A 139,528-nucleotide genomic window follows, 5' to 3' on the forward strand; every position below is an offset into this window, starting at 1 on the left:
ACTTACTTATTTGAGAATATGTTGTCCAAAAATTGTTTTTGTACTTTAATTGAAATAATTCTAATCCAAATTTCAACAGTATATTTTTGAAATGAACTTAGGTGTGGCATGTTTTATTTACCTCCTCAAAGCCCTGTAGCTTTTTACGCTGTAATGTCTGTATAATCAAGAACAGAGGAAAAATACAAAATACCAGACAGAGAAACTCTTCATGAGTCATTGGTGCTGCGTTATTCTTTGTGATATTTTTCATAGATTTACTTAACAATTGTAATAAATGTAACGGAAAGTAATTAAAAAGATCAGCCAATCAGGCTCTTGTGGTGGTTTGATGTCTGCCTCCTCAGTACCATCTCACTCTGAAGTGGCCAATTTCCGTGCAGAGATAATAAAATCCCACTTCCTCTTTCTTTACATTTAAGTTGAGTCATTAAAAATAAACTCTGATGTTTGAAGGGTGACTCACAAAGTCTCACCGTTCAAAAGGAAAACCCTTTGAAACTGTGCAATTATTTGTGGCTGTCTGTTGCCATGCCAATAAACAACATCCTTTGAGTGAGTTACAAAGACTAGAATGGGGGGAGGTCATTGTGTGGAGGCAGGAAGGTGTAACATGTTGTAAATAAGAAAAAGAAGATTTCCTATCCACTGTTTATAGATCATGTGGGAGGTATGAGCCTTCACAGGAGATGTGCTTAGTTTCCAGGGTGTCACGCTTTGACTCGTTGCTGTGCTGCTAACGCTGCCCGTCTTGGAGACTGCCATATGGAGCTGCTGCTCATGTCGAGGCTTGTCCAGAAACTCTCATCTGACTGTACCACTGACTGGGGCAAGGGAGTTGATTAGAGGGTGGTCACCACAACCCTACTTAAAGCTGGAGCAGGCTTAGTAAAACAGCATCAGCTGTGGAAAAAGACAGACAGGATTAATAATACAAATCACAGCAAATCACAAAAACCAAAACCTTAGAAGATGGAAAAGCACCAAGATCCCAAAGAGCAACTAGAGAAGTTATGCAAAATCAAAGTCTCAATGGGCATCAGTAAACGAGACTCACAATGTGCGTGAACTTCTTTTGAGGTATCCATCGATCCACCGTCCGGACTTGATGCTGGTGCCTATCTCCAGCGGTTACTGGGAAATTACCTGTCACTGTGGACAGGTCAGGCAACACAGAGACAGACGGGACAAACAACCACGCACACATGCATACACCCAAACCTAATGAGAGTTTAGAAACACCAATTAACTAAACAGTCATCTGTTTGGACTTTAAAACAAAGAAGCTTACAAAGCATCCATTGGGCTTTCTTAAATTGTTTTATCTAAGAGTATTTAAACCTCTCGACTCAAAGAAAGTAGTAAAAAAAAAAATACCCTAAAGAAATGTCTCTCTCATTATTCTTGGTTTTTAGAAAATATAAATAATTTTGGAAATCCTATTTGACTTTAAACAGGAAAGGTTGAGTCTAATTTAATGTCAGTAAAAGATAGACTGTGTCTTTTTATATAGTGTGTGTATTTATGTGTGCTAGCTGTATATACTGTAAATCATAATTTTACTAGCCTGCCATGAAAAAATAATAAATTGCATTGCGCTACACAATGAAGGACTTGGTTCAGACTTTCTATAGAAGTCTTTGTCACTTGGGCCGTGTCCTTGGCAGTGAGATCCTGACCCCAGTTGGAGTAGGATTATATGAGTATGTGTGTGTATGTAACACTACCACTGTGTGCACACTGTATGTCGTCTGTCCACTCAAGCTCTTCCACCCATCGGCCCGGATTCCAGCGGACCTCCCTGCTTGGGAGTTGAAGGGGTGTTGAGGTTGGAGAGCAGGCTTTGAAAGAGGCTCCAGTGACTCATTACCCAGCAATCCACCCAGTCGTCATGTCCTCTACACCCTCCAAACATCTACTTCCTTGCTCCATCTCAGTCCCCTTGCTTCTTGTCCTTTGGCTCGGGTAGCTGGCACAGATGCGTATGTTCACTGTTGGTGGACTGAAGAAAAGAGACTCTGTCTCAGGAAGCTCCATGTATGTGTGCACACTCACGTGTGCTGTCATGAACTAGGCATGCCAACGTCACGTAAAATACATTTCAGCTGACTCTGCTCAGTTTCGTTCCCTTGTTTCCTTTGGGGGATTTCAGGAAAGCTGCACCAACATCTCACGCGAGATAAATCCCAATCCTGAACTTCCTGCAAAGAGCAAAGTAGACAAGCTGCAATGCCACCGAGACAGATTGTACGCTGGGCTCTCGTTTGATGTCGTTTCAAATTAGTCTGAAGATGGACGAAAAGCCTGCAGCCTTTTTCTGATGTATTAAATGTGAAACGTAAAACAGAGAATAGAAGGAAGCATGGCATTGAACCAGACCAGAGAAGGGCACGATATTACGTTGTTGTTGTTGTAATTCAGACCTCAACTAAATTGGGTTTTTTTTGTTTTAAAACTTGACATTTTTACTAATTTTAAAAACAAAAAATCTTTATGTTAACACATCTCACATTCGGTAACTTACACTACTTTGTCAGACTAAAACTGAAATTGAAAATAGCAAGTTAGCAACCTAGTGGCTTTAATCAGGGATTAAACACCATTTTGATAAACCCACCGTTCTGCATTAAAATGTTTTCTTCATTGGTCTCATGTAAAACTTTAATCTTAAATGTAGCTGTAAGAGGAAACTCACCAGAAACAAAGGCTTGAAAACATCAGTCCATAATTAATTTCTGTGGTATGCTTCACTTACTGAACTGAGTTACTTAAATATATTAACATTCTAATTTATTGAATAGGATTACATCTTTCTGGATTATTTCTAAACATTCGGATATCTAGCTGATACATGTTTGCTTTTCTGAAGAGCGTTTTAAGTGAGGTTTCTAACTTGATTTATTTTTAACCTCCCGTGAAGCTGCCGCCTTTGTGGCGGAAGGTTGTTTCGGTGCTCGTTATCTGTGAACACAGAGGAGCTTTGTGAGTGGCACTGCTTCTTGGGAAAGACCCTTGAGACATGATGAACAACACTTCCTCGTTTTTCATCCTTAAGTTGTCCTGTTTCCTCTTGCTGCAGGGGAGCTTATTTGAAACAGAAACTAATAGCTGGTGTTGCCATAAATTCTTAAAATATTACTCAGCTATATATAGTGTATGTTTTTAATGTTTTTTTTATTTTTTATAATGGACCAATTTGAGTTTTTAGAAGAAATTCCAAAAATAGTCTGGTGTTTACCAGCCTGGTAAAACCAGAATCTTGTTCTGTGCCTTTTGCTTTGTACAGAAGGTCTGGGCTCTGGGCTACTGAAAAATGATTGCTTCCTGGAGGCTTGGACTCTGTTGAAGTTTGAAACTTTACCCAATCGCTAACATTTGTCTTTGATGTGATGTATGCACCAGTTTGACGCCATGTAGCTTACAGGAAGTTGCCTGTGCTGTAAACATCCCTCACTGACTGAGAAGAGAGAAGTGTGGAGCCGAACGATTCGGCTGCTGATGTTAATTCAGTACTTGGAAGCGTGACCAACATGAGCAGAAAACTAATGTCATCATTTACAACTTCTTCTCCTTTATGTCGATTGGCCCTGGTCTATCAGAGTAATCCAAGTAAATGGGAGAAAACCCAGACTGAGCTGTGAAGCAAGATTTGAATCAGACCGAGTCTCATAGGGCCAGGTTGGGACTTTGCCTGAATGAATCCTTGGCAAGGTGATGAGGAACCAGGAGAGCTCTTGGGGAAAACATTTTAAAGACATAAAATTATACTCAGGGCCAAAAATGAACCACTGATTTGAATGAAAAAACATAAAAATATAAAACTGGGAGTTTTTATATTTGATCAGTTTCCTGTCGTTCAAACCTTCCGCTCTCTCCATTCTTTAAAGATCAACCTACGCAGAGTGAAGGTATCCAACCTCACACACCCAACAGGCAGTGATTAAATACTCTGTGATCTCTATTACTAAGTCAGCCCTGTGAGCTCTTCTGTGACTGATGGAGACATTTGTTGTTTCAATAATGTGCTGTGAAAGTGATCATAGAGTCGGTTACCACGCGGTGAGACAGAACAGCGGATGTGGGAATGCCGGAATGCGTTGTGTGAAAAGCTGCTCTCTTATGGAGGGACTGTCCCACTTCCTACACACCGTCTTGTGTTCCCATTAAACCGAGAATTACTTTCACAGACATTTTATAACTGATATGGTTTAAAACATAACTTTACCCAAAGGTTTAACCTGAGAACTGAGACATTTTGGACAGATTATGACATGTGATAGAACGTTCCTGATGTTTTCATTAATTTGCAGTGTACTTAATAATTTATATTATAACTTTTCTCAAGGTCTGAGCATGTAGAAGGAAGGATCACTGGCAATTCCTCTTCCTCCCAGGGCATCCGGAGGCTAAGGTCTTTTCTTATGTTGTATTCTGTACATATTCTGCATTCTGTGCACTGTACCCATATCAACCCACAACTTTCCTCTAGGATTTGTGGCTTTGAGCTCGGTATGGCCAGGAAAAGAAGGTGGATTTTCATTCTGTTGAGCCATTTTTGTGTTGTTAGGCCATACTTGTTGAATCTTTGTACTGTATGAAGAACTAATAACGACCCATTTTCAGTTTTCTATCATAGACTATCAGATTTATTTTCAGCTGTCTTTTAAAAGAAGAGCAAGCCCACAGCATCACAGGTCATCCACTGCTCTAAGTATGAGAATGAATTCCAACATATGCATTTTTTGTTTTATTTTTTTATTGGATTTAAAAAAAGACAAGAAATTCTTGCCATCCTCCTCACTAACAGTGATTGTGAGAGAAATAAGCCTTGTTTTTTATTTTCATGTCTTTTGGATTTGAGAAGCTGGGCCTGTTCTAAGACAGCAGACCTCAGTGCAACCATGAGGAAATGGGAAGTCATGTATTTATAATTAAAAGTACCTGGACATAATGATCAATTGTTTACCTTAAATAATAAACCCAAATTAAATGTTGAACTTTTTGAAATTTTTCAGGGAGACACGTTGCTGCTATTGGAATGATTTAAAAAAAAAATGTATTTAATTTTTTATGAAAGGCATCACAAGGTCCTTTGTACACATTTTCAGCAGCACATCTTTGAAAGTATTTTATAGGCTACAAGCAACATTACTGAACAGATTCACACTTGTTCTTTGTAAATAAAAAAAATGTTTGAACAACTAATCTATTATCTGTTACCTTAATTTAAAAAATGTTAATCTAATTTCCATTTGGGATTGAGGCATTTTGTAATTGAATTGAATCGATAATCTCTTGGCCTTTTTCATTAAAAGCAGCATGTGGACTCTCTCAAACTAGCTGTCAGTGTTAACTTTTGGAAGGATATTTTTCTTTAGCAAAGACCAGTTGTATGACTGGAAACCATTTGGTTGATTGCTGATGAAGGGACTAGGATCCCTGATGATAATCTGATAATTCCTGTGATGCTGCTTTCCCAGCTGTTGCACTGGAGAATTCCTCAACCCATTTTTCTCCTCTCAGCAAACTCATCCAATTCTTCTGGTTAATAATTTCACTCTCTGTGCTGCAATGTTTCCGTCCCTTAATGAGGCCATTTATCTTTTCTTTTCCATCCTCCCAACCTCATGCAATATCTGCTCTGGACTCATTTCCTCTCACTCTGATAACGGCTCTGCACCCAGGGTCATCATTACAGGTTATTACAGCCATTTGTTTCACCTGCAGGGCCTTGTCAGGCCAAGTTGATCAGGTTACTGCCTCATTAGCTGGATTGGAAATTTGATTCTCCGTACAAGAACTCGCAATCTGCTGGTTCTAAGTTTCACCAGCATTTTGGGGTTTATATAACAGTAATCATGGCCCCGCAGTGATTTGAATCGAACTTATCTACAGGCTTACATCAGACCAGACGGGGAGATTTAATGCTTTTGTAGACGGTTTGTGGTCATTTCTTCTCACACCCACTCAGACAGGTGCTTGTAACTCAACCTCCCCTCTGGAGCCGAGACTCTGATCTCTCAGAGCAGATCCAGACCTGAACTCCAGCTGCTGCAGTCTGCCTCTGTGAGCCACAATACTCTGTGAACATGCTGAAGGATGACTTCATCTAAATGCAACCACAGACTCAAGTTTGGCTGAAGATTTCTGCATCTGTATGTGAAGGGTTTTCACAAATTGTTGGAGCATATTTTTAATTCTGAAGAAACACAATTGTAATTTTGGTAAAAGCTGAACTTTTAATGCGAATTTCACTGTTTTTATTTTGGTTATTTTTCTTTCTCATTGAAAGTACTCTTTGCTGCTTCCCTGCATTATTTGCTCTATCAAGGGAAACACAGAAGTCCTGAGCCAGAAGTACTTTAATACAGAAGAGAAACAATAGTTCCCAGAGTTGAAGGCAGCATGGGTTCAGTTAACATAGGCCATAATTAGAAGTTAAAATTAAAGCTGCGGAGCAGCGTCGTGCGGCCCTCGCAGCAAGCGCCGCTCCGGCTCACTGGCCACCGCGGAGTTCCAGCCGCCGCGAAAGCTCTCGCACCGGCGCCCGCTCGCCGCAGCAGGAGCTGTCACGAACCTTCCCGCCTGATCGCCCAGGGCGACACACATGAAAGCGTTCGGCAGCTCCCGACAACTCACAAAAAATCTGGCGCAGATCGGTCCATTTACGGCGGAGATATAGCTGATGGATTAACCTAGGGGGCGCAGTGGAGTCAAATTACATTTCAAAACTTTTGAGCTCTTTAAAGGTTACCACAGGTCTTACATTTCAAGTTTGGTTCCAATCGGCTCATCCATGTGTGATTTAAAGACAATCGTATGAATATGGCGAGGGTCTGATATTCGCCATTTGGCCACGCCAACACTGTTCAACCAGCATTGACAGATGTCATCACCTTATCATTTTAAGTGAGTTTGCACTGGATTAAATCCATATGCTCGGGTCTGATATTGTATTTTATCAGACCCGGCGTAGAGGTCACTTGCATGCCGCCACGCCCACCTGCTCCATCAAAGCCGGTCGGGCTGGAATCCAAAATACACCAGAAAGTCTTCTGTGTCTGGAAAAACTTTCAAGTTGATTAGGTCAAAGGTGTAAGATAGCGACCGTTCCCAGTAAAACATGACACTTCCTGTTCTCAGGGGGCGTGGCCTGAGTGATGTCATCATTTGACCACAGGGTCTTTTGGGTCAACCCATGATGATCAATCACTGAAAGTTTGGTTCCTCTGAGAGTTTTACTGTAGGAGTTATAAGAGTTTTATGTTTCATGGCGAATAGTCAAAGTTTGACACATAGCCACGCCCACATACTTTGAAGTACGACAATTCCTTTGATAACTTTTCACCTTTCATGCCTCAAGTGTGTGCTGAGCGATTTTGAAGTCTGTATCTGAAAAACTGTAGGAGGAGTTCGATCAAATACGAAGGCTGTAAACATCAAAATGGGGTCAATTTTGGAACTTCATTCCAAAATGGCCGACTTCCTGTTGGGTTGAGACCATGGATCCAAGAGACTTTTTTGTACATCAGGACAATATACAGATGTGTAAGTTTTGCAATTATAGGTTAAAGCATGGCTTGGGCCGGTCATTTAAAATTTTCTAGGGGCGCTATAGAGAAATTAGGCCACGCCCACCAAATTTTATTATGGATTCCTGTCTTGGGGTGGATAAAGATCCATCCTAGTGAGTTTGGAGAAGTTTGGCCCAAAACTGTGGAATTCAGAGCCAAGCGTATGACAGCGGCGTTAGAGGTCACTTGCACGCCGCCACGCCCACCTGCTCCATCAAAGCCGGTCGGGCTGGAATCTTATAGAGCCACATGTTTCCTGTCTGTTAACACAGTTTCATGTTGATTAGTTCAAAGGTGTAATATAGGGACCGTTCCCAGTAAAACATGACACTTCCTGTTCTGAGGGGGCGTGGCCTTAGTGATGTCATCATTTGACCACAGGGTATTTTAGGTCAACCCATGATGCTCAATCACTGAAAGTTTTGTTCCTCTGAGAGTTTTAGTGTAGGAGTTATAACTGTTTAGAGTTTCGTGGCGAGTTGGTGAACTTTGACCCCCGCTAGCCCCCCTTCAGCATACTCAAAAAGTCACCGTTTTGATAACTTTTAATCGGCCATGCCTTATGATCAGACTGACCGAAGTTTGAAGCCGATCAATCGAAATCCCTAGGAGGAGTTCGATCAAATACGAAGGGTGTAAACGGCAAAAATCGGGTCAAAATGTGACCTTCGATCCAAAATGGCCGACTTCCTGTGATACTTGGACTATGACAATAATTGTAAATTCTGAGCGTCTTGGGGAGCTCTACAACTGTACCAAATTTCAAGTCTCTACGACAAAGTAAGTGAATAGAAAAGGGTCTTTTGAAAATTTCTAGGTGGCGCTGTTGAGCCATTTTTGTTGCGATTTTTGCGACCTTAAAATACGTAAATTTTAAACAGTCTCTATGTCCGCCAAAATTTGGTGAGTTTTTGAATATGTTAAAGCCTCCAAAAAGGCAATTCATTTGGGTGGAAGAATAATAAAGAATAATAAAAAAAGCTGCAAGCAGCCTCGTGCCCTCGCAGCAAGCGCTGTTCGCTCACCGCCACCGCTGGAGTTCCAGCCCGAAGCTCGCGCCGTTCAGAGCCGGGCGCCGCCAACGGAGCCGTCGAACCTTCCCGCCTAATCGCCAGACACACACGAATGCGTTTCGCAGCGCTCCGACGACTCACAAAAATCTGGCAGATCGGTCCATTTACGGAGATATAGATGATGGATTAATCTAGGGGGCGTAGTGGAGTCAAATTACATTTCAAAACATTTGAGCTCTTTAAAGGTTACCACAGGTCTTACATTTCAAGTTTGGTGCCAATCGGATCATCCATGTGTGATTTAAAGACAATCGTATGAATATGGCGAGGGTCTGACATTTGATTTTGGCCACGCCCACACTGTTCAGCCAGCATTGACAGATGTCATCTAAAAGTTGCAACATTTTAACTGGAGTTTGACATGCTGTAAGAAGATGGTTGATAAATAATTTTAATATTAAATAATATGATTTCTACAATAGCTTCCAAAGTCCCATTAACCAAAATCATGAAATTGTTCTTTTAAAGTTGATGAAGCTTCATCTTTATTACATTTGACCCCAAACAATTTTGATTTAAAAAAATATACTCTTTATTCATAAATGTATTATCACATTATGATCACATTTGAGCTGAATGTTCAATCATAAAAAGTGACAATCAATTTCACAAGTTCACTTCTTACCTGAAAGTTAAATACACAAATATTTACTTTATGTGACAGTTTAACCTTAGTGATGTCATCATTTGACCACTGCATTAATCACTAAATTTGGTTCCTCTGAGTCTGTATCAAAAAATCACATTGAGTTTGATAATGGATTTTATAATGTAACATCAACAATATCCACTGTAATTGAACTGAAGAGGAATTGTCAAAAAATAAACTGTAATTTAGTTTCACTTTTTAAAACCAAGATATTTAAAGCTAAATTATTCTGAGTGGGGTTAAACATGTTCCTGATATTTGTGAGTTTCTCAATATTAAAATTATACTGAAGTCTGCATTATAATTTTAAACCACGGACAATCTCATTCTGGCTGTCATTTTTTTGACCAGATTTTATTGTCAATAAATAAAATTCATTTCAAATTTTGATAATATGTAATGGTTTCCATGGAAATTTAATCAAAGGATATTTTAAAATCTAAAAATTTGAGTTAAATTATGTACTTCAAAACAAAATAATGTTTTCCATTAAATACAAGAAATGTTTAAAAGCAAGAATTTCTCAAAACATATAATTAATGCAAATAACAGGGCATCTGTAATAATGACATGTCTATGTTGTCAAGCTTAGCTACGTTAGCTTGACTGTCAACCGTTATATCATTTCTTAGAGGATGTATATGTTATAAAATAAAATGCACACTTCTGAGCTTGATCAATGTTATCAGGCTATTTTTATAACGAGCCAGATTTACAATGTCCAAATAAAGCATAAAAAATAACTGAGAAATAAGATTTAAGCTTTGTGTCTACACAAGATGTTTTGAAACAATGTTTACAATTTTCTAATTATAAAGATGATTCAAAAATAAAAATATCAGAAATTCTTCTTTTTTTACTTCAGAAATTAATAAGCTGTACATTCAGCTAACATGCTCTTTTAAATCATGCGCTTTGTGCATCATAGCTTATTCGTTAGCTGACTGTCAACCGTCATATTCAGTTCTCTAGTGCTTAGTGATATCAAATAGGGGAGATGGAAATGTATACTTACATAATAAAAACATGCAGACGTGATTGATCGTCAATGTTATCCGTGAGGCTATTTTATCCCAACGAGCCAGCAGAAGTATCAACAACGTTTGGAACTACAAAATACACAGATGCATCTTTGGGAATTGCAGTGGTAAAATGTACATAGTCATGTATTGATAGTGACACCAATTTTATCGCCATTACAGCACCTCTCATACTGTGTAATTCTCCATTCATGTGTGTAACAGTGACAAAGAGCTTATCAAATAATATTTTTTTTTCAAAACTAAAATTACAGAAAAGTGAATTTAGAATATGGCTCCAAGAGATTTTTTTGTTCGTCCTGAAAAGATACACATATGTACCAAGTTTGGTAATTCTAGGTTAAGCATGCTTGGGGCTGATCATTTAAAATTTTCTAGCGCATAAATACATTAGGCCACGCCCACCAAATTTTATTATGGATTTCTTTTCTGGGGTGGATAAAGATCCATCCTAGTGAGTTTGGAAAGCTGCCCAAAACTGTGGAATTCAGAGCCAAACGAATGACAGCCGTTAGAGGTCACTTACGCCACGCCCACCTGCTCCATCAAAGCCTCGGGCTGGAATCCTACACCAGAATGTTTCTGTCTGGAAAACTTTCATTGATTATTAGGTCAAATGTAAGATAGCGTGTCCCAGTAAAAACATGACACTTCCTGTTCTCAGGGGCGTGGCCTTAGTGATGTCATCATTTGACCACAGGGTCTTTAGGTCAACCCAGTAATCAATCACTGAAAGTTTGTTCCTCTGATAGTTTTAATGTAGGAGTTATAACTGTTTTAGTTTATGGCAATAGTCAAAGTTTACACATAGACGCCCAATACTTAATCAAATTCCTTTGATAACTTTTCACCTGATGCCTCATGTGAGTTTTAAAGTCTGTATCTGAAAAACTGAGGAAGTTCATCAAATACATTGTAAACATCTCAATTTTAACTTTATTAAAAATCCGACTTCCTTTTGAGACATGTAAGAGACTTGTAGAAAGATACAAAATGTGTGAAGTTTAAATTTAGGTTAAATGTTCTTGTTGATCATTTAAAATTTTCTGCGATAAAAATTAATCCAGTATAAAGATTTCTAGCAAAAGAAAAAATCTAAAGCCAAAAAAAAAAAAAACTCATGACCCCATGATATGCATGACAATAATTGTAAATTCGTCTTGATCTACAACTGTACCAAATTTCAAGTCTCTGACAAAGTAAGTGAATAGAAAATCTTTTGAAAATTTTAGGGCGCTGTTGAGCCATTTTTTGATTTTTGACCAAAATGTAAATTTTAAACAGTCTCAAATGTCCAAATTTTGAGTTTTGAATATGATAAAGAAAAAGGCAATTCATTTGGGTGGAAGAATAATAGAATAATAAACAGTTTAAAAATTAGCTGAGTGCTCATTGACACTCAAAACAGCTGGCTCATTGAGTTCAAGCTCGAAAGCTCTGCACGTTCGAGAAGGAGCTGTCAATTCTGAACCAAGGACTTCAAATCAACTTTAACTCACAAAAAATCTGGCAGATCTCCATTTAGAGATATAGCTGATGGATTAACCTAGAGCAGGAGTCAAATTACATTCAAAACTTTTTTTTTAAAGGTTACCACAGGTCTTAATTTCAAGTTTGGTTCCAATCGCTCATCCATGTGTGATTTAGACAATCGTATTTTCTGATATTGCATTTCCACGAAAATGTTCAACCAGCATTGACAGATGTCATCATTATCATTTTAAGTGAGTTGCATTAAATCCATATGCTTCTGATATTAGTATTTTATCAGAATAACAATAGAGGTCACTGCATGCCGCCATTCACCTGCTCCATCAAAGCTCGGGCTGAATCTAAAATACACCAGAGTCTTCTGTGCTGGAAAAACGTTGATTAGGTCAAAGGTGTAAGATAGGATGCTCCCAGTAAAACATGACACTTCCTGTTCTCGGGGCGTGGCCTGAGTGATGTCATCATTTGACCACAGGGCTTTTTTCAACCCATGATGATCAATCACTGAAAGTTTGGTTCCTCTGAGAGTTTTACACTGTAGGAGTTATAAGAGTTTTATGTTTCATGGTAATAGTCAAAGTTTGACATATAGCCACGCCCACATACTTTGAAAGTACACACCTTTTGATAACTTTTTCACATGCCTCAAGTGTGTACATTTTGAAGTCTTATCATGTAGGAGGAGTTCGATCAAATACAAAGGCTGTAAACATCAAAATGGGGTCAATTTTGGAACTTTATTCCAAAATCTACTTCCTGTTGTTAGACCATGGCTAAGAGACTTTTTTGTCATCAGAAAATATACAGATGTGTAAAGTTTGTAATTATAGGTTAAAGCATGGCTTGGCTGATCATTTAAAATTTTCTAGCGCATAAATACATTAGGCCACGCCCACCAAATTTTATTATGGATTTCTTGGGGTGGAAAGATCCATCCTAGTGAGTTTGGAGAAGTTTGCCCAAAACTGTGGAATTCAGAGCCAAACGAATGACAGCGGCGTTAGAGGTCACTTACGCCACGCCCACCTGCTCCATCAAAGCCGGTCGGGCTGGAATCCAAAATACACAGCATGTCTTCTGTCTGGAAAAACTTTCAAGTTGATTAGGTCAAAGGTGTAAGATAGACCGCTCCCAGTAAAACATGACACTTCCTGTTCTCAGGGGCGTGGCCTGAGTGATGTCATCATTTGACCACAGGGTTTTTAGGTCAACCCATGATGATCAATCACTGAAAGTTTGGTTCCTCTGAGAGTTTTACTGTAGGAGTTATAAGAGTTTTATGTTTCATGGCAATAGTCAAAGTTTGACACATAGCCACGCCCACATACTTTGAAGTACAATTCCTTTGATAACTTTTCACCTTTGATGCCTCAAGTGTGAGCGATTTTGAAGTCTGTATCTGAAAAACTGTAGGAGGAGTTCGATCAAATACAAGGCTGTAAACATCAAAATGGGGTCAATTTTGGAACTTTATTCCAAAATGGCCGACTTCCTGTTGGGTTGAGACCATGGCTCCAAGAGACTTTTTGTACGTCCTGACAAGATACAAATGTGTGAAGTTTCATAATTCTAGGTTAAAGCATGGCTTGGGGCTGATCATTTAAAATTTTCTAGGGGGCGCTATAGAGAAATTAGGCCACGCCCACCAAATTTTATTATGGATTCCTGTCTTGGGGTGGATAAAGATCCATCCAAATGAGTTTGGAGAAGTTTGGCCCAAAACTGTGGAATTCAGAGCCAAACGCATGACAGCGGCGTTAGAGGTCACGCACGCCACGCCCACCTGCTCCATCAAAGCCGGTCGGGCTGGAATCCATACAGCCACATGTTTCCTGTCTGTTAACACAGTTTCATGTTGATTAGGTCAAAGGTGTAATATAGGGACCGTTCCCAGTAAAACATGACACTTCCTGTTCTCAGGGGGCGTGGCCTTAGTGATGTCATCATTTGACCACAGGGTATTTTAGGTCAACCCATGATGCTCAATCACTGAAAGTTTGGTTCCTCTGAGAGTTTTAGTGTAGGAGTTATAACTGTTTTGAATTTCGCGAGTTGGTGAACTTTGACCCCTGCTAGCCCCCTTCAGCATACTCAAAAGTCACCATTTTGATAACTTTTAATCGCCATGCCTTCTGATCAGACTCACCAAGTTTGAAGCCGATCAATCAAATCCCTAGGAGGAGTTCGATCAACCAATGTAAACGGCCAAAATGGGGTCAAAATGTGACCTTCATCCAAAATGGCCGACTTCCTGTGATACTTGGACTATGACAATAATTGTAAATTCTGAGCATCTTGGGGAGCTCTACAACTGTACCAAATTTCAAGTCTCTACGATAAAGTAATAGCATGGGTTTGGGTCCTTTGAAAATTTCTAGTGGCGCTTGAGCCATTTTTTTTAGATTTTTGGGTCGACCTTAAAATACGTAAATTTTAAACAGTCTCTATGCGTCCGCCAAATTTGGTGAGTTTTTGAATATGATAAAGCCTCCAAAAAGGCAATTCATTTGGAGGAAGAATAATAATAATAATAATTAAAGCTGCAAGCAGCCTCGTGCGGCCCTCGCAGCAAGCGCTGCTCCGGCTCGCCGGCCACCGCGGAGTTACAGCAGCCGCGGAAGCTCTCGCACCGTTTCCAGAGCCGGCGCCCGCTCGCCATAGCGGAGCCGTCATGAACCTTTCCCGCCCGATCGCCGCCACACGACACACGCGAATCGTTCGCAGCGCTTCCCGACGACTCACAAAAAATCTGGCGCAGATCGGTCCATTTACGGCGGAGATATAGCGGATGGATTGACCTAGGGGGCGCAGTGGAGTCAAATTACATTTCAAAACATTTGAGCTCTTTAAAGGTTACCACAGGTCTTACATTTCAAGTTTGGTTCCAATCGGATCATCCATGTGTGATTTAAAGACAATCGTATGAATATGGCGAGGGTCTGACATTCGCCATCTGGCCACGCCCACACTGTTCAGCCAGCATTGACAGATGTCATCACCTTATCATTTTAAGTGGGTTTGCACTGGATTAAATCCATATAAAAAACAGAGAAAAGTTAGACATACTGCAGGAAAAATGGTGACTTTCTGTGGGTAGTGGGTGGGGCTAATGAACTAATCATTCTATCCAGGCAGCAGCAGCGCACATCTAAAGTCACCAGGTTACTCAGAACCCATCCAAACACAGAACAGATGCTTAGAACAGATAATGTGCCAAACTTTCTCCAGCTGAACAGAAACAAAACTGAAGTTATTATCTTTGGACCTAAAGAGGAACAATCTAGAGTCAGTGCAAAGCTTCAGTTATTACAACTAAAATCAGCAATCAGGCCCAATCCTGGGAGTAGTGATGGACACTGACCTGAACCTTCATAGCCACATAAAGACAGTCACAAAGATGGCCTACTATAACCTGAAGAACATTTCCAGGATTAAAGGACTAATGTCTCAGCCAGATCTAGAGAAACTCATCCATGCGTTTATCTTCAGCCACATTGATTATTACAACTGCGTCTTCACAGGTCTGTCCAACCAATCAAACAGCTGCAGCTGATCCATAATGCTGCTGCTCGTGTTCTCACTAAAACCAGGAAGATAGAGCACATAACACCAGTTTTAAAGTCCCTCCACTGGCTCCCTGTAGCTCAAACAATAGACTTTAAAATACTGTTGTTAGTTTATAAATCACTGAATGGTTTAGCACCACAATACATTAAAGATTTGCTGCTGTTGTATCAACCTTCCAGACCTCTCAGGTCTTCTGGTTCTGGTCTGCTCTGCATCCCCAGAACCAAATGAGGAGAAGCAGCATTTAGCATCTATGCACCACAAATCTGGAACAAACTTCAAGAAAATTGTAAAAGAGCTGAAACACTGACTTCCTTTAAATCTAAATTAAAACCCACTTGTTTAGAGTTGTATTTGAAATGTAATAAATTGCAAATGTATTGACAAAACCTGACTTGATGTTTTGTTTTGATTGTTGATTCTATGTTGCATTGTGTTTTTGTCTTTGATTTGGTGTAAAGCACTTTTAAATGCCTTGCTGCTGAAATGTGCTTTCTTTAACTAGGAAGAAAGTAAACAGATCTCAAAGCAAAAATTAATTTAAAGCTCACATAAATGCTGAAGAGCCATGGCATTAAAATTAAAATTAATTTAAACTCTAATTTAAACTCTAAGAATGAGTTTAAAGTTCATTCAAATCATTGATTTTATTTGATTTGATCAAAATCAAAACAAATTTTGTTTTGATTTCAAACAAAATCCGATTTGAAAAATAAATAAAAAATTCACTGTGAAAATGTCAAATATTTACAAAAATATTTTTTATAATTTAGAATTACAATATATACTGTAAATTTCTTAAACTGATGTAAAAATATTGCAAACAACAGTTTTACAACATTATTAGCATGAAAATTAAGGCAATTCTTCATTCGTTTCTATGCAATTTTTGAAAAAAACATCATAAGTCAAAACAAGGGAGCTGCGTTAGCTTGACTGTCAACCGTCATATTCAACCCTTCGAGGGTGGGGGGATGGAGGCGTGCGTGCGTGTGTGCTAAAGATCGAGCCAGAACCGCACACAGTAAAAATCTCTGCTGGGATCCAAACCGCTCTTAGAACTACCGGAGGTTCAAATTCTGCTTATTCATTTTAGCTTACAGAAAAGCACCAAATAAACAAAACCGAACTGAGAAATAAGATTTAAGCTTTGGCGTGCGCTACGTACAAGATGTTTTCGCTGGGATGCAAACCGCTCTTAGAAGTACCGGAGGTTCAAATAAAAAAAGCGAACTGAGAAATAAGATTTAAGCTTTGGCGTGCGCTACGTACAACATGTTTTGACAGAGAATCTTTTTTTTTTCTCCACAATTTTGTTAATTATAAAGATGATTCAATAAAAATATCAGAAATTCTTCTTTTCTTACTTCAGGGAAAATTAATAAGCAGAGTGCAGCTGCAGGCGCTGCTCTCTCCGATAAAATCCTGCATGCTTCTGTGCACGTAGATAGCTTAGCTGCGTTAGCTTGACTGTGAACCGTCATATTCATATTCTGTTCTCTAGTGCTAATAAGTGATATAAACGCAAATATAGGAGATGGAAATGTATACTTACATAATAAAAACGCACATGCAGACGGGATTAAGGAAGGATTGATCGTTAATGTTATCCGTGGAGGCTATTTTATCCCAACGAGCCAGCAGAAGTATCGAAAACAACGTAACTGTGGAACTACAAAATACACAGATGCATCTTTGGGAATTGCAGTGGTAAAATGTACACATAGTCATGTATGGCGTGATAGTGACACCAAGTGGTTAATATCGCCATTACAGCACCTCTCTCATACTGTGTAATTTCGCCTTTATTCATGTGTGGAGTAACAGTGACACCAAGAGGACTTAATGGGAATAACATATGTTTTTTCTAAAAAATCAAAAATTACAGAAAATCCGTTGAATTTAGAATATGGCTCCAAGAGACTTTTTTGTTCGTCCTGAAAAGATACACATATGTACCAAGTTTCATCATTGTAGATTAAAGCATGGCTTGGGGCTGATCATTTAAAATTTTCTAGCCAGCGCCATAAATACATTAGGCCACGCCCACCAAATTTTATTATGGATTTCTTTCAGGGGGTGGATAAGGATCCATCCTAGTGAGTTTGGAACAGCTCGGCCCAAAACTGTGGAAATCAGAGCCAAACGAATGACAGCGGCGTTAGAGGTCACTTCGGCACGCCGCCACGCCCACCTGCTCCATCCAAGCCGGTCGGGCTGGAATCCAAAATACACCAGAATGTCTTCTGTGTCTGGACAAACTTTCAAGTTGATTAGGTCAAAGGTGTAAGATAGCGACCGTTCCCAGTAAAACATGACACTTCCTGTTCTCAGGGGGCGTGGCCTGAGTGATGTCATCATTTGACCACAGGGTCTTTTATGTCAAACTATGATGATCAATCACTGAAAGTTTGGTTCCTCTGAGAGTTTTAGTGTAGGAGTTATAAGAGTTTTATGTTTCACGGCGAATAGTCAAAGTTTGACACATAGCCACGCCCACATACTTTGAAGTACGAGAATTCCTTTGATAACTTTTGACCTTTGATGCCTCAAGTGTGTGCTGAGCGATTTTGAAGTCTGTATCTGAAAAACTGTAGGAGGAGTTCGATCAAATACGAAGGCTGTAAACATCAAAAATGAGGTCAATTTTGGAACTTCATTTCAAAATGGCCGACTTCCTGTTGGGTTGAGACCATGGATCCAAGAGACTTTTTTGTACATCAGGACAATATACAGATGTGTAAGAAGTTTCGTAATTGTAGGTTAAACCATGGCTAGGGGCTGGTCATTTAAAATTTTCTAGGGGGCGCTATAGAGAAATTAGGCCACGCCCACCAAATTTTATTATGGATTCCTGTCTTGGGGTGGATAAAGATCCATCCTAGTGAGTTTGGAGAAGTTTGGCCCAAAACTGTGGAATTCAGAGCCAAACGTATGACAGCGGCGTTAGAGGTCACTTCGGCACGCCGCCACGCCCACCTGCTCCATCAAATCCGGTCGGGGCTGGAATCTTCAATACAGCCACATGTTTCCTGTCTGTTAACACAGTTTCATGTTGATTAGTTCAAAGGTGTAATATAGGGACTGTTCCCAGTAAAATATGACACTTCCTGTTCTCAGGGGGCGTGGCCTTAGTGATGTCATCATTTGACCCCAGGGTATTTTAGGTCAACCCATGATGCTCAATCACTGAAAGTTTGGTTCCTCTGAGAGTTTTAGTGTAGGAGTTATAACTGTTTAGAGTTTCGTGGCGAGTCGGTGAACTTTGACCCCTGCTAGCCCCCCTTCAGCATACTCAAAAAGTCACCGTTTTGATAAACTTTTAATCGGCCATGCCTTCTGATCAGACTGACCGAGTTTGAAGCCGATCAATCGAAATCCTAGGAGGAGTTCGATCAAATCGAAGGTGTAAACGGCAAAAATCGGGTCAAAATGTGACCTTCGATCCAAAATGGCCGACTTCCTGTGATACTTGGACTATGACAATAATTGTAAATTCTGAGCGTCTTGGGGAGCTCTACAACTGTACCAAATTTCAAGTCTCTACGACAAAGTAAGTGAATAGAAAAGGGTCTTTTGAAAATTTCTAGGTGGCGCTTGTTGAGCCATTTAAAATTCAAAATTTTCACCAGTCTCTATGCTCCGCCAAGTTTGGTGAGTTTTTGAATATGATAAATCCCCAAAAAGGCCTCTTTGGGGGCAGAATAATAAGAAGAAGAATAATAAACAGTAAAAAACAATAGGCCTTCTAGCGCTTGCTCGGGCCTAATAATAATAATAATAATAAACAGTACAGATACAATAGGCCTTCGAAGCGCTTGCTGCTCGGGTTAATTAAAGCTGCAAGCAGCCTCGGCGGCCCTCGCAGCGCTGCTCGCCACCGCGGAGTTACAGCAGCGAAGCTCGACCGCTTCAGAGCCGGGCGCCGCCGCAGCGGAGCCGTCATGAACCTTTCCCGATCGCCCCACACGACACACGCGAATGCGTTTCGCAGCGCTTCCCGACGACTCACAAAAATCTGGCGCAGATCGGTCCATTTACGGCGGAGATATAGCGGATTGATTGACCTAGGGGCGCAGTGGAGTCAAATTACATTTCAAAACATTTGAGCTCTTTAAAGGTTACCACAGGTCTTACATTTCAAGTTTGGTTCCAATCGGATCATCCATGTGTGATTTAAAGACAATCGTATGAATATGGCGAGGGTCTGACATTCGCCATCTGGCCACGCCCACACTGTTCAGCCAGCATTGACAGATGTCATCACCTTATCATTTTAAGTGGGTTTGCACTGGATTAAATCCATATAAAAACAGAGAAAAGTTAGACATACTGCAGGAAAAAATGGTGACTTTCTGTGGGTAGTGGGTGGGGCTAATGAACTAATCATTCTATCCAGGTGCAGCAGCGGCACATCTAAAGTCACCAGGTTACTCAGAACCCATCCAAACACAGAACAGATGCTTAGAACAGATAATGTGCCAAACTTTCTCCAGCTGAACAGAAACAAAACTGAAGTTATTATCTTTGGACCTAAAGAGGAACAATCTAGAGTCAGTGCAAAGCTTCAGTTATTACAACTAAAAATCAGCAATAAGGCAATCCTGGGAGTAGTGATGGACACTGACCTGAACCTTCACAGCCACATAAAGACAGTCACAAAGATGGCCTACTATAACCTGAAGAACATTTCCAGGATTAAAGGACTAATGTCTCAGCCAGATCTAGAGAAACTCATCCATGCGTATCTTCAGCCACATTGATTATTACAAACCGCGCCTTTCACAGGTCTGTCCAACTAATCAAACAGCTGCAGCTGATCCATAATGCTGCTGCTCGTGTTCTCACTAAAACCAGGAAGATAGAGCACATAACACCAGTTTTAAAGTCCTCCACTGGCTCCTGTAGCTCAAACAATAGACTTTAAAATACTGTTGTTAGTTTATAAATCACTGAATGGTTTAGCACCACAATACATTAAAGATTTGCTGCTGTTGTATCAACCTTCCAGACCTCTCAGGTCTTCTGGTTCTGGTCTGCTCTACATCCCCAGAACCAAATGAGGAGAAGCAGCATTTAGCATCTATGCACCACAAATCTGGAACAAACTTCAAGAAAATTGTAAAAGAGCTGAAACACTGACTTCCTTTAAATCTAAATTAAAACCCACTTGTTTAGAGTTGTATTTGAAATGTAATAAATTGCAAATGTATTGACAAAACCTGACTTGATGTTTTGTTTTGATTGTTGATTCTATGTTGCATTGTGTTTTTGTCTTTGATTTGGTGTAAAGCACTTTTAAATGCCTTGCTAAAATGTGCTTTCTTTAACTAGGAAGAAAGTAAACAGATCTCAAAGCAAAAATTAATCCCTTAAAGCTCACATAAATGCTGAAGAGCCATGGCATTAAAATTAAAATTAATTTAAACTCTAATTTAAACTCTAAGAATGAGTTTAAAGTTCATTCAAATCATTGATTTTTATTTGATTTGATCAAAATCAAAACAAATTTTGTTTTGATTTCAAACAAAATCCGATTTGAAAAATAAATAAAAATTCACTGTGAAAATGTCAAATATTTACAAAAATATTTTTTATAATTTAGAATTACAATATATACTGTAAATTTCTTAAACTGATGTAAAAATATTGCAAACAACAGTTTTACAACATTATTAGCATGAAAATTAAGGCAATTCTTCATTCGCTTTCTATGCAATTTTTGAAAAAACATCATAAGTCAAAACAAGGGACGTTAGCTTGACTGTCAACCGTCATATTCAACCCTTCGAGGGTGGGGGACTAAAGATCGAGCCAGAACCGCACACAGTAAAATCTCTGCTGGATCCAAACAGGTTCAAATTCTGCTTATTCATTTACAGAAAAGCACCAAATAAAACAAAAAACCGAACTGAAATAAGATTTAAGCTTTGGCGTCGCTACGTACAAGATGTTTTTTCGCTGGGATGCAAACCGCTCTTAGAAGTACGGAGGTTCAAATAAAAAAGCGAACTGAAATAAGATTTAAGCTTTGGCGTCTTCATTACAAGATGTTTTGACAGAGAATCTTTTTTTTCTCACAATATTACCGGGTTCGGTAGTTGCGCTTTGTGCGCTACGTACAAGATGTTTTGACAGAGAATCTTTTTTTCTCCACAATTTTGTTAATTATAAAGATGATTCAATAATAAAAATATCAGAAATTCTTCTTTTCTTACTTCAGGAAAATTAATAAGCAGAGTGCAGCTGCAGGCTGCTCTCTCCGATAAAATCCTGCATGCTTCTGTGCACGTAGATAGCTTAGCTGCGTTAGCTTGACTGTGAACCGTCATATTCATATTCTGTTCTCTAGTGCTAATAAGTGATATAAGCAAATATAGGAGATGGAAATGTATACTTACATAATAAAACGCACATGCAGGCGGGATTAAGGAAGGATTGATCGTTAATGTTATCCGTGGAGGCTATTTTTATCCCAACGAGCCAGCAGAAGTATCGAAAACAACGTAACTGTGGAACTACAAAATACACAGATGCATCTTTGGGAATTGCAGTGGTAAAAACACATAGTCATGTATGGCGTGATAGTGACACCAAGTGGTTAATATCGCCATTACAGCACCTCTCTCATACTGTGTAATTCTCGCCTTATTCATGTGTGGAGTAACAGTGACACCAAGAGGACTTAATGGGAATAACATATTTTTTTCTAAAAATCTAAAATTACAGAAAATCCGTTGAATTTAGAATATGGCTCCAAGAGACTTTTTGTTCGTCCTGAAAAGATACACATATGTACCAAGTTTGGTAATTCTAGGTTAAAGCATGGCTGATCATTTAAAATTTTCTAGCCAGCGCCATAAATACATTAGGCCCACCAAATTTTATTATGGATTTCTTTCAGGGGTGGATAAGGATCCATCCTAGTGAGTTTGGAGAAGTTTGGCCCAAAACTGTGGAATTCAGAGCCAAGCGAATGACAGCGGCGTTAGAGGTCACTGCCACGCCGCCACCTGCTCCATCAAAGCCGGTCGGGCTGGAATCCAAAATACACCAGCATGTCTTCTGTTTCTGGAAAAACTTTCAAGTTGATTAGGTCAAAGGTGTAAGATAGACCGTTCCCAGTAAAACATGACACTTCCTGTTCTCAGGGGGCGTGGCTTGAGTGATGTCATCATTTGACCACAGGGTCTTTTAGGTCAACCCATGATGATCAATCACTGAAAGTTTGGTTCCTCTGAGAGTTTTAATGTAGGAGTTATAACTGTTTTTGAGTTTCATGGCGCGAATAGTCAAAGTTTGACACATAGCCACGCCCACATACTTTGAAGTACGAGAATTCCTTTGATAACTTTTGACCTTTGATGCCTCAAGTGTGTGCTGAGCGATTTTGAAGTCTCTATCTGAAAAACTGTAGGAGGAGTTCCATCAAATACGAAGGCTGTAAACATCAAAAATGGGGTCAATTTTGGAACTTCATTCCAAAATGGCCGACTTCCTGTTGGGTTGAGACCATGGCTCCAAGAGACTTTTTTGTACATCAGGACAATATACAGATGTATAAGAAGTTTCGTAATTATAGGTTATAGCATGGCTCAGGGCTGATCATTTTAAATATTCTAGGGGGCGCCATAAAGAACTTAGGCCACGCCCACCAAATTTTATTATGGATTCCTGTGTTGGGGTGGATAAAGATCCATCCTAGTGAGTTTGGAGAAGTTTGGCCCAAAACTGTGGAATTCAGAGCCAAACGCATTAGAGGTCACTTCGCCACGCCCGCCCACCTGCGCCCCGGTCGGTCGGGGCTGGAATCCACAATACAGCCACATGTTTTCTGTCTGTTAACACAGTTTCAAGTTGATTAGTTCAAAGGTGTCAGATAGCTACCGCTCAGACTAAAACATGACACTTCCTGTTCTCAGGGGGCGTGGCCTTTGTAATGTCATAATTTCACCACAGGGTCTTTTAGGTCAACCCACGATGATCAATCACTGAAAGTTTGGTTCCTCTGAGAGTTTTAGTGAAGGAGTTATAACTGTTTTGAGTTTCGTGGCGAGTTGGTGAACTTTGACCCTGCTATCCCCCTTCAGCATGCTCAAAACTCACCATTTTGATAACTTTGAATCGCCCATGCCTTCTGATCAGACTCACCAAGTTTGAAGCCGATCAATCAAAATCCCTAGGAGGAGTTCGATCAAATACCAATGCTGTAAACGGCCAAAATGGGGTCAAAACGTGACCTTCAATCAGAAATGGCCGACTTCCTGTGATACTTGCAGTATGACATTAATTATAAATTCTGAGCATCTTGGGAGCTCTACAACTGTACCAAATTTCAAGTCTCTACGAGTAAGTGAATAGCAAAGGGTCTTTTGAAAATTGCTAGTTAGCGCTGTTGAGCCATTTTTTTTTAGATTTTGCGTGACCTTAAAATACGTAAATTTTAAACAGTCTCTATGCGTCGTCCGCCAAATTTGGTGAGTTTTTGAATATGATAAAGCCTCCAAAAGGCAATTCATTTGGAGGAAGAATAATAATTAAAGCTGCAAGGCCCTCGCAGCAAGCGCTGCTCGCTCACCCGGCCACCGCAGTTACAGAAGCTCTACACCGTTCCAGAGCCGGGCGCCGCCAGCAGAGCCGTCATGAACCTTTCCGCCCGATCGCCCGCCACACGACACGCTTGAATCGTTCCGGCGCTTCCACGACTCACAAAAATCTGGCGAGATCGGTCCATTTACGCGGAGATATAGCGGATGGATTGACCTAGGGGCGCAGTGGAGTCAAATTACATTTCAAAACATTTGAGCTCTTTAAAGGTTACCACAGGTCTTACATTTCAAGTTTGGTTCCAATCGGATCATCCATGTGTGATTTAAAGACAATCGTATGAATATGGCGAGGGTCTGACATTCGCCATCTGGCCACGCCCACACTGTTCAGCCAGCATTGACAGATGTCATCACCTTATCATTTTAAGTGGGTTTGCACTGGATTAAATCCATATAAAAAACAGAGAAAAGTTAGACATACTGTAGGAAAAAATGGTGACTTTCTGTGGGTGGGTGGGGCTAATGAACTAATCATTCTATCCAGGGCAGTGCAGCAGCGGCACATCTAAAGTCACCAGGTTACTCAGAACCCATCCAAACACAGAACAGATGCTTAGAACAGATAATGTGCCAAACTTTCTCCAGCTGAACAGAAACAAAACTGAAGTTATTATCTTTGGACCTAAAGAGGAACAATCTAGAGTCAGTGCAAAGCTTCAGTTATTACAACTAAAAATCAGCAATCAGGCCCGAATCCTGGGAGTAGTGATGGACACTGACCTGAACCTTCACAGCCACATAAAGACAGTCACAAAGATGGCCTACTATAACCTGAAGAACATTTCCAGGATTAAAGGACTAATGTCTCAGCCAGATCTAGAGAAACTCATCCATGCAGTTATCTTCAGCCACATTGATTATTACAACTGCGTCTTCACAGGTCTGTCCAACCAATCAAACAGCTGCAGCTGATCCATAATGCTGCTGCTCGTGTTCTCACTAAAACCAGGAAGATAGAGCACATAACACCAGTTTTAAAGTCCCTCCAATGGCTCCCTGTAGCTCAAACAATAGACTTTAAAATACTGTTGTTAGTTTATAAATCACTGAATGGTTTAGCACCACAATACATTAAAGATTTGCTGCTGTTGTATCAACCTTCCAGACCTCTCAGGTCTTCTGGTTCTGGTCTGCTCTGCATCCCCAGAACCAAATGAGGAGAAGCAGCATTTAGCATCTATGCACCACAAATCTGGAACAAACTTCAAGAAAATTGTAAAAGAGCTGAAACACTGACTTCCTTTAAATCTAAATTAAAAACCCACTTGTTTAGAGTTGTATTTGAAATGTAATAAATTGCAAATGTATTGACAAAACCTGACTTGATGTTTTGTTTTGATTGTTGATTCTATGTTGCATTGTGTTTTGTCTTTGATTTGGTGTAAAGCACTTTTAAATGCCTTGCTGCTGAAATGTGCTTTCTTTAACTAGGAAGAAAGTAAACAGATCTCAAAGCAAAAATTAATCCCTTAAAGCTCACAAAAATGCTGAAGAGCCATGGCATTAAAATTAAAATTAATTTAAACTCTAATTTAAACTCTAAGAATGAGTTTAAAGTTCATTCAAATCATTGATTTTTATTTGATTTGATCAAAATCAAAACAAATTTTGTTTTGATTTCAAACAAAATCCGATTTGAAAAAATAAATAAAAAATTCACTGTGAAAATGTCAAATATTTACAAAAATATTTTTTATAATTTAGAATTACAATATATACTGTAAATTTCTTAAACTGATGTAAAAATATTGCAAACAACAGTTTTACAACATTATTAGCATGAAAATTAAGGCAATTCTTCATTCGTTTCTATGCAATTTTTGAAAAAAACATCATAAGTCAAAACAAGGGAGCTGCGTTAGCTTGACTGTCAACCGTCATATTCAACCCTTCGAGGGTGGGGGGATGGAGGCGCATGCAATGCGTGCGTGTGTGCTAAAGATCGAGCCAGAACCGCACACAGTAAAAATCTCTGCTGGGATCCAAACCGCTCTTAGAACTACCGGAGGTTCAAATTCTGCTTATTCATTTTTAGCTTACAGAAAAAGCACCAAATAAAACAAAACCGAACTGAGAAATAAGATTTAAGCTTTGGCGTGCGCATGCTTACAAGATGTTTTCGCTGGGATGCAAACCGCTCTTAGAAGTACCGGAGGTTCAAATAAAAAAAGCGAACTGAGAAATAAGATTTAAGCTTTGGCGTGCGCTACGTACAAGATGTTTTGACAGAGAATCTTTTTTTTTTCTCCACAATTTTGTTAATTATAAAGATGATTCAATAATAAAAATATCAGAAATTCTTCTTTTCTTACTTCAGGGAAAATTAATAAGCAGAGTGCAGCTGCAGTCGCTGCTCTCTCCGATAAAATCCTGCATGCTTCTGTGCACGTAGATAGCTTAGCTGCGTTAGCTTGACTGTGAACCGTCATATTCATATTCTGTTCTCTAGTGCTAATAAGTGATATAAACGCAAATATAGGAGATGGAAATGTATACTTACATAATAAAAACGCACATGCAGACGGGATTAAGGAAGGATTGATCGTTAATGTTATCCGTGGAGGCTATTTTTATCCCAACGAGCCAGCAGAAGTATCGAAAACAACGTAACTGTGGAACTACAAAATACACAGATGCATCTTTGGGAATTGCAGTGGTAAAAATGTACACATAGTCATGTATGGCGTGATAGTGACACCAAGTGGTTAATATCGCCATTACAGCACCTCTCTCATACTGTGTAATTCTCGCCTTATTCATGTGTGGAGTAACAGTGACACCAAGAGGACTTAATGGGAATAACATATTTTTTTTCTAAAAAATCTAAAATTACAGAAAATCCGTTGAATTTAGAATATGGCTCCCAGAGACTTTTTTGTTCGTCCTGAAAAGATACACATATGTACCAAGTTTGGTAATTCTAGGTTAAAGCATGACTTGGGGCTGATCATTTAAAATTTTCTAGCCAGCGCCATAAATACATTAGGCCACGCCCACCAAATTTTATTATGGATTTCTTTCAGGAGGTGGATAAAGATCCATCCTAGAGAGTTTGGAGAAGTTTTGCCCAAAACTGTGGAATTCAGAACCAAGCAATGACAGCGTTAGAGATCACTTCACAGCCGCCACGCCCACCTGCTCCATCAAAGCCGGTCGGGGCTGGAATCCAAAATACACCAGCATGTCTTCTGTTTCTGGAAAAACTTTCAAGTTGATTAGGTCAAAGGTGTAAGATAGCGACCGTTCCCAGTAAAACATGACACTTCCTGTTCTCAGGGGGCGTGGCCTGAGTGATGTCATCATTTGACCACAGGGTCTTTTATGTCAAACTATGATGATCAATCACTGAAAGTTTGGTTCCTCTGAGAGTTTTAGTGTAGGAGTTATAAGAGTTTTATGTTTCATGGCGAATAGTCAAAGTTTGACACATAGCCACGCCCACATACTTTGAAGTACGACAATTCCTTTGATAACTTTTCACCTTTGATGCCTCAAGTGTGTGCTGAGCGATTTTGAAGTCTGTATCTGAAAAACTGTAGGAGGAGTTCGATCAAATACGAAGGCTGTAAACATCAAAAATGGGGTCAATTTTGGAACTTTATTCCAAAATGGCCGACTTCCTGTTGGGTTGAGACCATGGCTCCAAGAGACTTTTTTGTACGTCCTGACAAGATACAAATGTGTGCCAAGTTTCATAATTCTAGGTTAAACCATAGCTTGGGGCTGATCATTTAAAATTTTCTAGGGGGCGCTATAGAGAAATTAGGCCACGCCCACCAAATTTTATTATGGATTCCTGTCTTGGGGTGGATAAAGATCCATCCTAGTGAGTTTGGAGAAGTTTGGCCCAAAACTGTGGAATTCAGAGCCAAACGTATGACAGCGGCGTTAGAGGTCACTTCGCCACGCCGCCACGCCCACCTGCTCCATCAAAGCCGGTCGGGGCTGGAATCCCTTATACAGCCACATGTTTCCTGTCTGTTAACACAGTTTCATGTTGATTAGGTCAAAGGTGTAATATAGGGACCGTTCCCAGTAAAATATGACACTTCCTGTTCTCAGGGGGCGTGGCCTTAGTGATGTCATCATTTGACCCCAGGGTATTTTAGGTCAACCCATGATGCTCAATCACTGAAAGTTTGGTTCCTCTGAGAGTTTTAGTGTAGGAGTTATAACTGTTTAGAGTTTCGTGGCGAGTTGGTGAACTTTGACCCCTGCTAGCCCCCCTTCAGCATACTCAAAAAGTCACCGTTTTGATAACTTTTAATCGGCCATGCCTTCTGATCAGACTGACCGAGTTTGAAGCCGATCAATCGAAATCCCTAGGAGGAGTTCGATCAAATACGAAGGGTGTAAACGGCAAAAATCGGGTCAAAATGTGACCTTCGATCCAAAATGGCCGACTTCCTGTGATACTTGGACTATGACAATAATTGTAAATTCTGAGCGTCTTGGGGAGCTCTACAACTGTACCAAATTTCAAGTCTCTACGACAAAGTAAGTGAATAGAAAAGGGTCTTTTGAAAATTGCTAGGTGGCGCTGTTGAGCCATTTCTTTTGCGATTTTTGCGACGACCTTAAAATTCAAAATTTTTCACCAGTCTCTATGCTTCCGCCAAGTTTGGTGAGTTTTTGAATATGATAAATCCCCCAAAAAGGCCCCTCTTTTGGGGGGCAGAATAATAAGAAGAAGAAGAAGAATTAAAGCTGCAAGCAGCCTCGTGCGGCCCTCGCAGCAAGCGCTGCTCCGGCTCGCCGGCCACCGCGGAGTTACAGCAGCCGCGGAAGCTCTCGCACCGTTTCCAGAGCCGGCGCCACCGAGCGGAGCCGTCGCGAACCTTTCCTGATCGCCGCCACACGACACACGCGAATGCGTTCGGCAGCGCTTCCCGACGACTCACAAAAAATCTGGCGCAGATCGGTCCATTTACGGCGGAGATATAGCGGATGGATTGACCTAGGGGGCGCAGTGGAGTCAAATTACATTTCAAAACATTTGAGCTCTTTAAAGGTTACCACAGGTCTTACATTTCAAGTTTGGTTCCAATCGGATCATCCATGTGTGATTTAAAGACAATCGTATGAATATGGCGAGGGTCTGACATTCGCCATCTGGCCACGCCCACACTGTTCAGCCAGCATTGACAGATGTCATCACCTTATCATTTTAAGTGGGTTTGCACTGGATTAAATCCATATAAAAAACAGAGAAAAGTTAGACATACTGCAGGAAAAATGGTGACTTTCTGTGGGTAGTGGAGGCTAATGAACTAATCATTCTATCCAGGCAGTGCAGCAGCGCACATCTAAAGTCACCAGGTTACTCAGAACCCATCCAAACACAGAACAGATGCTTAGAACAGATAATGTGCCAAACTTTCTCCAGCTGAACAGAAACAAAACTGAAGTTATTATCTTTGGACCTAAAGAGGAACAATCTAGAGTCAGTGCAAAGCTTCAGTTATTACAACTAAAAATCAGCAATCAGGCCCGAATCCTGGGAGTAGTGATGGACACTGACCTGAACCTTCACAGCCACATAAAGACAGTCACAAAGATGGCCTACTATAACCTGAAGAACATTTCCAGGATTAAAGGACTAATGTCTCAGCCAGATCTAGAGAAACTCATCCATGCGTTTATCTTCAGCCACATTGATTATTACAACTGCGTCTTCACAGGTCTGTCCAACCAATCAAACAGCTGCAGCTGATCCATAATGCTGCTGCTCGTGTTCTCACTAAAACCAGGAAGATAGAGCACATAACACCAGTTTTAAAGTCCCTCCACTGGCTCCCTGTAGCTCAAACAATAGACTTTAAAATACTGTTGTTAGTTTATAAATCACTGAATGGTTTAGCACCACAATACATTAAAGATTTGCTGCTGTTGTATCAACCTTCCAGACCTCTCAGGTCTTCTGGTTCTGGTCTGCTCTGCATCCCCAGAACCAAATGAGGAGAAGCAGCATTTAGCATCTATGCACCACAAATCTGGAACAAACTTCAAGAAAATTGTAAAAGAGCTGAAACACTGACTTCCTTTAAATCTAAATTAAAAACCCACTTGTTTAGAGCTGTATTTGAAATGTAATAAATTGCAAATGTATTGACAAAACCTGACTTGATGTTTTGTTTTGATTGTTGATTCTATGTTGCATTGTGTTTTTGTCTTTGATTTGGTGTAAAGCACTTTTAAATGCCTTGCTGCTGAAATGTGCTTTCTTTAACTAGGAAGAAAGTAAACAGATCTCAAAGCAAAAATTAATCCCTTAAAGCTCACATAAATGCTGAAGAGCCATGGCATTAAAATTAAAATTAATTTAAACTCTAATTTAAACTCTAAGAATGAGTTTAAAGTTCAATCAAATCATTGATTTTTATTTGATTTGATCAAAATCAAAACAAATTTTGTTTTGATTTCAAACAAAATCCGATTTGAAAAAATAAATTAAAAATTCACTGTGAAAATGTCAAATATTTACAAAAATATTTTTTATAATTTAGAATTACAATATATACTGTAAATTTTTTAAACTGATGTAAAAATATTGCAAACAACAGTTTTACAACATTATTAGCATGAAAATTAAGGCAATTCTTCATTCGTTTCTATGCAATTTTTGAAAAAAACATCATAAGTCAAAACAAGGGAGCTGCGTTAGCTTGACTGTCAACCGTCATATTCAACCCTTCGAGGGTGGGGGGATGGAGGCGTGCGTGCGTGTGTGCTAAAGATCGAGCCAGAACCGCACACAGTAAAAATCTCTGCTGGGATCCAAACCGCTCTTAGAACTACCGGAGGTTCAAATTCTGCTTATTCATTTTTAGCTTACAGAAAAAGCACCAAATAAACAAAACCGAACTGAGAAATAAGATTTAAGCTTTGGCGTGCTTACGTACAAGATGTTTTCGCTGGGATGCAAACCCGCCTTAGAAGTACCGAGGTTCAAATAAAAAAGCGAACTGAGAAATAAGATTTAAGCTTTGGCGCATGCGCACGTACAAGATGTTTTGACAGAGAATCTTTTTTTTTTCTCCACAATTTTGTTAATTATAAAGATGATTCAATAATAAAAATATCAGAAATTCTTCTTTTCTTACTTCAGGGAAAATTAATAAGCAGAGTGCAGCTGCAGGCGCTGCTCTCTCCGATAAAATCTGCATGCTTCTGTGCACGAGATAGCTTAGCTGTTAGCTTGACTGTGAACCGTCATATTCATATTCTGTTCTCTAGTGCTAATAAGTGATATAAACGCAAATATAGGAGATGGAAATGTATACTTACATAATAAAAACGCACATGCAGACGGGATTAAGGAAGGATTGATCGTTAATGTTATCCGTGGAGGCTATTTTTATCCCAACGAGCCAGCAGAAGTATCGAAAACAACGTAACTGTGGAACTACAAAATACACAGATGCATCTTTGGGAATTGCAGTGGTAAAATGTACACATAGTCATGTATGGCGTGATAGTGACACCAAGTGGTTAATATCGCCATTACAGCACCTCTCTCATACTGTGTAATTCTCGCCTTATTCATGTGTGGAGTAACAGTGACACCAAGAGGACTTAATGGGAATAACATATTTTTTTCTAAAAAATCTAAAATTACAGAAAATCCGTTGAATTTAGAATATGGCTCCAAGAGACATTTTTGTTGGCCCTGAAAAAGATACAATATATGTACCAAGTTTGGTAATTCTAGGTTAAAGCATGGCTTGGGTTGATCATTTAAAATTTTCTAGCGCCATAAATACATTAGGCCACGCCCACCAAATTTTATTATGGATTTCTTTCGGGAGTGGATAAGGATCCATCCTAGTGAGTTTGGAACAGCTTTGCCCAAAACTGTGGAATTCAGAGCCAAACGAATGACAGTTAGAGGTCACACGCCGCCACGCCCACCTGCTCCATCAAAGCCGGTCGGGGCTGGAATCCAAAATACACCAGCATGTCTTCTGTTTCTGGAAAAACTTTCAAGTTGATTAGGTCAAAGGTGTAAGATAGCGACCGTTCCCAGTAAAACATGACACTTCCTGTTCTCAGGGGGCGTGGCCTGAGTGATGTCATCATTTGACCACAGGGTCTTTTATGTCAAACTATGATGATCAATCACTGAAAGTTTGGTTCCTCTGAGAGTTTTAGTGTAGGAGTTATAAGAGTTTTATGTTTCATGGCGAATAGTCAAAGTTTGACACATAGCCACGCCCACATACTTTGAAGTACGAAAATTCCTTTGATAACTTTTCACCTTTGATGCCTCAAGTGTGTGCTGAGCGATTTTGAAGTCTGTATCTGAAAAACTGTAGGAGGAGTTCGATCAAATACGAAGGCTGTAAACATCAAAAATGGGGTCAATTTTGGAACTTCATTCCAAAATGGCCGACTTCCTGTTGGGTTGAGACCATGGCTCCAAGAGACTTTTTTGTACATCAGGACAATATACAGATGTGTAAGAAGTTTCGTAATTATAGGTTAAAGCATGGCTTGGGGCTGGTCATTTAAATTTTTCTAGGGGGCGCCATAGAGAAATTAAGCCACGCCCACCAAATTTTATTATGGATTCCTGTCTTGGGGTGGATAAAGATCCATCCTAGTGAGTTTGGAGAAGTTTGGCCCAAAACTGTGGAATTCAGAGCCAAACGCATTAGAGGTCACTTCGCCACGCCGCCACGCCCACCTGCGCCATCGAAGCCGGTCGGGGCTGGAATCCAAAATACAGCCACATGTTTACTGTCTGTTAACACAGTTTCAAGTTGATTAGTTCAAAGGTGTAAGATAGCGACCGCTCAGAGTAAAACATGACACTTCCTGTTCTCAGGGGGCGTGGCCTTAGTAATATCATCATTTCACCACAGGGTCTTTTAGGTCAACCCACGATGACCAATCACTGAAAGTTTGGTTCCTCTGAGAGTTTTAGTGAAGGAGTTATAACTGTTTTGAGTTTCGTGGCGAGTCAGTGAACTTTGACCCCTGCTATCCCCCCTTCAGCATGCTCAAAAACTCACCATTTTGATAACTTTGAATCGCCCATGCCTTCTGATCAGACTCACCAAGTTTGAAGCCGATCAATCAAAATCCCTAGGAGGAGTTCGATCAAATACCAATGCTGTAAATGGCCAAAATGGGGTCAAAACGTGACCTTCAATCAAAAATGGCCGACTTCCTGTGATACTTGCAGTATGACATTAATTGTAAATTCTGAGCATCTTGGGGAGCTCTACAACTGTACCAAATTTCAAGTCTCTACGACAAAGTAAGTGAATAGCAAAGGGTCCTTTGAAAATTGCTAGTTGGCGCTGTTGAGCCATTTTTTTTTAGATTTTTGCGTCGACCTTAAAATACGTAAATTTTAAACATTCTCTATGTGTCTGCCAAATTTGGTGAGTTTTTGAGTATGATAAAGCCTCCAAAAAGGCAATTCATTTGGAGGGAAAATAATAATAATAAACAGTACAAAAACAATAGGCCTTCGCAGCGCTTTGCTGCTCGGGCCTAATAATAAACAGTACAAAAACAATAGGCCTTCGCAGCGCTTTGCTGCTCGGGCCTAATAATAAACAGTACAAAAACAATAGGCCTTCGCAGCGCTTTGCTGCTCGGGCCTAATAATAATTAAAGCTGCAAGCAGCCTCGTGCGGCCCTCGCAGCAAGCGCTGCTCCGGCTCACTGGCCGCCGCGGAAGCTCTCGCGCCGTTTCCAGAGCCGGCGCCCGCTCGCTGCAGCGGGAGCCGTCGCGAACCTTCCCCGCCCGATCGCCCGCCAGAAGACACGTGAATGCGTTCGGCAGCGCTCCCCGACGACTCACAAAAAATCTGGCGCAGATCGGTCCATTTACGGCGGAGATATAGCTGATGGATTCACTTAGGGGGCGCAGTGGAGTCAAATTACATTTTAAAACATTTGAGCTCTTTAAAGGCTACCACATTCATGTGTGGAGTAACAGTGACACCAAGAGGCCTTAAAGGGAATTACACATATTTTTTTCTAAACAGTGAACTTAAATCAAAATTAACAGAAAACCTGTTGAATTTAGAACATGGCTCCAAGAGACTTTTTTGTTCGTCCTGAAAGAATACACATATGTACCAAGTTTCGTAATTCTAGGTTAAAGCATGGCTTGGGGCTGATCATTTAAAATTTTCTAGGGGCCGCCATAAATACATCAGGCCACGCCCACCAAATTTTATTATGGATTTCTTTCAGGGGGTGGATAAGGATCCATCCTAGTGAGTTTGGAACAGCTTTGCCCAAAACTGTGGAAATCAACAATGGCAGCGGCGTTAGAGGTCACTTCGGCACGCCGCCACGCCCACCTGCTCCATCCAAGCCGGTCGGGGCTGGAATCCAAAATACACCAGCATGTCTTCTGTTTCTGGAAAAACTTTCAAGTTGATTAGGTCAAAGGTGTAAGATAGCGACCGTTCCCAGTAAAACATGACACTTCCTGTTCTCAGGGGGCGTGGCCTGAGTGATGTCATCATTTGACCACAGGGTCTTTTAGGTCAACCCATGATGATCAATCACTGAAAGTTTGCTTCCTCTGACAGTTTTAGTGTAGGAGTTATAAGAGTTTTATGTTTCACGGCAAATAGTCAAAGTTTGACACATAGCCACGCCCACATACTTTGACGTACGAGAATTCCTTTGATAACTTTTCATCTTTGATGCCTCAAGTGTGTGCTGAGCGATTTTGAAGTCTGTATCTGAAAAACTGTAGGAGGAGTTCGATCAAATACGAAGGCTGTAAACATCAAAAATTGGGTCAATTTTGGAACTTCATTCCAAAATGGCCGACTTCCTGTTGGGTTGAGACCATTGCTCCAAGAGACTTTTTTGTACATCAGGACAATATACAGATGTGTAAGAAGTTTGGTAATTCTAGGTTAAAGCATGGCTTGGCGCTGATCATTTAAAATTTTCTAGGGGGCGCCATAAAGAAATTAAGCCACGCCCACCAAATTTTATTATGGATTCCTGTCGGGGGGTGGATAAAGATCCATCCTAGTGAGTTTGGAGAAGCTTTGCCCAAAACTGTGGAATTCAGAGCCAAACGAATTAGAGGTCACTTCGCCACGCCACGCCCACCTGCGCCATCGAAGCCGGTCGGGGCTGGAATCCAAAATACACCCACATGACTTCTTTCTCTGGAAAAAGTTTCCAGCTGATTAGTTCAAAGGTGTAAGATAGCGACCGCTCAGAGTAAAACATGACACTTCCTGTTCTCAGGGGGCGTGGCCTTAGTAATGTCATAATTTCACCACAGGGTCTTTTAGGTCAACCCACGATGATCAATCACTGAAAGTTTGGTTCCTCTGAGAGTTTTAGTGTAGGAGTTATAACTGTTTTGAGTTTCGTGGCGAGTCGGTGAACTTTGACCCCTGCTATCCCCCCTTCAGCATGCTCAAAAACTCACCATTTTGATAACTTTGAATCGCCCATGCCTTCTGATCAGACTCACCAAGTTTGAAGCCGATCAATCAAAATCCCTAGGAGGAGTTCGATCAAATACCAATGCTGTAAATGGCCAAAATGGGGTCAAAACGTGACCTTCAATCAAAAATGGCCGACTTCCTGTGATACTTGCAGTATGACATTAATTGTAAATTCTGAGCATCTTGGGGAGCTCTACAACTGTACCAAATTTCAAGTCTCTACGACAAAGTAAGTGAATAGCAAAGGGTCCTTTGAAAATTTCAAGGTGGCGCCGTTGAGCCATTTTTTTTTAGATTTTTGCGTCGACCTTAAAATACGTAAATTTTAAACAGTCTCTATGCGCCCGCCAAATTTGGTGAGTTTTTGAATATGATAAAGCCTCCAAAAAGGCAATTCATTTGGGTGGAAGAAAAATATAAATAATAAGAAACAGTATGAAAACAATAGGCCTTCGCAGCGCTTTGCTGCTCGGGCCTAATAAACAGTACAGATACAATAGGCCTTCGCAGCGCTTTGCTGCTCGGGCCTAATAAACAGTACAAAAACAATAGGCCTTCGCAGCGCTTTGCTGCTCGGGCCTAAAAATAATTAGAATGTGTCTGAAGCTCATAACAGCTATAGAGACAAGCAGACAGTTTCAGCTCATGTCTGACACCTACAGGTCAAACTGTGTAACTGCAGGATGCAGCTTTAGACAGATGTCGGCCCTGACCAGAACCAGATCAGAACCATGTGAGCGGCTGCAGCCAGCTGGAACCACCCAACCCAGTCCAGGTGGGACATCTCACCTTCAGCAGGACGAAGAACTCAAAGACTCTTCTGAAGGAGGGCGGGAAGAGCCGGGCGTAGGTGACAGCCATCTTGAAGAAAAGGGCGTGGAAGAGGCGGTCACGCACATTGATGAGCGGGTTCTGGTTGATGTTGGGGTTCCGGATCCGGTTGGGCCCAATGTTGTTGTTCAGAGGAACGTTGTTGTTGTTGGCCTGGTTCTCCGACATGACGGCGGCCGCTGCAGGACTCTGTTGCTCCCAAACCCGTTCCTAGGTCAGCATGGTTCTGGCCTACTTCATGAAGGTGACTCAGATTCAGTTCCAGCAAAACCGACCCGAAACCTGGATCCACCTGGAAGGTTCAAACACAACGCAGTTAATGACTGACTGGCCCTCAGTGCCAGAACCGGCTCAGGGTTCTGGTTCTGGTTAGCTTTGATGCTTTTATCACATTTTATATTTTCAGTTGCTGCAAAAAATAAAGCTGAACCCGGAAATCCAAATCCTGAACAGACTGACCCAGACTGGTTCTGGAAAAATGACCTCTGACCCAGACTGGTTCATCTCACTGTTACCGTGGCGACTCTCCACCACACATTAATGTGTGCCTTGGTGAAATTTTCTGGTTGCTACGGTGACCATGAAACAAGTGATGGGCCAGCTGATTCCTGGTGAGGTGCTTTGGCAGAATGTGGGCGTGGCCTGGAAGCTGATGGTTTGTAGATGTTTAAATGCTACCAATGTTTTAGTTCTGGACAGGTTCGGATAGGTTAACGTCAGACAAACCCGTCTGACCCGTTCCAGGGACACACAGAACCCGAACCAGAACCGGTCGATAAACGCATCTGGATTAGAACCGCTACTGGTTCTGGTGGGTTCGCTGTGGTTCTGCTTACCTGGCCAAGTGTTAGAGGGTCTCTACAGGTATTTAGAGTCGGGATGTTGTTCCATCAGGTAAGGAATTCAGGTGTTCCTCAGGATCTTCTGCTAAGGTCTGCGAGGAGCAGTAGGTAAGGGAGGGTCAGGGGTCAGGGGTCACTGCTGAGCGTTAGGGGTTGTAAGCCCTCTGACAGGTCAGAGAGGGAACGTGTAGGTGCGTCAGACTCACCTGTCAGTGAAGTTTTCCTCTCGATGTTTTCATCGGCAGGAAGCTAGCTGTTAGCTCGATGCTAACTGGAAGGACCGGACCTGAAGCTCGACAAAGCCCCGCGTTAGCGCTCGGCTGGCGTCTCGGAACCGACAGAGGAGCGGCTTCAGGCGGATCCAGAGGGCAAGGGGGGCGGCGGGGAGCCGCTCAGAGAATCCGGGAGTAGCGATCCGCTCCGAGCAGCAGCTACAGCTAACGGCCGCTGCTATTGCCGAACCACAGCCGGAAGTACGGGTCCTAGGAGCGGAAAGAGCCTAGTATGCCCTGAGCACTGCCTGACAGGCGGCGGGGAACGTTATTCCTGAATTCGGACTGATCGGAAGTTTTTAAGGCAGTTATTGGGAGTAGTGACCTATAAATTGGTCCCCAACCTTTTATTACCACGGATCGGTCAAGACTTGGCAATTTTGACCGCATTTTCGCAGCCTGTGGGATTTTCCCTGCCTGAGAGAGACAACGCAGCCTGTTGGGGACTGTGGCTCTTTGGTAGTCTTCTTGCAGTTGGAAGGTTGTAGGTTCGATTCCAGTTTCCTCCTGCCACATGTTGATATTCCTCTGGGCAAGGCACTTAATCTCAAACTGCCTACTGTATCGGTGTATACATAGAACGGACATATTTAATTATTTCTTGCGTGGCCCAGTACCAATTGGTCCACGGACCGGTACTGGCCCGCGGCCCGGTGGTTGGGGACCACTGCTATGAATGACAGAGTGGCTTGATTAACCCTGAATGTTGTCTGACAGGCAGCTTACAGAATGAGCTCTGAGTAGATTACCATGGGGACTGTTCACTGGAGGTCTGTTGTTGTAGATCTGCTGCCCTAGATCTGTTGTTCTAGATCTTCTGATCTAGACCAGCTGCTGTAATGCTGCGTGTTACGGTGAATGAGGCGCCGTCAGGCTGGAAGAACGTTTTTATTGTGACTCTTTATCATGGAGAGAACAAAGCATGCAGCAGCACCATCCTCACACACGGCTTTACAGATGGAAACAGGATGAAATCACATGCAGCAGCAGGGACACCCTGTCCACCTGTCCTTAGGTAGGTGCAGACGGACAGGTGGACGGTCTGAGTCCCGCTGAGAAAAGCAGCTTCACAATAAATCACTAGAGAACGACAGTCACGTGACTCAGGCCGTCAGCCAATCGACATCCGGCACGGAGCGCATTACCACAACCAGACGTTACCATAGCGACCGAACTGTCGCCCTGGCAACAAAGCTGTTACCATGGTGACATCATGATATTTTTTTTTATGAATGTGCTTGAGTTTATGTGCGGAGTTTAAGGAAGATTTCTCCTCTGCGTCTGTCGTCATGGCAACAGACACATCCAGGCAGGTGAGAGATCACAGCAGGAGCTTTAAAGCTGCAGCAAAACTTTTACACACAATATCACCGATGAGCTCCTCTCTGTGGTCCCACTGCCATCTGCAGAAATGCACTGCTACCACTCAAACAACCAATGAGAGCCAGAGGGAGGGTCTTAGCGCTGCCAATCAGGCTCATGAACAAGCATGTTCACACCTTCCCTTGTGCCAAACAGCCTAATGTCAAATAAACTTAACCTAAATTATTGTTATCATGGTGACTATGCTATCTGCATTGGCGGCTGGCTCCGCTGCAGCGCATACACAAATGTGATTGACAGCGCTAACACCCACCTCCTGACTCTGACTGGTAGTTTCTAACTGAGTTGTGTATTCTGTAGTTGGCACTGGGAGCAGGCAGAGATTATCTGATGACAGTGTGAACAAAAACAGAAAAAAACATTTTATTAAAGTTACAAACTGCAGCTTTAAGCTACTCATCTTTTGGATCCAGAGTTCTGGTTCTGGTTTTCTGCACTTCCAGAGGAAATTGTTTAAATTTCTGGATGTGACCTATGACCTCAGACACTGTTGATGCACGTTTCTGGGGGTGAAAAGTCCAATACTGTGTCCATATGTCATACCGTCACTAAGGTGACCAGGCCAATAACGCCACCAATTTGCCACTTTAACTGCAATAAAGCTAACAGATCCAACTTTGCTGACATCACTTCCTGTTAGCACACTGAGAGAAACAAAGCTGTTGCTGGTAGCAGGGAGTCGACCACGCTGACCGTGAAGGTCAGCTGCGTTTGGTTCCAGTAACCCAAAATCCCTTTCCAATGTCGCAAAGATGTTTTTGAGTCGATAACATTGAAACATTTTGCTGCTAACATTAATAATTTCTTCTCCTGCTGGCAAAACAAACGTTCCTCAGTAGAGCTGCTAACGTAGCAACCCATGCTAACATTAAAACGGATTGTCAGTTTCATGAGAGGAGGCATCGCAGGAAACGTTTCACTCAAAACCAAACAGCCAACCAAGAGCAGCTGGTAGCCAGTAGCTCATGTCTTCAAGATTCCTTTATGGTCTCAGTATTGGACAAATATGTTTTTATTAGCTAAAAACTTTGCTGGATCTCTGTCAGGTTGCAAAGCTGTTAGCTTTATTGCCTCTAAAATGGCCAAAACCAAGGTGTCTCTGTCCCATCCAGGTGTCTCTGTTCCGTCCAGGTGTCTCTGTCCAGGTGTTTCCGTTCCGTCCAGGTGTCTCTGTCCAGGTGTCTCTGCTCCGTCTAGGTGTCTCTGTCCTGTCCAGGTCTGGTCCAGGTGTCTCGGGGTTATGGTTGGTCCTTGAACCTCCGTCCCTGTAAACTCTTGTAGTAGTTTTCCTGTTCAGTGTGGTTGCGGATTTCTCGATCCAGCAGAACTAGCGCCGTTTTGCGTCTCATGGCCATTTCCCTACGCTGAGCGTCCGCCGCCATCTCCACCTGCTGGGCGGGGTCGGCGGCAGGCGAGGCTGAGCGGCGCGGGCAGAAGCTGCTCGCATGGGCCGTCGGGTCCGACCCGGTCAGCCTGTTGAGGCCGTAGGATTCTCGTGGGTCGTCTCCATTGGATACATGGCCCCACTCCCAAGGGTTTCCTTTTCCAGCAAGGGGTGGGGCTTGTGGAAGGGGCGGAGTTTGCACAACAGGATGGTAGGGGGCGTGGGCGTCCACGGTGATGATGCCTGGTCCGTCTCGCTGGCGACAGAGTGGGGAGTCCGTGTTGGAGGAGGCGACGGAGCCAGTGGAGGCGCTCTCGGAGGAAGAGGAGGGAAGCAGACCCTGCTGCTTGGACAAGGCGATGACCTGCATGAGGCGTGGCTGGCTGGCAGTGCCGCGGCCAGCAGCCTCCCCGCTGGTCTTCTCCCGGATGGCGAGCCACTTGGCCCTGGTCAAGGCGCTCTTTGGGGACACCGCTGGGGGTCCGGCTTCAGGGATCTGAGGCGGTCTGGGCGTCGCCACAGCTTTGGCACCACCTGGAGGAGGGATGGGGTTGCGACCTGAGCCCACCCTCACGCAGTGCACCGAAGGTTGGTAGATGGGCGCCTGAGAACCGGCATCATCCGTCCCCATAGAGCTCGCCTCCGAGCCATCCTCACTGGGCTCGAGGTCCCTGTCCTCACAAGGCCCTGGGCCGCGCATCTCCATTGACTTCTGCTTCCACTCTGAGACCAGCTGCTGGGATCTCATAGGGTCCACCGGGACCTGCACCGCCTTCAGCCGCCGCTGCACCGTCGCTGCCGGGGCCTCGCCGGCACCCAGAGGGCCGTTGATGTTCACACTTGTTCTGGGAAGGGTGTTGCTGAAGGTCAGCATGGTCTCCTTCCCCATAGGGCTCCGAGGGGCCAGCAGCTCCACGTCCACGCTGGCCCTCTTCAGGCCCTCCACAGAGCCCTGCTCCCTCTGCAGCGGCCCCAGGCCCTCCATGCGCTCCAGGGGTGCCGGCGCTGGCGCAATCTCGTCATTGCTCTCCGAGGCTGAGGCGGGACCCTTGTTGTACACCGAATCGTGTCCGCGCTCTGTCAGCGCCCGCAGCGGGTCCTCCACCGGCAGCGGAGGGGACGGAGCCTGAGCGCACTCATCAGAAGACCTGAAGTTGGCGACGGCGTGAAGCGCCTGGAGAACAGGAACAGGAGCAGCGCATCAGAACAGGAAACAGTCCCAGGCAGACAGGTGTCTAACTTTGAGACACCTGAACACCTGCCGCCTCTGCAGCGCCGCACAGAGTTTCCTGCTAAAGTTGCCATGACAACTGCAGCTGAGCTCACATATGTGGGGTCTCACCAGGTACGCGGCGATGAAGGCACCGATCAGGAAGCCCACGTAGACGTCGACGGGATGGCTGCGATGCTGCGTGATCTGAGTGAGGCCCGTCAGCACCGCCGCCATGGCAAATGCAAAGACCAGGACCGGCTTCAGCAGCTTGGTGGAGTCGGAGATGGTGGAGTTAAAGTACATCTGGGAGGTAAAGGGGGAGACAGCAGGGACAGGACCAGTCAACCTTTAGAGATGGAACTGGGAGGACAGGTTTAGATGGTTCGTCACTCACCGAGACGTAAACGGCGGCGAAGGCCGACAGAGTTGCATGCTGAGAAGGAAACGTCCTCCTGCCAGAGAGACATCAACAATCAGCCTCTACCTCGAGAACACGACACAAACAGGAGGACACGCCACACCTGGCCGCCATGATGGCATGCTGGTCGTGACCGGAGCAGATGTCTCTGGTGATGTAAGCGTTCTGGTCACACGACCCGCCGGCCAGCGTGTAGTTGGGCTTACAGACGGTGAGGAAGAACGGGGCGTGGTAACCCGTCGCCAGCTGGATGATGTCAGTGAGCAGCGCCGTCGCACAGAGCCCAAACACATGCACACCTGGGACAGGTAGACGGGTAGAGAGACAGACAGGTGGACAGGTAGACAGGTGAGGCAGTCAGGTGAGTGTCCTACCTACGAAGCGGACGGTTCTCCTCAGGAAGGAGTTGAAGCTGCAGCCGCCGGCGTTGATGCTTCCTTCTGCTCGGTGGATCTTCAGGCGAGGCTGCAGGCAGTAAACCGCCGCCTCCACCAGCATGATCTGACACACAAAACAAACGCAGCTTAGCTGACCCGGGTCAGGTTCTTGGTCTGCGAGGTCACTGGGTGGGTGTGGCCTCATACCGAGGCGGCCGGGCCGGCGAAGGCGAGGCTCAGCAGCATCAGCAGCGGAATCAGCTCGTCTCCTCCGTCTACGTACGGCATGCTGAGGGCCCGGTCGCCACAGCGGAACCCCGCATGGGCCGGCTGCACCGCGTCCGTCAGCTCCAGGAAGTACAGCGACACCATAGAAGAAGCCACGATGGGCAGCTGCAACCAGAACACACATAGTCAGGTTTTCTTCTGGTCCAGAAGCAGATGGGGGCCCGGAAGCAGAACCTCTCTGCAACTTCTGGACCGGATCTGCCGTCACCCGTGAAAGACTGAGCAGAAAGAGCAAATCAGGAAAATCTCATGAAGGTAATTATGAAATAAATGTTTATTGAACATCAGATCTCTAAAGACTTTGATGGTTAAAGACAATCTGTGATCCTGAGATCAATCGGTTGTGTCTCTGATCGATTGGTTCTGTCTGCATGTTGGTATAGATATTTAAGTTTCTCTAACTGATGTTCATAGTTTTTAATAATTTAGCTCTATCTTTATCCCTGGGTGACCTCTGACCTCGACAAAGTAGAAACATGGCAGGAGAGTCAGACTGTCTTTAGGAGCCTTCTTCTTCATCTTCTCTGTGGACGAGGAGCTCATCATCATCATCATCATCCTCATGAACCTGGAGCACACACACACACACACACACACACACACACACACACACACACACACACACACAGTGAGATGTTTCAGCTCTAAAACTTTCTTTGGGGTCGTGCTGAGCGATTTCTGTGGTCATGCTGCTACCAGCTGCTCTCTCCTGCTGTGCATCACACACACCTGGAGTCCAGAACCAGAACCCAGCCAGGAACCGGGTCACATGAACAGAACCTGCAGCTCATCTACCCCTCTGTCTGCAGAACTTCCTCCAGAACCGGGTCACCGCCTGCAGTCCAACATGGACCTGCTGGGCCCGATCACATCCAGACAAATCAACACCAAACACAGGAAGGGTTCTGGTTCTGGGTTCAATGCTGTTTGGGTCCAGTTCTTTTATTCTTATTTGTGTGTTTAGACCTGGACTGGTCGGTCCCACCTTCAACTGTTTGATCCCGTGAGATCGGCCGGAACCGAGCTGGTTCTGGATCAGTGCCACACTGATCAGAGATTCTGCAGGACCGATCCAGTCAGTAATCACTGTGCTAGACACTCTGGAGGAGGGGGGGGGGGGGATTCTTCATCATCTTCATCCTCCCCCGCGCTACGACACTCCGACCAATCAGAACCCAGAACCCGTCCGGACAGGCAGACAGGCAGGTGAGACAGGTGTTCCCGCAGACCGGATCATCTGGACTTGGAACGTTCTGATTCCGATTTGCAGCGCGTGTACATGCACGGATAAACACTCGTGCACGCAGCAGAGCGGTTCGGTCTCACCTCAGATCACGGACCGGTTCTGGTTGTCTCTCTCCCGGTACCGGCCGTTTCCGCAGAGCTGCGGGCTGCGGTCCAGTTAATTCGGCTGCTGCTGGCTCCGGTTCCGATCTAAACCCATCAGGTGCTGGTTCAGACAACGTTCCTCCGCAGAACCGTGAACGTCTTTCTGTCTGCGGGCGATGCGGCGGCGCTGGCGGGGGCGAGCTGCGCGTGCGAGGGAGGGAGAGAGAGAGACAGAGAGAGAAAAGAGGGGGAAAGAGAGAGAGAGAGAGAAGAGGGGGAAAGAGAGAGAGAGAGAGAGAGAAGAGGGGGAAAGAGAGAGAGAGAGAGAGCGCCACTTGACTGTTCCGTGAAACACTGAAGCTGATCAACAGAACGGTTCTGGTGGTTCTGCTCCAACCCCCCAGTTGAGTTCTTTCTGCGAGGATCAGCCCGGTTCTGTTGGTGCTCTGACAGAGACCTGTGTTGGTCTGTGGTTCTAAAATGCTGGTCCAGGTTTCACCCACCCCCACCTGTTGGCTGGGTTAGGCTTTATATGGAAGTCTATGGAACACCAGTCTGATGCTTCATCTGGACCAGAACCAACTGATCTGTTTACAGCAGAACTCGAGTGGGAGTAGATTCTAGTTGACCCTATTGCCAGGTGTTGAAAAGGTCATTGCTAGGTGGCTAACCCCATTGATAAGTTTGGTTGACCCCATTCCCAGTTGAGGCGCCTGCCTAGCCCGGCGCCTGCCGCTAGCCCGGCGCCTGCCGCTAGCCCGGCGCCTGCCGCTAGCCCGGCGCCTGCCGCTAGCCCGGCGCCTGCCGCTAGCCCGGCGCCTGCCGCTAGCCCGGCGCCTGCCGCTAGCCCGGCGCCTGCCGCTAGCGTGCTCTGTTCCTAACCCTCACTGAGACGACAGCGAAGAAGTTTGATGCTTTTATTAGAAAACAGGTTTTATTTACAGAACACAGGGGCCGCTGAAGCAAACAGGAAGCAGGAGCTTCCTTCAGACATCATCTCCATGGCTATCAGGTGAAGATGGGCGGCATCCTCCTCCACAGACCTCCACACAGGCAGTTCTTGATCCAGCGCTGCTCCCACTGCTTCATGGCGTTGGTCTTGTTGGGGGAGCGAAGCATTGTCACGCAGCCACACCTGTAGGGGGCGGCGTGTCACAGGTTAAGGGCGCTCCGAGTGATCGGGTTCTGCAACGACATCACTTCCTGTGGACTCACCTGGTGCAGGCCTTGCTCTCCTCGGTGGGGCTGACACCCATGTGAATGCAGCGCAGGTTGTCCATCTTCTGAGCTCCAGGACTCCTGAACACAAACACAGGTGAGTTCACCTGCATCCAGAGTCCTGCGCTGCAATAGGCCAGGTAAGGTTTACCTGGTGAACATATCCAGGGGGGCGGAGCCTCCCACACCCTGCAGCGACGAGGCTTTCCCGAACTGCAGCCGCAGCGGCAGCTTCCCTTGCAGCTTCACGATGATGCCGTCGTTCACTGGGAGCCAGTCCATACTGGGAACCAGCAGCTGACTGGGCAGCAGGCAGCACTCGTCTATCAGGCTTTCGTCGGGTTCCTGGGGGGGGCCGTCGTCCCGCGCTGCCAATCAGGGGACAGGAGGCGGGGCTTAGCGTCAGGTGCCCATCAATGAAACCCAACATCTGATTTTTGTAAAACGACTCATAACACCACTGAAGCTTTGTGTTCCCCCAAGGCCCTGAACGCACCACCTGCCCTTCATGTGTATTCATACATATAAAGTGACATGCTGCACCAGGCGAGGCGCTAGGTGTGGTGTTGCGGCGGCGCGTCTTACAGCACAGCCACAGCTTGGTGAGCAGCCGGAACAGCAGCTGCATGCTGTCCTGGTTGTCTGACATGGCGGTGAAGGTGGGCAGGCAGCCGGGCTTCAGCAGGCCCCAGATCCGGATCATCACCAGCATCTCCCGCAGCATTCCCAGCGACGCCCCGTCTCTCATGAAACCGAACCCGGGCCGCACCGCCGAGCCCTGCAGGAGGAAAGGTCAGGGGTCAACGGCTCTCACCTTGGATGGACGAGGCAGCTGCAGGCTAAGCCGCCATGAGGCCACCCACCTGGCTCACCTGGTTGGGCAGGTTGGCCAGCAGGTAGAGGACAAAGTCTCCCACCCACTGAATGAGCTGCTGCAGGGACTGCAGGGGGGGCCCGTCCAGGACGAACTCCTCTGTCTTCAGGTTGATCATCACCTTATCAATATCTGAGGACACACGCCGTTCAGGTCAGACGCCGCTTGCCCGGCCCGGCGGCCGCTTGCCTGGCGCTTACCTGTGTCGGTGTTCTTGGCGCAGATCTCAGTCAGCCGGTCGCCCGGACTCTTGTCGGGCGTGTTGAGGACGTGTGGACGTAGCAGGGACTTCAGGGTGGAGCTGATAGCGATGAGCAGCAACTTGGCATGGAAGTCGCACGCCCGCGCCGCCGTCGCCGTGGAGAGTTTGCAGAGAGACGCCTTGACGGCTACGATACGTGTGGCCAGAACCTGCAGAGATCAGAGATCAGCTGAGAGAGGGGGGCGTGGCGGCGTGGCGGGCGTGGCGGCGCTGCTGACCTGCTGCAGCGCCTGGTTCTGCCGCATGTACTCCTCATGCAGCTTCTCCACCAGGTTGTGCACCATGCTGGGCTGCACGTGCAGCAGCACGTCCCACCAGTCATAGCCCGTCACCATGCAGTACTCCAGCAGGAACAGCAGGTGACGCAGCGTGGTGTTCATGTCCAGCACCTGGCCCATAGAGGGCGACACACGCAGCATGTGGAGCTGAGGACAGACAGCAGGACAAAAGGTTTCCTCTGAAGAGATTCAGCCTCCGGTGCCAACAGACAGAGACGGACCTCACCTTGCCGTGGCCGTCCACCCCGGCCAGCGCCAGCGAGGTCCAGGAGAACTGCAGCGCCTTGAAGTGGAGGGCGGGGCCGGCGGTACGCGGGCGCTTGATGGCGGCGTCGTCCCCGGGCCGCTGAGCGGCACCGTAGAACACGCCCATGGTGTGGAGGGACAGGCGGTGCAGGATCTGGATGCTGCCGTCGTGGAATGCCAGGGCCAGACCTGCAACCAGAACCAGACCCGGTCACAGAGGGCCGGGCCGAGGACAGGTCCAGGGTCCGCCGGATCCTCACCCAAGCCGGGACAGAACTTGGTGTCCGACGCCACCTTCAGGTCGGTGTTGGAGATGGAGATGGGCAGCTTGGGCAGCGCCACAGCGGAGACGCGCTCCAGGTCGCCAGTGGTTGTCAGGATGCGCCACTTCAAGATGGTCGGCTGCTTCTCGCCCACTGCGCAGAGGTCAGGAAGTCAGGGGTCGGGTCGTCAGGGGTCGGGGTTGGGACAGGGCGGTGGGTCTTACCGACTGGAGAGCGGTGCTGGAAGATGTTGTTGACAGGAAGTCCCTCCTTCCTGAGGGACCAGCACTCCACGATGCTACCGCTCTGATTGGACGCGCACAGCAGCACCTGCAACCGGACGAGTCGTCAAAGAGTGGCCGGTTCCCACCTGGCCGGCCCCGACCCGACCCGGTGGTGCTCACCTGCTCAGAGTTCTCCCGGGTTAGGAACTTGAGGTGCGTAACGGCCGGATATTTGTCCCACCGCAGCGGGTCGGTCGGTGGTGCAGCGCAGGAAGAGCGACGGCAGCAGCTCCGTGTCGATGCGGCACTTCTCGCTCACCACGCTCACCACCACCTGTGCACACACACAGGTTACTATAGCAACCGCCACCTGCACACACACCTGGTTATCGTGTGCCTCGCCTGAGAATCATGTTACAGTAGAAACAGCATTGCCTTCGGCCCTCACCTTGTAGAACTGGACCGGCGAGGAGCTGCTGCCGGTCGCCGCCACCACGATGTTCCCGCCACCGGTGAAGGCGATGTCGGCCAGCGGCCCGCACAGCGGCACAGGCTCTCGCTGGCCGTCAGCAGAGCGCCGCCCGGCTTCAGCAGCGAAACCGTCACCAGGCCGCTCACCGTCACCGCCAGCCAGCCTTCCATCGGCTTCCCGCCGAAGAGCGTCAGCGATGGTGAGAACTTGACCCGCGAGAACTTTTCTCCAAAGTTGGTGGAGCCAGACTGTGGCGAGAGGACAGGTAAGGCCCGGCTGGCGCCCCGCGTGGCCTCCGGGAAGTGACCTCACCATCTCTACATGCAGTGCCAGCTTGACGCCGTTGTGCAGCCAGCTCAGCGCCACGATGGGGTCTCCATCCACTGAGCTGCTCAGGGCGCTCTCCCAGCTGTTCACCAGGTGCTCTGACATCGACCAGCACTGGATCCTGCCGTCGCCGTCCGCCGACAGCAGGCGGGAGCCTTCAGAACTGGTCGGACCGGGTTAAAACACAGCAAGACACAATAGAGAACCAGGAAACATCAGAAACCTGCATTTAAAGCCCTGCAGAACTGGGTCAGAACTTGCAGGAGTTACAGAACCTGGACAACCGGTGACCTGGGTAAAGCTCACCTGATTGGTCCCACTCCAGACAGGAAATGACCTCTCTGTGGCCAGAATTGATGGAGAAAACGTCCCATGGATGCTCTGTGTCGATGATGTGGATCATGTGACTGACATCTGGAATATGAACAGGTTCTGATTAGGTCAGAGTGGGTTCTGATTGGGTCAGACTGGGTTTTTCCCGGGTCTCTGGTCCCTGCCTACCTTTGGTGTCGTCATCGTCGTTCTTCAGGTCGGTGGTGAAGGCCACCAGGTTCCTGCAGGACCAGGAACTCACCAGTGGGACGGACGGACAGTGGGTGCTCTTCGGACGCTTCTCCCAGTCACACACATAGGCCAGCTCCATGACTGAACCACAGAAGAAGAACCAAGACAGGTGGGCGCCTCACCTGAGAGAAAACAAACATCTGGTGAGGCTTTGTGTTCCAGATCAGGTCCGTTTACTGGTCCTGATCCTCGTAGGTCAATCATTCAGTTCTGGTGTAAACTGGGAAAGGCCCAGTAGCATTTGTCAGCAGGGGTCGCACTGCTTATGGAAACTGGGAAAAATAATAAATATACTATTTATAGTTATAATTATTTATTTAAAATTTAAATAAAATTATTTATTTAAAATTTATAATTATTTACTAAAAGAATTAATTTATATAATTAGAATTATATTAATAATATAATCTTTTTATAAATATAAAAATAATAAATATAAATAATAAATATACAAGCCCGTTCGGTTGATCAGAACCGAACGGGCTCGGTTCTGATCAATTCAGAATTCCCTTTAAAAGCTGCTCATTTAAGCCAGGTTGGGTCCGTTGGTTTGATTGGATTTTAGCAGAAATCTATACTTACCCTTTATAAGAACAGCCTTTTTAAAGTAAAACTGCAGCCGAATTGGACCCGTTCCCAGACCGAACCAGGTCCAGAAGCTGGAGGTGTTTAAAGTTCGCTGGTTAACTAGTTTAATTCAGTTTTTCAGCAGACGCTTGCATCTTGTAGCTGTTTTTAGCTTACCTGACTGATGAAGCGGCGAGAAAATAAAGAATCTTTTTCAGCCTCAGGAAAAAAACAAAACTGTAGAGGAAAACTTTAATATGAATTACAAGGCCGAACCAAGCCGGGTTTAGTAGAACTGAGGTCTAGTCAAAAAATGTAGCTAAAGATGTTGTAAAACAGCCCGACTCGGTCCCACCCCCAATCAAACTAAGGCTGTACAAACAGCTGCCTGAATGTAAAACTGGATTATTAAAGCATCTCCTCAACAAGTTTCACATAAGCAGTGTACCGTTTTTCTTTTGGCGTTAGGTTCAATTTCTTTATAGATAATTTCCATTACGCTCTGTTAAACCTGTCTGCTGATTACTGAAAAGGCGCCGCGGGCAGCCCGCACTCCACGGAGGACCCATGGACATAATGGGAGGACCATTTTGCCCTCTGCGCGTTCTGTCAGGCTCTTTCGGAAAACGTTTAAAGCGCTCATGTTTACCACCGTCCACCTGCTGGTGTTTTTTATTTGAACTTCTAGAAGACATTTGAGCAGAATAATATTTAAACACTTTAATATTAACGTACATGTTTTCATTCTGCTGACAAAACGGGCAATATCCATCAAACACCACAAAATCACATCTGAAACTCAGAACTCAAGAACCACTGTGATTCTTGAGAAGAGGGACAAAACATTTTCTATGGATAAAGCACAAAATTTGAATAAAACATACACAAAATATAATTTTTTTCAAATATTTGACTAAACTAACCTGGGCCATGTCAGCACAACAATGTATGTTTTCCGGGTGTTTGCTGAATAGTTTTTACTTTTAAACTTTGTAGTAGGTGGATGGTGTCTTTAAAATCCCTGTCCTGGAGCAGAACTCAATACATTATAGTAGTTTAAAACAATTAAAAGAATACTAAGATAATATATTATGACAATTAAGTATAAGTATTCAAATAAATAATTATAAAAGTATCAATAAATTGCATTAAAAATATTTTTGGGATATTTTCCAACTCAATTGAAATTTGTCCCAAGTTTTTGTCAACACTGTCAGACATAAAAAGAATGTAAAAAAAAAAAATCAGGCATTGTTGGGGGCATCAGAGCTTCTGAGGACCCCATGACGTCTTCCTTTTTCTTCTTTTGCTAATAGAGCTAGCAGCTCAAGTTAGCTTATGTTATTCTTTAGTTTTTTTCTTCCGTTTTATTCCTAAATTGTTCGTCACAACCATGATGTGTCAACAACATAACTAACAATTTACAAAACTGTTGAAATTTTGTGAATTTAATGCTTAATTTTAGTAAACTGTAAAGATTTCATGGACCCGATGAGCTACAATATGGGTTAGAATAACAGAGTAACATCATTTAAATTGAGTTAGTTTGGCATTTTGTCGACTCCATCAGAGTTTTTAACTGACATTGTGACTCTTTCAGCGATAATGTTGACAAATCTCTCTTAAATGTGCAGTTAATTCCTTTTAATGTATTTTGCATAAATGGCATTACTTCACATGTATCAAGTTTTTCTTTTTACTCCCTAGTTTGTCACCACCTTCAGTTCTGTCAACTCCATCAGATGGACTTTATGTTGTTTATTGTTTTATTTCTTTTGTTTCTTGAGAAGCATTTATCTGTAAAACTGAGTAAAAATATCACTAATAGAGTTATTAAAACATAATTTTATATTTATTTTTGTCAGATGGTTATGACAAAGTTCTGGGTCAGGTCCATTAAAAATTTAATTTTCAAAAAAATGTTGCAACTGGGAGCCTGTACCTTGGCATCTTTACATTTCCAAAACATTATTTGTCATATTTGTATACATAAGCTTGAGGAATAAAAAAAAAAAAATTGGGAACATTTAAACCTATTTTGTCCCACTTCTCAAGAATCACTGATATGTTGTTAATAGTCACACTCTGCAACATAAAAACAACAAAACCACCAGTCAGTATTGTAGATGTACTTATTCTTTATTTAATGAAGGAAAAAACTCATAGAGATTAAAATCCATTTTTTTTCAACATTACTGTGGGAGCATTAGCAGAATGCCTGTCAGTGAACAGGTTCTCCAACGCCCAATCAGAGTGCATCCTGCTGGTTGGGAAGGACTAGGGGTTACTTTGGATCATCTGCAAATGTGGTTGCTGCCGGTCTGGTGGAGAAATCCGAGGTTCTTAACATGGCTCCACCACCTGTGGGTTGGGTCAGTGATGTCACAGCAGGCTCTGACCTCAGCGTGGAAGAAGTTATGCTCTCTGCAAAGTGGGTCTGTTCTCAAGTCCAGAATCCACCCAGACAAACAGCTGAACTCCAACAATCAACGGATTTTAGGGTTTCATTTATTTTACTGCATCAATTTCAATCATGAACAGCTACTGACTTCCTGTTTAGTTTTGTCAAATTAAAATGTCAAAATCAAAATCCTGCTTAGCTCTCTGAGGTTAGACTGAAAGCGACCAGTTGTCTCCACTGGACGTCTACTCAGCAGCTGATTGGATCAGGTGAGAACATCCTGTCTATAAGGATCCATCATGATGCTGCTGACCCATGATCCTGCTCAGGATTGGTCCACACTTAGTTCTGGATCTGGTCCTGGTGGTCTCACTGATTGTCCTGGTTGGTGAACTGTCCAGCCTCCCACAGCAGCGCTCTCTGGTTCTTATGACGAACGACTCGAGTGGACTCCACCACCTGAGACAAGAGACAGAGGGGACATCATGGTGATGAAATCAATACATGTGGAACCAGTCAGTGAAGTCTTTCAAAGTAAAAGTCTTTAGTGTCAGGGTTCAAATAACTCAAACTCCTGAAGATTTCCAGGTTGATCCAGAAATCTAGACATGCTAACTAGCCACTTGCTAAACACATGTCATCTCTTCAGCCTTTGAGTTGAGAACCAACTGGGCCAGCGATCGCCTGTCCAGCAGAACCATCATTCAAAGTCTGACCGGGTTACAGAAAGCTTAGAGTGCTGATGGCTCAGACCCGGTAAAAGTTCAAAACCTTTTGGATTTAAACTCCTTTTATGACCACAGTTTCATCTCCACGTCTCCCTCTGCTGTAGGACCAGTCGGTCCGGAGAACTGGACCAACTGACAGTTCTGTTTGACCCGGATCTACGGAATTATTGCAGGAATCTTCAGATCTTCAGAATGTTGCTGAAGAGATGTTTAGGCAGGAATCACCATAGCAACCAATGACTCAACTTCTTCTTTGCATCATGGCTGCCTCCATAGACCCAGTAAACCCAAACCACTGGGTCAGAACCTCTTAAACAGACATCAATTGAGGACTAAACATTCTGGGTTCTACAGAAACTCTCAAATAGCTTTTTAGAATAAAGCTCATAGATTCTCTTCAAGGTAAAAGTACTGCTCTGTAATGGATTGGGCCAGGTTCTCCAGAGGTTCTGTGGACACCTTGAGTCTGTTGATTATCTTGTGTTCTAGCTGGGGTTGGTTCTGTAAATGGTGTAACTGGTTTTTATCTTGCACCATTTCAGGGTCTCCAGTGCTTACCTCATTGTTGATGTCATCTGGATTCCTGTACTGAAAGACAGAAACATCTTCAGACAGGAAGTCCCACCTCTCAGGCTGAGACTACCAAAATAAAAGTAGGAGACTCACAGCGCTCTCTTCCAGCTTCAGCTTGGCTCGGTGTTCCTCAAAGTCCTGCAGCAGCGTCTCCGTCAAACCTCGAAGAACCGTCCGGACTGCCAGTGGGGAGGAAGAGGCCGGGGACGCTGAGGAGGTCCAGGGCTTAGCAGTGACAAGGGAGGCGGAGGGCAGCAGGACGCTGAGATGAGAAGAGGAGGACAGCCTGGCGGGTTTCTCTGAGACACAGGAAGGAAGCACAACGTATACATTAGCAGGCATGCTAACACACAACCTTGAGGGATACCTGAGACATTAACCACAAAGTGGCTGTGAGCAAATAGGACGTCCATGTTCTGGTTCTAGAGGAGTTCTAATGCCTCCTTAGAACCTGCTTTATGTCCATCAACAGTTAACCTGAATAAATCTCCAACACTCTACTGCTGGGAGACACTGCCCCCCACAGGCCACCCCAGGAAGGACAGCCCTGTTCTCCTTGAAGGAGGTGTGGTGTTCCTGAGGAGGCCATCATACAGAGACTGGACTCTGAGTCAGAAACTGTTACTAATTGACTCGGTCTGCTGGACTCTAGCCTCATTAGGTTACTCATTGTGTCGCCAGTTTGACCTGGAGCAGGCCCGGTTCTGGCCTAGTCTGGACCTCCTGGGAAACACCAACCCAGTATCAGAACCTTGAAAAACTATCAAGCTGAGGCTTCCCATAAATATGGCTCAGGGTTCTTTAAAAATGACAGACCTTAGCAGCAGCCCAAAGGAACCAGCAGTGAGACTCTTGATCCCAGACGGTTCCCTGATCTGAACACTGAGATAATGTTCCTCCACTAACTGACAGCAGGAACATCAGGATGCTCACAGGAGAATACTGATCCGGCGAAGGGAGCTGAAGTCAAGGGATCTGTCCCCAATCCGAGGGAGATCAGCTGGCTTCACGGCCAGGCATGTGCAGGGCGGGGCGGAGTGAACAATGCCTCCTGCGGTGTCACCCCACCGACCAGTTTCCTCTACCCGTTGTGTGGGATGAGCTGGATGAGGATGGAACAGCTTGGTGAAAATGGCCAAAAATAATTGACAGGACAGTGAACATCAGCAACCTTTTCCAAAACCGCCTCGGGTTCAATTCATCTCAGTGACAATAGATCCAATATCACGCCTGAATGTAAATATTTCTATTTCTCATTAAAACTGAAACTAAAAAGCCGGTGCCATTAAACTTAGGACAGGAACCTGGTACCTGTTTTAAGTGGTGGGTAGAACTGCCTCATGGCCGTCCTGGATGCCTGTTCTGCCAGAGGAGCCGGAGAGAAGATGGGTCGACTGGTTTCCTTCATGGACTCCCTCAGCTCTCTCAGCTCCTGTTCTCTTTTTAGAGCTTCTTCAATCTCCTTCTCAATGAAGTCTGGAGCTCCTTGCCCTCTGGACTGCAGGCCTGTGGCCCTCCAGCTCTGAGGGAGCTCTAGTTCATGTAGGGTTGTTGGTGTAAGGGAGGCAGGAGGGGAGGAAGCCATTTGTTTTCTGCCCTCAGAGTCCCTTGGTGAGAATAAGGAGGTGGTTGGGTTCGTCTGGAAGAACCAGGACTCATTAGGATGTCGGTGAGGACAACATGGAGAGAGGAACACTTCGTCTGCTCCAGAATCGGACTCAGGCTTGTCTCCTGAGTGTGAGTCAGCCTCTTCTCTCTTGTACCCCAGCTGTGGAGGAGGAGCTCTGCCATCTGGTTCCTGGATCTCAGGTTGCTGAGGGCCCTCCTCCCTTTGGTTTTCCCTTTGGGTTTTTCTGTGGAGGATGAAGCTCAGTGGATTCTTCTCAAAGGTTCTGTCAGGTGTCAGGGACAGCAGTGAACGTCTGGTTTCAATTCTGACCATCTCCGCTTGACCACTGCTGTGCTTCAGGCCTCGAGATTTCCGTAGCTCTGCCTCACGTTCCTGAGTTAATCGGATCTCCCTATCAATGGGGGTTTCAGGGAACACCTTGGATTTCTTGCAGTGATCAAGGAGGCCATCATCACTGGCATAGCCTCCAGCCACTTCTACTGACAGTTCCTCTTGGCCAGAGTCTTCAAAGATGCTACTCTCTCTACTCAGACTGCCATCGGATCGGAGCACTGTCACACTCCTCTGAAGATCCATCTCATCTCCACCTGCTGGTCTAAATGGAGTTGTGTTATCGACTGCCTCCATGGCACCATAGACCTTCACCTTCCTTGACACATAAGCATTAGAATCCAATTCTAGAGTCAAGTCTGACAGGATTCTGGGTGACCGGACAGGACTGAGCATCTGTGCCAGTTGGTCTTGCTCTATCTGTAGAAACTTCTGTCGGGCTGCACCAAAGTTGATCTGCTCCTTCACCACGGCCCCTGGCACAGCAGTTTGAGGAGGTTCTGGTCTGGAGAGAGCAGGACTGAAGCTCAAACTGAACCCCTCTATCAGTCTATCTGTGGACAGGATGGGGTCCAGAACCTCCGCTTGGTTCTGTGGTTCTGGTTGGCTCCTCCTAGGAGCCTGGCTGTGGATGATCATCTTACGAAGCTGCTTTTCCTCATCCTCATCTATGATTTTCATCCCGTTGTTGGGATCCACCATATACTGATAGTCTCCATTGCTCTCTGAGAACAGACTCTCTGGCTTCTTGTTGCTGCTGTAGGTCTGTAGTTTGAATCCTTTCTCTTTCTTCAGGACGGCCAATTGAGCCTGGCGCTGTGGTGACACCATCCAGGCTTCGTTCATCTCCGCCTCCGGACTCCTGGGATCCTCCACAAAGGAGTAGAAGCCGCTCTGAGAGCTGGAGCTGCTACCAGGACTGCTGGGCTGCCATTCGTCACTGCTAGAGTCCCCATCCTGCACCGTGACATGCTGGACTTTGACTAGGCCATTCCGGGTTCTGTCGTTTTCCTGGGAGCCAGAGTCCTGGTCCGCCAGGCCAGGAGCAGGCCCAACAATGGTTCTCAGGTCTGAGGGCTGCAGTATGGGGGACAGAGGCTTCAGCACCCACCTCCTGGGGGAGCTGTCCATGCCTGTAGGGGGCGTTGTGGAGCCACAGGGGGGAGAACCGTCTCTGGATCTCTGAGAACTTTGTGGGGACCAAGCAGGCAAACAAACTTCGGTGGAGAGTCTCTGAAACAACAGCAAAGACAGTTACTGAAGCTCAGAAGCAATAAACTGATCAGCAACACCCAGGCAGTCCTGGGGGCCGTTTGCAAAGCATTCTGGGATCTGTAGTCCCCATAGAGTCTGAGCCAGGCTGGGAGAAATGAAACTGAAGTCACAGAGCAAAGGAACGTCTGACTGATCAGAGATGAGTTTAAACCCTAGAGAGGAGCGGCTCGGATCACCTGACGCAACAACCCGTCTCTTATCAGACTAGCCCTGCAGGTCCAGAGATAAACCTGCTGATACTGGCGGTTCTGATGGACCCGCTCCAGGTGTTGAAGGCAGCTGTTCTTACAGGAGCTTTTAAACTGTGAGGATCTACACTGGTTTCCACTTCAACAGTCCCAGTAAGCCAGTCTTAAACTGGATCTCATGCTGGTTCTGTTGGTGGTTGACCCACAGAATCCCCCTTACTGGGTTCGGCCCGAGTGTGTTTAAATCCAGAATCCGACTCAGTTCACTGACATCTAAACTGGTTCAACTCATCCACTTTGAAACTGGTTTCATACTGAATTCTACAGGGTTCTGGACTGATTCTGTTTCCTCTGGTTTCAAACTGGATTAGATCCATCTGCACTGGTTTCATGCTGCTTTTGAACTGATTCTGGACCGTTTCCATTTAAACTGCCTCTATACTGGTTTAAACTGGTTTGATTTTTCATTATTTTGTACAGGAGTTGGTTCTTTGGAATAAATTGGTATTAAATCTGGATCAGAACTGTCTAATGAGACGGTGAGAACCCGGACCACCAGAACATTCAGAACATTCAGAACATTCAGAACATTCAGAGCCGCAGCTCCGCCTGCGAGTGGCTGATAAGACGCCGCTCCCGCAGCTGGAGGCTGATAAGCAACCGCCCGCTGAGCTGGGTCAGAACCAGTGTATGTGTTCCTGTCTGTGTGTTTTTGCGTGTATTCCTCTGTATGTATGTGTGTGTGTGTTCCTGTGTGTGTGTGTGTGTTGTTTCTGGATCGAGCCGAACCGCAGCCCCGCCCCCTTACGGACCCAAAGATCTGGTCAGCCTCTGGCCTCAAATCACCTGAACAACAGAATCTTTCTTACCTTGATCAGCGTCCAGCAGCAGCCGCAGGTCTGAAGAGCAGCTGCCTGAGGGGACGAAGGTCGTTGTGAGGCCCCGCCCACTCACAGGCCCCCGCCCACCCATAGCCCCGCCCACCTGCTCTCCTCAGCAGGTGGACTCTGGATCATCACCATGGAGACAGTCGGGCTTTCTGGGTTCTGAGAGCAGGGTTTCCTAGGCCTGGTCCTCCAGGCTCACTGCAGCCAGGTGATTTCAGTTGACAGGTGTTTGCTGTCTGCTGAATCAGGCATAATGAAGCTGGGAAACAGCTAAAACATGCAGGGCAGTATTTTTTCTTCTATCTCTTTTGCTAGTTGCACAGCTAAAGCTAAAGGCTATGACACATTAGGGAACGCTCTTTTTAGGGCGTAGCTTAGATAGAGGCTAACAAAATGAATGCAAAACTTTTGTTTGATACCATTTTGTCCTGCTAACTCCTAAAGGTAGGAAAAGAAATGGACCAGCTGTATTTTGATATTAATAAATAGAAATTATGAATTCAACTCCCTGACTCTTTTTCAACCTCATACATCAAGAACTCAGGATGGAGGACGAATAATTCTCCACAGCAGTGAGCCTGGAGGCCCAGAGAACCAGGGGAACCCTGCCCCCTGCTGGACCGGCAGCGGTACTGCATCAGGTTGTTGGCAGCCTCACCTTGTTCTCCGAGTCCAGACTGAGAGCCAGAACCTTCCACGGTGGAGTGTACTGGAACATTCTGCTGCTCCAACTGGACCTGGCCTGTTCTTGCTGGTGCTGGTTAAAGACAGAAAGAGTCCACAGAGGGGAATGTGGACATTTATTAAATAGAGGAATTATGTATATAAGTTGCACATGTACCAGTACCGGTATCGGTACCTGCTGTAAGTTCTGCTCAGAGCTCCAGGATGATCAGTCTGGATGAATCTAAACGCTGATAAACCAGCAGATCAATCTGATCAATCTGATCTCTGATCAATGGCTCCATGTTCTCCTCAGGTAGCGGCTCACCTGGATGCAGCTACTGATGGACCTGTGATTGTCTCCACACCTGATCAATAATCAAACTGTCTGATCAGCCCTGGTTTCTCTTTAGGGACAATAAATAGATTCATTCAGACCAGGAGTTTCATCTTTATGAGACTCAAACTGAGCAACATGATTGTTGACGTTGGACTGAGGTTTTCACATCCTTTATTTCTATTTTCTGTATTTTCTGTTGGCTTATTCTCTGAGGATAAACGGGTTCAGTTTCATTGTTTATGTTTAAACAATAAAAGATTCATAAGTTTGATGCTTCTTGGACTAAATAACTGAATCAAGTCAGGTTTCAGTGTATTTAGGTGAGTTTTGATGCCTTCTAGTTTTTTGTTGTCTGTGTTAAAAGTGGCTGCTGCACATTTTTACTGCAGGTAAAAAGTTTATCTTTATACAAACTTTCACACCATGTTCATTTCATACATGTTGCCTTTTTGTAAAATATGGCGCCACACATTTTTTGTGTGTATGCACACTTTATCAGGCCCTGAGGGTTTTTTTGCGCCGACTTTTCTGTTTTTGTGTGTGAAAGCTGCGCAGTGTTTAAAACAGAGTTCAGCTCTGGTTCTGAAGCTGAAGGACCTAACGACAGGTTCTGCTGGTTCTGGTTTATGTTTGGTCTGCTTTCCCAGGGTGTTCTGCTCTTCATGAAGGTTTTGGTTTCTTTACTGTCGGAATCAGAACCAAGCCCAGCCATCAGACAGATAGAGATTCAATAAAATTTAAACCGTCAGCTCTGATTGGTTGAGGCAGAAAATAAACAGCAAAGGAACGACAGGCTAAAATCGATTAGCAACACAGGTAGCTGACATCATCATGATGTCACACAGGTAGGAACACGGAAAGACAAGCAGGACTCACCAAAGATCCACCAGACAACTCAGAGCGACGAGAGAGTGTGTGTGTCTGTGTGTGTGTGTGTTGCTGAGCAGGGGAATTAGACAGGAATTCTGCTGATCGACAGAAACACAGACACAATATTTGCCCCCCCAACCCCCGCATTACCCCTCCCCCAACTTGCCCTTATGTCAACACACACACACAGGTTTGTATTTCTATCTATGTCGGGACACACTGAACTGGATCCTCAGCGGGTCCAGACGTTCCAATTCTGACCCTCATGGGTCTTAAGGATTTTATCATCATGATTCCTCACATTTTTATCATCAGAAACTATGAAGTCAGGACTGAACTGTAACACACGCAGCTGCCTGCAGGTGGCAGCAGCTGGACTTCATGACAGATGAGATTAAAAATGGGAAAATATCCTACTGCGCTGCCAGCAGCAGCCTGAACCGTTGCTACCAGGCAGGATGGATCCACGCTTTCATGTTGTTGATGCCAAGTTGTGACCAGACCCTCTGAATGTTGCAGCAGAAATCCAGACTCATCAGATCAGGAAACGTTTTTGCAATTTTCTGTTGTCCAGTTTTGGTGACAATTGTGTGAATTGTAGCCTCAGTTTCCTCTTCTTTGCTGACAGACAGTGTGGTCATCTGCTGCTGTAGCTCATCTGCCTCAAGGTTCGACGTGTTGTGCGTGCAGAGATGCTCTTCTGCAGACCTCGATTGTAACGAGTGGTTATTTGAGTGATGCTTGGCTTGAACTGCAGCAGATCATGTTGGCCATATTTACATGCCTAAATGCATTGAGATGCTGCCATGTGATTGGCTGGTTTTACATTTGCATTAATGAGAAGTTGGACAGGTGTACCTAATAAAGTGGACAGTGAGTGAGTGTAGATTTAGGTCATGTAATTAGCTCTACACCCTTCAGAAAATGAAAACATTATGTTGTTTTATTACAGAATTTATTTTCTATGGTGCCAGTAATGCCAGAATTAATAATAAATAAAGACTTTGTTCTATTCTGACTTAGTGATGAAATTATATTAGTTGTGTTACCAACCCACCCCACTAGAGGCAGTAATAGACCCAAAAAGATGCAACTAGGGAGCAGATTTAGAAGTACACAGAAAGATACAGAATTTAAAATCTGTGAGCTGAGCAGAAGTAAATAAAAGAGAGAAGTTCAAATACATGCTGGGAGTGAAAAATCCTTCCTAAAGATGAAGATATATCACAGGTTTAAAGAAAAAGTAAAAACGGAGACCATGGATAATATAGGAAATAGCGCCCCCTTCATTTCTGGAGTGTAATGGTCCCATTTCCAAATATGATATTGGTCTGCCATGTGGTCTGGCCCCGCCACTTTTTGTTTGCTGCAGGAAGGTGGACTTGCTTCCCCAGGAATCCAAGCTGTTATCAGCTTTATGGGCCACAATGGGCCCCATCGGGGGAATCTTGGCTTTGACCAGTCTGAACAGGATAAACTGGTCCCATTATGTTCAGAAAGCAGCTGACAAGATCCATGACTTACAGCTCACAGGATAAGAAAGAATCCAGAAAAGACAGCAGAGGTCAGAGGTCAGAGAAAACAATCAATGGCTTTCACCGAGAGCAGGAAGAGAAGAAGAAGGTGAAGAGGAGCAGCAGGGAGACCTTCATCCTGACAGATGACCTCCTGGGTGGCCTCTGCCTGGTGGTTACCATAGTGACAGCAGGTCCCAGGCGCTGGTGCCCACCTACAGGTTCTGTAGAAGAAGAGAAACAGGAAGAGCTGATGGCGCTTCTGGCCAGTCTGTATGGAGCCACGGGTTCTGATGGAGTCACAGTCTGGGTCCGCTAACTGAGGCAATTCAGTACCAGGTTCTCTTTCTGGTTCTGCTGTGAGGTCTGGAATTAGGGCCTGGCCAGAACATCCAACCGGGCCGTCAGAGAGAAGAAACCCAGAAAATGAGAAACAATCTGAGAGCCAACAAGGCTGGAACCCCAGTATCACCAGTATCACCAGTCAACAATACACACACACGCACACACACACTCTGCTTCACGGTAACTCCATTTTATTTCCTCTTTTAGAAAACAGACAGGCATACAGGCGAACACACCTGGAGAGTGGAATGCTAACATGCTAATGCTAATGTACTTGAGTGTTCTCAGCAGGTGTGTTGAAATGACAGCCGAAAACAGGAAGTGATGTCATGTTATTAAAGGGAAAGGTGGAGTGGGTGGAGTTAGTTCAGTCTCAGTCACATGATGATCACATGATGGTGCAGCATTTACACGGTTGCTTCTTCTTTCCTGCTGCCACCGCCTCCCCGTTGCTCGCCATCACCGTTTCTGGAGCGTTGGTCGGTGTGGGCGGGGCAGCAGAGGGCGGGGCAGCAGAAGGCGGGGCAGCACAGGCAGGTGGATCTACCTTTCCATCTCCATCATCGATGAGCACCAGCTCCGCCTTCACCGTGCCCTGCAGCCCCAGAACCTTCCTGGTCTCCCCTCGCCCCTCCACATCCTGGTATCCCATGAACACCATGGTAACCGGGTTCTCAGCGCTGGCCTCTGCCACCCCTAGCTCTTCGCAGGCCGCTGTCTCCAGCCCCGTGATCTCTGCAGTGGCGATGGCCGAAGTGTGACTGGGGGTCCGTGTGGACCCTGGTTCTGGCGGAAGGTCCGACTCCCTCAGGACTTCTCCTGTTGGCAGGGAGGTTGCGGTGGTGATGGAATGTGACATCACTGAGGCCTCATCAGCTTTGTGGATGAGCTCCTCCACCTCAATGGAGCTGAGCAGGTGAGCGTCGTCCCCGTTCATCTCATGGACCACTGGGGACGGGACAAGGACAGGGACGAGATGGGATGAGATGGGATGAGATGAGATGGGATGGGATGGGACGGGACGAGATGGGACGAGATGGGATGAGATGGGACGAGACGGGACGGGACGAGATGAGATGGGATGAGATGGGATGAGATGGGATGAGATGGGATGAGATGAGATGGGATGAGATGGGGTGGGATGGGATGGGATGAGATGGGATGAGATGAGATGGGATGAGATGGGATGAGATAGGATGAGATGAGATGGGATGGGATGAGATGGGACGGGACGAGATGGGACGAGACGGGACGGGACGAGATGAGATGGGATGAGATGGGATGAGATGGGATGAGATGAGATGGGATGAGATGGGATGAGATGAGACGGGACGGGATGAGATGGGATGGGATGGGACGGGACGAGATGGGACGAGATAGGATGGGACGGGATGGGGTGGGATGGGACGAGAACAGGGACGTTAGAGGGAAACTAGATACACCTGCTGCTGAAGGACCAATAGCAACGCAGCACTGGATGACATCACACCACTGCTGTGCTGCCCTCAGCTACAGAACAGAATGTTGATTCTCTTGAATCATCCTGATGCCAGCTGTAACTTTAGGAGAAGGACACAGAGTCATAACAACCAGAAGTTTTCATCTTAAATCTGAAGCCATCTTCCTCCTCCTCTTCCTCTTCATCAGGCTCCTTGTCTCTTCTCCTAAAGCACCCTCAGCTTTCTGTTAAATCTCACCTTTCTGTTCATCTTCATAAACTTTGACCCCTTGATCGGAGAGGTCGACAGGAAGTTTGGTGTTAGTGGAAAGAACTCTGGTTTCCCCAGTCACTCTGTCCCGCTCCACTTTAATCTCCACTGAGTACATGGCTGGAGGACAGGAAGCGGAGGACAGGAAGTAGTCAGAGAGGATGCACATGGTTAACAGTGTGAAGGAGGTACAGCATGAAACAAGAGTTAGCACAGAAAGAAAGAGACACAGATGCTATCAGCATCAGCCGGTGTTTAGAAAAAAAAAGTCAGACCCGACTTTGTGCAACAAACTTTTCCCCGCTGCTCACGAAGAATGATCTGTTTATTGCTCTTTTAATTCTCCATAATAGACTTAGTAAAAGCAGGAGAAGGGGAGTGTGTGTGTGTGTGTGGGGGGGGTGTCAATATTTGCCGTGAAAATAGCTAATAAAGCCTCCAAGTAGTTGTGAAGGGTTTTTGCGCTTACGTCACTATGACGTCACCGCGACTAGTTGACATCGACTCGACTATTATCATGATGTAGTCGACCTTAAAAAATATGTAGTCGTTCAACCCCTAGTAGTTATTGTATTGTAAACCTGTAAAGACATTAAAACTATGGTTACCATAGCACAACACTAGTAATAATCCTGTAATTAATATGTCATAATGCCTTTAAGACATTGTACACCTGTTACCATGTTATAAACATGTAGTTAACACACTGTAGAGCTGTAGTGAACAGGTTTTAAACCGGAAAAGCCATGCTAATATGAGGTCACCTGTTGCGTTGCCATTGTAAAACCTGTAACATCTTAACTGGTAGTTAGCATGTTATAAATGTGCAATTGACATGTAATAAACTTGTAGTTTACACGTTATGAGGCTGTAGATCACCTGCTGGCCTGTTCAGGTGTAGTTTACCTGGAGATTACATGCTGGACATCTGACTCACCTTTCTTCATCTCACCCTGGGCTTCTCTTGATTTACTGACTTTAAGACTTTTGTGAACTTTGACCTCTGCAGGGTCTCATGGGACAAATGGGGAAGACAGAGACAGAATGTGATGTCATCACTCTTTACTGCAATCTGATTACTGTATACTGATTGGTGTAACTGCTCCCACCTTGGATCACCTGACCTGATGGCTTAGCTACGCCCAGCTCCATTCTGTTGTGACCTTTGACCTGAACAGCTGATCAGAGACATGAGTTAGATGTAGAAGCAACACAATAATAAGCAGAGAATAAGTAGTTACCTGGATCAGGTGTTGACATCACCTGGAGGCACAGAGACAGGAAGTAAACCTCCACAATCACACATGAAACAGCCGAGACATTTCAAAATAAAAGAATCCCAGTGAGATTGAGTGAGTGTATTTACTCACAACAGAGTGTGTTATGGTCTGAGAGACAGCTCCAGTTTCCAGACTGGAGACTTCCTGCTCCAACCTGCAGACAAAAAGCAAAAATAAACAGAAATAAAGAAAAATAAACAGAAAAAAAAGGAAATTAACAAAAATAAACAGAAATTAACGAAAATAAACAAACCAATCAATAAACTCACAAATTAACGTAGTATAATGAAGGACTAGTAAAGCCGCTGTGAAACCAGATCAGACCTCCTGATGGACTCTTCCAGGGTTCTGGTTCTGGCCTCATCCTCCTCCAGGACGACCTGGTCCGGGTCCTGGTCCTGGTTCTGGTCTGGTCCTGCGGGTCCTTCCAGAAGCCAGCGCTCCCTCAGAACCTTTGACTGAAGAGACAGAGACACCCTTCAGGTGACAACAGACGACCTGGCTCTGTTGTTGGTACCGTCTGTTGGTACTCTTTCCCAGACTGACTTGGCAGCCATGTTTGTTTTGGCATCAACAGAATAAAAACCAGCTCCATGTAGGCCACGCCCCCTCAGCCACACTCCAACGTTTGAAAGGGTTGAGACTTGCAGCATTCAAATGGACTTTTTTTTTTTTTTTACTTAACAACAATTTGACCTTTGACCTTGGCCAATCAAAGCCTGCAGACATTTGGTGAGTTGCCATGGTTACCAGTAGAACCAACCTTTAGGTGCTGCAGAGCTCTCCGTTCATCCTCCAGCTGGCGCCGCTTGTTCTCCATCTCCGTCTGCCACTTCCTCTTTTCCTGAGGTGTGATGGGAAACCGAGTCACTTTGGCCTCAGTGAACCAGAACCAGAACCTCTCACGACTCGTCAGTGCCCTGATGTCAGAGGTTGTGTGTATCTGAGGCTGTTATTTTGAAAGGGTTGAGGAGGTGTTTCCTGCTGGCCGACTGCCAGTGCGTTTGTCTCTGAGTGGTTCTGAATAAAGCTAGCCCGGTTTGAATGCAGAATCTTCCTGGACTGGATCCATACCGGATCAATACCAGCATCGATCGGACCCGGCCGCTGGAGACAGAGAACCCGTCCGTTTCTCCTGAGAGCCCGGCTAAACCCAGTCCGGTTCTATAGAACCTTCCAGGAGCCTGACCTCCGACCCGGTCTGAACCCACACAGAACGGGTCAGGTTCTGTCTCTGCAGAAACCCGACCAGTTCTGTCTACTGGCATCGGTTCTGATCGAAGTCTGTTTGGTGCCTTGCTGCTGAAATGTGCTGTACAATTAAAGTTTGATTTGATTTGATTTTTTGATTTTCAACCAATCAGTTTAATTGATGGGTGGACTGGTTCACAGTGGGGATCGGTTCTGGTTCTTTTGGGTCGGTTCTGTTCAGAACTCACCGCCAGCTGCTGCAGACGGTTCTGATGAGCCTCCATGGTGCTGAAACACAAATAGAGTCGGGTCACACTTGGTTCTGATGGTAAACCCAAAGTTCTGGTTGAGGTTCTGAGTCCTCACAACAATCAGAACCGACCCGGTTCTAATTGTTTGGATCAAGAGAAACTAACAGCTTCTTCACGTGGATATTCAGAACCAGAACCCAGCCAGTGGGTTAAATTGGCCTGCTCTGGTTCTGACCGGAAGCTTCGCCCCACCCACCAAGAACAGGAAGACCCTTTCAAAATAAAAGTCAGAACATCACCAGAGAGGTTCTGCTCTACTCCAGAACCTCATCTGACCCGTCTGAGGCTGCAGGAGGTCGGATCAGAACCACTGCTGACCTGACCTGCAGCTGACCTCACCACGAACTTTGACCTCCAGGTGAGATGACCTCAGAGAGCCGCTGGGCCTGTGGAACACCAGCAGGTAGAGCTGAGGCTCCTTTATTTTGAAAACCTCACCGGAAGTCGTGCTGTCTGCAGGCGTCCACCTTGATTCGTCACATTAATATCAGTAAACTGATCAATAACTGATACCAGCTGCAGCTCATTGATCCATGATCGGATCATTCCACACGAAAAGTAGATCCTGGCCCGGAGTGACTGTCGGTTCCGACCCGCCTCGAACCGGACCGGGATCGGTTCTGCTGCAGAGCAAAGTCCGGTGCCGCACAATGACGTCACAGCACATGCACATTTAGACGCACAGGCGCTTTTAAAGAGACATAAGTAAAAATAAGAATATTTAAAAAACGAAGAAGAAGAAAAGAGATGAAGGTTGACTCACCCCTGCAGTGGAACTAGCTGAGACAAATCAGGCCCCGCCCACCAGAAGGGGGTCGGGGTACGGGGCGGAGCTTCAAGGTTCTGCCATGACGGAGCGGTTCCGACTGGACCCAGAACCGGAGATCATCCTGATCCAGAATCTGTTCACCTTCTTGAAGGAGCATCTCTGACTGTGGGGTCAAAGTTCAGAGAACCAAACCAGAACCAGGATCTGGAGGTCAGAGGTTACCGGTGATTTTCAAAGTGTGGTCCGCGGCCCCCTACTGGTCCGCTGGGAGCCACCAGGGGGCCTCAGAGAGACGAACAAAAAAATTAATCTAATAATTCTTTAAAGCTGGATGTTTTCAAATAATTCTAAAATATAAAAGTAACTGAAGCTGTTTGTCATGCTTTGATCGGCTGCCTGGGGGATAGAGTTCGGACCAGAACCGACCAGCAGCTGAAGAACCTGCTGCAGAAAACCAGCAGAGATTGTTTCTCTCTATTGGGTGAGAGAAACAATCTGAACAGACCAGAACCATTTCTTTCATCTCTGAAAGAGAACCCGTCACAGACCAGAACCAGAACCGTTCTGGACCTGATCAGATGATACCAGAGCAGTTCTGGCTCCACTCACCTGGCCAGGTACCCAGACCTCCGTCTGGTTCTGCTGGGCATCAGATGATCCGATGGAAATCAAACTTTCTGAAACACCACTCTTTCAAATTAAAAGTCCACACAGATTCTGTTCAACAGCTACTTTTATTCTGAAAGGCCATCCTCAGTATTCCAGGAAGCAGACAGGTGAGGGGCGGGGCTAAAGGACCCAACGGCACTCCAGAACCACATTAGCAGGTTCTGGTTACATCAGGAGCATAAAATCATTCTGCAGCTTTAAGAGGCGGCGACCGGCCCGGACGAACAGCGCCGCCCTAAAGGACACTTAGTGACATCACAGTTAAGTTAAATAAATAGGTGAAATCAGTCAGGATTCATTCAAACAGGCAGAAACACTGACTACAGCTCCCAGGGTGCACTGCTGCTGCAGCCGGAGGCAGCGTGGACGGAACCTGGGGAGGCATCAGAACCGACCAGAAAACAGTTGAACCACCTACCAGGTCAGAACCTTCAGGAGGAACAGAACCGCCAACAGGACCCGAGACTTTCAGAACCGCAGCACAACCATGACTACTGGGTTCTGTTCAGAAGCTGGCGGGTCAGAACCAGAGTCCCTGTTCATCAGCAGATGAAAACCCAGGGATTTGACTGGGTCGGCCGGAACCAGAACCAGCGTAGCTGTGAATATTAATGTCGGCACTGGAACAAGCAGAACTAGCAGAGCTGGATCAGCACAGCAGCTTATTGGCTTAAATTTGTAAAAAGATCTGCTCTTCACGATGTCGAATGGTCGCTAGCTTAGCACTAGCTTTAGCGTTAGCATGGCTAGTCAGTTGGGTTTTCATCCAGGTTTCCTTCCTACATTTCTTTACAGTGTTTCATTTTAATGTGTCAACGGTTTTTATAATGTTGTGTTACAATGATTTAGGCCGATGATTCTTTACGATGTTTTTTACAATGTTTCTTTACGACCTTTCACCTCTGCCCCTGTGGTGAAAGTGGGGCGTGTGATAAATGTAGCGTTTTGTAGCATTAGCGGCGTTGCTGTGGAAACAGTGCAGCTACATGGTGATTATGTCAATGACAAGATTTTAACATGATGCGGACACTGAGCAGCGGGCTAATCGTAGCGTTTAATGCTAATTTTAATCTGAACCGTTTTAGTCAAAACGTCTCAACCATCCAGGTTCTGATCCACAGGACGGGTTCTAGCTGCTGGTTCTGATCCAGTGGGGCCTTGGGGGGACCATGATGTCACAAAGGTGAGGAAAGTAGCGAGCAAACGTTTCTAACTGAGCATGCTCAGTAAGGTACAGTGGCTGCGTCCTGCTGGGAGGTGGGCGGAGCCAGGTTCAGAACTCCACCTTGCAGGCGGGGAAGGTCTCGTCCTGCATGGCGACGGTGCTGTTGCTGCCCAGCACCGTCACCGCCAGCTGCTGCTGCCGCTCATGCGTCTCCTGGTACCACTCGTGCATGGCCAGCGAGTCAAAGGTGGGGATGAGGGTCACCTGAAAGTCAGGGGGGACAGACGGATCAGAGGGCAGGTCCAATCTAGAGCAGAGAAAGTTCGACACGGCGCCACCCACCGGATCGTCGGGCCAGGTGCTCTTCCCCGCCAGCAGGCCGTCTAGGATCCTCCTCATCGCCGCCTCCTTTGCCGGATCATCGCCGCTGATGATGTAATACGAAGCACGCAGGCGTTTGAACAGGCCGTGGTCGACGGTGGAGGAGGCGGGGCCAGATGGCAGGTAAGCCAGGTCAACATACACCACAGGACCTTCAAGACCAGCAGAACCAGCAGAACCTGGCATGAACCGAACAAAGAGGGTTGTTTCAGAAGAAGCAGCATTTTGGTCAACAGGTGAGATAGAGCAGGTGAGGATGAGTCAGTCAGCGACCAGCAGAGGGAGCCAAAGGAATTTTCTAAACATTCAGATTGCCCAGTGGGAATCAGATTCTACTTTATTGATCCTAAAGGAGAAATTAGTCGACACCCAGAGAGTTAAACATTAGCAAATCCAAACATTACCAGAAGTCATATAACATTCATCATGTGCGATTTAAATATGACCCAAATATGATCTAAAGTAAACTGAAAAAAAGCTGAGTATAAATGCCTGTTTCCTGCAGGAACATAATCCAAAGAAGAAACAGACTTTCAGGCTGAAACCATCTAAAGACCCCCAGGACATTGTCTACCTGACGGTCTTGAAGGCGTGACCTTGGATCCACCAGGCAAACTCCGTGAAGAAGGTTTGTAGTCAAGGCCGGTCCTCAGGGAGCCGGGGGAACCGGCTTTGGACCGGCTGCTTCCTGACGTGGTTCTCTGCAGAGGCTTCTTTCTGGCGCCGGATGCCTTAGGGGCGCGGTCAGCCTCGGGGTCGGCCATGCAGGCGCCACGCTGCAGCGGCAGAGGGGGCAGGTCTTTAACCGGTGCAGGCGGCGGGTCGAGTCCAGTCCGCCGCAGGAAGTGCTGACTGGGAAGATCACTGGCGTGACGGAGGAAGCCAGAGTCTTCATCAGAGTCCAGGTCAGCGGTGATGGAGGGACACTCCTCAGTGCTGGGGGGCACATCAGAGTCCGTGGTGGTAGGCAGGGAGTCGCTGACCGATGTGGGTGGGGTCTCCTGGCTGCAGGCCGAGGTGGGAGGGGAGGGGTCATTGTCGGATAGGTCTGGTGAGGCACCGGAAGTAGGGTGGTGCTGGAACTCACAGGGAGACACCAGGCAGAGGTCAACGTTGTGGGGAACCTCAGAGGGGAGTCCCGCCACCCCGCAGATGTTCTCCCCGGAACCACAGCGTCCATTTGGAGTGGGCCCATCAGGAAGAACCGTGCTGGCGCGGTCCAAGGCACCGGCAGAGGGGACCGGCTCTGAGGAGACCGAGAGGGAACAATCGACCTCGGTGGAGTGGGGGGAGCCGACCTCCGCCGGCATGGACGTCATGGTGGGGGAGGAGTCCCTGGCCGGACTCAGGAGGCTGGAGCATTTATCCTGAGACGATGTGGAGTTCTCCACACCTTCCCGCAGAGAGCTGACCTCCGAGGTTCTGCATGATCCGCCCTGGTTGTAGTCTTCAAAGCCCAGACTGGATCCCTGGGCACCCGGGCTGCTGAGACCCGGCGTGTCTTCAGGGGATGGGTGGAAGGGAGTGTGTCCGGCACTGGTTGGAGCAGAGTCTGCAGGAGAAAACAGCTCCAGGGTCTTCTCTACCCGGACTCTGGGGGAATCCTCTGCAACCCGGAAAATTGCCGGACTAAGGTCAAAGTTCACGCTGAGGTCACCTTTTGGTGTTCTGGTGATACGTGAGGCGGTGCCAACCGAATCCGTCTCAACAGAGCGGAACTTCTCAGGACTCTCTGTGGTGGAGATCTGGTTCCCATTGAGGGAAGTCTCCTCAGACGCCCCAGCAGTCTTTAGGCCTCTGTTCCCGTTGGCATCCTCCAGTTTGTTAAATTCCATCGTTGTGTCCTCGGCCTTTAAAGTCTTCTGGTTTTCCTGGGATCCCGACTTCCTACTTGTTTCCTTGTTGAAGGCATCTTTCTTGGGAAGCATCCCGCCCTTCTTCACACTCCCGGTTTTTCCCATAGGTTTCCTTTGGTCAGTAGCTCCGGTTAAGGAAGTGGTTCCATCGGTTCTCTTTACTTCTTTAACCAGTAACTTTGCCGGTTTCTTCTCCTCGGTTCTACTGTCCTTCTTGTTGTCTTTCTTTGGTTCTGGTTTTGCTTCCTTCTTGGTCCTCAGACTTGTGGTGTCCTTCTTTGCAGCTTCCTTCTTCTTTTCCGAGGTGTCTTCCTTCTTCCCAGAAGCAGCAGACACCTTCTCGTCCTTCTTTTTCACATCCTTCTTGTCCTCCTTTGACCCATCCCTCTTTGAATTTGGTTTCTCAGTTTTGTGGTCTTCGCTTTCAGATCTGCGTCCTTTATCTGGGTCTTTTCTTCTGCATCCTTGGTTGTGGCGTCCCCTCCTGCTTTGGTCTTAGTCTTCAGCTCAGGTTTTCGGACTTCAATCCGTCTGTCTTTCTGTAAGGCACCGTTGGGTCTCAGGTCTTTGGACTGGGACTTGAGGCTTTCGCGACTCTCTTGGCGAATCAATGGCTTCTGGGTTTTGGACACTTGCAGCGCCTCTAGACTGACAGTTGGCTGCTTCAGGAAGTCCAGATGAGCGAGTTTGTCCAGAGCGTCCAGGATCTTGGCCTGTGGCGTGCAGCCGGGGAAGAGAACTCGAACAATTTGGTCCTGGGTTCTGGATGGGTGCCAGACCAGCAGGGCGCAGATGGACACCCGGCAGGTCAGAGGTAGCTCTGCAGCTCCTGAGTTAGCTTCATTGGGCCACAACTGCATTAGAGCCTCCAGGTCCTTGGACCCGCGGACCGGGTTCAAAACATACAGCTCCAGCCGGCCCACTCCCATCTTCTGGAACAGGATCAGTGGCTCTACAGCGGGCCCGCCAGGCCTGCTCAAAGGTTCTGGAGTCACTCCCAGCTTCTGGAGGGTCAGCAGGGTAAGAGCCGCCTGGTCACAGCCGCGGAGCCGGCCTGGTTCTGGACGGACAGACTTCAGTCTGCTTGGGGCATTGAAGAACACCACGCCAAGCTCCGGGGACACCAGGTTCCTGATCTGTTGATCACCGTCCTCCTGGTTCTGCTCGGCTGCCTTCCTGAGCAGCAACGAGTTCAGGCCCGGCAGGTTGTCCTCGCCCATGTGGGTCAGCAGTACCGAGTCGACTCGGTCCAGGTGCCGGACCAGCTTCCAGAAGCAGGCGCGTGGGTCCGAGCCACCGTTCACCAGCACGTTGAAGCCATTGACGGCGAAGAAGGCGGAGTCACCGCGGCCGCCGGGGAACACGTAGCAGCAGGGCCGGGACAGCTTGAGGAAGCCGGCGGTGCCGGGTGGCTCCAGGAGGTCAAAGGGCGAGCCGGGCTCCAGCGACTCCGACAGGTACTCCGTGAACTCCTGCAGGCCCTCCATCTCCGGCAGAACCAGGCCCGGGTTGACCCGCACACAGACCGGGACCTGCAGGTTCTGCAGCTCCGAGTCTGTCCAGAGGCAATGGGCTGGGCAGCTGAGGGTGAGACGGGCCTTCAGAACCGGGTCAGCAGAACCCAGCAGCTCCACCACCTATAGCACCAGAGACACAAGTCTTACCAAACAGACCAGAACCAGCTGGCTCTAACCATCAGAACCAGCTGGTTCTAATATCAGTACCACTCACCTCGTCACCTGTTAGGATCTGGGCCAGATCCCGGCTGGAGAATCCGCCCTGCTGCAAAACCAGCTCTCCGCTGCTCTCCACGCACTGACCCGCCAAAACCAGCAGCTTGTGGTGCGACGTGTCGCAGACGAGCCGCTGGACCTGAACAGAACCGACGGGTCCGTTAGAGTCCGTCAGAGTAGACAGAGATACAAAAAGAGTCTCACCTCTGAGCAGACCAAGCTCTGTGTCGGGTTCAGAACCACCTGGGTGTCCAGAACTTCTCCCCGGTGCTGCAGGGTCCGCTGACCTGCAGGACCAACAGAACATCCGTTACACAGCAGGAAGAGTTGGACGGACCGTGTCCCGGGTAAGAACCAGAACCTGGTTACAGAACGGCGGCACCCGGTTCTGCTCATTAGTTTTGTGGTTCAGAAACTGGGTCAGAACTGTAGTGGAAACGCCCCTGATGTTCCTGCAGGCGGCTCAGCAGAGACTCAGCTGACCCGGTTCATGAGCTCACACACGCACACAGCAGGAGGGCCAGTAAAGTTCTGGTTCTGATCGGTCTGCTCACACTGAGGCAGCAGCTGATCTACACTCACCTGCAGGAAGTTCCACCTTATCACAAAGCGCCACCCACTTTAGTTCTTGGTCCATTCATGGCGGTGGGCGGAGCTATTACACCCACTGTGGCCCCACCCTCTATAGTTCTACCCCTGTATTGAGAGGAGCACCTCGTATGCATAGAGGATCTTTGTTCCTCACCTCGAATGTCTTCAGACAGAAAAGCTGAATGTCTCGACACGAAGAGCTTTAGCTGCTGATCCAGAACCGCAACGTCTAGATCCGCCTGCCAGCAGCGCACACCTGGAACAGAGACACCACCTGATCACCTTCATCACCATCATCATCACCAGGTCCTCAGACCTAGCCGTTCATGAGCTGAACTAGTAAATAAAATGGTGACTAGGATGAGCAGAAATGTTGCTTTGGAATCATTGGTAGTCAATAGCATGTGGAGTACCATTATTATGTTGACTAATATGGACTGACTCCATTCAGTATAAAAATATTAATGTATAAGCTAAAATTAGCCAAAATGCTAAAGCTAGCTTAAATGCTGTCAGTAGCATGTGGGGTAACACCAGCATGTTGACTATCACTGTCACACTCCATTTAGTGTGTAAAGCTTAGGCTTTATGTAAAAATGAGCTAAAATGCTAAAGTGAGCTTAAGTGCTACATTTCGCCATCACCAGCATGAGTTTCAAGCCAATTACAGTTGTTAGCTTGTGGATGGCGGTGTGTCGGACCAGCCTTCAGCCTCTTAGCCTCCATCATTATTGGAATCCGAGTTAATCCAGAACTTGTTGTCAAGTGAACGCATGTTTATGGAGCCATTTCCCATCACAACAATGGAACTTTGAAATTATCCAGAATCTGAAACTATGAAACTGAAAGGATGAACAGATAATCCGAAGGTTACAATTTGGTGGCTGCTTATTGACATCTGCTTTCTGGTTCTGTTTGAGGGTTTTCAGTCCTGTTTTTCTGTAATACTATTATTTATAGATATTAGAGGAAAGAGAGTCTACTGTGGCAGGGACTACCAAGAAAAACAGAACCTGAACAAAAGGCCCCGCTAAGCATCAGTTTCACAGAGTGACCCATCGCTTTTCTTCCTATCTTTGACCAACAAGGTTTCCTGAACAAACAGGAAGTTGGTGTGCAGAAACATAACTTCCTCTTTCTGTCCAGCAGTGACAGAACCACAGCAGGTTCTCCAGAACCTGGGCTCAGAACCAGTTCTTCTCCAGATCCAATCAGAACAGCAGTGATCAGAACCAGACGGGTACAAACTGAGAGCTGCTGCTCCTCGGGGGGTTCTATAGGGAACTGGGTTCAGTGAATGGACCAGAGGTTTCTTGGGTTCCTCCTAGAGGAGAAGCATGTTCTGGTTCTAGATCCTGGACCTGTCCTGGGATCACCCGACCACAAACAGAAGCGTTGCTCCTCCAGCTGCAGATGTTCAGAGAAGCTGATCTAGTGTTCTGATCATTCAGAAGAAACCCGTCTTGAAGCGGGTCAGAACCGAGCCACAACCAGCCGGAACCAGGATGAACCCGGCCCTCTCTGGTTACTGAATCAGATTTGGTCCAGACTACAGTTTCTGTTTCTGTTTCAGGACCAATAAGACTGGTTCTGGTTCGGTTCAGTCCTGTAGTTCATAGACGCTTTACTCTGAAAAGTCAACTTCCGATAGAGGAAGCCAGAATGCTAATCCCGATAGCATGGCTCTGTCCGACCACAGAAAGTTCTGTTAAGAGTTCAAACCTACCTCATATTTCAAGACACTGTGTAGCTCTTCATACCGAACATAACCCTTGAAAAACCGAACCGGGACCTGAATTTATGCGCTGGTCCGAATTGCAGAAGTCCAATGCTTTTATTTTGAAAAGCTCACAGACCTCCCGCCCTACGGTTCGGTTCTTCAGTCCTCCAGAATCCCCTCACCTGCTTCTATCTGTCGCAGTACGAGATCCAGCGGTCCACTTGGCTGCAGCGCTCCCACCACGACCAGAACCGAGTGATCCGCAGCCGCTGCGGGCCGAGAAGAACTGGAACCGCCGCCCCGCTGCGCCGCCATCACTCTGACTGCTTGCAGCCAACGTCATTCCGCACGTTGACGCTCAGCACCGCCTTGGTAGGAGGAGTCCTGTAGAGGCGGGTGGACGGCTTCATTGCAGCCAATCAGAGACCACAAAGAGAGGCGTCTCAACCGTGAGAAATCAAAGTGATTTCGGCCCAGTTGGAATTGAATCCAGAATGAAAGTTGCATTCTGTGTAGACTTAAGCAAACTCCAGCAGAATAACAAGAAAGGCCTTCAATGTAGCTAGCAAAGCGAAACTATGAACATATTCCTGCTTTCTTTCACATAACCTAGAAACTGTTTCCACTTCAATCAGTCTGGCGGCATGTACTGACTTTTCCCACACTCCCCTGGTAACCTGAACGCCTCGAGTCTCTCGCTCAGAAACCTCTGGACTCAAACGGCTTTGGTGTCCGGTTCTGGATTTGTCGGAGCTCCGCTGGAAGACAAAGTAATACTTTGGTATTAACTTGAACTGGTACCCCTCTAAGGAATTCCTTAGACTTCGATTTGCTACTGATGATAACACTTGTTTATTTTGTGACGGTGATATCGAGACGACTGAACATCTATTTTATGAATGTGTTTATTGCAAAACTTTGTGGGATGACGTGCACGACTGGCTTTTCCCTAAAATTCCAAACTTACCTCAATTTTCTAAGAAAGACATTATTTTCGGGACTCTGAGAAAAAGAAAAGAAATTTGAAAGGCCACTAAATGTAATAATTATCATGGGCTAATTTTTTATTCACAAATGTCGTTTTCTTAAAACCAAATCATCTTTCCCTACTTTTCACAAGGAACTCTGCCTCCTCTTCTCATCTCTAAAATTTATGAACAAAGAACAAGATGCAGAACTCTATAATATGATAAACAATTTGAATCTGATGGAAAACCCCTATTGTGTGTTTTTATTTGGTTGTTGTTTGTTTTAGTTTTTTGTTCTTTTCGTGTTGCGTTTTGTTTTTTCTTTTTGTCATTTCTGTAACTATGGAAGCAACCTAGGTTGGCTTCTTCTATTTTTACAGACTTGCGAACATCTGATGCCCATACCATGTTTGTTGCATATGATAATAAAATTATAGGGGAGAAAAAAACAAACACGTTTGCTCGTTTCGAGAACCAAAGAGCCAAAAAAAAAAAAAAAAAAAAAAAGATCAACATGAACTAGTCCGGCTCCAGAGTTTGAGACAGAAACAGATATTAATGTGTTTTTATTGATACAGCTCCGCATTATGAGAAATTTGTTTTAGCCTCATTATGATGAGACAGGATAAAATTAGGAAGACTTTTCAAAAGGGACTACACTAAAGGGTGAACTGCGCATACTACAAAACCACGTGTTGATGACGTGTTTCCGCCACTAGAAGCGCTCCGACAGACGTCAGCAGTCATTTTTCCCCACTCCGCTGTGAAGCCTTTCTTGTTGTTAGTGACTGCCTGTTTTTTCTTACAGCTCTCGGAACCCCTGAACGCCTCACTGGGGTCAACATGGCGACACCTCTGCCGAGCAGATGCAGCTTCTTCGTGCAGAAGAAAAACCGCTTCTGTAAGATGGTCCCCGGAAAGGGGCGGAGCTTCTGCGGAGAGCACGCGACCATGGTGAGCCACGTGGACTCAGTAGCTACTTCCCAAAAAGATCTTATCTGAATCAGTGCCGCTGATCAGCAGTGAGGTCATTAAAGCTGTGACGTGTTCCCTGTTTCAGGAGGAGGGGTTCGGAGACTGCAGGAGGATCACATGTCCACTGGACCCCAAGCAGTGAGTCCTGCTTCTGATCTGTCTGGGTCGCACTAGAACCGGGTCAGTAATCAGAATCTTTTCTGTCAACAGCACCGTGGCCCAACAGAACCTGGAGAAGCACCTGAAGAAATGCAACTCTAGAGAGAAACCCCGACCTGTGAGAACATCCAACCTTCATCCATCCATCCAACCATCCATCCATCCATCCATCCAACCATCTTTCTCTCTCACCAGGTCTACTATGTGGAGAACATCAATGCAGGACGAGTCGATAGAGATCAGGAGTTTCCAGAGGTAACAGAGCTGATGATGAAGGTGATGGTGATGATGATGATGATGATGATGAAGGTGTGTATCAGGTGTCTCTGGCTGAGCGCAGCAGAGCAGATCTGGAGTCTCTGGTGGAAAAACTGAAGGCAGCTACTGAAGGTGAGTTTCTGCTGCCAGGTAACCAGGTAACCAGGTAACCAGGAAGTGACCTGGTTACTCCATGTCCTCCGCAGGTCTTCAGCAGGACATGGAGGACAGGACGCTGTCCCATCCCGTCCTCCAGGAAGAACTCTCTGACCCAAAGAATGGAGGCTCCGCCCACAAACACCTGAAGCAACAGGTGAGGACAGACACGGTGGAGGCAAACCAATCGACGAACCGGTCATCTTTGAGGGGGTGGAGCCTGTCTGACGGCCAGGTGTGTTCAGGCCTCCCTCCTAGGTCACCTGCAGGAGATGGGTCTCCTCAGCAGGGGGCGCTGCTTTGTGGAGTTCGGCGCCGGCCGGGGAAAGCTGTCCCACTGGATCCACCGGGCCCTGCAGAAACCTGAGGGTCAGGGGGTCGCCATGGAAACCAGCCAGGACCTCCAGCTGCTGCTGGTGGAGCGCTGCAGCACCCGCTTCAAAGTAGGAGAACAAGGGAACCAGAACCGATCCGGATCGGATAAATATTTATGTAAATCCATGAAACTGACCAGAACTAGAACCGAACCCGCCCTCTGACCTTTTCCCTTCTTCAGGTGGATGGGAAGCACCAGGGTTCTGCCGACCCGTTTGAGCGGCTACAGGTGGACATTCAGCACCTGGACCTGAGTAAGAACCAGCATCTTCTGAGGCTCTACATTACTGGTTCTGACCCGGTTCTGACCAGGTTCTATGCAGGTAAAGTTCCGGTGCTGAGGGAGAAAGCGCTGCCGTTGGTGGGAGTCGGGAAGCATCTCTGCGGAGCAGCCACAGGTGAGACCTGCAGGTCCAATTCGGTTGCTAAATCCCGGTTCTGGTTCTGGTTCTGGTTCTGCCCCCAGATCTGGCCCTGCGTTGCCTGCTGGACACAGCCAGAGCCCAGTCAGACACCCAGCTGCTTCCCAAGCACCTCAGAGGGCCAGAGCCTGGGACTGGTACCGGTCCGGTTCTGGGCCTGGCTGTGGCGTTATGCTGCCACCACCGCTGTGAGTGGCGTCACTACGTGGGTCAGCAGTTCTTCCTCCAGAGAGGACTTGGACCCGCCGAGTTCTCCACGTTCTGCCGCATGTCCAGCTGGGCCACCTGTGGCCCGCCGGCCAATCACAGCGGAGGGACCAGTCAGAGCGGGGGGGCCAGTCAGAGAGGAGGGGCCAGTCAGAGCGGGGGGGCCAGTCAGAGCGGAGGGGCCAGTCAGAGAGGAGGGGCCAGTCACAGCGGAGGGGCCAGTCCAGTCAGGCGGGGGCCAGTCAGGCGGGGGGCCAGTCACAGCGGAGGGGCCAGTCAGGCGGGGGCCAGTCAGAGCGGAGGGGCCAGTCAGAGGAGGCCAGTCACAGCGGAGGGGCCAGTCAGGCGGGGGCCAGTCAGGCAGGGGGCCAGTCAGAGCGGAGGGACCAGTCAGAGCGGAGGGACCAGTCAGAGCGGAGGGGCCAGTCACAGCGGGGGGGCCAGTCAGAGCGGAGGGGCCAGTCAGAGCGGGGGGGCCAGTCAGAGAGGAGGGGCCAGTCACAGCGGAGGGGCCAGTCAGAGAGGAGGGGCCAGTCAGAGCGGGGGGGCCAGTCAGAGTGGAACGGCTGAGGATCATGAAGAAGCGGAGCAGCTGGCAGTGCTGAGCAGGTAAAGCTTTCAGTTCTGCTGGAGGCTCTGGAGCAGTAGTACCTCCTAGTACTGATCCTTCCTCCTGTGGTTCTGCAGGTTCTGGTCAGCAGCGGAGCGAGAGCATCTGGGTCGGCTCTGTAAGCTGATGATCGACAGCGGTAGGCGGGACTTCCTGCGGACCAGAGGCTTCAGCAGCCGTCTAATTGGCTACGCAGATCCAGAGGTGACCTTGGAGAACATCCTGCTGACCGCCCTGCCCTCGTCCTGACGGACTTGCTCGGTTCTAGCCTGGTTCATGCCCTGTTGGACCGGACTTGTTAGGGTCTGGTACCTGTCCGGAACCAGCAGATGTAATAAAACGTCAGTCTGTGGATCAGAATCCGTTTATTCAAGTCAAACTTGATCTGCTCCAGTTTCTGGTTTCAATTATATCTCTTGATCCAAACTGGGTTCTGGTTCTGATCCGGTTCGCCGGAATCAGGCAGTAGAGGGACCAAGCTGTACCGGGTCATGTCTGGGCCAGTCTTCATCTGTCTCTGAAAGGTCCAGAATAGAAAGACGTCAAAACCTTGGTCTGAAGCCCTCGGCCCAGTTAGTGGTACCGTTAGACCGTGATCAACATGGAGGTTAATGTCTGGGTCGGATGGTTCTGTTAATCCAGTTAGTGGGTCAGGTTCTGCCGTGGCAACCCAGTTACAGCTGCAGACCAGTTTACTAGATAGTGTTAGAGTTCAGAACCGGCGGTACCATCAGAACCAGCAGTACTAACGGTGGAGGCGGTGGCTCAGCACAGCATAGTTTCTCTTCCGGCCTCCTGGATGTAGGTGAGCATAAAGTCCCGTCCAAACATCTCCGTCGTCTTCACCGTCCTCTGTCCTCAGAGGCAGAGACACGTCTACAATCAGAGGGTTGTCCCGGAAATTCACAAACCTGTCCACAAGAGAAGAATCAGTCCATGAGACTGAGACAGGAGAGACCAACCTGAGACTGACGCACTGAAGATTGCCCAACTTGGGCAGTCTGTCCTGCGGTTGGACTACACTGTCTAATCCTGAGTTACCATCTACATTCTCAAACACTGTGACAATTTTTAGAAAATCTTTTGATTTTGCCAAACTGATGGCTTTTTGTCAGTTCTGGTTCTGGAGCAGCTCAGAACCATCATTGTTGTCTCAAGGGGACTTGTAGGTCTTGGACATATTCGTCTCCAACAGCTGAACCAAATGGGTGGCTCGTCTAGAGGCTTTAGCTGAAGACGGTTTTCATTTGTTTGATCCGGCTGTTGGAGTGCTGACGTCTTCAGAGAGAATCAGTCAACGGAAACAGATGAACAGGTGTACCTGAGGTTGGTCATGTCCTCCATCAGTGACGGGATGTCCCTCAGCCGGTTGCTGCTGAGGACCAGCGTGTCCAATCTGGACATCCTGCTGATGTTCTCTGGCAGGATCTGCAGCTCATTCCTCTGCAGCCACAGCGTCTGCAGCATCTGCATCCTGAGGACAGACACGTCCCATTGGTCCACTCGGCCACATGGGGCAGAGCTCAGCGCCACGGTAGGCGTAGAGCAGGTGTTCCTACCTGTGGATGTCGTCAGGCAACTGCTGCAGGCGGTTGCCCCCCATGTCAAGCCACTCCAGTGCCGGAAGGGCGACTACACAATCTGGCAGGGAGACGAAGTCGTTCATGGACAGGTCCAGGTGCTGCAGCCGCACCAAGTTCCTCAGCTGGAGACCGACAGAGCTGGATCAACTGGACCGAACCTAGACTGGAGTGGTACCTGGTCTGGGTCCTGGAATGATACCTGGTCCAGTACCTGGTCTGGGAGCTCCTTCATGTCCCGGTTCATGGCCAGCTCCAGCCTCTCCAGACTCTCACAGCAACCGAGTTCTTCAGGAACATTTCGGATCCGGTTGTAGCTCAGCAGCAGCTCTCTGAGCCGGGTCAGCTTCCCTGAGACGAGAACTGGGTCACAAGAGGTGTTCAGAGGCCGGGTCCGGATAGACCCAGTATGGGTCAACAGGGCCCAGTCGGTTCTCACCGATCTGCTCCGGGATTTCGGTTATGGCGTTCCGGCACAGGTCCAGAACCAAGAGGTTCTGGAAGCTGCAGATAAACGGTGGAACCTTCAACAGGCCGGTTCTGTGGATCTGCCATTCCTGGACCTGGACGAACCGGACCAGACACGCCGGCAGGTTCTGAGACAAACACAGACAGGTCAACAGGATGTTCTGGACCAGCGAACCGGTCTGGTCCCTGGGCGGTACCTTCCACTCCTCTTGTTCTATCCGGAGAACCAGCCGTCCATCTTCCGTCTGCAGCTTGTCCCTGAGGCGGGCCAGAACCGCCCGGTCCTCCCAGACCTGAACACTCAGCCTGGCCCAGAACGGGTCATAGCAGTTAGGAATTGGGCCCACCAGAACCCAACCACCGATCCTGGTTCTGAAGAATCTCTGATCTCAGTTTGTTTTCTGAACACCATTCGCCTGGTCCAGCCCAGTCTAGTTCTTATGCAGAGGAGCTTGTGAACTGGGACCAGTATGACTTTACATACTGGTCCCAGTTCAGACAGGTTCATGGTGTTCGAACACAAACAGGACTCAGGACTGAAGACGTCATAACTCCTTTACCATGACAACCACCTGACGCTGCTGGCTGGATGTGAATGACTGGAATTGAACCAATGATATCGACCAATAGGAGTGAATGGGCGTGGTCTAACCTGCTTGTGGCCCCGCCCACAGACGGTCTCCTCCTCCGCTCCTCTTCCTCCTCCCTCCGTCTCTGGATCCGCGTCTCCCACAGAGCTTTGATGGACCTCACAGAGCCGCACGCCGCCACGCTCACCATGATGTCACGGCGCGCAGGACGACCTCTGACCTCTGGACGTCTGCCTCAACCTCTGCTGAGGAGAGCAATGGAGCCAGAGTGGCGTTCAGGGACGAGATGCCGGTTTAGGAGTTTAAACTCGCTGTTGGTGCTTCAGGTTATGTGGAGTTTAAACGCTGGGATGAGAATCTCTGAACGGGTTGAGCACAGATGCGAAATACGTCGACGTCTCATTGGACTCCAATGTAACGTCCCAGTAGCATTTCATTTCACAGGTAAGAAAATAATAACCTAATTTTATGAGCAGAATTTCTTGACTTTGTGGCTAGAATCTAGCTTCTAAAAACCAGGAAATATTTCCCAGGTAAATAACTGGGCCAAAAAAAAACCCACTCTGGTTATAATTTTGTTAGCTTGGCTAACTTTCATACTGTACAGTTTTATTAAAAAGAGAGAGCTGATGACCAGAGGGTTTTAGCAGGTCCGTCAGGATCAGCGCTGACTGTTTTTCTCCTTTCTTGTGTTTCAAAATGTCGATTTTTAACTATGTTGTAAAAATGCTGCAAGTCAACACCCCAATTTATTGAACATGTATGTTTTTTCAAAATGTCAGGATTTTTCAAAATTCTCTTTTATCTTTGACTTTAGCCACCAGGACGTCACTGGACTGCTCCCAGTTTGACCAGCAGGCTGAACCCTGTCTGTGCCCAGTATTGGCAGAATAAATAAATCTGTATTTTAATGTACACCTTCTTTCTTTTACTTTTTGTGTGTTTTTATGTTCATGAATACACTCTTCATCAATGTCAATAATATAAAAAGGATTGATGAGAATCAGCTGTACCAAATATAAACACTGACCTCTTTATTTAATTATCACATCAAAAAGTTAGAAATATTGTCTTTAGTGCTTTCTGTAATTCCCAAATATATTGGGGTGACAGAATGTGTTACTGACCAGCATTAACTTAAAATACTTTGTACAACCACGCTTTATAAAGTTAAGTTTTACACTGAACAAAAATATAAAGCCCATGTCAAATATAAGGGTTTCATGAACATTTGGGTTACGCAATATATAGAAAAACTCAAAATACATTTTCAGTATTTACTGATCTTCATGTTGGCATTGACAACATCGTGGTTGGGCCGTCTGTAGCGGATTGACCGTCCTGACTGGGGTCAGGCTGAGGAATCAGATTCTGACCCCATTGGCTTCCCGTAGGCGGTTACAGACAGTCTGAGGCGTGCTGCTGTTCAGACCAGTAGTCTCATCAGCTGTGTGTCGCTGGTCTGAGCCGACCCTCAGATGGACGAGCCGACGTGGCCGTCTGGTGCTGAGCGGTCAGACGAGGATGAGGCGGATCTGCAGTCTGTTGGAAACCAACTCTTAAACGGCCGACGGTTCGATAACGGACACTGGGTCCCTGCATCCAACACGCCAACGGCTCCCACAGAACATCTGAGGCTTTGTGACGTCTGACATAATGTGACATTTTGGGGGCTTTTATGGTCTAGTCCAAGGATTGTCCAGCTGTTGCTCATCTTGTCTGACCACCCAGTGGACATTCCCCACAATGCACTGAGTAAAACAACAACTCACTGAGCAACGCTCACTGACAGGAAGTTGGATTAAATATTAAACACAGATCAAGAGAAATATTACTTTGGTACAATAAAATGTCAGCAATGTTCATTTATAGTTGTTAATTTCACAAGGAAACAATATCTGACAGGAGGCCTTTATATTAGTTCAGTACACTCGTGTTAGCTTAATGCAGCGTTTCTCAATTCCGGTCCTCAGGCCCCCCCGCCCTGCATGTTTTCCCTTCTGTAACACACCTGGGTTGAATCTATGGGTGATTAACAGGTTTCTACAGCACTTGATGGTGATGCAATGATTAAAATTAGCTGTTCTGGAATAGAGACACATCTAAACATGCAGAGCAGGAGGACCTGAGGACTGAAATTGAGAAGCACTGGCTTAATGGCACATAGATCACATTCAATATGGTGGACGCTGTGACATATAGCCACATAAAGACAGTTACAAAGTCGGCCTTCTATCACCTGAAGAACATTTCCAGGATTAAAGGACTAATGTCAAATTAGCTCTGCTATAGGACAAACACTTCTCCCTGGTCCAATCATGTGTCTCCTTGGGTTCATACCCAGTCATCTGGATACTCACAAAGAAACTGTGCAATTTCTATTGATGTTGGCCAGAAAATCAATAATGCTTAAATGGGTTGGTTCTGATGCCCCTTCAATCCAGCTATGGAAAAATTTGCTTTCTGAAGTTATTGTATTAGAAAGATTGAGATATTGTATGAAGGGGAAATTTTATGCTTTTAAAAAAAGATGGGAACGTATTCTTGAATACTTCAAAATTTCAAAAATAAAAAACCAGTAATGAGAATCTGAATGACGTGTATGTATAAATTGGTTGTTTCTCATATGAAGCTGTAATTTATGTACATGCCTCCGTTTTTGATTTTGTCTTGTTTTCTGTATCTGTGCTGTATAAGTATTGCCCTGTTAATGTTATTTTCTTTTTTGTTTTTGTATAAATGTTCAAAAATACCTAATAAACATAATTCATGAAAAATAAAAAAAGGACTAATATCTCAGCCAGATCTAGAGAAACTCATCCATGCCTTTATCTTCAGTCGTATTGATTATTGTAACGGCGTCTTCACAGGTCTGTCCAACAAACCAATCAAACAGCTGCAGCTGATCCAGAATCCTGCTGCTGGAGTTCTGACTAAAACCAGGAAGATAGAGCACATAACACCAGTTTTAAAGTCTCTCCACTGGCTCCCTGTAGCTCAAAGAATAGACTTTAAAATACTGTTGTTATTTTATAAATCACTGAATGGTTTAGCACCACAATACATTAAAGATCTGCTGTTGTTGTATCAACCTTCCAGAACCTCTCAGGTCTTCTGGTTCTGGGGATGCAGAGCAGAACCAGAACCAGAACCAAATGAGGAGAAGCAGCATTCAGCATCTATGCACCAAAAATCTGGAACAAACTTCCAGAAAACTGTAAAACAGCTGAAACACTGACTTCCTTTAAATCTCAACTAAAAACCCACTAGTTTAGAGTTTTATTTGAAACGTAATCAATTATAAATTTATTGATGAAACCTGAATTAATGTTGTGTTTTGATTGTTTATTCTATGTTGCATCATTTTATGTTTCTGTGTTTGATTTGATGTAAAGCTCTTTGAAATGCCTTGATGCTGAAATGTGCTATACAAATAAAATTTGATTGATTGATTGATAGCAGCAACGAGCCAATCTGCTCAATGAGGCGTCTACATATTCATGTCTATGGACCTGAGAACTAGGCTGCAGGATTCTCCCATTGCTCCCACAGCTCCCAGTCCAGTCCTAAATCAGAGAGTTATTGACCTGCTGATAGTGACTGAGAGGAAACAGAAGCTCCTGTCTCAGTGAACAGGTGACCCCGTTGCTAGGCAGTAGACCCCGTTGCTAGGGCTGACAGTGATTGGTTGCAAGGCGGAACCAAACCATCCCAGCAATCAGCTGATCAATGAGTCTGGATTCAGAAAGTGAGTCTTGATGAAACTAAACGTAAACACGTTTGATCGGCTCATTTGCATCCTCATCATGTATCACGTTATTGACATTGCACCGCACTAGGAGTCACTGCTAATTGCTGCTGGCTAGTCTAAAGGAACTGAGTGGGGAGGAGCTGCATCTGGAAGGCGGGGCTAGGTCCTCCCGTTGAATCAAAGCAGCACTAAAAACGTGAAGGAAAGATTTTATGTGATTCTGGCCCTTTAAAAACCACAAACTGCTGGAAATGTGAGCAGCTAGGCTTCTGTGATCCAGTTTTAAACTGGACCTCCAGTACCAGCAGGCTGTTTTATCTCGGTCTCTGAAGAACCAAAGTCCGGTTGGCCGGTTCTGGAACCCAGACTGTTAGTAAAAGTTCTGATTCTCACCTTGGTGTTCTGCCGCCGTCCTTCATGCTGCAACCCAACCTCCGATCTGCTGTCCAAGAATAGACCGGGTCACGTGACCCGAAAGGATCCGACTGCAACTGCTTCCTGTAGGAATGTGTTCAAGGGTAAGCCTGAGTAAAACTGGAGTCTCCTTTTGTTGGACCAGAACCAGAACCAGAGAGGAAGTGTTTTCAGCAGCTTTATTGAGATCTTCCCACTAAACATAGAAAAGCTTTAATGACTGTGACCGGAGCAGGACCCTGGAGCTGCCAGCAGGGCAGCGACAACGACCCCCCCATCATTAGGACAGGCTCTGGTTCTGAACCGGCCCGGCTCCCGACCCATTGAGGCAAACCGGGTCCTACTGCGGCCCTCCACATCCCAGAGCCACTGGGCCAGACTTTGCAGCTGACCTTTGACCCGGGGAAGCACCAAAGACACGCAGGACATGAAGGACTGACTTGGGACGCCAACCGTAACCACGGTTACGCAGCCCCCAGTTTTTCCAGTGCAACAGAAGGAGGGAGTGGAGCCTGAAAGGTCAGCTGGTCAGGTCATGTGAATTGGACCTGTGGCTGTGGGGAACCGGTCCGGTTCGCCGGCCGGATGGTTCTGGATCTCCCGGTGTCTGCTTGGTCGTCATGGTAACCGCCCCCCGGGGTCCTGCTCAAAGGCAACAAGGAAGCTACGGAGCGACAGGAAGGCCTCAGACACAAACAGGAAGTGAAGGAGTGGGATGGGGGGGCCGTGGGCTCGAGGGGCCCGCCTCCCCGGGGCTGATGGGTAAAAGTGTCTATTTCAGGTCCAGAAGCATGCTGGCCGGGTTCTCCAGGTACTCCCGCCACAGGTTGGAGAAGCGACACATGGTGGCGCCGTCGATGAGGCGGTGATCCGCTGACCAGCTCACCTTCATGATGTGGGCCGCCTTCACCTGACCGTCTGGGCCGAACCGTGGCAGAACCTGGAAGGAAACACCAGTCAACACTGGAGAACCAATCAGAATCCCCCCAGACGGATCCTCACTCTGATTGGCCGACCAGGAACACCTGGTTTCACCTGGCTGCTAGGGTCAGATCATTCACAGGTCAGAACCGTTTGCTGAGCGATTATCAAATCAGATCAGGTTTTAGTTTTACTGACGCGTTCTGCCTCCAGCTGAGGGCGCTCAGGACCTCCACGTGACCTTCACCTGACCCCGACAGAAGGGTTGACCCCAATCTGGACCAACAGTGGAGCCGGTTCTGGAACCAACCTGGATTTTCCCCAGCGCGCCAATGGCGACCTCTGGAGGAAGAATGACCGGCTTGGCGTACGTCCCTCCGATCTGAGACAGAAACACAGAGCGGTCGAACAGGGACGGACCGGGACGGACCGGGTCAGAGTCGAGAAGTCCGGCAGACTCACCGATCCGATGTTGGACAGAGTGAAGGTTCCCCCGCTCAGCTCGGTCGTCCCCAGCTGGCCGGCGGCGCCCAGCGCCTGCAGCCGGGTCAACTCCTGGGCCACCTGGAAGACGCTGAGCAGCTGGACACTCTTCACGCTGGGGACCAGCAGGCCTTGGCTGGTGTCCATGGCAACGCCGATGTTATGGGACGCCTGCCGAGACGCAGTGTCAGCGACATGTAGCTGTGTCAGTATTGCGTTGCCACACGGGCTCTGCTGACCGCCTCACCTTGAAGGTGATGTTCTGGCAGCCTTCGTCCAGCGTGGAGTTCAAGATGGGGAAGTGAAGCAGGCTGAGGGAGGCGGCCTGAGAGAGAGTGCAGCCAATCACAGCATCGCTATTCAACCCTGAACCAACCAGCAGCTCCGCTCGTTAGCCAACCAGCTGCGGTCTGAGCGACTTGCTCACCTTGATGAAGAAGGGCAGGTAGCTGAGTTTGACGCCGCGTCTCTCGGCGACCGGCTTCAGTTCGGACCGCAGCAGAACCAGTCGGCTCAGGTCGACCTCGTCACAGTAACCAAAGTGAGGGATCTTCAGCGCCGCTGTCATCGTCTTCACCATGGCTTTGTGGAAACCTGCAGACGAACGAGGAAGCCACGTGACCCAGCTGACGTCACATAACCCGGTACCGAGTTCTGGTCCAACGGGTCTGACCTTTGAGCGGCTCCGTCACGTCCTTCCCGGTGAAGACGGGTCTTGGGGTCACAGGTGGAGGTCTGACCCCAGCTGGGGCGCTGAGGGGGGGTGCGGGGATGGGGGCGGGGCCTGGCGTCTGGACCTCCTGGAAGAGCGGAGCTGGAGGCAAGATGGCGCCGGTCTGCTTGGCCAGGAAGTTCAGGATGTCCTCCTTCAGGATGCGTCCATCTTTCCCCGTCCCCACCACTTCACTGAGCTTGATCTGAGGGGACGCAGCAGAGACATCACATACCTGCTCTGGACCTCCTGTCCACCGCGGACAGACTCCTCAGGTCCATCTCTGGATCCTCTGGCGGTCAGAGCCGCCACCGCCCGGTCAGCTCAGGAATGACGGGGCGGACACGATGGACAGGGACCTGTGGACGGACTCACGTTGTTCTCCATGGCGAGGCGGCGGACGGCGGGCGTGGCCTGGGTCTTGTGACCTTTGATCTCCTGGTGGGTGTGCTCTTCACGGGCCATGGCGGGCGTCTCCACCACATCCTCCTGGCTCAGCTCTGGGGGACGGACGTCAGAGACTAGTGGTCCCAGTGGGACGGACGGGGACGGACGGAACGGGCGGCGGCACCTCACCTGATGCAGACTCCGTCTCGATGTCCACCAGCGGCTTGCCCACCAGGGCGGTGGCGTCAGCTTCATAGTACAGCCTCCTGATGACGCCGTCGTAGCGGCTGGTGATGGTGACGGACGCTTTGTCGCTCTGGACCTCGCAGATGCTATCAAACTGAGACACCCTGTCCCCCTCCTTCACGTACCTGAGACAGGCGAGACCAGGTGTAGCAGCTGGTCAGGAGGTCACATGACTTCAAAGAGGTCATGTGATTAGCTAACCTGAGCTAAAGGAAGGTAACAGGAGCTAATAAAAGCTAACGAATGTTGCTGCGGCCCAGCAGAACCGGGCCTGGTTCCTACCACTCCTTGACCGTAACCTCCATGATGCCCTCTCCGATGTCGGACAGCTTGAACTGGACCACGGGTCGGCACCGCCCTGCGGGACAGAGACGCCGTCAGCTGCCGTTGTTGTGGCTGCAGGTCACCATAGCAACTGCATCCTCCAGGACGGGGATGACCCAGACCGGAACCGGTTTGGACTTACCCACAGTGGTCTGCAGCGTCCTGCTGCAGGACTTCTGCAGCGACGCGGCCCATCTGGACGGCGCCGACTCGGTTCTGTTCAGCCTCAGGTTCTGGGGTCCAAAACTCCTCCGGCGGTACTGCTGGGTCAGCTGGCAGAGAGAACCAGAACCACAGTTACCGGGCCAGAACCAGAACTGGTGTTCAATGCGATGTGATTAAAGCTTCAGTTAGAAACAACAATCTGCTCCTGATCTCAAATGGACCTCAGAACATTTTCCTCAGGAAAACTCCAGGAACTACCCTGACCCCCACAACAAAACCCCAAAACCAGCTTGTGCCTATTAAAATGATTTTAATTTGAGGTTTTAAATTCCTCGTCGGGTGGATTGAACGTCAACACGTCTCCTAGTTGCTCTCTGAATATTGCAGCTTCATTTATTCATTTATTGCCCCGGTTTGAAAACTGTCTGGACTTCCAACCTTTGAGTGAAACGCTATCTGATGATTCCACCGCTTCCTGTGAGGCGGCCCGGGAGGGCAGCTGGCATCACCATGGCATCACCATGGCAACACCATGGCAACATTCACTGCCGTGCCTGCAATGGGTCAACTCCCTCCTGATTGTTATGATCAGATTGCTGTTCGTTGCTGTTGTCATAGTTTCATCTCAGGGTTTCCCTCGTTGCTGTTTTAAGATCCGGGACTCAGCCGCCCTACCAACGGTCCGGTCCGGGACCGGCTCCGGGTCCAGTCCCAACCTTTTTCCGGTTCTGGTTCTATGAAGTGATTCCCAGAACCGGATTGAAAATCAGGGATTTATCCTGAAATCTAAAGAAAGTGGGAGAATCCAAGCAGAACCTGGAAAAGTTCTGGACAAACTGACTGGACTGAAAGCTCGGAACCACATAAATCCGGAGTTGGGTTCGGGTTCTAACGTAACCCTCTCCACGTCCCAGAGCAGGCAGAACATTATGACCAACAGCTGCTTTCTTCAGGATGGGATCCAACTGGACCGAGCCGTCAGCAGCAGAACCTGTTACAGAACATGAATGCACCATCAACCACTGGACTCTACCGGAACCAGCAGCTAAGGGGGCCGACCGGTTCGGTTCGGGACAGACAGAACCCGCTGTCCGTTGCTCCAGAACGGAACCGACCCGGACCTAGACCATCACAACCCAGTTAGCCTCAGTTAGCACCGCAGTGACGAAACGCCTGCGTCACTAGCAGCTTTTAGCGTCAGCCGCGCATGCGCTACAAAGCGGAGCGGCTTGGTTGGGTTCCAGTGTGGTTCGGGTTCGTTTCGGCGTGGTTCCGGCTCGGCTTGCTCCTCACCAGAACTCTGAGAGCGCTGAAGGATCCTCTGGTCACCGCCGCCATCTGTGCTCTCTGCTGCACGCCCCCGACTGCAGCCAATCAGAGGGCTCCGCGTTCTTCTTCTGCGACAGGAGGCGGAAACAGCGCCACCCGGCGACAGGAAGCGTTCTAAACTGTGGCTCATTAAAGTTCAGGGAACCGGTCTTGTCTGCCCCCATGTGTCGGGAGCGCGCACTGCAGTCAGAGAGGCGGGTCCGACCACTGACGTCTGCTCCCCCTCTCATAACATGGGAACAAATTAATTTACCAGCAAGTCTTTAACTGTGCTTATTCTTCATCAACAATAAATTTGGTAAGATTTGCTCATTATTTGCCAAAGTTATCAGGGGGGAACCAAATATTTTAGCTGCCTGAAATAATCTGTTCCCCTCCAAAGAGCGTTGAACAGGGAACAGATTATTTCAGGCAGCTAAAATACTCCCTTTCCCCATAATTTTGGGAAATAAAGAGCAAGATAGCAATAATTATATGTGATAGCATGTAGAATTTTTTTTTATTAAGTAATCTGTCATATTTTACATAATACTCGTGATTTTCCAGAAAGCCTACACTCTCATCCTTTCAGTAAGTCTTAATTGTTTGTGTGTGATTTAGGACTTGTGAGGTTTATTGGCCCAGTTTAAAATCAATCACTGATTATTGGTTATTTGCTGTGATGTATTTGTGAACCAATTCAAACACAAAGATTACACCATGTTGTAGCCATGGTAACACAACAATCAAACTATCGAGACGATTCTTGAAACTTTTACAAAGTAAATGTCTTAATTAAACCCTAAATTTATTTATTTTTTTCTCAGCTGAATGCATTAAATAAAATGTAATAACATTGTTATTCTCTATAAATGATGCTACAGGTTTAGATCCATGGTCTGTTGCAATTAAACCATTTCTAAGGGCCCCTGAATGTCTGGAAGCCCCTGAATGTCTGGGGGCCCCTGAATGTCTGGAGGCCCCTGAATGTCTGGAGGCCCCTGAATGTCTGGAGGCCCCTGAATGTTTGGGGGCCCCTGAATGTCTGAGGGCCCCAGAGGAGGAAGCGGCCTTCTCTCCTGTGGTCTGTTTAACAGCTTCAGTCACAGATCAGCTCAGCAGCAGAAACAGAAACTTTCTACCTGTTGGGGAAAATCTAGACTAGATCTGCTTTGCATTTCCCCTCATGATGGCAGTGATACAGTCGGATCCAATTAGATTCTGGATTATTATGGGTTGTTGCCGTGTTGTTGTCCGGTGTTTTTGTTCAATGTGCCCCTTTTTAACTTTGACCCTCCAAAGGTCTCTGCACGGCCCTGTTGACATGATTATTTGAGTTGTTTTACAGAGAAATCGATCAGAAGCGCGACCCGACTCTCTGGCTGCAGTGCGCGCTCCAGACACATGGGGGCAGAATTTCACGCAAGACCTGAACTTTCTGGTTCTGCTGTTGATGAGTCCAGAACCTGCTGAAGTTCTGCTCCGTTCTGCTGCTTGGTGCGTTCAGGAACAACCTGAGGTGACATAATGACATCAGAGAGTTTAGGTCCAGATTGATCAGAAGAACCAGCAAAACGGTGACAGCTAATCCAGCCATAATGTAATTTATAATATATACATATAATATACAGGGGTTGGACAATGAAACTGAAACACCTGGTTTTAGACCACAACAATTTATTAGTATGGTGTAGGGTCTCCTTTTGCGGCCAATACAGCGTCAATTCGTCTTGGGAATGACAAAGTCCTGCACAGTGCTCAGAGGGATTTTAAGCCATTCTTCTTGCAGGATAGTGGCCAGGACACGACGTGATGCTGGTGGAGGAAATGTTTCCTGACTCGCTCCTCCAAAACACCCCAGAGTGGCTCAATAATATTTAGATCTGGTGACTGTGCAGGCCATGGGAGATGTTCAACTTCACTTTCATGTTCATCAAACCAATCTTTCACCAGTCTTGCTTTGTGTATTGGTGCATTGTCATCCTGATACAATGTTTGGACCACTGGATGCACATGGTCCTCTAGAATGGTTCGGCAGTCTTTGGCAGTGACTCGCCCATCTAGCACAAGTATGGGGCCAAGGGAATGCCATGATATGGCAGCCCAAACCATCACTGATCCACCCCCATGCTTCACTCTGGGCATGCAACAGTCTGGGTGGTACACTTCTTTGGGGCTTCTCCACACCGTAACTCTCCCGGATGTGGGGAAAACAGTAAAGGTGGACTCATCAGCGAACAATACATGTTTCACATTGTCCGCAGCCCAAGATTTGTGCTCCTTGCACCATTGAAATCGACGTTTGGCATTGGCACGAGTGACCAAATGTTTGGCTATAGCAGTCCGGCCATGTATATTGACCCTGTGGAGATCCCGATGGATCTTGTTCACGAATGGGGGAAGAAGGGAGCGGGAGATCAACAGGCGGATTGGTGCAACGTCTGCCGTCAAGCGGGCGCTGTACCGGTTCATCGTGGTGAAGAGAGAGCTGAGCCAAAAAGCGAAGCTCTCGATTTACCGGTCGATCTACGTTCCCACCCTCATCTATGGTCATGAGCTTTGGCTCATGACCGAAAGAACGAGATCACGGATACAAGCGGCCGAAATGGGTTTTCTCCGTAGGGTGTCTGGGCTCTCCCTTAGAGGGTGAGAAGCTCAGTCATCCAGGAGGGACTCAGAGTAGAGCCACTGCTCCTTCACGTCGAGAGGGGCCAGTTGAGGAGCATCTGGTCAGGATGCCTCCTGGACGCCTCCCTGGTGAGGAGTTCCGGGCACGTCCCACCGGGAGGAGGCCCCGGGGAAGACCCAGGACATGCTGGAGGGACTATGTCTCTCGGCTGGCCTGGGAACGCCTTGGGATTCCTCCAGAGGAGCTGGTGGAAGTGGCTGGGGAGAGCGAAGTCTGGGCCTCCCTTCTGAAGCTGCTACCCCCGCGACCCGACCCCGGATAAGCGGAAGAAGATGGATGGATGGATGGATGGAAATCCCGATGGACAGTTTTGGTGGAAACAGGAGAGTTGAGGTCCACATTTAATTCTGCCGTGATTTGGGCAGCCGTGGTTTTATGTTTTTTGGATACAATCTGAGTTAGCACCTGAACATCCCTTTCAGACAGCTTCCTCTTGCATCCACAGTTAATCCTGTTGGATGTGGTTCGTCCTTCTTGGTGGTATGCTGACATTACCCTGGATACCGTGGCTCTTGATACATCACAAAGACTTGCTGTCTTGGTCACAGATGCGCCAGCAAGATGTACACCAACAACTTGTCCTCTTTTGAACTCTGGTATGTCACCCATAATGTTGTGTGCATTGCAATATTTTGAGCAAAACTGTGCTCTTACCCTGCTAACTGGACCTTCACACTCTGCTCTTATTGATTCAATGTGCAATTAATGAAGATTGGCCACCAGGCTTGTCCAATTTAGACATAAAACCTCCCACACTAAAATGAGAGGTGTTTCAGTTTCATTGTCCAACCCCTGTACATCAAATACAGGATGAGCTCGTTTGTCAGATTTAAAGTTTTTTTTTTTTTTTTTTTTTTTTTTTTAAAACAACAAAAAAGCCCAACTGTAAGCATTTATAAAACATGCTTTTCCTTCAGTGCATAATTTCTGCATTAAATTGTTTTTATTTGTTTATAATATTCTATAATTACAATAATTATAATTATTATAATAATTCTACTCCCTAAAGAAGCATAATTATCTGTTTTCCAGGTCAACATATATAACAACCTCAGCTAAGCAAAGTGCTTCATATCACAGGTAGAGACATGATAGAACAAAACATACAATTATACATGCTATAAAATGAGTTAAGCATAATCAAGTAACTATATTACCTATAAAAATGTTATATCAGAATTTTTATTTCCTGATTTAGTATCTTGAAAATGGGCCTCTGTCTCTTTAAAACCTCCTGCTTTTGCTGAAGCTCCGCCTCCAGGAAGTCATTCCAACATGGCTCCTCTATTGACCCTTTAATGTTTCTACCAGCGCTGATCTGATCAGCAGCTCCTATAGTGAGCTCAGCAGCTGTTTGCTAACTGCTGCTGGCTAGTCTGAAGGAACTGAGAGGGGCAGGAGCTGCGCTTTGAAGGCGGGGCTAGGGCCACCCAGGTGAATGGTTGCCATGGAGATTAAAAGACTTCTCAATCATGAAATAATCAAAGTGACACTCCATGATGGAAAGATTAAAAAAATGGATTTTACTCGACACCGGCCCTTTAAGGGAAGCCTCCATCAAGACTTCCTGGTTCTGATGTTCAACTCACAGCTGGCGCCCCAACAAAAACCCTTCAGTTAGACTCATTCATTCATTCATTCATTCATTCATTCATTCATTCATTCATTCGTTGCATTTTTCTCCTCAGCGTGTGATTAATAATCCAGATATTGATCAGAAACATTTTCCTTTAAGTCTGGACTGAAGCCGTCCAGAACATCTGATCGTTTCTGTCTCGGTTTGAACTTTTCGGTTCGTTTCCTGTTTCTTTATATAAACATGGTTTACTTTAATTTCTCAGGTTTTTCTTTCTTCCATTTTCTGCTTTTATTTCTCTTTTTTTCCATTTTCAGACTCACCCCGAGTGCGCGCGCGCGGGCGCGTGCCGCAGATGGACTCCGGAGCAGCCATGAGTCACCGCGCGCGGCACGGAGCCGCTCTCTGATTGGCTGCCGCCTCTCACCATTCAGCAGGTCCGCGTGAAGCCGCGCGCGCGCGGAGAGCGACTCGGTTCGGCTGAAGCGGAGCTGCTGGTTCTGATTGTGTTCCGGTCCGGAACCGCTCTGGGTTTTATTCTGCTCCAGGGAGCGCGCATCGGACCCGCCCAGCTGAGGTGAGCCCGCCGCACATCTACACCGAACCAGAACCGAACCGAACCCAGGGTGGAGTCTGACTGGCTGCTGATCTTCTCTGATCCAAACAATCTGGATCAGAACCTGATTCTGTCTGGTCGCGGTTCTGTTGGTTTTGTTGGTGCTTTCTGTAGGGTTCTGGTCTCTGCAGGCCCAGAACCAGAACAGAACAGAACCTTCTAATCAAGCTGGCCCATCAGAACTTCTGCAGATGTTTCTGTCTCTAGGTTTAGAGAACCAGAACCAGTTAGTGGTGGACAGGTGACCTCGTGCTCTGATGAGTCCATCTGCTCCAGCTGCAGAACCCAAACAGAACCGCAGTGACCTGGCGGGTTCGGACCCGGTTCTGAAACTGCTTCCTGTTTTCACTAGGAAACCACTGAGCTGCTGCTGAGCTTGTCTCCATGGTGACAGTGCTCAGGTGGAACCGAGCGTCCAGAACCTCCTGAGAGTCCTGCATCAGAACCAGGTCATGGTTCTAATGGGAAGGATCCAGCTGGTTCCCATGACAACAAGGCACTGCTCAGCCACATGACCGGAGTTTCACCTAAAGCAGGGGTGGGCCGTCCTGGTTCTGGAGGGCCCGTGTCCTGCAACTCTTAGATGAATCCAACAGCTGAATCTCCTCCTCAGTGCAGTCGGGTTCTCCAGAGAACCGGTCGGGTTCTCCAGAGTTCTGCTAATGACCTCATTATTTGACTCAGGTGTGTTGAAGTGGAGACACATCTAAAAGTTGCAGGAGACCGGCCCTCCAGGCCTGGAGTTGCCCACCCCTGACCTAAAGGATACATCATGGCAGTACAGTTTTGGTCTGGGTCAAAACCTCCAGAACCATCAGAACTTCTGAGTAAGAACCACTGGATTCCATTACGGTTGGAAACCACCAGACAAATGTTCATCTGATACTTCAGCAGGAACATCTGTGCATCTCCTGCTGGTTGCCCAGTTGCCCGGTTGCAAGTATGTAAGCTTCAAGTCCACCTGTGGAGCTCTGAGCTCCGGGTCCAATCAGACAAGACAATGTTCCTCAGGTGTTCATGGTTCTGGTGTTCTGACTATCTGTGCTACCTCGTCAGATTTTCCTACCGTAGCTCGGATAGAAAGCTAAGTCTGTCTGTTGGTGCTACCCGTCCAAAGCTGCTACCGTCATGTTTACAAAACAAAACTATAACTGGTTGTTAATGTTAAATATATTTTATAACATTATCTGAGTGACTGAAGTGGAAGCTTAGCAGTTATAGTTAGCTTAGCATCGGAACAATTTCTATCCATGATGAAACTACAACAAGATCACTTCCTGTATCTGAATATCCTACCAGTTTAAAATGAAAAGCTGTAGATGTTGCACTAATCCTTTACTAGAATATCCTACCTGTTAGAAAATATTTTAAATATAGGTTTGTAAGAATAAAACAGTATCAGACAGGAGAAACAGGTTTTTATTGGAATTAAATTCAAAACTAATACAGATCATCACAACTCTTTTTGCGCATTAATCTGCTGTATGACCGACTTTTTATTTTTATTTTTATTAAATGAGCCACAATGTGTCACCAAACTGCACAGGTCATTGAAATGATAGGATATGATTCATATACACTAATATTACACAGTTATTACAGCTTCAGTCCCAAATGTATTTAGGAAAGTTTAATGACAAAAAAGAGTTCAATTAAACTAAAATATTTTAAAATATAGGGACAAAATAGCTACAAAACAACATATTTTGTCCTGATTAACAATAACTTGTTTACAGTAAGGACTTTACAGACAACAAAACTAAAGACATTTAATCATGTATTTATAAGCTGCCTGTCATGTAAAGTAAAACCATGAAGTAAAACAGCAGCTTAATGTAAGCCAGGAATAAAATAAATAAAATAAACTTACCGTAATCTGTGATGAAATAAAACACATGAAACAAAACGTCCACAGGTAGGACAGATTTATGGGTAGCACAGAACACCAGTTCTGGTTTCACCAACAGCTGGAGTTCCTCCACTGGGTGTCAAGGTGGGGCCCTTCAGGGCTCCGTCTCGGGCCCTCCTCCTGGGTGTCTGGTTGAGGTCAGAAGGTCAGAGGTTCTCCTGGCTGATTGGTCTGGTTTGGTTGAGAAATGTTCCAGGGTTCGTCTCTAGAATCAAACACAGTGCAACTTTCCTGACATGAGGTCCAACAGGACCTTCCTCCTCAGGAACCAGCTCAACCCACACCAGATACCAGTCTGACCACTTCCTGTCCCAACATCAGAATCATCAGCAGTTCTGACCAGTTTTCCTTCATTAATCTGGAAAACAGGAAGTTCTGCTGCTGGCAGGTGTGAGCCAGGTAATTGGTGGTCATAATGTTATGCCTAGCAGAAGTGGCCGTCACGTTGGCAATCATGTGACTTGTCCTCTTGCGCCCACAGATGGCGAAGGCAGACCAACGCTACGGCCAGCGGGATGGATCCGACCAGAACTTTGACTACATGTTCAAGCTGCTGATCATCGGGAACAGCAGCGTCGGGAAGACGTCGTTCCTGTTCCGCTACGCTGACGACTCGTTCAGCAACTCCTTCGTCAGCACCGTCGGCATCGACTTCAAGGTCAAGACCGTTTACCGCAATGACAAGCGGATCAAGCTGCAGATCTGGGTGAGGACGGGGCGGAGCTTAATCCTGAATAGGGAGGAGCTTCTGACTGGTAGGGCGGGTTGGATGTTGGAAGGCGGAGCTTCAGTTTGGAGGGCAGCCATTGGCTGAATGACAGCTACTTCAGAATGAATAGGGAAAGGAGGACTAGGAACCCTTAGTAGGAACCCTCAGTAGGAACCTTCAGTAGGAACCTTCAGTAGGAACCCTCAGTAGGAACCTTCAGTAGAAACCTTCAGTAGGAACCTTCAGTAGGAACCCTCAGTAGGAACCATCAGTAGGAACCCTTAGTAGGAACCTTCAGTAGGAACCCTCAGTAGGAACCTTCAGTAGGAACCTCCAGTAGGAACCCTCAGTACGAACGTCCAGTAGGAACCTTCAGTGGGAACCTTCAGTAGGAACCCTCAGTAGGAACCTTCAGTAGGAACCTTCAGTAGGAACCTCCAGTAGGAACCTTCAGTAGGAACCTCCAGTAGGAACCCTCAGTAGGAACCCTTAGTAGGAACCTTCAGTGGGAACCTTCAGTAGGAACCTTCAGTAGGAACCTTCAGTAGGAACCCTTAGTAGGAACCTTCAGTGGGAACCTTCAGTGGGAACCTTCAGTAGGAACCCTCAGTAGGAACCTTCAGTAGGAACCTTCAGTGGGAACTTCCAGTAGGAACCTTCAGTAGGAACCTTCAGTAGGAACCCTCAGTAGGGACCTTCAGTAGGAACCTCCAGTAGGAACCCTCAGTGGGAACCTTCAGTAGGAACCCTCAGTAGGAACCTTCAGTAGGAACCTTCAGTAGGAACCTTCAGTAGGAACCCTTAGTAGGAACCTTCAGTGGGAACCTTCAGTAGGAACCCTCAGTAGGAACCTTCAGTAGGAACCTTCAGTAGGAACCCTCAGTACGAACGTCCAGTAGGAACCTTCAGTGGGAACCTTCAGTAGGAACCCTCAGTAGGAACTTTCAGTAGGAACCTCCAGTAGGAACCTTCAGTAGGAACCTCCAGTAGGAACCCTCAGTAGGAACCTTCAGTAGGAACCTTCAGTGGGAACCCTTAGTAGGAACCTTCAGTAGGAACCTTCAGTGGGAACCTTCAGTGGGAACCTTCAGTAGGAACCCTTAGTTGGAACCTTCAGTGGGAACCCTCAGTAGGAACCTTCAGTAGGAACCTTCAGTGGAAACCTTCAGTAGGAACCCTTAGTTGAAACCTTCAGTGGGAACCTTCAGTGGGAACCTTCAGTAGGAACCCTTAGTAGGAACCTTCAGTAGGAACCTTCAGTAGGAACCCTTAGTTGGAACCTTCAGTAGGAACCCTTAGTAGGAACCTTCAGTAGGAACCTTCAGTGGGAACCTTCAGTAGGAAACTTCAGTAGGAACCTTCAGTAGGAACCCTTAGTTGGAACCTTCAGTAGGAACCCTTAGTAGGAACCTTCAGTAGGAAACTTCAGTGGGAACCTTCAGTAGGAAACTTCAGGAGGAACCTTCAGTAGGAACCCTTAGTTGGAACCTTCAGTAGGAACCCTTAGTAGGAACCTTCAGTAGGAACCCTTAGTTGGAACCTTCAGTAGGAACCCTTAGTAGGAACCTTCAGTAGGAACCTTCAGTGGGAACCTTCAGTAGGAACCCTTAGTAGGAACCTTCAGTAGGAACCTTCAGTGGGAACCTTCAGTAGGAACCTTCAGTAGGAACCCTTAGTTGGAACCTTCAGTAGGAACCCTTAGTTGGAACCTTCAGTAGGAACCCTTAGTAGGAACCTTCAGTAGGAACCTTCAGTGGGAACCTTCAGTAGGAACCCTTAGTAGGAACCTTCAGTAGGAACCCTTAGTTGGAACCTTCAGTAGGAACCCTTAGTAGGAACCTTCAGTAGGAACCTTCAGTGGGAACCTTCAGTAGGAACCCTTAGTAGGAACCTTCAGTGGGAACCTTCAGTAGGAACCCTCAGTAGGAACCCTCAGTAGGAACCTTCAGTAGGAACCTCCAGTAGGAACCCTCAGTACGAACGTCCAGTAGGAACCTTCAGTGGGAACCTTCAGTAGGAACCCTCAGTAGGAACCCTCAGTAGGAACCTTCAGTAGGAACCTCCAGTAGGAACCTTCAGTAGGAACCTCCAGTAGGAACCCTCAGTAGGAACCTTCAGTAGGAACCTTCAGTGGGAACCCTTAGTAGGAACCTTCAGTAGGAACCTTCAGTGGGAACCTTCAGTGGGAACCTTCAGTAGGAAACTTCAGTAGGAACCTTCAGGAGGAACCTTCAGTGGGAACCTTCAGTGGGAACCCTCAGTAGGAACCTTCAGTAGGAACCTCCAGTAGGAACCTTCAGTAGGAACCTTCAGTAGGAACCCTCAGTAGGAACCTTCAGTAGGAACCTCCAGTAGGAACCCTCAGTACGAACGTCCAGTAGGAACCTTCAGTGGGAACCTTCAGTAGGAACCCTCAGTAGGAACCTTCAGTAGGAACCTCCAGTAGGAACCTTCAGTAGGAACCTCCAGTAGGAACCCTCAGTAGGAACCTTCAGTAGGAACCTTCAGTGGGAACCCTTAGTAGGAACCTTCAGTAGGAACCTTCAGTGGGAACCTTCAGTGGGAACCTTCAGTAGGAAACTTCAGTAGGAACCTTCAGGAGGAACCTTCAGTGGGAACCTTCAGTGGGAACCCTCAGTAGGAACCTTCAGTAGGAACCTCCAGTAGGAACCTTCAGTGGGAACCTTCAGTGGGAACCTTCAGTAGGAACCCTTAGTTGGAACCTTCAGTGGGAACCCTCAGTAGGAACCTTCAGTAGGAACCTTCAGTGGAAACCTTCAGTAGGAACCCTTAGTTGAAACCTTCAGTGGGAACCTTCAGTGGGAACCTTCAGTAGGAACCCTTAGTAGGAACCTTCAGTAGGAACCTTCAGTAGGAACCCTTAGTAGGAACCTTCAGTAGGAACCTTCAGTGGGAACCTTCAGTGGGAACCTTCAGTAGGAAACTTCAGTAGGAACCTTCAGGAGGAACCTTCAGTGGGAACCTTCAGTGGGAACCTTCAGTAGGAACCCTTAGTAGGAACCTTCAGTAGGAACCTTCAGTAGGAACCCTTAGTAGGAACCTTCAGTAGGAACCTTCAGTGGGAACCTTCAGTGGGAACCTTCAGTAGGAAACTTCAGTAGGAACCTTCAGGAGGAACCTTCAGTGGGAACCTTCAGTGGGAACCCTCAGTAGGAACCTTCAGTAGGAACCTTCAGTGGAAACCTTCAGTAGGAACCCTTAGTTGAAACCTTCAGTGGGAACCTTCAGTAGGAACCCTTAGTAGGAACCTTCAGTAGGAACCTTCAGTAGGAACCCTTAGTAGGAACCTTCAGTAGGAACCTTCAGTGGGAACCTTCAGTGGGAACCTTCAGTAGGAACCTTCAGTAGGAAACTTCAGTAGGAACCCTTAGTAGGAACCTTCAGTAGGAACCTTCAGTTGGAACCTTCAGTAGGAAACTTCAGTAGGAACCCTTAGTAGGAACCTTCAGTAGGAACCTTCAGTTGGAACCTTCAGTAGGAACCTTCAGTAGGAAACTTCATTAGGAACCCTTAGTAGGAACCTTCAGTAGGAACCTTCAGTGGGAACCTTCAGTAGGAAACTTCAGTAGGAACCCTTAGTAGGAACCTTCAGTAGGAACCTTCAGTGGGAACCTTCAGTAGGAAACTTCAGTAGGAACCCTTAGTAGGAACCTTCAGTAGGAACCTTCAGTTGGAACCTTCAGTAGGAACCTTCTGTAGGAACCTATAGTAGGATTTAGACATGTTGCTCTGCTGTGACAGAGTTGTTCGCTGTTGTGCTGGTCTTTTGGTAGGTATGGTGTTGCCGTGGCAACAAGTCTTCATGCTCTCTTCCCTACTGCCTCACTCACTCAGAGATAAAGACAAAAACTGACTCTAATGACGTCATCTTTGTAGATAATTAAAAGGACACGTGTCAGGCTGAACACATGGAGATCCAGCAGATGTGCAGGGATGTATGTGTGTGTTTATGTGGCATGTGTGTGTTTATGTGGCATGTGTGTGTTTATGTGGCATGTGTGTGTGTAACAGCCGTATGAGAATTAAAAATAGACTGAATCCTCGGGATGTGTGGAGCAGCTGCAGTCGTTCCGAGAGGAGAGCATCATGGGAGCTTTAGTCATCACCATGACGCTGCAGCAGGTGTTTTCCTCTCAGGCCATTCTAGCTCTGGGCTCCATTAGTTTGGTTTGGGAGGCGGCTGCTGGTTCACACGGCGCGTCTTGATGCTTCTTGAAAGCTCGTCTCTGGAGGTTTTTATTTTCACCAGAAATTAGACCAGAACCAGAACCTGAATGGTCCTTTTATTCCCTGTTTGTGTCCAGGATACCGCGGGGCAGGAGCGCTATCGCACCATCACCACAGCTTACTACCGAGGAGCCATGGGCTTCATCCTCATGTATGACATCACCAACGAAGAGTCGTTCAATGCGGTCCAGGACTGGTAGGGGATTGGTCAGATGCTGGCTTGCGTCGTGATGTCAGTAGGTGTGAATCCCTTCCAGCTAGCTGTCGCTCTGTGTCCACAGGGCCACCCAGATCAAGACGTATTCGTGGGACAACGCCCAGGTCATCATGGTGGGCAACAAGTGTGACATGGATGAGGAGAGAGTGGTACCACCTGAGAAAGGAAAACACCTGGCAGACCAGCTAGGTGTGCATTAGTTAGTTTTAGAAGGAAATAAAAACTCACAGTAGTCAGGATAATCTGTTATCCGGACATTCCTGAATACTTTATTGTCTCAATAGTGATCTACAGTGTTTTCAGTTTGGGGACCAGGCCCTAAGATACTATCCTGCAGCTTTTAGAGACACCCCTGAACCAAATGGCTGAAAATCCAGTTCTCTCTCTCTCTCTGCTCTGAGTCAAACCAACCTGTTCTCCTCCTGGCCTGTGGGGGCGCTGCACCAACAACCACTGAAGGAAACCACACAAAAACCTCTGAAGACACTGAGAGCAACTTCCTTCTTCACCAGATGGAAACAAGATGGAGGCGTCAGATTTTAGTGTTGGAGGATTTCTCTTTAGTCTTTGGCTGAAGATCAGGAGACATTTCTCCTGATAGCGCTAGGCTAACATGTTAGCGTTGGTTATATTTACCCAGAATGCCCTGTGCTGTAGTCCACTTCCTGTTTTTGGAGCGGTCTCTGCTCTGCTTGGTGTTCACATTCAAACTGAACCAAAGTTCACTTCCTCACCAACCAAACTGAACTTTGACTAGGCAGACAGACTGGAGTTGGGTTAAAGCAGACTGAACGCGACAGGTGGGAATGAGCCCTGAAAGCTGCAGGATGGTATCTCTGGAGGACTGGAGGTACGCCAAGTGGTACTTTTAGAGATTTTGAGCAATTACTGACCCAGTAAGACCTTATCAGAGACCTTCCACTAAACATTTCTAGAAACATTTTCAGCAGAAACATCACAGGTCAAAGTTTGGTAAACTAGGTTTTCCAATCAGACTGGAGACTTCTGTGACCTTTTCCTGTCTCCTGCAGGGTTTGAGTACTATGAGGCGAGCGCCAAGGAGAACATCAATGTGCGTCAAGTTTTTGAGCGTCTGGTAGACATCATCTGTGTAAAGATGTCTGAACGTGTGGACGTGGAGGCACCAGTAGCTCCTGGATCTAAGACCACCAGACTGACCGACAAGCCTGCCCAGCTACCTCAGAAATGCTGCTGATCATCGGTCCACCTCCCCCCACCCTGAGTTGTAGGTAAAATAAAAAGATCCAATATTCCGACTGTTGACACATTCCTCCACACCCGCTCTGCTTCAGTCCATGTTTGTGAGCCGTCAGTTATCACTCCTGCTGACATCCAGGAAACCGCTTCGTCCGTATACCTGAGGCCAGCTGACCGCTGGAGGTCCCGTCCCGCCTTAACCTGGCCGGTCCATTGGTTCTGCATTCAAATGACAGTAGAGTATCAGTTTAGGACAGCCCACAATGCCACCTGCAGACCGTACAGATGAGTAGCACTTGGTGGCTGCTGTCATTTTGTGACCGCACCGTCAAGATTTTAGCGTTTCTACTGAACCGCTGGAACGTCCTGAACCCCGATGCAACCAGAACGTCCGGCTCCAGTTAAAGCCAGGATGAGGCTGACAGCAGAAAACCTTCCAACACCTGATCGGCCCAATGAGCTCCACTCTGCTCAGGAGAACAACGAAGGAGGCGAAACACCGAGAGGTACAACTACAGGTCCATATGAGTCACCTGCATACCTGTCAAGTCTCCTGTGCTGGCTAGCGTTCTTTTACCCAATTTTCCCATATTATGCTCCACCCCCGCTCTGACCTCTGACAGTAGCACCGGACGGAGACATTTCCCATACTCTCAACTTCTAGACTTGACAAGTATGGTCACCAGCTGAACATTGACTCATCGTTCAACGAGTCACCTGCCAAGCCATGAGTCCTCGTTAACTGGAATCACCTGCTGAACCTTGAACTCAGCTCTGATTAATCTCCATCTGACCTCCAGCATCCAGACTCATCATGTAAAGAGATAGAAAAGTCGGTCCAGACCCAAGTCAGTCCACCGCAGTTTTAGCTGAAGTGGGTCAGATCATTCCAGACTGTTCAGCTCAGGAAAGAACAGTTCCGGCCAGTTCATCCGGTTCATGGTCCATCCCGCTCCAGTCCGGTCGGGTCCGGACGGTTCCTCTCAGCCTGCAGCCGAGCCTCAGGCTGGCGTCACTCTGAAGCTGTTTTTAGTCACTCAATGGAGCGTGAAGAGGCTCCGCCCCCTTAGCAGGTGTCGTCTTGTAGCCACCATGTTTACAGTGTGTTTCACATGATCAGGTGTGAGTGTGATGTCGTTAAATATAATTACCATGATATTATTAACCTGTCCAGCTGTAGGGGTTCCTCCATCTCCCCCGTTGAGAATAAACGAATAAATAATATTGTGTTATTTTGAGGTGAAACTGTAAATGATAGAGTTAGAGCTAAATATACTGTTGTTGAGTATGAACTTATTTTTATGACTAATTCTGTGAACTTGTTGTCTTACGGTTTGCTCCAAGCACAAAGTGATTGTACAAAATATTGTGAATGTTTGTATATTGTAGATGATTCTTAGTATAATAAAAACCACAGTCTTTCATCAAAACACGTCTTTCGGTTCTGTTCGGACCGGGATCCAGGTTCTGACTTTGCCGTGGATCCAAACAGGTCTTTTTCACATGTAGCTTCATCCAATAGGAAAGCATCTGATGGAGTGCGCACCGATGATGTCATAAATATGGGCCAATCTGATCGGCTTCTTCTTTTATTAAATGTTTTGAACAATTGTACAAGATCACATAGTATGTACATACATGAAGAAATCAAGTCTGACAGCTTTAAGGCACACATAATGATCAAATAACAATAAAAAAGTAAAATAAAAGTGTAAATAAATAAGATTTGTCAGACATCAAACAGGGATAGAACGATAAAACCAAACAGAAAAAGAAATGAATTCAGATCATTATAGATCATTATAGTATTCACTGCTTGTTACTCATCAGTTTTAAGGTTCTAAAGTGGTTGTCCATTAAAAGTCTGGTTTTCTGTTTTTGGACTTTTCCAGGATGGATGAAGAATTTGGTGAAGATCAGCAAGTTGTTAAAAATGAGGTCGGTTCTTCTGTCTCTGTGGGTCCAGATATTAGATCCTCTGTTTCTAAGGGATGATGTAGGGAAAGTTTTGACGAGATCCAGTTTATCCAAAATGTACCAGTGTGTGATCAGGGTTCTGGCAGGTGAGCTGTTTCTGCACTGGTTCTTTTCAAAATAAAATAACTGGTCATGTAGCACGGTAGCCATGGTGACAGCTACGTTGCCAAGGAGGAGGAGCCCCCGAACCTGGACCCAAACTGATTTGATTACAGTTGTAATAAATTACTCTGGCTGATTATTAGAGCGTAAAGGAAACATTTATTCAGTCCCTCCAGGCACAGCCAAGCTAATTAAACTAAACTAACTTTCAAACCTGGCCTGCAGATGCTTTCTCACAAATGATTGTGGCCACGAAATGCTCCAATCAGCACATGAAGGAAATACTAAGCAGCTCAGATATGATGTCACCCAAATTCATGGATGATCCACTTTCAATGTTGCATTTTAAATCAAATAAGGGAACTTAATTTCACAATGCGTGCTATTTGCCCTTGTAGCTAAATTCTAATGTATAATGATTTGGATGAAGAAAGTCACTTTTGAGCAGGGGCGCCGCATCGAGGGGAAACGTTACGACGAGTCCAAGGGCCCCCGACCAACAGGGGGCCTCCACAATTTATTTATTTATTTATTTTCCATAGAAATTAAAAAAGAATTTGGGCCCTGTCAATAACAAAATGAATCATATTGTGTTTTCTAAGATTGTTTTAGCAGTAAAATGTAATGTTGCCCCTCCCAGACCAAAATGCTGCCATTCACCCTGAACCTCCTGGATCTGCAGGAAATGGTTCCTTCCTGCTTGGAGCTTCAGCTGTTCAGCAGCAGACAGTGGAAATCAAGAACGGCTGTGGCTGTTACTCTGCTGCTAAGAAAGATAATAAAGTAGGTTTTCAAAACATAGAGAGAAAAAAGACAAGAGTGTGAATTTATAACCCAGTTTTTCTCTGAGGTGGGTAGTGTTGAACCAAATATACTATCGATGAATCGGAAGCATGTGATCACACGTGCAGAAAATCAGTCAAACACAAATAATCAGACTTTACTTATTTTATTCTTTTTAGCGCTAAAAAGAAAGAGACGCTTACCCTCACAGGCTAATTGGTTGTGACGTGAATACACCGGGACTAAACAGCATCTGATCAAAAACGGACGATCCATTCTTTATATCTAAGACACGCCTTATTGGTCGTCTGATGAACTACGTCAGCTAAGGAATGCCATGATATCATGGTGTCAGCTTAAGTTTCACTTCTACTGAAAGCCTTTTGTTTGAAAGTGAAACATGCAAGGTCAAGTTCCATTCCTCCAAAAGCTCTCTGCGCATAAATGAAACATACTATGTGTGAAATACAGCTGTATGTGCATGAGTACACGTGCAACCCTGGATAAGCGTCTCAACAACTCCCCCTTTTGGTCTCTAAGAGACCACAAATAGAACATCGAACAGCTTGGGGAGCATCACACATCCTGAGGAAACACTGCCCACTGTTCGGAAAACTCCCCGGGCCCATTACGATGTTTGTTGTTGTCATTTCATTTCATTCTTATGGGGTAAAAATCGAACAGAGCGCCCCCTGGCCCTGGGCGGCGGGTAGAAACCACAGTGTTCCTCTTACAGGCTAACAAAGAACATTCAACAAAAAATAAATAAAAAATAAATAAATATTATTTAAAAAATTTATGAATAAATGGTAACTGAAATGTAAAATTAATAAAATGTTATTTAATACCTGAAAAGAAATGCAAAATGAAGAAAATAATAAAACATTAGATTTTATTTAAAAATAAATTTAAAATGAGAAATGAATAAACATTAGTGAAAATTTAGATTTTTTTTAAACCAAAAGTCAAGAAGATAAACCTTAAAATGAATATTTGTTAGATGATGCTTGGAAATTTTAAACGTAAACAAAGAAATTTTCAGATACTTTTTTTAGATGAAAACCATGTGTAATCAACAGAATAAGAAACAAGCACCCTCGAAAAAATGCAAATCAGTGTTATTGGCAAAAATTCAGTAGAAGTACAATGTAATTCTTCTAGAAAATTCATTGGAATTCAGTAGTATTGAGTTGTAATGCGATCTACAAAGTTTAATCAAGGCAATGTCTTCTAGCAAACCCTATCAATGTCAAACCGGTTTGAATTGCACACTTGCATTCAAATGTGCAATTTGAATGAATAAAGGGAAATTAATGAGTTAAAAGAGTAAATTTAAAAATAAATGTTAGAAAGTGAAGCCGGCATTTGAAATCCGTTTTATATTACTATTAATTTAAAAAATAAATTTGTGAATACAATGTGAGGTTAATACTGTGAATGCCGGTAAACTATAAATTGAATAATGCAAGATGAATAAAATGTTAGTCAATATGAAAGCTTGGATGAGCCAAAACTTAATGAGAATAAGATAAATGATTAAATGTTAGATATAATACTGACAAATAAAATCCTAAATAAAGTATTGTTAAGATCCCTTTTAGTACTCGAGCGGTGAAATCTTTAAGTTCAAAATGTGAAAGTAGTTAGTGGTCATAAAGAGATGCAAACTTACCAACTGAAAAGAAATATGTTTAGTGAACAAAATGAAAACACATTTTAAACTTGGCAATCAATGTTTTAGATAAAAATTCAGTCTTAACACAATGCAATGATACTGGCCAAATCGTAAGAAGTCAACAGGATTAATTTGTTTTAATGAGATCTGCAAACTTAATTCAAAATTGTGTTGTCTAGTATCTGTTGATGTCAACCAGTTTCTACGTGTGTCCAGATGCCTCATTTTCATCCAGGCACACCGAGAAAGGATTGGACTTTTTACATTTAAAATCTGGAAAGTTGCAGCTCCACAGTTGCGCTGCACTTGACCTGTGAAAAGATGCTGTGATTCAGAGGTTGTTGTTCACCTACCATGATGACACAGGCTCTAAGTCTCACCATAGCACAGACACCTGTCACACCAGTCTATATTCTCTCAATTAGTTTATTACCCCTGCATAAATAAAATATCCCATCTCTAGCCTATTAAGTGCTGTGGGAATGTGATGTTACACCAACTTTCAGGGATCCGCCCACACTGCGGTTACCTGTTGTAAAATTGAAATAGACATAGTTATCTTTAACTGGAATAGCGGCACCATCCGGGCTCCGCTGTTGATTACTGGAAATAAAGCTGTTAAAGTGTCACATCTAGAGGGCTGTTGAAACTTAGTCATATTAAACATGCAGTTAAAACCCCAAATGTCAGATGGAATCAAAGAAGCAGGTTCAGTATAGATTCTGGGTCGTCCAGCTGTGCAGGCCACACAGTTAGACATTTGATATTATCGTGCTGTTGCAGTTAATCAGTCTAACCACAAGTTGGTTCCTGTGTAATGTATCGACCCAATTTAATTTTGTTTGTGCACAAACCTTAGCCAATTTTGTTTTAAATTTTGATTCATTCATTCTGCTTTGCCTTGGGAGGTAATGATTGATTAGACATTTTATGATGATTTTACTATCTTCTGCTGTTGCTGGCCAGGCTTCAGGCCATCCTGTGAAAGCATCAACACAAATCAGCAAATATTTTTGTCTTGCACCGGGTTTATCATGTCAGTAAAATCCAACACAATTTCTTTCCCTGGACATGTGACTGGAGGAAACTGTCCCTGATGTGGGTTCAAAGTTTTCTTAGGGTTGAACTGTCCGAACAATTCTTAACAAAATGTTTCACCATGTGGATCATTTGGGGGTGCCACCACTCTTTAAGATTGTGCATCATCTGCTTCGTCCCAACATATCCAACCCTGTGAGCTTCTTGGAGCAGCTCTCCTATTTTCCCAGGAGGCAGAATTAACCTGCCATCTGGGCCCCTCAACACACCCATTTGTTTCACGTTTTCTCTTCAGGTGGCGCCCCCTTTTGGCATCTTACCACCTCTTCCAGGCTCTTAACCCTTGTGTGTTGTTTCTGAAACAACAACCATCTGTAAAGAACTGTCTCACCTCTGGTCCCAGCAGAGGAGCTGCTGAAGTCCTGGTGTTACCTTGTCTGTCTTTGCCCCCAGGTCTGCACACACGTGTGGTTCTCCTTCTGAAAAACAGTCTGCCATATTTATGTCTTGGTGTGTGAATGAAATGTTTGGAGCTTTCAGGACTTTGGAAAGTGTTTGTTGCCTCAACGCTGTCATGGTGAAACTCAGTGAATGTCCCATGACTATGTGTTCAGTTTTTGTATCAGGCAGCAGGTATCCCAGCTGCCTGTTGTGTACAAGGGTGATGCCCTTTTCCTCCCCCTTTTTCTGAAACAAAACAGTCAGTTTTGTTCCAGAAATATCCTCAAAGAACTGTAAAATGTATTCAGGGATGGAGAGCTCTGCAGCCGAAGCCATGTGTTGTTGGAGAGAGACAAAAGCTTGTTCCATGGGGACATGCCAGTCGTTCCTGCTGAAATTATTCTACCCAGAAACTTAGCCTGTTTTGAGCAATCTGCTTTTACTGACCTTAAAATCTGTTTGGCCTGCAAAACCAGAGAGGTGGCTTTAACGCAGGTCTCTGTTACTGGTGCAGCAAGCAAAAGGTCTAGTGGGCAGTCCTGCAAAATATCTTGCAAAACCTGGTTAAACTAAAATCGATTCCATTATGAGGGAACATTCAACGTTAAAATATTTTTATGCATTGCATATTAAATGTTAATTTATTTTAGTAAATCAGTTCAAAAAGTGAAACACATAACTAAAGTCTTTAAGTCTAGTAATGACAATAATTTTATGCTTACAGTTAATGGAAATATGACAGATTAAATCAGAATATCTTACCAAACAATATAAAGAAAACCATTTAATTAAGAAATGTAGATATGCTGACAAATATGTTTGAAGATTGTTACTTTTACAAACCAAGGAGCCTCATCAGAATGTCTAAGGTCACTGATTTATGGAAAATTGCAGTACATTTTCCTTTAAGACTTATTATGTGATCAGACCCTGAATGACAGATATTACATGTGTAAAGAGTATGGGAGGAAAACAAACCTAGTGCTGCTGTGGCAATCGAATCTGTGGCTGCCAGGGAACGTTTCATCATCACGCCCAATTTTTCACTTGGTGCTCAGGGTGCAAACAGAGAGAAATGTGAGACATTTAATACCATTCTGATTGTTTTTTTTTTGCGAAAGAGACAGCAGCAGCTACACCAACAGGAGCTACATAAATGTCCGAGACTTTTACCTGCCAGGTTGTTTCCTTCAAAGTGGAAAGGAAAGGTTCCTAGTGCCATTCAGAGGCGTCTCTGTCGCAGAACAGGGTCACGTGTGGTGGACCCGGAGGAGGAACACAGAAGCGCAGACACAGGAGCCAGGGCTTCCAGGCCAAGAACGTTGACATTAGGCTGCTGTAGGGTAAATTTGTTAAAAGTCCCCAATAGATGTCAGCAAACTCAGACACCACTGGCTGGATCAGATACTGTCCTTCTGTTTGGAAATTTCCACAAAGAAGGGAGGTGCCATCAGGAAAAGCAACAATTATTCCATCAGCCGAGCACATGATTGTTGCTGCCATCTTTATCAGCAAAGCTCGCTCAAGTAAATTCATGGGAGTCGTAGGAAAACTTACAAAAGAATGTTTCATATTCTGATTACCCAAGGTGAAGGTCAGAGGCATCGTGAATAGCAGACTCTGTTCAGTCCCTGAGAACCCTGTTAAAGACGCAGTTCTTGATGTCAGAGAAAAAGGAGGAGCAGAGTTCAGAGTGGAATGTGTGGCTCCGGTGTCAACCAGGAAGTCTGTGTGTTTTCCTTCCACTGTTGCAGACAACATGGGGTCTGCTGTACCCACATTGTCTCTGGGGTCCTCAGCAGTGTTTCAGTAGATGTTCTGTGTGGCCTCAGTATTCCCCTGAAAGCAATGTCCAGGAATCACATAAGGATTGTTGGGGATCAAACCTGGCAGTCTTTGGTATGTTCACACAGTGTTTGGCCCAGTGTCCAAAATGTCTGCACTGGTAGCACGTCAAGTTCCTTTGGCCCTTGGCCTCGTGCTCCGTGACCTTGCCCCATGGCTCCCCATCCACATCCAGCCAAACGCCATCCCCGTCCACGAGGAAACGCTCTGTATCTGTTTGAGGATATAAAAAAGAAAAAGCAGGAGGAGGAACCAGTTCCCCCCCCCAGTATGATTAGAGTTTTGCCAGTAATTTGGAATTTTACCCTGTATAGATTTATTTTGAGAAGATGCTGCTGCAACCATCACATGTTCTTGTTTTTTTTTTTTTATTATTATTATTTAAGTAATGTAATTTTGTTTTGCTTCCTGCAATTGGAGTTTCAGCGTCTGAGTGCCTAAGCCCTCAAGACTGTTTTTTATTTTTATTCGTCCTGCGCCTTTAAGAGGTGATGAAGCAGGTGTCTTTTCCATCTCACATGTTCACACCCTGCGAGATCATTGATTGTGTTTTATAGACTGCATAACATATTCAGGGACGCCTTTTAAAACTGCTTCTTTAAACATTTCAATTAAGTTTGTGCATGGACCTTTAAGATTAACTGTAGATTTTCTGAGCCAGGTTTCTAGATATAATGTCATTTAGTTGGGACCAAACATGGGATTTGGTGATGATGGGGTTTGATCTAATACAGTCCAAGTCGGGTTCTATTCCCAGTGTGGACTCCTGAAGTTTTGTGGGTAGCAGTTCCCCCTTGACTGTCAAAGTACCTTCTGTGATATTAATTAGGGGATATATCCGCTTAGAACACGTGTCAAACTGAAGGCCTGTGGGCCAAATCCAGCCCGCTGTGGGTTTGTGCGGCCCTCCAGATTCTAAACTAAACACTAAGTGTGCTTAAATATTATGTCATCAATCAAATTAATGCAGTTCTATCCGTTTACTGCCAAATTATATCAATCAGTCGCTCCAGTTTCTTTTAGAATTATCAGGGAAATTCACCAAAATCAACAAATCCCTGCACTTTTCTGAGCAAATAATTGGGAGTTTTTACAGTTTTAATAAAAAATGTGAAACTTCCTTACTTGAACTAAACAGCTGCCTCAAACCTAATTGATTTCCCATTATATGACCTGTACAGCGAGTAATAAAAAGTCAAATTTACCGTCATAAATAAGTGCAAATATTTCCAAATTACTACCACAAACACTTTTATTGCAAAAAATCACAAAAATTCAATGATATTTAAGAAATGCGTGATATTTTAACAGTTTGTGAATGGCTTTTATCAATACATTCTGGTACAACTGGCCCTTTAAGAGCATTCATGTTCTTGATTTTGCCCAAAACGAAAATAGTCAAGTCTGTATTTTTATGCTAGTGTGTTCAGAGCTGGTGGCAATGACCCTTTTTTTAAAAAAAAATTATTTTATGTTATTGTCCCTGTCAGGAACCCAATAGTTTTCATTTTGCCTGAGTTCTGTCTCTGCAGTCTGCCTGTTTTGTCTTCAGCCTCTTTTAGTGAAAACTCCTGCCTCTTTCTGTTTTTATTTTTAATTGAAAAAATTTATTATCATTCAGTGTTGCCCCTTTTAATTATTCTCATTTGTGATCTTGCTATTGGAGCATTTGCCTGCATGTCAGCTAGAACAATTTTATCTATTGTTTGCTCTTTTTTATCTTAATTTAAGAGGATTCCAGTTCTATGTTATCCTGTTGCTGCTTTTGTTATTTAACATTTGATCAGCTGACCTATGTCCCTTATAGAGCCTCATCCTGTCCTGTGGTGTGCATGGCACGCTCACAAATTATTAGTTTTACCTGGCAGTTATATTGTTTGTAGGAGATGTGTCAGCAAAAAAGAAATTAATTAGAAATCTTACATGTAGATGTTGTCAAATTCATCAAAGTGGAACACTTCTGTCTGATTCCTGACAGATGACACAACCCAAAGTTCGCTCCTCTCCAGAACATTGTTTTTTTCTTGGGTTTTTACACTTTTTAAACAAAAATTACCGTCCTAAATTTAAACCAAATCTAAAATCCTCTAATTCAATATGTCTTTATGAATTTAATAATCATCAATCAATCAGTCAAACCTAGTTTAAACTTTAGTCTAGAAAATGTTATTTATATTCACAATCATCAGTTTGAAATAACCAGTTATTTAAATCAAAGTTTCCTTTAATCTTTTATTTTATAGCAGTAGACATCTTTTTATAATTATTATTTATTAAATAATTAATAACTTCATCAGTTACTCAGTGCTTGAGTACGGTTTGTTTGTTCTCATAATCACACTAATTTTCATCAACCAAAGCAGCACAAACAGAAACATAAATATTTATCTGATTTTCAGTTAGTCACAAATTTTCAGTCTGCTTTTCTTGTTGTCCTATGCTCAAATTATCAATTTTATTGAAGCTTCATGAAATTTCCAATATTAGTTAACATATTTAATATGTTAATATTTATCTTTTAGTTGTCAGGTTCCTGTTTTTAGGTAATGCGCACATTTTTATTTATTATTTATTCATTCATGTATTCATTTATTGTTATTAAAACTATGTCAGACATATGTTAGAATCCAGCAGTAACTGAACTACCTGCTGCTAGAGCACTTCACCCATTGTAATAAAATGTAAATTCATTTATAGAATGAAATTCTAAATTAACTGTTCAGTTTAAATGCAACAAATACTTTATGGTATATAAACACTTCAGTCTCAATTATTTTCAGCCCTTAAAACTGTTCAATTTAATTTCAAACTAGCATGTATTACCGGAATATTCCTTCTTTTCTTTTTTAATAAAGGAGAGAAAGTTTTACAAATCATTATTAGCTTAGACTCTGATAATTTTAAGTTGGTGAAATTTAGTAGCATAAATTTTGTTAGATCTTTTGCTGAAATTTTAGTGATTGTAGATTTTCTTCTAGTTATGCTAGTTATTCCCTCTATTTGCTCACCAACCATAAACAAAGGTCCTATACCCCCTTTTAAATCAAATTTCTTCCTGTCGACCTCGTCTGCCATGCCTGGAGCAAGAATCACCTCTTCTCTCCTCCCTGCCTTTTTTTTTTTTTTTTTTTTTGTTATAATTTATTACTCACACACACGGCGTGTGTTTTTATTTTTTATTTTTGTTCTTCCCCTTTATTTTGAAATTCATCTTGCTCCGCCAGATAAGTTATTAGTCCGTCTATTTGTTCCCCGAGAGTCACCCAAGGGCCTGTGCCCCACTTTGAGTCGTAACCCTCATCCCTGGAGTCACTCTCCATTTTGCAAATTCAGAAGTCACCTTATGTTTTGTTTAGTGGGCACGGCGGCACCTGCTCGTACGGCCAAGACAACACCACAGACAAAGTCAAACCTCTTTAACTGTCCACGCGGCGGTCGACATTACACTTGATAACTTAAACACGGTTTGTTTTGTCGTGTTTAACCGTGTTTAAATTACAGTTCACCAGCACCAGAACACATGAGAGCAAAAACGTCTGCAGCTCTCACACACCCACAGCTGACACACGCACTCTGCTCGGCGGCGGAGCTGACAAACAGACAGAGAACACTTAAAAGGATCCCGCTTTGAGCCCTGGACGTTCTCTTTTATTCTAACTCATATTCGTCTTCCCACAAAGAAAACGTCTTTATTTTCTTCCCACACAGAAGAAATCTCTTATTCTCTTTTCAGTTATACTTCGTCCCAGGCTCAGATCGCGATCAACTTTATCGCAATCAACTTTTTGTCCCAGGCACAGGTCGCGATCAACTTTATCGCAATCAACTTTTTGTCCCAGGCACAGGTCGCGATCAACTTTATCGCAATCAACTTATTGTACCAAGCACAATTCGCGATCAACTATATCGCAATCAACTTTTGTCCCAGGCACAGGTCGCGATCAACTTTAACTCAATCAACTTTTTGTCCCAGGCACAGGTCGCGATCAACTTTATCGCAATCAACTTTTTTGTCCCAGGCACAGGTCGCGATCAACTTTATCGCAATCAACTTTTTTGTCCCAGGCCGTCCCAGGCACAGATCGCGATCAATTCTATCGCAATCAACTTTTGTCCCAGGCCGTCCCAGGCACAGATCGCGATCAATTCTATCGCAATCAACTTTTGTCCCAGGCTGTCCTAGGCACAGATCACGATCAACTCTATCGTAATCAACTTTTGTCCCAGGCTGTCCTAGGCACAGATCACGATCAACTCTATCGTAATCAACTTTTGTCCCAGGCTGTCCTAGGCACAGATCACGATCAACTCTATCGTAATCAACTTTTGTCCCAGGCTGTCCTAGGCACAGATCACGATCAACTCTATCGTAATCAACTTTTGTCCCAGGCTGTCCTAGGCACAGATCACGATCAACTCTATCGTAATCAACTTTTGTCCCAGGCTGTCCTAGGCACAGATCACGATCAACTCTATCGTAATCAACTTTTTCTTTTACTCTGCGGTCAGCTCTCTTGAGCTGGCTCGGATTGGCTACGCGTTTTATTTTTGGAGCTTAGTCACTTCTCCGGGATCTAAAACCGACAAAACCCAGCCAAAACCTTGGTCGCGTCCGACGCACTCACACACCTGTGTGAGTGGCACAAGGGGGAGACGGCCACCTCTCACTAATAAGCCAATCCAGCAAACATCTCTTTTTATTTCTATTTCATCTCTTTTTATTTCTATTTCATTACTTTGCACGCACACACATGAACGTACACACAGCTGACAATTCAAATCAGCTTGCTCTATTGACTCTTCCTAAACTATTACGGCTGATATTTTAACTTTTAGGCAGCCCCACAACAGACAGTGCAAATGCGTTCAAGGAAAAAACTTCCTTACTAGATTTTTTGGGCCCAACGCTGTTACACTGTCCGGTCAGGCCGCAGCAGCCCAAACGGCTGGCCAAATCTGCACAACTCTGCACGTGTGTCAACATGTAACCATCCTCTGCGCTACCAAGTTGTTGAACCAAATATACTATCGATGAATCGGAAGCATGTGATCACACGTGCAGAAAATCAGTCAAACACAAATAATCAGACTTTACTTATTTTATTCTTTTTAGCGCTAAAAAGAAAGAGACGCTTACCCTCACAGGCTAATTGGTTGTGACGTGAATACACCGGGACTGAACAGCATCTGATCAAAAACGGACGATCCATTCTTTATATCTAAGACACGCCTTATTGGTCGTCTGATGAACTACGTCAGCTAAGGAATGCCATGATATCATGGTGTCATCTTAAGTTTCACTTCTACTGAAAGCCTTTTGTTTGAAAGTGAAACATGCAAGGTCAAGTTCCATTCCTCCAAAAGCTCTCTGCGCATAAATGAAACATACTATGTGTGAAATACAGCTGTATGTGCATGAGTACACGTGCAACCCTGGATAAGCGTCTCAACAGTAGACTGTGAGATTATCAACCATTTAGCATAGTTAGCTTAGCTACAGACTGTTAGCCTCCTTTTCACTAACATTTAATGAATGAAGGAGCGAAATTAGCATCATATTCATATATTGAACTTTAACAACAGGTGAGTCAGTCAGCAGCAGGTCCAGTCCCTCCTGACCCGTCCTCTCTCCTCTCCTGGTCAAATTAAAGCTGCAGTAACTTTTAGAAAAATACATTTTTACATATTTATTAAAACTGTCATTATGTTGTGACTGTATAGAAACAATCTGTGAAAAATGTATTTCCTCTGCTTTCTCCCAGTTCTCTCTAGAAACAACCAATCAGAGACCGGAGAGTTTTAGTGCTGTCAATCACTATCTCATGGTGCTGCTCATCCCTATGCTGCAGTTAGCGCAGCCTGTAGTTAACGCTCAGACTAGTTAGCACAGCTACCAATGACAGCAGATAAAATTTTTCCTGTAATGATAAATTGTTTCTCCACTATTAGCACATTTAGCAGCGAGTGAATGAGGATGATTGACAGCACGAAGCACTCCAGACTTCTCACAAAATCACAAACCAATCAGAACCCCGCCTCCGGGTTCTGATTGGTTGTTTTGGTGGGAACTTTGCTTTACTTTAGCTAGCAATAGTAGCTCAGGTGGAGGAGATTGATTGTTTTCACAAATTATCTGACATGGTGACAGCTTTAACAAATATGGAGAAAACATATTTTTTATTAAAGTTATAAACTGCAACCTGAATAAAATGCAACAGTGTAGCATTTTGTGAGAAGTCTGGAGTGCTTCATGTGTATTTTGCACGTTGCCTCTGACTGTTGCTGGTGGGGAGAAACATTTCAGTATCTAAAACTAATAGAACAAATTAAAGGAACCTATTTGCAAACTGAATGATGGATGTAAAATTCATGAGCAGTAAATATTGTGCTAGTTATCAGTATTGGACCAAAGAAAGCAGGGCTTTAAAATCGGGACGCTTCTGATGGTTCAGATAGACTGAAGAAATTGTAACAGCAGCTGCAAATATTAAATTTTTTGTCAGGGGCCCCAGGATTCCTGGCAGCGGCCCTGCTTTTGAGACGTGGAAAAATTTCTCAATGAAAAATTTAAACACACTATCAGCATCAGCCCGAAAATTGTTATAGTCAGTCTGAATGTTGTGATAAAATTGTGTGCTTCATAATGAATTATGCTAATTTTAGGAAAAATTTATAATAAAGTAAAGTCCTCCAGTTCTCCATCGTCCGTTCATATGTCAATATTCAGCAACTAATTTATTTTCTCTCCAGGATATTGGAAAGAAAATATTCTGTTTGGGTTTTATTTATGTTTGGAACAACTTGCATCTTCATAGAACTTTATCAACTGTAACATAGCAACACAAAACTGTACCTCGAACTTTTAAAAATATTAGAATAACTATTTGCTTTGTGTTCGATGTGTTGTCTTCTTCACTTGATGGTGTATTTTGTTTCTTATTTTTAAATGATGCGAACGACTTCATGGTCTGGAAACAAAGGAAATATGTACCTATAAATAAATAAAATTGTAAACAAGACACTGCTGATCACGAGCCTGTTGAGCTCTCGACCAATCAGAGCTCTTCTTTGACGCAGCCGCAGCTTCGCTCCAACTACCAACTTGAAACTCCAGCAGCAGCTGTCTCAAGCCCTCATTCAGGTAAGTCTTCCTCCTGCCGGTACCACAGGTCCAAACTGAATTTCAGAACCAACACAGGGCTGCCGACATGCTGACAAAGCCAAACTAGAACCGGGCTGAAGCGCCGGCTCAAGCAGTTAGCGGTTAGCAGGATTAGTTAGCAGACTCACTCGCTAAGGCGGGTTAGTTAACAGCTTGGTTCAATTCCAGTTCTTAATTCGTCCTTTTAGAACTGCAGTTTTCCAAGGTGTTTAAGGTTCGGCTCCGACTGCTAAGCCGCTGCTGTGTGTCTGTTTTCTGGATGCTAAGCTAGCAGCTCCGGTCTGAAATCGGCTGATATTAACGTGAAATTTAGCGTGAAATTTTTCTCTCTCTCTCTCTCTCTCTTTTTTTCTCTCTCTCTCTCTCTCTCTCTCTCTCTTTAAATTAAACTTTATTTATAAATAAAGAATATACAATTGCAGACAGTATTATGCTCGTGGTGCTGCGGTAACAAATCCACAAGATTCAATGGGGAAAAAGTAACAGTTGACAAATCAAATTCATCACTTAAAGTTATAAGTTTCGTAGCTTTAGAGTTGGTGCACATTTTTAAAGGGTCCTAAAAACATTTTACATAAACTCTAAAAACAGAGGTTGCATTTATTTTTAGCACATTTACAGGCATGTATGTGGAACTGAGCCAACAGAATAATAAAGTTTATAACATATTCTTTTCCACACATGCTGTTATTGGAAATAACAAAGAAAACACGTTTAACATTCAAAGGAATAAATAAATTACATTTCAGACTAAAGAAAATATTGAAGTCACAACAAAACGTTTTGCTGAAATTCCCAAAAAGGTGATTTAATGTTTCTGGTTCATGTGACAAAAGGAACAAAAAGGATCAAAATTAGGAATATTTTTATTCAGGACTGAATTGACCTGTGTAGAATTTTAAGAGACACCTCCAGTATTTTATTTGAGACATAAAACTTTCTTGGCAACAACCATGTTTGTTCCCAATCAATATCTGAATAAAGATTGTTCCAATAAAAGATCGAAGCAGTTTGCTAATAATAATATTATTATTTCTCTAATATGTTTATTTCTGGTTTTAATTCTAATCAATGGATCTGAATTACCAATCAATAACTCTGGAGATCTGGGATATTGGACATGAGCTCCACCTGATGTTGATATGAGAAACTTCCAACCTGCTGGAAAAACATCAAAAACAGAAAATTATTTAGGGTAATTATATTTATAATTTATAATTCATTATAATTAAACAGCTGATATTCTATCTTGTTTTACAGATAGAATATCATTTTCCACCCAGTTCTTAAGAAATAGAGATTTATGCTTGAAGCAAATATTTTGGTTATTCCAAATAAAACAGTTATGAGGAGAAAAGTTAATAAACCAACCAGGATAAAAGTTGTTGTTTCTGGAAGCTGATAAATGAACAGGGAGCTTTTCTATTCTGTAGTTGCGTCTTAGTAAAACGTCTGGGCCACCCAGGATTTAAAGACGTGTGCAGGAATTCAACGCCACGTTCAATTAGAAGTTTTTAAATATCTTTGGATTCACTAAACTGTGAATGTAGAATGAAGGGAATTAAAGTCCAGAACATTGAAACCCTGCGACACACTGGCAACCTGTCCAGGTGACCCCGCCTCTCGCCCGGAACGTAGCTGGAGAGGAACCAGCAACCCTCCTGACCCCTGTCAAGAACTCTGGTATGAAAATGTATGTAAATTTGAGATCAGTCCAGGCACATGCAGAACAACGGATCATAAAGTACCTAGAAGATTGTGGCAGCCCTGTATGTTGATTAAAAATGATTGCTTATTGTGTACTCTTTGTATGAGAATGTGTTCTCTGTATTCTATTGATGTTGTAACAAGAGAATAGAATTGAAACATCTAATGTACTAATGGTTTATATGATTTTAATGATTGAAGTAACTTGTATGATTAAAAGTTACATACAGAATAAGGAGAAGTAAGGTTGGGGTGCTGAGGCTGACACATGCTGTTATTGCAACTCGGAAAGTCCCAGAAAGTCCTAGGCTATGACACATACAGCTATAGCAACTCGGAAAGCCCCAAAAAGGCCCAAACACATGGTTTTGCAATGAGGTCATTGTGTCTCAAGCGGGAGTCTATTGCTCTCGGAAAGTCCCAAGATTCACAAGCACATTACCTCACAAGTGAGTCATAGTGCCCAAATTTGCAGATGGGCGGGTTGCGCAACTATGAAGCAGAGCACAAACTGCTCTTTGTCTTTCTCTCTCCCTCCCTCGGTGTACTCCCCAGGGAGGGAGAAAAGTATAAAAACATGAGACCGAGGTGATACGGTGTTCTTCGTTCCCGGCGCTGAGACTCTACACAAGAGCGGCAAGAAGACCAGCAGAGGACTACACCCTGGAACCAAGAAAAGCGCCTCACAAGGAGGACAACGGAGCTCCTCACGCCGGACCAAAGGGCGAGTTCCACCAACCCAATCTCTTGGTTCCTCATTGGATTTCCACACTCTGCACTCAACTCCACGATCTCAAAATACATCGCAACGGACTTGGGGAACTGAACAAAAGTCACAGGATATGAGCTGTTCGGCTGGATGGCAGACAGTTCATTTTGTTTCGGTTCCGAAGAGGATTTTATGATTCAAAGACAAAGATTCTGACCAAGGACTACAAGGATTTCTGTTGCCCTGATCCAATCCCACCGATGAGTATGAGATTCTGCCGCACCCCAAAGCCTTATCTGATAGAAAGATGACAGTGTAGGGAAGTTTTAATAGAAAGGTTGAATTAATCTAAATTTTATTAATTTCTTTTGTATGGTAATCCTAGAGCAAATTCTGTATACCTGTCTTTTCCCCTGCCAAAGCTTGCTTAATAAATACATATATCTTAAAATTCTGATTAGGTTGTGGACATTGAAATTAATTGAGTCATTTGAATTAAAGTTCTTCTACTTATAGTAAAATCAGTATACATGGTTCTAGTAATGTGGTGGCTTCGTACTTTCCTTTGGTGAGAGTAAAACAATGACCCTGGGACTTAAATCCTAGTCACTAAATATTATCTAGCCGTTAACAAGTGCAAGTTACGATAGAAAGGGAACTGCCGTTAACAGAAGTGGTTATTGAAATTATGCAGCTGTGAGGCTACTCAGTTGATTGTTTCCTAACTGAAAAGGGTCATGACTTCTGGATAGGAGGCAGTCAGCGCTAGACGAATCCCTTTCGCCACCAGTTTAAAACAGATTATCTCTTTAGATCGTGTTCAGGGTAAGACCCAGGTCTTAGAGATTTTCCGGACCTGTTAGACAGAGAACTGGTCAGTAGTCAGCCCAAGGAGTTGTGAGGAGAGGGCGGGGCTGGCTATTGCGCAGTAACAAACATGGCGTCCCTGGGTGGGCCCAAGTCCAACGGAGTAGGAGGGCCTCAGGTACTAAGTCAGTAAAAACAGATGTGTGATTCTGAATAGCTCACTTAGTGGCTAGCTCCTAGGGAGAGGAGCTAGTGGTGACTGATAGGGCTGTCAGTCACAACCCTCGCAGTAACTGTATAGCATACAGGTGAGGGAAAGCTTCTACTGAGGATAAATGACCAGATCCAGACAGTGAAGCCAGTAGCCAACCCGGCCTGGACCCATCCCTGCTCTATATCGATAAGAGAGGCTTTGGGGGAGAGGCAACTCGAAGACAAAGAACAAGAATGGATAGTGAAGATGATGGATACTCGAAAGTTGGACCGATGCAAGAAAATCCACAAGGAAGTGGCCTAGGCCACGAGGATGGCGAACAAAGTAAAGGAGAGTGGCGATCTATGCTCACCACATCCCAACTACACAGAACTCCAATGAAGTTGCTGCTGCTTGGTGATGGGATAGACACATGGACCGAAGTAAACCAGCGTATGTTTTATGATCATCACTACGCACTGAAGCGGGACGGTCTACCGGAGTTGATGACACACCTGACGAACACCAAAGGTATCTACAGCTGCTCCAAACTGGACTATGGCACACGGTTGTGTGTGGTTCCATGTCCGGTTAAGGTCAGCAAAAAGAGTGAGATCAAAGCCTGGCTGAAATGGTTTGCTGACCTGCTTGAGGAAAAGAAGGACAGTGAAATAAGGATGGTCTACAGCCCGTCTGAGAAATATGACGGCGTAGTCAAGACAGCGACCCGGGCAGCTGGGTTAGACGGAATACTAGTGGACCCCCATGCCAGGGGAGTTAATCGCTACACGGAATGCCGTGAGGAATTGGAGCGGCTGGCTGCCTACAAAAAGGAGAAGAAGGAACGGGGACAAGTATCAGCCCCGGCTATGAGAGAGGAGGAATCGGATGTAGCTGAGGCTCCATCCTGTTTCCCGAGCAGGAAGGGAACCCCCGTCGGAGAACTGGGGTCGGCGGACATGGAACTCGTCATCCAGACTTCGGACGACGACGAAGGACCATCTCGACTGGCTCCGTCATCGGCCCCGGGAAGTCCTCGACCGACACGTCCAGAGGAGGCGAAGGAAGCACTCCAGCAGATGGTTAAGGACGGCGAGCTGAAAAAGGCTGCGATCGGCTGGAAAGCTCAACAGTCCGAGTTTCGCCCGACGCTTCACAGCACAGGGAGGAGACCATCGGCGCCGCCACAACATCGGGAGGAGAGCAGCTCAGACGACGCGGGGGACAGCACAGACGAGGAACTACGGGGAACCGACAGACCGAGGAAAAAGACCCAGAAGTCGGACGGCTGGAGGATGGCCCAGGAACTGGCCCCACTGCCGCCGGAGGCCATCTGTGTCAAGATGCAGACCGGGCTCAAGGTGTTTCAGCTTGTTGGGAGCCCATGGGACATCGAGGGTGATGGACTGATCGTGTTCGCCAACCACAAATACAAGATTCACAACCGGGAATTCCGAGGGGACCTCCAACGTCAAGCCGGAGAGAGTTATCAGCAAAACTCACTGCTGCTGAGGGAAGCGGCCAGAGCCACTGCAACCAGAGGGAAGGTCCTCATCGTGAATGGCTACAGGCTTCCCTACGGGGCAGTGATTCTGGTCCCGATTGACGCTTACCAGAAGGGAGATAACCTTGAGGACTACCGGAAAAAGATTTGGCACGGCCTTGAGCGGGGTCTAGTGGCCGGTAATAATGGGGGAATGAGGCGAGTTGTGGTGAGTGTACAAGGACTGAGAACACCAAAGCTGCCGGGGAACACCGCCCAGTCAGTTGCTGAGAACGGGTTGGTGACCATAGCCAAGACCAACAGTCATCTTTTCGGGTTCAAGGAACTGGTGGTGGTGGTCGACCCTCGTCTGCACCGGCTTCAGACGGAGCAAGGGGTACGAATGGCAGCTGCGATAGAGGAGCAACGCCGGGTCAACCCCCCCCCACCAGAGGCTAAGAAGTACCCCCTGGTGATCCAGCCGAGCTCGCCTCCAAGTACCTCACAGGCAGGCAAGGCCAAAGTGGTGGAACCCATCAAGATAAAGCTGAGAGCCTCATCAGACGGAGCCGATTCCCAAGCAGCAAAATACGTCAAAGAGTTCACGTTTGAAAGAAGCGACAGTGAACAGGAAAAATTCAACGCAGACAAGGTGAAGAACGAACGGCAGGCTGACAAGGAAGATGGACTACTGAAACCGGTCAAGATTCAGCCGCTGAACTCCCCCCGGAGGGAACCTCTTCGACAGACGCAGTACGAGGACATCAGCGACGCAGAGGACGGAGAGGAGCAGCGCGAACATCCTGCAGCGGAGGAAGAAGAGAGCGACCACGAGAGCGCCTTCTCCGACCCGAAGCAGCCTCCAGCTGATTACAGGCCGCTCCGGACGGGACAACATCGAGGGAAAAAGAAGGAGACGGAGACGTTTGACATCGAAAAATCTTCTGAGAGATTGGCTCGAGACTTGACCTGGGGTCCCGTCCAGGCTAAGGATGGACGGCGGGCGTATGTACCAGAAGTCGGGCAAAAGGAGTACCAGATCCCGGGAGGTTGGGCCAGCAGACTGGAGGACCGAGTTACACTCGAGGTGGAGGCGACAGTCGGGGAATGGGCTAACATACTGATGACACCGTCCTGCTCGACCCTGACGGCGCACTACTCCCTGACCGCCAACTTCAGGACAGCCTACATCGGGATTATGTACGACGTGATGCTGCGACGACTGAAGAAAGCCGCATACAAGTATTCCCGAGAAACTCGACAGAAGCTGGACGAAGTGTCTGCTGATGAAGAGGAGCCCCAAGGGACATCTCTGCAACTGGGACAAGGGGATCCGCCGCCATTCAAAGGTGTGTCAGCCCAGCCGACAGGATTAAGTGCGAGCCAGGATGCTTACGCTGAACTCAAGAATCTGAGACTGATAATTAGGAGTAAGGGTGCAGATGAGACCAACGAGGAATATCTGAAGGACGTCTGGCCTACAGTGGTGTCTGCTACTAAGCATGAGGGAGCTAAGAAGCTGTGGCTTACTAGCGTGACCAGGACCCGATGACTGGATCGAGTCTGCACAGAACCACTATGAGAGGTTGGTGTTAGAAGACATGGATGATGAAGAATCCCAGATCAAAAGAGCCAGAGGACGACTTGACAAAGGGAGCCGGTTAGAGCCCCTTTGGCACACACTCAAGCAAACCGTTTCCCCGGCACGATATGTGAAGGTGCTGCGCGAAGTGACTAAAGGACGGAGAGGTGAGCTGGTCTTCGTGAAGCTGCCGGTGAGAAGCACCACAGTCGCCCAGATGGACACAGCAGTGCAAGGATTTGACCTGGAGCAGCACTACTTCTAATAAAGAAGTAAGAAAGAGTCTAGCCAGCCTGCAAAACCATCTAATAAGGCAAATGTGAGACCACCATCTAACTTCCAGAGCAGACCCTACCAGCAAGGAGCACCGGAGCCGGGGAAAACCAGTCGTCCCGCCAGCACCATCAAACCAGCCAAGGAAAGGCCCGTTCCTGTCAGATGAGGATTATAGAAAATTGAGCCCAGAACAGAGGATGGCCCTCCGTGAGGCCCGCAAAGTCGGGAACGGAGGGTCAACGAAGTAATGGAGTCCAGGTCGCGGGTCATCTTAGAGAATGCCTACTGGAAGGGGGATGAAATCTACGCTAAAGTGGATGGAGTGCCCTATCTAGTGGACACCGGAGCAGAGGTGTCTATGACCCGCAAAGACCTAAAAACAGCAGGACACCTAAAGGTTCAATTTGCCAATGGAAAAGTAGAAGAAATGCCATACGGGACCTGGAAAGGAGTAGTGTGGGTAAAAGGTCCCTATAATCTTCTCACAGTAAAAGACTTAGAAGGACTAGGAAAAAAGAAGAACAATCGCTGCTCCTTGAGCGGGCGACTGACAAACCTGAAAGCCAGGCTTGTGAGAGTCGGACCGACACAGGCTGGACCAGAAATACAAGACTGGTACAAGCCGGTCGACATACCAGCAGTGACAGAACAGAAAATTGAAGAGAGCGACTTCTCCCCGGCTGGGAAAGAGAAGCTGCGTGAAATCATCACATCAGCGGAGGTGGCCCGGTTCAAGAACGACTGTGGGGATCTGGGTCCAAAGTTTGTTCATCACATCGAAGGAGGGGTACACCCGCCTGTTCGACAGTACCCGTTGAACCCGGGAGCGGTCGAGGAAATGGACAAAATAGTGAAGGAGCTGAGCGCCCTGGGAATCATCAGAGAGGAACTCAACCCCATCACGAACAGCCCCATCCAAGCGGTAAAGAAACCTGAATCGGCAGGAGGGGGTTGGAGACCGGTGATCAACTTCAAAGCCCTGAATCGAAGAACCGTAGCGAACCGAGCCAGCCTAATCAACCCGCAAGGCACACTGAAAACACTCCGTGTCAAGAAGTTCAAGTCCTGCATCGATCTGGCTAATGGATTTTTCTCACTTCGCCTGGCAAGACAATCCCAGGGTAAGACAGCATTCACCCATAAAGGCAAGAGCTACGTCTGGCAGAGGTTGCCCCAGGGATACAAGAACTCTCCAAATGTTTTCCAGTCAGCCGTGATGGAGGTACTGGGGGATGTGGGGGCAACAGTCTACATAGATGATGTTTTCATTGCCGATGACACTGAAGAGGAGCACCTAGCAAAGCTGCGAACTGTGGTCGAAAACCTCACTAAGGCAGGTCTGAAACTTAATCTCAAGAAATGCCAATTCGGACAGTTCCAAGTAAATTATCTGGGGTTCCAGGTCACGTCGGACCTGGGACTCTCGGAAGGATACAGAGAAAAATTGATGAATATTCAGCCCCCTCAGTCAGAAAATGACCTGCAGAAAATATTAGGATTATGTAACTATGTCAGAGACCATGTACCCAACTACCAAAAATATGCCAGACCGTTGTACAACTGCCTGAAGAAAAATGAAGACGGAGAAAACGGAGAAAAAGCAACCATGGGTTTGGACAGCAGCTAATCAACAGAACCTGGAGGATTTGAGAAAGGCGATCCAAGCAGCTGTGAGACTGGAACCAAGGAGTTTGACGGATAGATTGGTGGCAGAGATCAGCTGTGAGAACGACGACGCCATGATCAAAGTAAGCAACGAGAACGGGGGCCTGGTTACCCTGTGGAGTTACACCTTGACCTCTGTGGAAAAGAAGTACCCACAGGAGGAGAAAGAGCTGGCGGTGCTAGCTCGTTACTGGAGTGTCCTGAAAGACCTAGCACAAGGACAACCAGTTAAAGTCATCACTCAAAGTCAGGTCCACAAGTTTCTAAGAAAAGGGACTGTTGAAAGCACCAAAGCAACTAATGCACGATGGGGAAGATGGGAAGACATCTTGTTAGACCCAGAGCTCGAAATTGGGCCTACACAACCCACGAAGAAACGACTACAAGAAGCACCCGAAACACCAGAACAACCAGAGTGGATACTCTACACCGACGGATCAAGAAAAGGGTTCGATCAGACGGCCTACTGGGGGTTCATCCTGAAGCAAGATGGCAGAGAAAGATGCCGACAGAAGGGAAAAGCCCCCGGCAGCGCCCAAGCAGGAGAAGTGACAGCAATATTGGAAGGACTGTTGGAGTTGGTGAAACGAAGAATCAAAAGTGCCAGAATAGTCACGGATAGCTATTACTGTGCTCAAGCCTTTAAAGAAGATTTGGCCATTTGGGAAGAGAATGGTTTTGAAACAGCCAAAGGCAAGCCAGTGGCGCATAAAGACTTGTGGAAAAAGATTGCCGAGTTAAAGCTGCAGCTAGAACTCGAAGTTGAGCATCAGAAAGCGCACACGCATGAGGGAGCTCATTGGCGTGGGAATGAGGAAGTGGACTGTTATGTCCAACAGCGGAAGATTGTCTTTGTCGGTACCGAGAAGTGGGACAGTACTCCCAAAGGTCGGGAGGTCCCAGAAGAGTACGTGGGCCGAGGTCGTGCGGAGCGTGCATGAAGCCCTTGGACATGCCGGCGCGACCTACCCGTGAGGGAGCTGGAGGAGCAAGAGCTTTGGATCCCAGTGAAACAGGTCCAGCGCGCGTGCTGAGGGATCTGCGAAGTGTGTGGTCAATACAACGCAGGTCGCCGAGGGCAGCGGTTGGACGGGTTGACCATCAGAGCACAGTCCCCTGGGGCTCAGTCTGCATGGATGTTGCAGGCCCCATGGGGATAACAGGAAAAAGAGGTGAGAAGTACCTCTTGGTGCTGGTGGATTCTATGTCGGGATTTGTAACTGTGAAAGCAGCCAGGAAAGCAAACGGCAATAGTGTTGTCGGCATGCTGGAGCAAGTGTGCAGTGCCCTGGGAATCCCGAAGGAGCTGCGTACGGATAATGGGACGCATTTCCGTAATGCACAGGTTGATCAATGGTGCCAGACCTATGGGATAATGCGAGTTTATTCACCCCCATACACCCCACAAGCCAACGGGGTGGTGGAGCGCACCATAGGATTAGTGAAAAGCTGGATAGCTAAGAATGCTAACACCAACAGCTGGAGCACCAAAGCGGTGGAAATTGGACAGGCCCTGAACGACAGAAGCAGAGCCGAGAGGCCCGCCCCCGCGATGGAGCTCAACCAACGACCGTTCACCACGAAGGAAGTGGGGCGGAGCTCCAGCGACAATAAGGAGAAGCTGACGCCCAAAGTGCCATTCCGAGTGGGACAGCGCGTGTGGGTCAGAGCAAGAGATCAGCCTGTGAATGCAGCAGTGAAACCCAAGTTTGAAACAACAGACATAGTCAAGCAAGTACTGGATAGGAACACAGTGTTGCTGGAAAAGAAGGGGATCCAAGGAGTCGAACAGCTCAAGCCAGTTCCTAACTAAAGTGAAACAGAAGCCGGTGAAATGGCCAGTGAATCATGTAATACTCCACCCTATCTCGGACTGGCCACCGTGAGAGGGGTGGTTGTAATTAGAAGAACAACTTCAGGGATTTGGACAGGAAAAGCCCTGAAGAAATTGGAATGGGCCAAAAATGGAATCCTGTCGACGGAGAAAGAAATGGTGATGTGGAGTGGACCTAAGAACTGCTGCCCTGTTTGTTTAACGGACAACCAGCTCCCTACCACCTGGGAAGGACCAGGCCGTGACAAACCCAGGCGACAGGAGGCAACGGCGTTGGTACTGGGCTCCCTGCCGGTCTCTCCGGTCATCGTCTTGAGCACCCTGTTCTGCGGGAACTGCCGGATAGGATACCTGCCCCGACTTACGGTGATGGCCCAATGGGGCTGGCAGGAGGAGGAACTGAAAAGATGTCAGTGCATGTGGGACGGCGAGGAACTGTGCTACTGTACTGTCTGTTGTGACTTGATTCAGAAGGCAGGGTGTCTCCAGCACGGACAGGCTGAAGGCTGGCAGGTAAAGAGATACTACAGCGCCCTCACGCCTGTTTAAATCGAACGACCGTGCCCGGTCAACTTATGAGAGCCCCATACCAGCACCCCCTTGGTTCCCCGGACCTTCTGCTCCTCCTGTTACTCCGGAGGACCCGTCGGGGACAGAAGAAGGGGTGTGGAAGACAGCAGAGGGGCCCCATGACGAATTGTGGACGTCTGTTCAAGCTGCCTGGCCATATGACCCCTCTCGGACGCACGTACCGTTCCTACCGGTAGGCACCCAACATTCCCCAGTAATCTTTCGGGTGTTTCGGCCTCAGTTGAGTCATCCTGCTGGAGAGTTAAATCTACTCCCGGATGACACTAAAGTGCAGGCCGTCAACGGGGGGTGGACAGGCCCTTGGGAGCTAACCACCTGGGCGCATCTGATCTTGGAGATCATCAATGACTGCACCATCCCAGTAACGGATCTACCAGACGTACCAAGGGAGAGTGGAGCATACGTCGACGTATACTACTACAACACCGAGCTGGATGGATGGGGCAGTAATGCCTCGAGACCCAAGGAAAAGTCATCTCTTTACTGGGTGACAGCAGAGTCATCTTTCCGCGATGGAATACTGCAGGTCCCTGGAGGCGTGGCTCATAGGGTAAGAACGCCCTCTGATTCAAGCACCACCCGTCAGGTTCAACTGTCAGTGAAGATGGTCATCATCCCTTTTAAGGGGATCTACTCAGTCGGAGCAACAATCAAGACGGTGCCGGAGGAACAGGTCTATGCCACCGTGTCCCTTACTGAACCGGAGCCACCTCGTAAGAAAATAAAGACCAACCCCTGGCAGGCACTCACCTTCACATTCCCATGGAAGAAGAAAATTAGAAATAACGGACCTACAGGCAAGAGGAACACGAGTCGTCACAACTAAAGGTCAGCAAAAAAATGAAAAACGAGATGGAAAAAGATATTTTGTAAGTAAACTATTTAAAGTAGGCACGGGGGCTTGGTCAGGGACTTCAAAAAGAGGGCCTTTTCTGAAACTCCCCCATGGCTCCGTTTTATTAGATAAACCAAGAGAAGATTTCACTACTTCGTTCCCACTTTCTGAAGCTTATTATTTCCAACATTTGATCTACCTACGCCCAACCGATTTTCAAGACATAGGGAATGTGGGAAATGGCGATGAAAGGGTACCGAGATCGTGGCACAGCGTGTACTATTTTTCCCCGTCAGAACCTGCGGTCTGGAGGGGGCGACAAATGTCTAGCGTGGTGAAGCAAGCAGAGATTTCCCCGGACTGCCGGAGACATCTCCCCTGGATCTTCAACACTGTATACTGGATGACAGCAGGAATGGAAGTAAGAATCAGATGGGGACCCCACTATTTGGAGCCAATACAGGGATTATACTGTGAAATAGCGTTAAACGGCTGCATCATCTGGGCATCATCCCCCGGCATGGCTAAAACTCTGGTGAAGATGGAAGGTGATCCGGACCGTTTCATCTTCAACAACACACGACTGCCGCTGAGACTGGAGATGGACAGGGTCTACCCCAACCCTCCGCATCAAAGGATTTTTACTCCACCACCTATGGGGTACCGCACCCGGCTCACACTGCAGGGCCAATCTTTGTGCACATATATCACCATTCCAATCCCCGTGGGGCACATGCATGGCGCCTGGGAGGATAAGGCGGTAACAAGTGGTAGTGCACAGGGCCCACTTCCCAGGCCCGACTGTTGGAGGATGTTCTTATGGAAGTGGGTGTGGAGGGGGTTGGAACCAGATCTGCCCTACCCCTCTCCAATATATACCACGCTGCAGCGAGGAAGAACCATCAGACGGGTTGCAAAGAACCCAGCTGCCCAGCGACACACCAAAGCATTAAAGAAGATCTGCGTAACTCCAACTGAAGCAGACCCCAGAGAACGACTGATTCGTCACATGTTGGAACCAAAATGGAAGACATCCATCTGAAAAGAATGCCTACGAAACCAAACCTACTGGCCGACATATCAGCCCCGGAAGACTCAGACGATTTACGACGAAGGACCCCTGCTACGGAAAACGACTACGATTAAGGCCAAATCCCTTTGTTGCAAAAGCGTTCTTCGCTCTTTCGCCCTGCTAATCGCTTCTGCTACTCTCACCACTATCCTATACTTCGTTGGAGTTGGACCATGGCAACTTACACACTCAAGAGTCACCTATGGTCACTCCAAGTACGCTAACTTTAATTGCTGGAATGTAAGTACAACATCCATCTTTGTGCCATGGGAAAAAGATACTTCCACCGAGAATATGACTGCTGTATTTGCCAAGGATTATGGCAAAAAGTATGTGGAAAGTCGAGCATTCAGCCTGAATGATTCCGACATCGATGCCCTCATGAATCGTACATGGGAGATCTACAACTACAACTTCCTCACTGACGGAGTTCTCTGCTGGATAAGGATCCTGCAACGCAAGGAACGCCGAACCGTCCGATGCAACTGGATCCACCCAGACCTAGGGGTGCCGGAATGGCACTGCAACATGGCCTGTCGACCTTTGATCTTGTTGCCCCTACAAGGATACTGGGATACAGAAGTAGTCTATGCGGCTCCGCATAGAGCCTCAGGTTGTCGAACCTGGCTCCCACGTTGGGACTTCTGGGGGGATTATCACCTGAACTGTGAGGAAGATGTTGTCGTCACCAGAAGACCGCCTGTGGTAAGACCTCCGAAGAATAAGACACAACTTCAGGATTCATCAAGTTTTACGAACATCACTGCTTTTCTGATTCGGCAAGGCCCCAGACGATTCATATATCAAACGGACCAGGCAGACTGTTATGACAACAAGTTTAAGTTGCTCTCCAGTTGCTTGTGGAACAAATTTATGAGATGTGGCAGTCAAAATTACATAGTACTAGGCATAGAAGAATACATAACTGTCTCATGGGTTCGCGTGAGAGCTGTGCGAACTGAAATAGAACCCTGGCTAAATAACTCGTTCCCATGGACCTACATTGCACCAGCCGAGCTGTACTACATTGGAGATTTTCCTGAAGGGACTGCTCGTTCTCCCGACGGGTTAAAAGGACCACAGGTTGCCGACCTGCGCACCCAACGACTCCCAACTCCTGACGATCTTCTCAATGCTCCTAAAGACCAGTTTGCGAAAATCGACAAGTGTGTGGCCAAAAGGATCTTCGACAGCCTCAACGGAACCACCTGGAGGAGGACTCTCTCCTCTCCACGTTGTGACATCTGGCAGACAAATCACGCCCTTTTCACAGTATGGACCTATGAATGCCCCGACCCGGACTTGGTCCCAACAGCAAAGCTCGCTCTGCAAGGCTGGTATGAGGATTATTATCGAAAGTGGGACTGGGAATTTTGGGGATTTCAACAAAGAGAATTTCAAAACTGGGTGTTACCTTGTCTCAGTCAATCAAATAATTATTGGATAAAATATCAGTATGTTGCCACTGTCTACTCCAAAGAAGTCACCATATGGCCCGGAGCTTTCTGGAGACCCGAGCCATATGTGAACCCAAGACCCTGGCGCATGACGTGTCGACGCAACAACACTGAATGCGTCATAGCATTGGCCAGGAAACCTTGCCAAACGCTCATAGGCTGGGAAGACTACTGCAAAGACCATTACGCAGAAGAGTATGACACCCATTCATCGGAGGTTACTTGGAGGAAGATCAACGGAGTGTGGCGGAGAGCAATCGTGAGTGGAAAGACATGTACTGATGCGATCCTGGGCTATCACCTCCAGAAGCGCAAAAGCATCCTTAATGCCCCCGTTCCCTTCATCCCACACCCTATCATCGCCATTGCGGAGGGGCATGCATTCCGGAAAAGTCTGTGCCAGGGTGAAGTAGACCATGGGTTCGACTGGGTTGGACCTAACCTTATGTATTCTAACCTTACCTGCTATGTGACCAAAGAGACATGGCAGCAATGTGGAGACGGAAAGAATCAACATGAATGTTACTGGTATGAGGTCCTGGGCTCCTCTGTGGCCACCGTAGTCACCGACGTTGTGGAAGGAGTTGCCGACGTGATAGGGGGAGGGCTCTCTATTGTCGAAGGTTGGATACTCAGTGCCCTGAGTATGTTGTGGCCATACTTGCTAGGCCTCCTGGGCGTTGCCGTGGTTTTGATCATGGGCAAGGTCATCGTGGAGGTGTGGCTGAAGGAACTTTGTCGTTGCAGGGGGAAGGACTATAAGCCCCTCCCCCCCAAGGCGGAGCGTAAATCCGCATAAAAGACGGCTGCTATGTGCCTACGAGCCATTCCTCTTCACGGCTGCGGTGGGGACCTGACCTGAAGAACAACCATCATCAGAGATCATGGCATCTAACTCATCTACTAACTCTTCTACTCCGACATCACTCTTTGCGCCTATTCAAGTGAGTACCGTGGAGCAGATCAGTGTCATCTTTGCCTGGGTGATATATTCCCACACCGGTTTATGGTCTACTGATCAGCCACTAAGGGTGGTTGTCGCTCTGCAAGGGTATATGAAGATCATCCTACGCCCTATCTTTCTCCAAAGATGGGATTGTGCTCTATCCCTCTTTGCTTGTTATTTGATGGGCCGAACCCGAATCAACTGGCGTAAAGGCATCGTCGCAGGCCTCTGGCTAACCATGGATACAGCTGCCATGGTAATGGAGTTGGTGTGTGGAGGAGTTCATGCCACCCGTGCCGGTCCTCTCAAAATCATCACTGCTATCGTAGAGGGGCTCTTGGCCGTCTACATCCTCGTCTACCTGGCACACCAAGCATATTCCATCAAGGGTAGCAGCAAGCGTCGCTGGCTCCAGAGATGGGCGCTCCTGGTCCTTTGGGCAGTATGCTGGGGGGTCCTGGTGATCCTTTACTGGATAAAGAAGACCTCTACATTGCCCCTCATTGCTTGGCTCATGACCTACTCTGCCATATTTCATGATTCCATTCAGGAGCCTCAAGCCCCCATCTACGATCCCCCCGTGATCAACTCCCCATGGCTCGCAGCTCAATCTGGCACACCAGCTTAGTCTAATTTACATCTTTTCTTCTGCTTTGGCATCTTGGCTACATATTTATGTAAATATTTTTTAATCAGTTGCAACTAATCATGAAGTTACCTGGGTTGCTATTTCTCTCTAGGTACCGATCTGCTGTGTGGGGTGTGGAATCCCCGCAGAATCCTATGGATTCCTTTGGGTTGCATCGTCAACTCGGTGGTGTCACAAGTGTGTGCACACTCACTTTAGCTATGTAACGGCTCTCTTCTGCGTCGAAGGACGTGGGGCCCCGTACATTGCGGCTTCTACATCTAGAATCCTGGAGCGAGACCACAAGATCGTGTGGACCTCTGCCTGGGGCCAAGACGACAACGAGCTATCATCGTCCAAACTGGGCAATGGGCGGCTGTACCCCATTGTTAGGAAATTGTGGGAGAACCAAGTGTCCCGTCGTTGCCTACCTACTCTTCATCTTTTGAATGGCAAGGTGGTGGCTGTGGGAGAGTATATTCCCCCTGTTTGTCCAGTATCTCCGGATATGTTCGTCGACGTCGGAACCCAAACTAGCACAGCAACACAGGATCAGTGTTCCCAAACTGAGTTACTCAGTTCATCTCACCAACCCTGCCAGACGACTGACACCGGTTCTTCATCATCCACCTACGAGGAAGAATTCCAGGAGCTGTTGGCAGAGTTATGTCTCCCAACACCTCCCCAAGAGGTGACTGTGGCTGGTTCTGCCCCAGCTCCTCCACCTCGGCCGAGTCCCCCACATCTTCAGCCCCAGCCCTGCTCTACATCTGACGAAGATATGGACACGGATGTCTTGCTCCCACCACCGTCGAATCTCACGGAGTACGACATTGTGGATGCGTGGACACCGTCTCCCTCTCCTACGTTCATCGCTGAAGAAGATGTCCTCTTTCTTTGCTGTGATGATGGACTGGACAACGGCCTTGACCTCTTTTGAGTAGGGCTGTGCGTGTTCTGCTGAGCACTGTCCGATCTCAAGGAGGGGGTGTCAAGAACTCTGGTATGAAAATGTATGTAAATTTGAGATCAGTCCAGGCACATGCAGAACAACGGATCATAAAGTACCTAGAAGATTGTGGCAGCCCTGTATGTTGATTAAAAATGATTGCTTATTGTGTACTCTTTGTATGAGAATGTGTTCTCTGTATTCTATTGATGTTGTAACAAGAGAATAGAATTGAAACATCTAATGTACTAATGTTTTATATGATTTTAATGATTGAAGTAACTTGTATGATTAAAAGTTACATACAGAATAAGGAGAAGTAAGGTTGGGGTGCTGAGGCTGACACATGCTGTTATTGCAACTCGGAAAGTCCCAGAAAGTCCTAGGCTATGACACATACAGCTATAGCAACTCGGAAAGCCCCAAAAAGGCCCAAACACATGGTTTTGCAATGAGGTCATTGTGTCTCAAGCGGGAGTCTATTGCTCTCGGAAAGTCCCAAGATTCACAAGCACATTACCTCACAAGTGAGTCATAGTGCCCAAATTTGCAGATGGGCGGGTTGCGCAACTATGAAGCAGAGCACAAACTGCTCTTTGTCTTTCTCTCTCTCCCTCCCTCGGTGTACTCCCCAGGGAGGGAGAAAAGTATAAAAACATGAGACCGAGGTGATACGGTGTTCTTCGTTCCCGGCGCTGAGACTCTACACAAGAGCGGCAAGAAGACCAGCAGAGGACTACACCCTGGAACCAAGAAAAGCGCCTCACAAGGAGGACAACGGAGCTCCTCACGCCGGACCAAAGGGCGAGTTCCACCAACCCAATCTCTTGGTTCCTCATTGGATTTCCACACTCTGCACTCAACTCCACGATCTCAAAATACATCGCAACGGACTTGGGGAACTGAACAAAAGTCACAGGATTGATCGCGAGCTGTTCGGCTGGATGGCAGACAGTTCATTTTGTTTCGGTTCCGAAGAGGATTTTATGATTCAAAGACAAAGATTCTGACCAAGGACTACAAGGATTTCTGTTGCCCTGATCCAATCCCACCGATGAGTATGAGATTCTGCCGCACCCCAAAGCCTTATCTGATAGAAAGATGACAGTGTAGGGAAGTTTTTAGAGAAAGGTTGAATTAATCTAAATTTTATTAATTTCTTTTGTATGGTAATCCTAGAGCAAATTCTGTATACCTGTCTTTTCCCCTGCCAAAGCTTGCTTAATAAATACATATATCTTAAAATTCTGATTAGGTTGTGGACATTGAAATTAATTGAGTCATTTGAATTAAAGTTCTTCTACTTATAGTAAAATCAGTATACATGGTTCTAGTAATGTGGTGGCTTCGTACTTTCCTTTGGTGAGAGTAAAACAATGACCCTGGGACTTAAATCCTAGTCACTAAATATTATCTAGCCGTTAACAAGTGCAAGTTACGATAGAAAGGGAACTGCCGTTAACAGAAGTGGTTATTGAAATTATGCAGCTGTGAGGCTACTCAGTTGATTGTTTCCTAACTGAAAAGGGTCATGACTTCTGGATAGGAGGCAGTCAGCGCTAGACGAATCCCTTTCGCCACCAGTTTAAACAGATTATCTCTTTAGATTGTGTTCAGGGTAAGACCCAGGTCTTAGAGATTTTCCGGACCTGTTAGACAGAGAACTGGTCAGTAGTCAGCCCAAGGAGTTGTGAGGGGAGGGCGGGGCTGGCTATTGCACAGTAACAAACACCCCATTAGGGACGAAGGTTGTAAGAAAATGGATGGAACATTGAAACCACCAGAACTTAATCTACTGATTACTGATCAGAACATTCTTCTTAATAAGAATTTTGTTCCCAAATGAAATCAAAGATTATTTGATCAGTTTTAGTGCAAAGGCTGTTTGAGATGTTAAGACAAGATGAAAAAAACTTTCAGTTTCAGCCAGCTGACGGTCAGGTCTCTGTGTAACCAGATTAAATCTTTGTTGACTGGAGGGAATAATTAGATCAAAGTTTTTCTTAATTCTTGCTGTTTGCTCTTTAATTATAGTTACCACAAGATATTTAACTTCAGACTTCACAGAAATACCTGATAGATAATTGATTATTGATTGGAAGAAGTTCACATTTAGATGAGTTCAGTTTAAGACCAGAGGCTACAGAAAATGGATTTAAAAGTTTAAGTGCAACATCAATTTGAAACTTATCTTGTAAGAATAAAGTTGCATCATCAGCTAGTTGACTCAAGAGTTTTTCCTGCAACTGAGACACCTAAGAGATCAATATTTTAATAAAAGTAGGGAATGAAATGAAATGACATAATAATTCATGTGATTTCCTGCCAAAGATAGATACACTTTATTTTCTAAAGAACATTTAACACTGGAACTGATAAAATAAACAAAACAACCAAAAACAAAAATAAAATGGATTCTCAGTCTCCATTAACAAAAATGTACTTGAATAAAAACATCAAAGTGTAAATAAATACTGGATTCAACCAAAAGAGTTCAGATTATGAAGTCTGTAAACCATATTGTCCTTCAGTAATCATTAGATTTAAATAGAGAAGATGGAACATCGACTACCTGATGCAATAGTTCACACTACACGTTAGTTCACTCCTACATTTTCCCCTGAAGACAATCTGAGAACGTTGATGTTCTCAGATTGTCTCTTGTGGTTTCATAACCGATCATCCTGTAGTGTGTGGTGTGTTACGGTAGATCGTTGTGGCGCTCCGATCTAAATCAGGGGTTTTCCCCACTGGGAGCTTAACGCAGCCTGTTGAATGTGACAGGTAGCCAATCAGAAAGCCGGATTCTCCTCCTGCTTTCTGAGGGGAAATTACAGAGGGGAATCCCAAACAGCTGACACAGCAACCCGAAGTCCAGCGGACATTGGAGATGATATGTGGAAACAACATTAATGTTTATAAAACATTTGGTGTAAAGAATATAGAAATGAGGAGGGGAGGAGTTGGAGCCAAATTGGTACCAGTTGATGAACCCGGTAACTTTTCAGCTGTTCTTCGTTAACGTGACATAAATAGGTTCTAATGATTTTCATTCAGTCAGGACGTTACGCTGACACTAGAGCCACATGCACTGCAGGGAGATTGTAGTAAAGCATTGATTAATGCCTGGTTTTAAAATGACTTCACTGGACTTGGAGCCATTATTTTGTGCCCATTGTTGGACACCACACGGCCCGATGGAACCCGATGGAACCCGATGGAACCGTTCTACCTAGGATTTCTGTCGGCTAATATGTGATCTCTCAGGTTTTGAAAATGGGCCGACAATCGGCCGACAGCTCTAAGATGGTGTAGTGTGAACTGGACGTTACACTGAGGAAATGAGGAAGGGAGGATCAGTGGAGAGCAGCGGAGTTGAACCTTTTTTCATTCAGTGTCATCAACAGAAAGAGAAAAAGGCTGGAAGAGACGATAATTAAAATGACGGTGATAATTTTAATTTATCGTACGATTAATTGATTTATCGATTATCGCGACAGGTCTATTGAAACGTAATCAATTGCAGGTTTATTGACGGAATCTGACTTGATGTTGTTTTTATTGTTGATTCTATGTTGCATTGTGTTTTTGTGTTTGATGTGATGTAAAGCACTTTGAAATGCCTTGCTGCTGAAATGTGCTATACTATTAAAATTTGATTGAAGTTTGATTGGATAATTTTTGAGACAATTAACCGCTCAGCAAAATTAGTTATGGTGACAGGCCTAGACTCGAGGATACAGACTTCAGACTTGCAAAACACTGACTTGGTATCACCTCTGCTATGTAGGAATGACCTGTTGTTACATGTCAGTCATCAGGGGCCGGGGGCCCCACAGCCCCTCTGGCTCCGCCCCTGATGTAAACCTGCAGCTTTTCTTCAACATTAAACTAAAAACATAAACCTCAAACTTCTGCAGGTGCAGCTTCTGCTTCACAACTCAGAAATGCCTCGGACCAAAAAGTCGGTGAGCGGTGCCAGCGGTCCGAGTCAGCCGGGCGACCCGGATCCGGGTGAGCCGCCACCCACGTCTCTACAGGAAGTGATGCTGGCCGGAGGAGGAAGAGGAGGAGTGGAGCCGGAGCAGGGAGACCCGGACATCATCAAGTCCCCCAGTGACCCCAAGAAGTACAGGTGGTTCTTGGTTCTGGTCCCGGTCTCAGTTCTGGTTCTGGTCCCAGTTCTGGTCTCCAGCTGCTCTCGGTCTCTGCAGGTTCATTGAACTCGGTAACGGACTCCGGGTTCTGCTGATCTCGGATCAGGCGGACGAGAACGAAGAGGGTCAGCAGGAGGAGAGCGGGGAAGGTGAGGAAGAGGAGGAGGAAGAGGATGATGATGATGATGATGATGATGAGGAAGAAGAAGAATCCAGTACCAGCTCTGATGAAGAGGAGGAGGAGAGCGATGAGGAAGAGGAGCCGGAGCCGATGGAGGTGGATGAAGAAGATAGAATGAAGAAGAAGAGAAATTCAGAGAAACAGGTGGGTCAGACGATGAAGATGGAGGAAGAGGAAGAGTTACCAGCTGCGCTCTCTCTCTCTCTTATCAGACTGAGGGCAGCCAGTTTATTTTGTTAAATGATTATATTTAGATTATTACCGTGTTACATACACATTAATAAAAATAAATAACTAAAATGGCCACTAGGGGCCTCAAGCTCATTAGTGGTGCAGAAAATATTTGGTTTTGAAATGTTGGATGAAAAGAAACGGTTCCGGTTGAAAAAGCAGATGACAAACATCCAGAGAGAGTTGGAGAGTAAAAGGTTCAAAATTGTTGAAAATTCAGAAATCAGATCCTGATTAAAGTAACTGGCTGATTTTCTCTCTTTTTCACCTGTATGAATAACATCAGGACATTAAATATCCATGCCTCGGATTCAGAAAGAGCAGTGTGGTTCTGGTTCTGGTTCTG

At 46.1% G+C, this 139,528-nt stretch overlaps 11 protein-coding genes and 1 long non-coding RNA gene across 22 annotated transcripts in view; 4 read left to right on the forward strand and 8 right to left on the reverse strand.

Moving 5' to 3' along the window:
• Window positions 1–36,504: 36,504 nt before the first annotated feature.
• LOC122836032 lies at window positions 36,505–37,617 on the reverse strand. The gene is made up of 3 exons (XR_006371389.1): window positions 37,324–37,617; window positions 37,112–37,209; window positions 36,505–36,567 (listed from the first exon to the last, which is right to left on the reverse strand). It is a non-coding gene; the product is annotated as an uncharacterized LOC122836032 (long non-coding RNA).
• Window positions 37,618–38,263: 646 nt separating this feature from the next.
• LOC122836034 (phospholipid phosphatase-related protein type 3-like) lies at window positions 38,264–43,976 on the reverse strand. 2 transcript variants are annotated; one of them, XM_044125672.1, is made up of 8 exons: window positions 43,779–43,976; window positions 42,912–43,020; window positions 42,372–42,557; window positions 42,162–42,288; window positions 41,891–42,086; window positions 41,764–41,821; window positions 41,499–41,672; window positions 38,264–41,330 (listed from the first exon to the last, which is right to left on the reverse strand). In XM_044125672.1, exons 2-8 carry the CDS (start codon window positions 43,014–43,016, stop codon window positions 40,011–40,013), a joined length of 2,166 nt encoding a protein of 721 aa, XP_043981607.1. In that variant the 5' UTR covers window positions 43,017–43,020; window positions 43,779–43,976; the 3' UTR covers window positions 38,264–40,010. The 2 variants fall into 2 exon arrangements, with proteins under 2 accessions (XP_043981607.1, XP_043981606.1); XM_044125671.1 differs by having other exon boundaries at window positions 43,182–43,848.
• A 708-nt stretch (window positions 43,977–44,684) lies between these two features.
• On the reverse strand, window positions 44,685–49,626 carry LOC122836033 (mediator of RNA polymerase II transcription subunit 16-like). The gene is given in 19 exon segments (XM_044125669.1): window positions 44,685–44,916; window positions 44,997–45,080; window positions 45,151–45,367; window positions 45,585–45,777; window positions 45,872–46,005; window positions 46,074–46,284; window positions 46,354–46,560; window positions 46,640–46,848; window positions 46,920–47,075; window positions 47,147–47,252; window positions 47,327–47,401; window positions 47,403–47,480; window positions 47,595–47,677; window positions 47,680–47,866; window positions 47,931–48,100; window positions 48,252–48,359; window positions 48,447–48,631; window positions 49,092–49,168; window positions 49,254–49,626. Coding segments are annotated over 17 exon segments (2,487 nt in total). The 5' UTR covers window positions 48,589–48,631; window positions 49,092–49,168; window positions 49,254–49,626; the 3' UTR covers window positions 44,685–44,789.
• Window positions 49,627–51,681: 2,055 nt separating this feature from the next.
• LOC122836035 (mitotic interactor and substrate of PLK1-like) lies at window positions 51,682–59,131 on the reverse strand. 4 transcript variants are annotated; one of them, XM_044125673.1, is made up of 6 exons: window positions 58,968–59,131; window positions 57,747–57,845; window positions 57,071–57,115; window positions 54,090–55,971; window positions 52,872–53,077; window positions 51,682–51,936 (listed from the first exon to the last, which is right to left on the reverse strand). In XM_044125673.1, the coding sequence occupies exons 1-6, from the start codon at window positions 59,106–59,108 to the stop codon at window positions 51,847–51,849; spliced, it is 2,463 nt and encodes an 820-aa protein (XP_043981608.1). In that variant the 5' UTR covers window positions 59,109–59,131; the 3' UTR covers window positions 51,682–51,846. The 4 variants fall into 4 exon arrangements, with proteins under 4 accessions (XP_043981608.1, XP_043981610.1, XP_043981611.1 ...); XM_044125675.1 differs by having other exon boundaries at window positions 57,948–59,072; XM_044125676.1 differs by lacking the exon at window positions 57,071–57,115 and having other exon boundaries at window positions 57,948–59,072.
• A 1,858-nt stretch (window positions 59,132–60,989) lies between these two features.
• On the reverse strand, window positions 60,990–66,122 carry LOC122836036 (paralemmin-1-like). 4 transcript variants are annotated; one of them, XM_044125677.1, is made up of 10 exons: window positions 66,075–66,122; window positions 65,249–65,288; window positions 64,573–64,653; window positions 64,134–64,267; window positions 63,900–63,963; window positions 63,771–63,792; window positions 63,639–63,707; window positions 63,467–63,541; window positions 62,518–62,649; window positions 60,990–61,768 (listed from the first exon to the last, which is right to left on the reverse strand). In XM_044125677.1, exons 2-10 carry the CDS (start codon window positions 65,282–65,284, stop codon window positions 61,209–61,211), a joined length of 1,173 nt encoding a protein of 390 aa, XP_043981612.1. In that variant the 5' UTR covers window positions 65,285–65,288; window positions 66,075–66,122; the 3' UTR covers window positions 60,990–61,208. The 4 variants fall into 4 exon arrangements, with proteins under 4 accessions (XP_043981612.1, XP_043981613.1, XP_043981614.1 ...); XM_044125678.1 differs by lacking the exon at window positions 66,075–66,122 and adding an exon at window positions 65,750–66,068; XM_044125679.1 differs by lacking the exon at window positions 66,075–66,122 and having other exon boundaries at window positions 63,467–63,532; window positions 65,249–66,068.
• A 673-nt stretch (window positions 66,123–66,795) lies between these two features.
• LOC122836038 (microtubule-associated protein 1B-like) lies at window positions 66,796–74,549 on the reverse strand. Its single transcript, XM_044125682.1, is given in 8 exon segments — window positions 66,796–68,178; window positions 68,257–68,474; window positions 68,870–70,558; window positions 70,561–71,788; window positions 71,883–72,023; window positions 72,089–72,171; window positions 72,630–72,731; window positions 74,378–74,549. Coding segments are annotated over 8 exon segments (3,750 nt in total). The 5' UTR covers window positions 74,511–74,549; the 3' UTR covers window positions 66,796–68,022.
• A 1,165-nt stretch (window positions 74,550–75,714) lies between these two features.
• trmt13 (tRNA methyltransferase 13 homolog) lies at window positions 75,715–78,704 on the forward strand. The gene is given in 12 exon segments (XM_044125688.1): window positions 75,715–76,174; window positions 76,176–76,276; window positions 76,349–76,415; window positions 76,493–76,552; window positions 76,618–76,687; window positions 76,762–76,868; window positions 76,957–77,154; window positions 77,268–77,340; window positions 77,410–77,484; window positions 77,553–77,941; window positions 78,110–78,324; window positions 78,403–78,704. Coding segments are annotated over 12 exon segments (1,695 nt in total). The 5' UTR covers window positions 75,715–76,006; the 3' UTR covers window positions 78,575–78,704.
• A 386-nt stretch (window positions 78,705–79,090) lies between these two features.
• LOC122835596 (leucine-rich repeat-containing protein 39-like) lies at window positions 79,091–83,728 on the reverse strand. The gene is given in 8 exon segments (XM_044124760.1): window positions 79,091–79,160; window positions 79,162–79,236; window positions 79,647–79,799; window positions 79,885–80,030; window positions 80,120–80,256; window positions 80,345–80,501; window positions 80,571–80,679; window positions 81,026–83,728. Coding segments are annotated over 8 exon segments (975 nt in total). The 5' UTR covers window positions 81,154–83,728.
• Window positions 83,729–85,293: 1,565 nt separating this feature from the next.
• On the reverse strand, window positions 85,294–89,809 carry dbt (dihydrolipoamide branched chain transacylase E2). 2 transcript variants are annotated; one of them, XM_044125683.1, is made up of 11 exons: window positions 89,660–89,809; window positions 88,344–88,473; window positions 88,160–88,235; window positions 87,821–88,002; window positions 87,620–87,744; window positions 87,206–87,449; window positions 86,960–87,126; window positions 86,780–86,857; window positions 86,512–86,703; window positions 86,360–86,431; window positions 85,294–86,068 (listed from the first exon to the last, which is right to left on the reverse strand). In XM_044125683.1, the coding sequence occupies exons 1-11, from the start codon at window positions 89,702–89,704 to the stop codon at window positions 85,901–85,903; spliced, it is 1,479 nt and encodes a 492-aa protein (XP_043981618.1). In that variant the 5' UTR covers window positions 89,705–89,809; the 3' UTR covers window positions 85,294–85,900. The 2 variants fall into 2 exon arrangements, with proteins under 2 accessions (XP_043981618.1, XP_043981619.1); XM_044125684.1 differs by lacking the exon at window positions 89,660–89,809 and adding an exon at window positions 88,805–89,646.
• A 4,481-nt stretch (window positions 89,810–94,290) lies between these two features.
• LOC122836040 (ras-related protein Rab-3B-like) lies at window positions 94,291–104,288 on the forward strand. 2 transcript variants are annotated; one of them, XM_044125685.1, is made up of 5 exons: window positions 94,291–94,516; window positions 96,946–97,170; window positions 101,499–101,617; window positions 101,703–101,827; window positions 102,670–104,288. In XM_044125685.1, exons 2-5 carry the CDS (start codon window positions 96,946–96,948, stop codon window positions 102,852–102,854), a joined length of 654 nt encoding a protein of 217 aa, XP_043981620.1. In that variant the 5' UTR covers window positions 94,291–94,516; the 3' UTR covers window positions 102,855–104,288. The 2 variants fall into 2 exon arrangements, with proteins under 2 accessions (XP_043981620.1, XP_043981621.1); XM_044125686.1 differs by lacking the exon at window positions 94,291–94,516 and adding an exon at window positions 95,951–96,863 and having other exon boundaries at window positions 102,670–104,273.
• A 13,363-nt stretch (window positions 104,289–117,651) lies between these two features.
• Window positions 117,652–139,528, forward strand: part of LOC122836043 (nardilysin-like) — a 27,012-nt gene continuing 5,135 nt past the window's right edge. The window contains exons 1-3 of the mRNA XM_044125690.1: window positions 117,652–117,858; window positions 138,534–138,748; window positions 138,828–139,095. Coding sequence (XP_043981625.1) covers window positions 138,561–138,748; window positions 138,828–139,095 — 456 coding nt within the window. The 5' untranslated portion in view covers window positions 117,652–117,858; window positions 138,534–138,560. The remainder of the gene's footprint in view (window positions 117,859–138,533; window positions 138,749–138,827; window positions 139,096–139,528) is intronic.
• Window positions 131,375–135,864, forward strand: LOC122836042. 2 transcript variants are annotated; one of them, XM_044125689.1, is made up of 2 exons: window positions 131,375–133,034; window positions 133,777–135,864. In XM_044125689.1, the coding sequence occupies exons 1-2, from the start codon at window positions 132,975–132,977 to the stop codon at window positions 134,602–134,604; spliced, it is 888 nt and encodes a 295-aa protein (XP_043981624.1). In that variant the 5' UTR covers window positions 131,375–132,974; the 3' UTR covers window positions 134,605–135,864. Both variants share the same exon structure in this region; 1 of them encodes a protein (XP_043981624.1).

This window comes from Gambusia affinis, linkage group LG08 (assembly GCF_019740435.1).
Source record: "Gambusia affinis linkage group LG08, SWU_Gaff_1.0, whole genome shotgun sequence".
In the NCBI taxonomy this organism is placed as follows: domain Eukaryota; kingdom Metazoa; phylum Chordata; class Actinopteri; order Cyprinodontiformes; family Poeciliidae; genus Gambusia; species Gambusia affinis.

What these genes read in the sequence shown, in the direction of transcription:
- LOC122836040 (XM_044125685.1), top strand. Translation starts at nt 96,946, where the DNA reads ATGGCGAAGGCAGACCAACGCTACGGCCAGCGGGATGGATCCGACCAG. An exon ending in GGATCAAGCTGCAGATCTGG is followed by an intron (nt 97,171 to 101,498) that starts GTGAGGACGGGG and finishes GTTTGTGTCCAG; the next exon opens with GATACCGCGGGGCAGGAGCG. An exon ending in TTCAATGCGGTCCAGGACTG is followed by an intron (nt 101,618 to 101,702) that starts GTAGGGGATTGG and finishes CTGTGTCCACAG; the next exon opens with GGCCACCCAGATCAAGACGT.
- LOC122836036 (XM_044125677.1), bottom strand. Translation starts at nt 65,284, where the DNA reads ATGGAGGCTCATCAGAACCGTCTGCAGCAGCTGGCG. An exon ending in GAGCTCTGCAGCACCTAAAG is followed by an intron (nt 64,268 to 64,572) that starts GTTGGTTCTACT and finishes CTGTCTCTTCAG; the next exon opens with TCAAAGGTTCTGAGGGAGCG. An exon ending in TTATGAAGATGAACAGAAAG is followed by an intron (nt 61,769 to 62,517) that starts GTGAGATTTAAC and finishes TCCCGTCCCCAG; the next exon opens with TGGTCCATGAGATGAACGGG.
- LOC122836042 (XM_044125689.1), top strand. Translation starts at nt 132,975, where the DNA reads ATGGCATCTAACTCATCTACTAACTCTTCTACTCCGACATCACTCTTT. An exon ending in CACTCTTTGCGCCTATTCAA is followed by an intron (nt 133,035 to 133,776) that starts GTGAGTACCGTG and finishes ATTTCTCTCTAG; the next exon opens with GTACCGATCTGCTGTGTGGG.
- dbt (XM_044125683.1), bottom strand. Translation starts at nt 89,704, where the DNA reads ATGGCGGCGGTGACCAGAGGATCCTTCAGCGCTCTCAGAGTTCTG. An exon ending in CGTGACGGAGCCGCTCAAAG is followed by an intron (nt 87,127 to 87,205) that starts GTCAGACCCGTT and finishes GTTCGTCTGCAG; the next exon opens with GTTTCCACAAAGCCATGGTG. An exon ending in ACCTGCCCTTCTTCATCAAG is followed by an intron (nt 86,858 to 86,959) that starts GTGAGCAAGTCG and finishes ACTCTCTCTCAG; the next exon opens with GCCGCCTCCCTCAGCCTGCT.
- LOC122836034 (XM_044125671.1), bottom strand. Translation starts at nt 43,243, where the DNA reads ATGAGCTGCAGGTTCTGTTCATGTGACCCGGTTCCTGGCTGGGTTCTG. An exon ending in TCGCCGGCCCGGCCGCCTCG is followed by an intron (nt 42,289 to 42,371) that starts GTATGAGGCCAC and finishes TTTGTGTGTCAG; the next exon opens with ATCATGCTGGTGGAGGCGGC. An exon ending in TCGCCGCCGTTTACGTCTCG is followed by an intron (nt 41,673 to 41,763) that starts GTGAGTGACGAA and finishes TTTACCTCCCAG; the next exon opens with ATGTACTTTAACTCCACCAT.
- LOC122836035 (XM_044125673.1), bottom strand. Translation starts at nt 59,108, where the DNA reads ATGCGGGGGTTGGGGGGGCAAATATTGTGTCTGTGTTTCTGTCGATCA. An exon ending in CTACCCACCACTTAAAACAG is followed by an intron (nt 53,078 to 54,089) that starts GTACCAGGTTCC and finishes CCTGTGTCTCAG; the next exon opens with AGAAACCCGCCAGGCTGTCC. An exon ending in TGAAGCTGGAAGAGAGCGCT is followed by an intron (nt 51,937 to 52,871) that starts GTGAGTCTCCTA and finishes CTCTTGTCTCAG; the next exon opens with GTGGTGGAGTCCACTCGAGT.